The 121473-nt window shown below is 36.5% G+C and overlaps 1 protein-coding gene and 4 non-coding genes across 5 annotated transcripts; 4 read left to right on the forward strand and 1 right to left on the reverse strand.

Moving 5' to 3' along the window:
• Positions 1-4209: 4209 nt before the first annotated feature.
• LOC115413489 (nesprin-2-like) lies at positions 4210-113192 on the reverse strand. Its single transcript, XM_030126363.1, is given in 52 exon segments — positions 4210-4437; positions 6081-6130; positions 8236-8290; positions 8884-9075; positions 9885-10013; positions 10093-10293; positions 15099-15310; positions 15435-15564; positions 17331-17467; positions 18532-18600; positions 19712-20024; positions 20738-20803; positions 20805-20891; positions 20893-20934; positions 21028-21165; positions 23712-23894; positions 26311-26461; positions 27322-27509; positions 33386-33548; positions 50125-50291; positions 56502-56660; positions 60691-60846; positions 62498-62623; positions 67285-67479; positions 72772-73003; positions 74908-75002; positions 75163-75310; positions 76968-77122; positions 78846-78953; positions 82887-83069; positions 84051-84255; positions 84340-84473; positions 85943-86113; positions 86302-86445; positions 87665-87820; positions 87947-88123; positions 89191-89322; positions 91733-91972; positions 93070-93205; positions 93397-93590; positions 96200-96331; positions 97187-97348; positions 97447-97647; positions 97825-97944; positions 99605-99709; positions 101187-101381; positions 103392-103544; positions 107010-107141; positions 107371-107482; positions 109454-109569; positions 110932-111108; positions 113011-113192. Coding segments are annotated over 51 exon segments (7416 nt in total). The 5' UTR covers positions 110989-111108; positions 113011-113192; the 3' UTR covers positions 4210-4425.
• trnar-acg (transfer RNA arginine (anticodon ACG)) lies at positions 69310-69382 on the forward strand. The gene has a single exon. It is a non-coding gene; the product is annotated as a tRNA-Arg (tRNA).
• Positions 70215-70287, forward strand: trnar-acg (transfer RNA arginine (anticodon ACG)). The gene has a single exon. It is a non-coding gene; the product is annotated as a tRNA-Arg (tRNA).
• On the forward strand, positions 70911-70983 carry trnar-acg (transfer RNA arginine (anticodon ACG)). Its single transcript has one exon. It is a non-coding gene; the product is annotated as a tRNA-Arg (tRNA).
• trnac-aca (transfer RNA cysteine (anticodon ACA)) lies at positions 71830-71902 on the forward strand. Its single transcript has one exon. It is a non-coding gene; the product is annotated as a tRNA-Cys (tRNA).
• Positions 113193-121473: the final 8281 nt, after the last annotated feature.

Below are 121473 nucleotides of genomic sequence, written 5' to 3' on the forward strand. Positions count from 1 at the left end.
AAAGTCTTTATCACTGGTCTACAATTTTTTTAGAAATGATTTGCTTCAGCACATTAAATGTGCTAAATGTTACGTATTTTAATAAGATTAATTAGAAAATAAATGACAAAAGTGCCGGTTTGCTGATGTTTTCAAGGTATATGAAAAAGTGTTATTACACATATACATTGGTTTATGTACATTTATTTAATAGTTTTATAAATCTTCCACTAAATAGAACCTGTAAAGTGAATGTATTCTAATGTGCAGACAGTGTTTGCAGTAGATCTTGGAGCTCTGAGACAAATATTCCTTTTGAGTCAAACTCATTCTCTCGTTAATTCTTGAGTTTCACATTTTGACCCAAGGCTGTATCTTGGAAAGTTCAGCCAACCAGCATTTTTGACTTGATTTTTCTTTATCAGTGACTCTCATGTGGTAAAATGTCATTACTTTTATTCTGGAAGGATTTTCCTTGCAGACCAGTGTATTTAGGTGAAGTCCTGATGTCTGGTTGCTGTTCTAACCCGTTCTAACTCCCTCCGTCGAACCCTAGATTCTGAATTGCGTAAACACTAATGGTCTGAACTGAGCATCAGTATAACAGTCTTTCAAACACAGGAGTGCTGCCGCCCCCCCCCCCTTATTTTTTTCTGACTATAGGCTTTGGTCTGTGGTTCTTGGTCGCCGCCCCTGTTACATGACCCTCCAGATGAGTTTGTCCGACCCCTGGAACTGTTGAACTGCTGTGTCTGTGGACGGGATTCAAAAGAGAAACATAACCAGAACCTTTTAAACAGATTCATACAAGATCCAAAACTAAGAAATGGAATTAAATCCATCTCCCTCAATTTTTTAGTTTCTACTTTATTTCCAACGTCAGGAACCTTTGGCTCCAGATCCTTCAACTATTGAATGTGAAGTTTTTATCCCATTAAGACCCAGAGCTACTTTTGTGTCAGTTCACAATGTTTATCTGTATTTTTAACTTTTTAAAAATGATTTATCACCATTTATTCTGATATTATGTTCAATATTTTGCATTCTTTATTGAAAATCAGGTATTTTCTTACATTTAATCACTGATTATGTAGATGTTCATAAAAGCTCAGATTAAAGTTGAGGGTTATTCTATTAAAAACAGAGAAAATGGAGGAAAAAGTGTCTTTTCAGTCCAGTCTCTCATTAACTGAACATAAACCCAGTGTTTCCATCCACTGTTATTGATCCAACTCCGTGGGTTTTACTGGTGAATCAATGTTGTAGAAGATGACGGTGTTTCCATAGTAACTACAGAGCCCCTGAACGTCCAAATAGGTCATATCTGATGACCACGAAAAGATGATGAACTGTATTTTACACCAATTATTTACATGTATTGATAGAATTAGTGGATTAACAGGTATTCAACAGTTTAGATCAGTAGGTGGTTTAGGTTAAAAGTGGATGTTTGGGTCTTTAAGGGTTAAAACGAACCCGTATTTGAATGAATCCAGATGAAGCCTCGTCTGTCGCTGTGATTTCAGTCTTGGTTCCGGATCGTCCACCATCGTTCTGTGTTTTTTCCGATGCATGAACACACTGGAAATATTCCTCCTGCCGTTTGTGAAACACACAAACACACACTTTTCTATGTCAGATTCAATGAACGTACGTCAGAAAATCATGTCAAACCATTTATCGTCAATGAAAAATGTCAATTTCTACGTTCCATCAGTAACAGTTCACACAATAAATCGGCTTCAAACACTGTGGGTGCTGCTTTTTGACTCCTGTTTTCACTGGGTTTGGGGTCTTTAAAGCTGCTCTTATCGTCTAAACGCTGACTTACATCCAGGTTTTCTGCTGCCGTTGTTTGGTTTTGATGCCGTCGTTCATCGCTGACGAGCCAGTGTTCAGGTGAGTTGAATGTGTTTGTTGTAAATTCACTCAAATGATGAGTCGATGAGTTGAACTGCGTCTTTTTTCCAGGAGTCGGAGGAAAGTGAACGGATCGAAGCAGACGATCACATCTGGAGTGGAGGTACTGTTTACTTTAAGTCTGGATTCTTCAGGTACATCAGTTAATTCAGCTTCAGTTTGACCTTAAACACTGGTCACAAAGTTTAACAACAAGCCCCGCCCCTTGCACGTATTGTAGTTTATTTTGGCATCGATCACCTGATGTCAGATACCAGCGTCACTGGATGTAAATAATATAATCTGAGTTCATTAGGTGACGACTAAAACTGTTTAGAACCAACTTAAAACACCTCAGAGGTTTAATTAGTGTCTTAGTGCTTTTGAAAACTATTTTAAAAAGTGTCGTATATTCTATTTCTCTGCTCGTATAAAGTCTTAGTGCAGTAACTGGAGATCAATTGTCGCTTTTCCACAGACCCTCAAATTGTGTGAATAGAACTTGCGCATAAAAATTAACCTAATGGAAAAACAGCAATTTCGTGAATATCTATCTATCTATCTATCTATGACTGTATGTATGAATGAATGTTTGTATGTATGAATGTATGTGTTAATTTATGAATGTATGTATGCATATATATGTATGAATGTATGTATGTTTGTATTGATGTATGAATTTATGTATGTTTGTATGTATAAATTAATGTATGTATGTAGGTATGTATGAATATATGTGTGAATTTATGTATGTATGTATGTATAAATTAATGTATGTACTGTATGTATAAATATATGTATAATTTATGTATGTATGTTTGGATGTATAAATTAATGTATGTATGTTCATATTAATGTATGAATGTATGTATGTACATCTGTACATGTACATGTATATATAAATGTGTGAATGAATGTATGTATCTGTGTTTGTATGAATGTATGTATATATGCATGCATTTATGTATGTATGAATATATGTATGAATTTATGTGTGAATGTATGTATAAATGTATGAATGCATCTATGAATTTATATATGAATGTATGTATAAATCTGTATGTATGAATGTATGTATGTACGTATGTAAGTTTTACTGTATGTATGTATTATGAATGTATGTATGCATGTAAGTAGGTATGTATGAATATATGTGTGAATTTATGTATGTATTACGGTATGTATGTATTTTGTATGTATATATAAATTAATGTATGTATGTATGTATGAATGCATGTATGTTTGTACGTATAAATTAATGTATGTTTGTATTAATGTATGTATGTATGTTTAAATGTGTGAATGAATGTATGTATGAATATATGTATGAATTTATGTATGTATGTATGAATTTAAATATGAATATATGTATAAATCTTTATGTATGAATGTATGTATGTAACTTACTGTATGTGTTTATGTATTATGAATGTATGTATGCATTTAAGTAGGTATGTATGAATATGTGAATTTATGTATGTATGAATTTATGTATGTATGTTTGTATTAATGTATGTATAAATGTGTGAATGAATGAATATATGTATGTATAAATGAATGTATGTATGTGTTTATGTACATATGAATGTATGTATGAAAAAAAGGATTTTTGGCGCACGTTCAAAAAACACCTTAAAATGTTCTAAATCAACCAGAAATACACCAGAGTGTTTATTATGTCATTTAGAACATCTGAAGTCACATTTTAGACAATTTTGGAATCATGTCCAAAATGTCCATTTTTGGATGTCATACTATGATTGTATGTATGAATGTGTGTAAGTACATACATACATACAGACATTGTGTGTACGTTTGTAACATTAGAACCAATGATGAGACAGACGAGGGTTTAGTTGGAGTTCTTTATTGGACAGTTTTTGTCTTAAATAAACCGACAGGATTGGACATTCATCATGTTTCTGTCAACGTCAAATACATTTATACAACATTAATGTACAGGCGTTTGTTTGTTACAGTAGAAAAACCCAACAGGAACTCTAATGTGTGAAAGGCTCGTGTGGCAGATAAAACCTGGTACGTCACAGGTCGAGTCTGAAACGCTGTGGAGTTACAAAAACGTTCTATGAAAACAGTAGAAAATGCGAGTGTCGTCACTGTGGTGGTCTTCGCTGCTCGCTTTGGTAACAAACTGTGGTGGTTTTCAGTACAAACTAGATTGAAAATAAACGTAGAGTCTGAGACGTTAGCGTGGAACATAAACACCACAAACCCGCTGATATGGCTTCATCGACAATAATAAATACAACAGTCTTAAATACAGCAGGGACACCGGGTGGGGGGGGGGGGGGGGGGGGGGGGGGGGCAGGGCCCTCACGTGGGCGGGGGTCCGTTGGTGTAGCGCAGCATGGGGTAGAAGGAGCGGGCGAAGTTATTGGACAGAGTGCAGCTGTAGTCGTGTTCGCTCAGAGGAAGCAGGCAGAGCAGCAGCAGCAGCAGCGAGAACAGCAGCAGTGGAGGGGAAGGAGGCGGCGCAGGGCCCGCAGGAGCAGGGGGGGCCTGCTGTGGGGGGGCGGCTCCCGCACCTCAGCCCTGGAACTAAACAAAACCAAACAGTATTTAGGACCACTCAGACTCTACCCAGGTCCTATTCTGACGTTTATATACGACCGTTTTAAAGGCAAATGGAGTTCACAGTGCTTTACAAAGACTTAAATGACATTACAAACCACAGAGAATCAAACAGTGAACAAGACGAGGGGCAGGACAGAGAAAAGAAGAGGGAAATTACAACAGGAATAAGAGACAAAACTACAGCTAAAATACATGACTTTAAAGAGGTCTGACAAAACTAATGCAATCAGTGGATTTACTGGATATTATCAGGACAGTGACATATCAGCATTGCTGGACACGTTTAATAGTGTTTGGTTTGACATGATGAGCTCAGATCGTTAGTCTCCATAATCGCTTAATTCTGACACCAATGGACCAAAATGTATGTGGACACGTTGAATCAGGTGTTTTCTTTCTAAACAGGGTCTGGGATACAAAAATTCATCCCTACATATATTCATACATACGAGTACATAGACACATCAGCCATACTATATGCATACATACATACTACACATACACTACATACAACTTTCATACATTTATTTATACATTCATATTATACAGTCATACAGGCATACATTCATATAAACATACCACATGTACATGCATTCATGCATAAGTTACATTCACACATCATGCAATCCACTTATTCACACAGACATATATTCAGTACATTAATACATTCATACTTGCATAAAACATAAATACATTCATATGTACATACAGAATTACATTCATCCATCCATACATTCATACAAACATCTATACATTCATTCATTCATACATACATACATATTCACTCACACATTTATACATAAAACATACATAAATTCATACATACATAAGTACATCATTCATACATATATTCAGGTGTTTCTTTTCTAACAGGGCTCTGGGATACAAAACAATAAGGACTATGTCAGAATATAGATTTATATTATGGGATAAATATCATATTGATTATTAATATTGATGTTTGCATCTCAGATCCTCATGAAGAGGACATCTTACCAGCTGTAGACATGATGTGTCCAATATTATGTCCATATAGTTTACAAACATCAATAGTTCCTTCAAGTTTAATGGTAAGCTTTTCTTCCTCAGTGAGATGTGAAGAAGCAGATGGAATTTATTTAATCAGAACACAAAAAATAGTTTAGAAATGTAGAGGAGAACATTTAATTGTAGATTTTTCTTCCTCAGTGAGATGTGAAGATAGTCGATGGGTTAGATGAGGAAGAAAATTATTATTTACAGTCAAAGCATGACAAATATTTTATAAATTTAGAGGAAGAACATTTAAAATCAGTCATGGATTAGAAAAAAAAAAATCCATGTTGAGAGAAATTCAGCCCAAACCACCTCTGAGGCATTTTAGAAACAATTCAAACCAAACTAACCAATGCAGTGATATTTATCCATAATATAAAACTATATTCTGACATTAGTCATCCTTATTTTGTTAGAAAAGAAACACCTGAATTCAACGTGTCCACATACTTTTGTCCATGTAGTGTATGACTTTTATGATTTGAGGGTAACGATAAAATAACTCCACTGTTTTTCTCACCTTTGGATGGTTCATGTAAATCTGTTGTGTGTTTGTGTGTGTGTTTGTTTACCTTCTGCTTGTGTTCTGTGCGACTGTTGCTGCTGGTGGAGTGGACTCCTCCTGAACCAGAACAAACACCAGTCAGATGGATTTACTTTTATTACACGATTTACAGAGGAAACCACAAGCCCCGCCCCTCACATCTACTGCAGATTATTCTGGCATCGATCCAGCTGATGTCATATCAATTGCTTCTATATGTGTCAAGTTTGAAGTAAATTGAAACAAAATGGATGTTTTCATAGACATGTGTAAGTAAACGGGGAAAAAAAAGACTTAGAAAATTTGAACTTTGACCAACTTTTCCAAAAATGTAACCACATGCATTCTGTCACTGGTCATTTATGAACCCAGTCTGCTCTGAATTCAACCATTAGTTTTTGCTGCTAAAGTGTAAACAAATAAACTCAACCTAAAACAACACCTGCTGCCTCTCCTTCAGGGGGCGGGGCCATAAAAAAAGCATTTTCAAACACAGAAAAAGTTTGTTGAATGTTCTTGAAAAGTGACCTTGTATGTTATTAGTTATTTTTATGTTCTATTTGATCCTCTCCCTCCTGTCTGAGGTCACTACTGTCGATAAAACTGTTTTCTAAAGGATTTACCAGCTTTAAGAAAAGTGGAATAAACAAAGTAAACAGTATTTTATTGGACTGAACTAAAACCTGAACTAAAATGAGTCTGAACCTCTGATATAACACTAGGCCTGAACGGTACACAAAATTTTCAGTCCAGTACGTTTTTGGTTTTGAAAGCCACGGTTGTTTTTTTTCGGTTCGGTACGGGAAGAAAGAAAACCCCTCAAATGTCTTAATACATTTATGAATTTTTGAAAAATTTTCCCCCAATTTTGAATACAACAGAATATACAGGGTGTCCCATAAGTCTCCATACAAAGGAGACATAATACATTCCATACATATATGGTTCTAACATGTATTTCTTTATATTTCTTCTTTATAGTTCTTCAGCAGTGGAGGACATGCATTGAAATGTGTTCCCGACAAATGGCAGTCATATAGAGCATATTATGTAAATAAAAATGGTTTATGTCAAGAAACGTTTATTTTTCGTATGTATGGAGACTTATGGGACACCCTGTAGAAAAACAGGAATAATATAATTCTGCTGCTACAAATCAAATAGAACATAAAATAAATTATTAATATTACTACGTGTTTTAAACATTAATATTGCACTTTTCTCTGACAGGTAGTTTTGAACAAACAACAAAAATCTAATCCCAGTTCTGTCAATTCACATTCTGCATAAAAATACCACAAAATTCCACATGAAGTGCAACATTAACAAGAGGACAAACTGGTATTCTGTTTTAAACAAACTGAAGAGCAACACTGACAACAAAAAATTAACCAAATTATTTATTTTAGGACAGATAAACTCTATAGGGCACTTTGTGTACATGCTCGCGCGCATGCAGGGTGTGATTTTGTCGGGGGGGGGGCATAACTAATGTAACAAACGCTGGCATGAAACGAAAATGAAACTTTATATACTTTCAACATCTAACTCTGGGTTCTATTCCTCTGTTATACAGTGTGTGAGAGAGATAGACAGAGCTAGTGTGTTTTAGAACTACTGTAGTTCATAGGCGGTAAACAACGTCCGTCTTATTAACGTCTCTTTCCTCGTTGTTGTCTTTCACCTGAACCTGAACTGATCCAAACTGGACTGTACTGATGGCGGAGGGTCTGCAGTCTCTTCCTTCCAGGTTCACATCATATTTGTTGGGTTTTTTTTTTAAATCTTATATCATGTGCCATTTCATATTTTGGGTCAATGTGTGTGTCCTTCCACATCTCCGTGTGAAACTTGCGCGGATTTAAAGTTCTGCATCAAACAACATCTTCCGTTCCTTTTTCTTTTTCTCATCATACTGTGCCGGTTCGGTTCGGTACGTGTACCGAACCGAACAGGTGTGTACTGAAACGGTTCGGTTCAGTACGTGTACCGTTACAGGCCTAATAAACACAGTAGATGTTCAGATACTGCTTTGTGTCAGTGTTGATCTGTTTCACCTTGAACTGAACTCCACCCACATTCTATCTGACCTCATGTTTAACCCTTCGTGTCCCTGTTGTGTCTGTACAGTTCCATTACACTGTGTCTGTTGTTTATGTTTGTTTCCAGGTGTTAGTCCCCACCTTGTGCAGTGTTCCAGGCCGATGCTGTCCAGTCAGAGCTGGAGGAGCTGGTTTCCTGAAACAGCCGATAAAACACAGCAGAGCGGTTCATCAGACACAGGAAACGACTACAGTGAAGAGTAATACAACCAGACGTCTATGAAGACATACAGACACATGTGGATCGGTCTAATTCCTGGATCCAATTTGCTTCTTTCTTTCACTTTTCTTTTCCTCTGTCTCTCATACTGCAGTTTTATTAGATTTTTAGTTCTTACTTTGTATCAGTTGTTGTTTGAACTAAACCGGTAGATTTGTTCCACCAGTAATTAATTCAGTTCAGTTTATTTCAAATATGCAACAAAACAAACTAAATAATCCTACTTTAGTCCTTAGAAATAAAACAGAAAACATGAAAAACTTGTACATGGAAGTTGAACGTTCACTGTTCAGGGAAATCTGTTTCTAAACTGAACACGTGACGAGAAAACACTGAATATTCAATCTGATTTGTCATCATCAGATTACTGCTGCTGTTGATAGAACAGATCAGATTATACTGTTTATATGATCAGTTAATGATCGGAGTATTAGTGTGGGTGTAAACAGACTCAGTGTAAGTGCAGGTGAACCGGTCGAATGGGCGGAGTTTAACCGCTGCGTTCGTACCAGTCGTGCGTGCAGCAGCTGCAGATCGGACGCCGTCTGTCGCAGCAGCAGACGCAGTTTGTTTGCGATGACGTGGACCTTCTCCTTGGCCTCCACGCTGTCGTCTCCGGTCGCCTCCACCAGGAGTTGGGAGGAAATGTCCTGCAGCGATGACACCTGACGCTGACGAGAACGAAGATCCTCCTGTAGGAGCTGTAGGGGGCGACGGAGAGCAGGGTCAGGACATGAGGAGGACACGAAGGTTTAAAGAGGTTCGAGGGTCCTTTTACTGTCGAAAACGCAACAAAACTGAACTGTACTTTATAGAGACCGTACTTTTTGAGTAAAAACAAAAAAAAGAAAATATACAATGCAAAATATTAAAAAGTATGATGGCGTATTAGGACCACTGGAAAAATAAAACACTTGTCACTACGAGAATAAAGTTGTAGTTTTAAAAAAAACCTCATAATTTACAAAAAAATAATGTTGTATTTTAATGAGATTAAAGTTGGAATATTTTGAAAATGAATTCGCAATAGTGCGATTAAAAAGTCATAATTTAGAAACTGTAAGCCTTAAGTCTGATTCATGACAGAGTTTACAGTTACGGCGATGGTGGGCGGGGGCTAATAGACTCAGTATTTTTCTAAATCAGTTCAGCTGCTTTTTAACACACGTTTAATTCTATAAAACTGTACACGTCAAAACTTAGTAAAAACACAAGGAAACCGGTGGGAAAAAAGACGAAACCATCTATTTTTTATAGTGAGTCGGTCTCGCTCTGTGTTTTACCCCCCATCCCACAGGCGGTGGGGGGGTGAACTGAGCATGCTCAGATGTCTGGACAGAACAGGGTCAGGTCTATCAGCAGGATTTGACATTTTTCATTTTGAACAAACGGTTGAATTTTTCTGAATATTTAAATAAATCATACATTCAGAACACGTCAGGGGTTAAAGCGTTCATGAACATGTTGGTAATTTTTTTAAAAACTCTGTGTGTTTGTTTCGTGTTCGTACTGTCAGCGTGTCGCGGTGCTCCATGAGGGTGGGCCGTGGTGTCGCCCGTGCGCCGGCGTTGATGTTGTGCAGTTTGTTCTCAGCCTGAACCAACCACAGCAGTAGAGAGTGTAGGGTCTCATGGAACTCCTGAACAAACACAAACACACCGTCAGAGGGGGCGGAGCTTCGGGGTTTCAACGCGTCCGCGGGGAACGTGAGGCGTCACCTGACACTGCATGAGCGCCGAGTGCAGCCGCCGCTCCCAGCGCTCCAGAGCGCCGCAGGCCTGCGTCCAGCTGTGATTGGCCGAGCTCAGGGCGTCCCGCAGCTCACGGAGCTCCACGCTGTCGCCGCAAAGGAACTGACGACTGCTGAGGTTAACGGAGATCATCAGACACTTGTAACTGTTGAAGAGTTTCTGCATCTCCTGGAAACAGACGGACGACAGAGGAGAGAAATATCAAAACAAACAGAGGATTTAAAAACAACGAATTTACACCGATTTAACGACTGGAAAGGACGTTTAAATGAGTGACAGTCACATATTTACACACACACACACACACTTCCTTTACATATCGCTGTCGGGCAGAAACCTCCTAAGTCCATTTTTGGTCTTTTTTTTTGTCATGAAAGGATTGTATTGGTCAGTCTTCTGTTTTAGGACGATTTAACCAGTGAAGTCTTAAAACACTTTGTACCGACATCTGAGTCTGAACTCCACTCATTTATGTAGAACATACATTGTTTTTCCAGTTTCCTGAAAAACAAACCGTTTTGGACATAAGAGGTTTCTGCTTGACAGCGACGATATTTTTTTATTCATTCTTTTCTCCCTAATGCCATCTGTCATGTGCAATGCTTAACAATGATGTTCATATATGTAAGGTTTTATTTCTGACAGTTTTACATGTAAACTGTTTGTTTGCTGACAGCTTCATATTGTTAGAAACATCTGTCTGTTTGGAGACATGTAGATTAAAAATGTATTTGAAACTGTAAAGTAAATATAAAGATGTATGGGTTATAAAAATGGAAAACATCTAAATAAACAGTAGGTTCAAATAAATAAATTCACACATTTAACCCATAAATACTGTTTTGTGTCAGTTCCCAATTAATTTTCTCTATTTAACCTTTATTAAATAATTTATCACCATTTATTATAATATTATCTTCTGTATTTGTATTTTTCACTGCAAATCATGTATTTTTCTATATTAAATCTTCATGAAAATCTCAGAGTAAATTCAAAGGTTAATACATTAAAACAGAGGAAAATGAAGAAAAACTGTGTTTTTAAGTAAAGATAAACTCAGTGACTCACCACCGTTTATTATAATATTATGCTCTGTTTTTTTTTACAATTTTCAGTGTAAATCATGTATTTTCCTGTATTTATTACTAATATTTACTGAACGTATTGTAGATGTTCATTAAGCCCAGAGTAAATTTAAAGGTTATTATGCGAGAACAGAAAAACTGAAGAAAAGTGATTTTTTTCAGTCAAATCAATAACTGAACTTAAACCCAGTGTGTCCATCCACTGGTATTTATTAAACTCCATGGGTTTTACTGGTGAATCAATGTTTACATTTTATTAATTTTGTCGCTTATTTTCTCCTTGTTATTTATATTATGTAAATTTCTTATTCACTTTTGTTCATTTTGGTTTTTTTTTTTTCTTCAGTTTAGTTCAGTGTGTAGTTTATTTTGTTATTGTTACTAATTATTTTTGTTTGATTTATTAGTCATTTCTGTTTAGTTTTTGCTCATTTTCTTCATTACTTTGGCAGTTTTTGTTCATTTCGTTGCTTATTTTATTCTTTTTTTTTTTTTTTACTTTATTTCAGTAAATTTCTTGCTTATTTTTTCACATTAATTATTATTTTTTAGGTTTTTTTGTTCATTTTCTTCATTACTTTGGCAGTTTTTGTTCATTTTGTTGGCTATTTTATTTATTTTTTTGCTTATTTTTTCCACATTATTTTTTAGTTTTTTTTTTTTTTATTCATTTACAACTCCAACTCCATGGGTTTTACTGGTGAATCAGTGCTGTAGAAGATGATGGTGTTTCCATGGTAACTATGGAGCCTCTGAACGTCCAAATGGGTCATATTGGATGACCATGAAAAGATGAAGAACTGTATTTCACACCAATTATTGACATGTATTGATATGATTAGTGGAAACAGGTATTAAACAGTTTAGATCAGTAGATGGTTTTGGGTTTTTATGGGTTAAACTTGTATTTCTACTTTTATTTCTACACTTTCTTCTACTTTTCTTTACAGGAAGACGTTTAAACTGACAAACGGGTCTTTAGTTTTTGTTCATCAGTGACTTAGCGGCTGCAGAATCGAGGCAGATTCTGGTCTTTTCTTGTCGCAGTTCCAGATTGCAGTGACATTACAGCTCATTTTAACTCAGAATTACACGTCTACATCCAACAGCTACAGCAGCGTTTCATTAAAATGTCTTTTTACAGTCGTTTCATGTCATTTAAACTGGAATATAACACTAATTTTAACCTGAAAATACACAAAAAAAGAACAAGAATCGCTGTTTCCTGTTTTCCTGGTTTATCTTTTTAAATGTGAATTCACCAGGATTGGGGGAGTTTCATTTATTACTTCTCAAAGTTTCCTCATTGTTTCTTTTAAAAGTAAAAAAAAACCACCCTGTTATTACATCCGTTTATTTAATAACATGCTTCATAAAGTGACTCAATCATCAATAAAACGGAGTATTTCACATCCTGTTTTGATTCAAAGACTGAAAATGTTCCACTTTTATTATTTCAGCATGATAAATGCACAGATGCTTCATATAAACAGCCTCATCGTTTATGGAATAAAGAGAAAAAAAAGGATGTTTTTGTGCATTTAATGATGTCACTAGTCGCTTTTCCATTGACCCTCAAATTGCACAAATGTAACTTGCGCATACAAATTTACTTAATGGAAAAACGACAATTTCACCACAAGTCTCATTTTTCCATTAAAAGTTTTTGCGCTGGCAAGAGGTGGTTTTTTGGGCGTAGCGCAAATGCTATTTCACGCAAAACTGCAACGGAAAGACCTGTTTTCACAACTAGAGTCATGTGAATTAAAAAAACGGATGTTGACGGACGTTACAACAAGCGACAAAGAAGAAGAAACATGTTGCGGTATGTGCGGACACACCAGGAAACCCAATCATTTTTTAATTTAGTACGAGACAGAGAACAAATATCAAACATAATTCAGTTTAAAAAAAGATATAAAAAAATGATTCTTGAGAGGTCCAGTATTTAAGAATGAAAATGAGGGCTGTTTGTTTATGGATGTTGTACTGATAAATCTGCTGTAATTATTGAAGAAAATAGTTGAATTGTTGAGTGTTTGTATGACTGTACTGCCATGAACATACTGTTGGGTGTAAATCAGTTACGTATTTGTTGTGGTTTGATGTTAAAATTAGGAAAATAGTATTGTTTGACTCTTGTATCAAGTTAGTGATAAAGGTGTAAAAGCACTGAGGGGTAGGATTAAATAAGTTTATACTTCTTCCTACTCCTTTTCGACCATGCAAAATTCAGACTTCTACGTGCTTGGAGATAGACTGTCCATTTGAATGTTTTATTTTGTTTTTATTTTTTTATTTTTTTTTTTTTGCATGTTCAAAATAAATAAAGACAACAACAATAATAATGAATATATCTGTAAATCAACACCATATTTACGTTTGTTGCCATGTTTATGGAATGACTTCTCGTGTCATCTTGCGATAATAAATAAACAAATCATCACATTTGTGTTTTAATGGAAAAACTGACATTACACACTTCTGTTTTTTCGACACTTAGTAAATATCGGTAAAGTTTTGCGCAGATGTCCAATGGAAAAGCGACTAGTGTTGAGCTGATGCTTCACTAAAGGTGTTAAAGTTACAAAATAAACCAAATGTGAACCTTCTGTTATTGTGATTTCAGTCAGTTTGAGGTTTTATCAGAGTTTTCAGAGGGTTGAGATATTTTATATTTTGGTCCAGATCCAGTGGTGCCACAGGGACACATGTTCAAAAGACTGTTTAAACTACATCACAGATCTGTGTGTTTAATACATGTATAAACAGGACTCAGCAAGAACTTTCACATGACACGTTACAGTTTACAGGGTCATTTTTTATGATCTGCTCCAGTGTTTCCAACCTTTTTTGGCTCCTGACCTCATTTTAACATCACAAATTTCTAGTGACCCCAGACATTCAAAACGGAGACATTTTTCTCTTGTAGATGTCTTAGTGGGGCCAGGCAGGTGAAAAAATCTGTCCATTCTTGTTCAGTTCGGTTCTCTGACTGCAAATGTATCCGGGCAGGTTGAAGCGTGGTAACGCATGTGGTCACATGATCAAGTCAATCCAGATATGCCCTCTCAGATATTATATCCTGCATTTTATTTGAACTTGATTTTTTATTAGGAAAAATGTTTTAATTATAATGAAATATAAATTGAATCATTAAAAATATTTTTTATTAATAATTTTTTTTTTTTTTAATCAATTACTAGAAATTTCAGGCGACCCCATTTGAATTCCAGGCGACCCCACATGGGGTCCTGACCCCAAGGTTGACAATCACTTATCTACACACTGGTTCTGACTCAGTTATTACCTCCGCCAAGTGTAACAGCGGAGGTTATGTTTCATCTGGGTTTTGTCTGTTTGTTTGGATTTTTTGTTTGTTTGTCTGTCTGTTAGCAAGATAACTCCAAAAGTTACGGACGGATTTTCAGGAAATTTTTCAGGAAATGTTGATACTGGCACAAGGAACAAATGATTAAATTTTGGTGGTGATTGGGGGTGGGGTGGGGACTGATATGCCTTGGTGGAGATCTGTGCTCTCCAAGTGCTTTTCTAGTTATTTATTTATTTATTTCGAACATACAAAGAAACAAAAATAAAACAAAACAAAGCAGATTAAGACAAAAACAATAACATTTAAATGAAAAGAATCTATCTTCAAGTACATGCAAGTCTGAATTCTGCATGGTCGAAAAGGAGTAGGAAGAAGAATGAATCTAAGTTAGTGTCCTAGTGTTTTTTGGGTTTAATGTGTATTTTTTCATGCTTTATTCATCCTGTGTTTGTTTATTACCGACTCCGTTCTTGGTCAGTTTATTTTGTTTTCTTATTTGTTTTTTTTTAATTCAATCTAAATGTAAACCAGCTGTTTGTCGTCGTCTTTCTTACCTTGTGTTTCCTGATGTTGACCTCGATGTCCCGGACGCTGGTGGACGGTGCGATCCGCTGCAGCCGGTCCAGCTCCGGCAGGACCCGCCCCAACCAGGAAGTGACATCACAGAGGTCAGAGTTCAGCTTCTGCCACTGCTCCAGGTCCTGTTGGATGTCGGCGGCGTTGCTCAGTTTCTGTGCTTGGATGAGTTCCCAGCGCTGGATCACACCTACAGAAAAAAAAACACACACACCAAAAAAAAAACCCACAGTCACACACGGAGCCATTCTGATCGGGTACTCTCCGTTACCATGGTGACAGTCCTTCAGATCCCGGTCTGTTTTTTCCGGTACCTGTGCTGGTCTGTTTGTCGGCCGTGCTGCAGCTCAGACCCGGGTCGTCCAGCTCCTCGTCGTCGTTCAGGATCAGTTTGACTTTCTTGACGCTGTCGATGCTTCCGCTGCATTCAGACATCAGCTTCACCTGGAAACACATGAACGTTTCATCAAACAGACACAGAACTCCAACAGCAGAACTGAAGACGTGGACAAAAGTATGTGGACACGTTGAATTAAGGTGTTTCTTTTCTAACAGGGGTCTGGGATACAAAACAATACTGTCAGAATATAGTTTTATATTGGGATAAATATGAGTGCATTGGTTTGTTTGAGTGACATTCTTATCTTATCTCAACATAATTTAGTTTTTTTATCCATGACAAAGATTTTAAATGTTCTTCCTCTAAATTTATAAAATATTTTTCCTGCTCTGACTGTAAATAATAATTTTCTACCACATCTAACCATCTACTTTCTTCACTTCTCACTGAGGAAGAAAAATCTACCATTAACTTTAAGGAAATATTAATGTTTATAACTATATAGACATAAATATTGGGACACATCATGTCTACAGCTGTAAGATGTCCTTTTCATGAGGATTTAAGATTAAAACATCAATATTTCAATATGGTTTATTTAAGTAAAAAAAACAAAATCAATGAGAGAAATGAAGTCCAAACCACCTCTGAGGCACTTTGGAAGCAAAGATAACAATTTAAACCAAACAAAAAAAAAATGCAATGGTATTTAACCCAATATAAAAATATTTTGTCAGAAAAAAAAAACCTGAAATCTTTGCCACCACACCATACCTTTCATACAAAAAAATTACAAAATATTTTTTCTTATACATTAATTAAAATTGTTATCTTTGAGATTTTTTTTTTTTTTTACTAAATTTCTCTTAACATTATGTTTTTTTATCAATATTTTATAAATATTGGGACACATCAATATTTGCTGATATGCCAAATAAACATCAATATTATAATATATCAATAATGATAATATGATAAAAATAACAATATTTCCTTATGACTATGATCTACTTTCTTCACATCTCGCTGAGGAAGAAAAATCTACCATTAAACTTTAAGGAAATATTGATGTTTTTATCTGAAATCCTCATGAACAGGACATCTTACAGCTGTAGACATGATATGACCCAATATTTACGTCCATATAGTTTATAAACATTAATTAAATTATTAGAGTTTAATGTTAGATTTTTCTTCCTCAGTGAGATGTGAAGAAAGTAGATGGTTAGTTATGGAAGAAAATTATTATTTACAGTCATATAGTTATAAGGAAATATTATTATTGTAACTGATATATCATAATATTGATGTTGATATGGTAAATCAGCAAATATTGATGTGTCCCAATATTTATGTCCATTTAGTTTATAAACATCATGGATTAAAAAAAGAAGTAGTTAAGAAAAAAAAATCTCTAAAGCAAAGATAAAAATTTAAATCAATATATAAAAAAAGATTATTGTAGACATAAGTATCAATATTTCCTTAAAGTTTAATGGCAGATTTTTCTTCCTCAGTGAGAAGTGAAGAAAGTAGATGGTTAGATGTGGTAGAAAATTATTATTTACAGTCAGAGCAGGAAAAATATTTTAGAAATTTAGAGGAACAATATTTAAATCCTTGTCATGGATAAAAAAACAAAATCAATGTTAAGAGAAATTAAGTCAAAACCATCTCTGATGCATTTTGGAAACAAAGATAATAATTTAAAACAAACTAACCAATGCAATGATATTTATCCCATAATATAAAACTATATTCTGACATTAGTCATTATTGTTTTGTAACTCAGACCCCTCAAACACCTGAATTCAATGTGTCCATATACTTTTGTCCACATAGTGAGCATATAAATCCTTGTGTTTCTTACGTATCCCTGCTGGTGGAAGGGGGCGTTGCCGTGGTGGGTGGGAGACGAACTCAGTCCTCGGAGGATTTCTCGGGGAAGTCGTTTCCTTTCGGGGGAGCCCGGCTGGTGCCAGCTGGGGGGGTCTGTCACTGACTTCACTGAGGAAACACAAGAAGGACAGGAGTTTAACAAGAGGAAAAACAGAACCAGTGTCCCTGTACGTCAGCTTCTATCAATAACCAATAATCAATACCAGTTGAATGTGTGAGGTTGTCAGGTTCTGTTCTATGTTCCAGTTCTGTGGTCTGAATGCAGATCAAGGTAACTATAGAAGTGGGCGGGACTTTCACTGGAGGAGAACTCAACTAATTCAATCAAAGTCCATATATGACTTCTATCAGTGATCAATAGGAACTAGACTGATATCTGGAACCATTTACATGATATAAACCATCAAAATTTGGACCACTAGAAGGAAAGGCACATTTTTTATATTTCAAAGATTCATCAAAAATTCAAAAATCAAAATTTCTGAAAACTGTGAACAATCTTTATAGACATTGTCCCGAGGAAGATACATATAAAATTTTTAAATGAATCTGAGCTGTAGTTTCAGTGAAGAACAATGTTGAAATCTAAAGGTCAAAGGTCATGGGCCCAAATCGAAGTCCATATATGACTTCTATCAGTGATCAATAGGAACTATATTGATATCTGGAACCATTTACGTTACAAACCATTAAAATATGGACCATTAAAAGGAAAGACACATTTGAAATTAGTTTTGATGGAGAAAAAGTTTGCAGAAGTTGCTGATGAAGACGATGCGTTCACAGTAACTCATGGTCGGTGAGATAAAAACACATTAGAAACACAGAGTAAACATTGATACAGAACTACAGAGGTTCATCCAAACAGTGTGGTGTTCTTCATCAGGTCTGAAACATGCCAATAACATGCAAAAAAAACAGATGTTCACATAAACGCAGCAGAACTGAACTGAACCAGGTGGAGTCATGCAGGTTGGATGACTTTAATGAGTCCTGTTCTGTTTGTTCAGGAGCTGGTTCTGAAGGACATGGATCTGAACTGGGGGGGGGGGGGGGGGGGGGGGGGATGGGAGGATAGGGGGATGGGAAAGGGGATGGGGGGGTAGGTTGCTAGGAGACCGGCTGTTGAAGCACAGGGTGCTGCAGGCGCATGCATCAGGCTGAATGCCTACCAGATGATGCCTTCACTGCCCTGACAGTGGCTTTAACGAACGACTCTGAGCTGTCAGTCACCTGCACATCTGGGGGGAGGAGCCAAGGCACACATGAAACCCGGACCGTGTTAGGACCAGACCATGTTAGAACCCATACCACATTAGAACCTGGACCACCTGTAAGTGTTTACCGTTCTGATCCGCTGTACGTGGAACCTGAACTAAAAGGATTTGAACCTCTTTCATTGTTAAAATCTTCAGGGTAGATTTAATAAATTCATCCCAGGGGTCGGATCAGACCCTTTGGTGGCCGGTTTTGGTCCGTAGGTCGTATGTTTGACACCCCTGGTTTAGACTGAAAAACCCTTAAACTAAATATGAATGTGAGTCTGTTCTTCACTGTGACCGGGTTTGTTCTGGTAAAGTCTGACCCGGGTTTCCATCGGTTCTGGTTCCATTTACAGCAAAAGAGATTTCAAACCCAAAAATCTATTTATAACAGACACTAAAGTATTAGAACTTTACAAAAGTAAAGTCCAAACCCAACACTTTTTTACATCTGAAACCAGTGGATGGTGTGAAAACATTTATTCTCTAAGAGTTTTTTTGTCAGTAGAAAGAAAATGTGCATCTCTTTATTTTCATGTGAACTAAAACCGTCCTTTTCCCAGTGTTTTTATTTGGACAGTTTTTATTCTACAAAAAACCTTCATCTGATTTACAACATAAAAAAGACAGATTTAAAAAAAAGTGATTTACATTCAGAGGATTCTGCTGGTGTGTGTGAACTGGTTTATTAACAGTCTGGTTCAGACCAGTTCTAACACCAGTGTGTTATAAATAATGTTTTTAGGTTTTATATGATAGTCATTCTATTCTACTTCATCCTATCCTATGCTATTCTGTTTTATTCTATTCTGTCCTATTCTACTCTATTCTATTCTTAGAGATGAATGTATTTACTATTTACTATTCTATATCATTCTATTCTATATTATTCTATTTTTCTCTAGTCTATTCTATATTATTCAATTCTATTCTATTCTATTCTATGAATGTTATGAATATTATTTTTTTAAATTTACATTTATATTGAATCCTTTCACATTCTAATCCTTAAAAACACACAGTGGATGTGACTTAATTCGATATAAAAGTATTAACTTCGTTCAGACTCAGTATTCCAGTGTTGTCGTACCTGACAGAGCGCTGAAGTACGTGGCATCCTCATCGTCCTCGTGCGATGACGACCCCCCCACGTCGACGGTGTGGTCCCACTCCAGGGGGATGGAGTCCACGCTGACCGGGGTCTCTCTGCCCGACCGCTCCAGGGGCGGAGCCAGCAGGTGGACCATGACCTGCCGTCCTGCTGTGGCCCCTCCCACTGCCGAACCCTCCTCCTCTTCCTCCTCCTTTCTGGTGGAGTTCCTCCATGACGTCCCGTTTGTCAGATCGGGGGGGTCGTCCAGATCCGTGTCCCGGTCGGAGAAGTCACGTTCCTCCTCTAGAACCTGAAGAAGTCACAGAAGAAGAAGAGCAGTCCTGAAAATGTTCTTTAAGAAACATCTGAAGGTTTTAAACAAACACTATGTGGACAAAAGTATGTGGATGCGTTGAATTCAGGTGTCTCTTTTCTAAGTTTCTTTTCTTTTTTATTAATCCATGACTATGATTTTAAATGTTCTTCCTCTAAATTTATAAAATATTTTTCATTCTTTGACTGTAAATAATAATTTTCTTCCTCATCTAACCATCTACTATCCTCACATCTCACTGAGGAAGAAAAATCTACAATTAAACTTTAAGGAAATATTGATGTTTATAAACTTATATGGACATAAATATTGGGACACATCATGTCTACAGCTGTCAGATGTCCTGCTCATGATGATTTGAGATAAAAACATCAATATTTCTTTAAAGTTTGATTAAGTAAAAAAAAAAAAAAAACAATGAGAGAAATTAAGTCAAAACCATCTCTGAGGCATTTTGGAAACAAAGATAATTTAAACCAAATTAACTAATGCGATGATATTTATCCCAATATAAAACTATATTATAAACATCAAACATATATATAAAAACATCAATATTTCCTCAAAGTTTAAGGTTTAAAAGAAGTCATTAGTCATTATTGTTTTGTTAGGAAAAAAAAAACCCCTGAATTCAATGTGTCCACATACTTTTGTCCATGAGGTGTATGTGTGGTAGAACCTGTACTGACCGGGCGTCTGTTGACCAGCCGGTGGTGGAAGCGGGCGACACGTCCAAACACCTCCTGACAGTAGGAGTTGAAGCTCCTCCAGCTCGTCCTCGATCAGGACAGCGTCCAGAGGAGCGCTTTTCTGGATCAGGTTCTCCCCGAACACGATGAGGGGCGTCGATCTTGTTGGTGTTGAGGGTGATCTCCTGCTGGAAGCCCTGCAGAGTCACACAGAACAGACTTTATATCAGCTGGACTTCTGATGGACGACCCAGACCTTCAGATCTTCAGGCCGGACCAGGTGGACTCACATTGAGCTGCCTCATCTTGTCCTCGATGTCGCTCTCGGAGAAGTGTTCCACGTTGGTGAGTTGGAGGTCCATCTCTGTCAGCCAGACTAGGATCCCCTCACGGGTTCCTTCGAAGTCCTCCCTCTGAGACGTGAAATGCTGTGGATGAAGAACAGACCTGGGATCAGTGTCACACATCTCATGAACAGACTGGATGAAGTTCTTCTTCTATAGGACTGAATTATTGTAACAAAGAAGAAGAAGAAGCAGCTTTGTGGATCTGACACCATGAAATGAAATATAGGACCAATGGGTCTGAAGGTCACCTGCATGTTCTATCAATAAGGAGGAGGAGGAGGAGGAGGAGAAGGAGGAGGAGAAGAAGGAAGAGGAGAAGGAGGAGAAGAAGAGGAAGGAATAGGAGGAGAAAAAGAAGGAGGAAGAAAAAAGAAGGAGGAGGAGAAAAAGAAGAAGGAGGAGAAGAAGAGGAAGGAATAGGAGGAGAAAAAGAAGGAGGAGAAGGACGAGAAGAAGAAGAAAAAGGAGGTGAAGGAGAAGAAAAAGGAGAAGGAAAAGAAAAAGGAGAAGAAAAAGGAGAAGAGAAAAAAGGAGAAGAAAAAGGAGAAGAAAAAAGGAGAAGAAAAAGAAGGAAAAGAAAAAGGAGCAGAAGAAAAGGAGGAGAAGAAAAAGGAGGAGGAAGGAGGAGGAGAAGAAGAAAAAGGAGGAGGAGAAGAAGTTTGTATAAAATCCTGGACTTCCAGTTCTTTACAAACATGTTTTTTTGAACAGTATTTTATAATTATTATATGTTTGTGTGTTTTAACCTTTGTCTGAAAACTCATAGATCAGTGTTTTTCACCAGTTATTGTTTTTCAACCAACTAATCAATTAATAGACAAACTGACGAAGCTAAAATGTGATAAAAAATGGACAGAACATGAAGGACGGAGGTAAACTCATATTTCCTGTTGATGCAGTGAAGTCTGAGGAGCAGCTGTTTGAACATCCACATAAACCATCTATGATCTTTACATCCACGTCCTCTGATCTGCGACTCCGTTCTCATCATGTGAATATGGATTATGTGACCCCAGGTCGACCTGCACCAATCACATCTCTGCTATCATCACACACCGTCTTCATAAAGCCACGCCCACCAGGCCCATCTGCTCGCCGCCACATGTTTGAACCGTGGTGACTCGTGCTCCGCCACCTTCTGAAATGTGACCTAAATCCACCAGGCTTAAGGGCGGAGCTGAGGACCGGAGGTTTTCCACAGATCAGGTGGCGTGGTGACGCTGCTGATTAGGCCCAAAGGTCACATGACCACGTTTAGAGGCTGAAACAAAACCAAACGGCTGCTTCTGGAGGGTTGGTGTCGATTGGATCGGATCAAACGCATTTTTGACCAGATTACTGCAGAAATGTAACATTACAGGATCTTCTCTGGGAGCGGAATTAGTTTTTTTTTTTTTTTTTTCAGTAAAACATCCATATTTAAATTTTTGTGAAGTTAGCAATTGTTAGCAGTTTCTTCAAACCTCTTCTCTGATGAAACTACTGGTCAGATTCATTTCACATTTTATATGCATCTTCTCTGGGACAAAACCTACAAAGTCTGTTCACCGTTTTGAGAAATTCATATCTTTGATTTTTTGATGAATTTTTGAAATATTAAAAATGTGTCTTTACTTCTAATGGTCCATATTTTAATGATTTATAACACGTAGATGGTTACAGATATCAGTATAGTTACTATTGATCACTGATAGGAAGTCATATATGGACTTTGATTTGGGTCCGTGACCTTTGACCTGAAGTGACCTTGAAGGGTCAAACTCAAGGTCAACAATGTCTAGATTTCAACAGTCTTCTCTGAAACTACAGATTGGATTAATTTAAACTTTTATATGTATCTTCCTTGGGACAATGTCCACAAAGTCTGTTCACAGTTTTGACAAATTCAGATTTTTCAATTTTTGACAAATTTTATAAATATTAAAATGTGCTTTTACTTACAGTCGTGGAAAAAATTATTAGACCACCCCTTGTTTTCTTCAGTTTCTTGTTCATTTTAATGCCTGGTCCAACTAAAGGTACGTTTGTTTGGACAAATATAATGATAAGAAAATATCTCATAGTAGTTTAATTTCAGAGCTGATATCTATCCATTTAACATGTTTTCTTGATAATAACCAAAATCACTTCAGTTCTCACATAAATATCTATGACATTGTACTGACAAAAACAGTGCTTTTAGACATTCCATGTTTTCTTTTCTGTCTGTTTTAGTCACATGATACACACAGGAGTTAGGACTGGATTGCATAACCATTGTTTTTGATGACTTTTGATGGTCTAACAATTTTTTCCACGACTGTATAATGGTCCATATTTTGATGGTTTATAACATGTAAATGGTTACAGATATCAATATAGTTCCTGTTGATCACTGATAGAAGTCATACATGGACTTTGACTGAATTAGTTGAGTTCTTCTTCAGTGAAAGTACCACCCACTTCTACTGGGATCCAGACCACAGGACTGGAACACAGAGACAGAACCTGACAACCTCACACATTCAACTGGTATTGATTATTGATAGAACATGACGCTGACATTGGTTCTATTTGTATTAATCAGATATGTGTGTATATGTGTGTGTGTGTGTGTGTGTTTTGGTCGAACACGTCCTGGGTCTGACCTTGAGTCTTCGTAGAACCGCCGCCACCCTCCTCTGCAGACCGTCCCACCGCTGGTTCCCCTCATGGACCATGACCTTCAGTTTACTGGCGGCGTCGGTCCGGTTCTCACGGGCCAGGCGGCGGTACTGTTTGTTGACCAGCTCCAGCTGAGTCAGACGCTCGTGGACCTGTCTCTGGAACGCCTGAGGATATCGAAAGGAATGGACGAGGACACGAGCAAAGAGGACGTTAATTTACTAAATGAAAGTTCATCAGTAAATCTGAATGACAGCGTCAAATGTAAACAGACAGAGACAATCCCAATCCATCAAAGACATGACAAACTGTGAGTGTGAAACTGAAGCGCTGTGGTTCTGTTTATCTGTCAAATGTTCATTGTGGTCAGTTTCAGATGCTGCAGCTCTTTGATAATTCATAGTTTGAGTTCTTGTTTGTTCAGTATTAATTTTCAGCCTTGTAAATCCAAGCTAGACTGACTGTACATATCCTGACCAAGGAAAATAAAATCCTCCCTTTGTGCACCTGGCTTTTCTGCCTCCGTCCAGAATAATATACATTATATAGACTAAATAACATCTAAAATTAATGTTTATTTGCAACATAGAATAGCAGACTATCACATGATCAAAAACAAATTAATTTTAGCAAAAAAAAAAAAAATCTCCCTTTTGTATGTCTGGGGTCGCCAGAAATTTGTGGTTTTAAAATGGGGTCGCAAACCAAAAAAGGTTGGAAACCACTGATTTATAGGTTATTGTGACAGTGTTTTACTGATCCGACCCATCTGAGGTTGAACTGGGCTGAATGTGGAACCTGACCTAAGATGATTGTTAGTATCTTCAGTGTAATTTTTACATTTACAAACTCATCCCACAGGTTGGACTGGACCCTTTGGTGACCCAGTTTTGGCCCACGGGCCGTATGTTTGACACCCGTGGTCTAAATGATGCAGAATGCTCCATTTCTGACACTGAATCTCAGAGGATTAACGACCTTTTTCCATCACTTTATGAATCTGAGCTCCCACTGCTCCCAGTCCGGCCAGTATGTAGGTCACTGGTCCAGAGTTCACGGCCAGCATCACCGTTTCCACTGGATTCCTGTTGCCGTGGAGACGAGGCCACTTCCGCAGAGTCCAGATTACAGACGCTAATCTGTGTTTGTAATCCAGACGTTAAAGTAAACCTGGAGGCCGTGGCTCAAGTGCAGATTATGTTTGAGTTTTTCTGTTGTTGAAGCCACTGACGACCACGTCTTATAGCCCAACCTTCAGGTGGTTTGGTTTTTCTGTTAGTTCCTGCTCTTTTATTCCTATGGATCCAAGTCTGTAGATCTACGATGTGAAATATGTCGATGGTACAATATATTTCACAAAAAAATAAACCTGAAGAATCACACACGAGTTACTGTGGATATTCCTCATATAATGATATTCATGTACTGATACTGAAACGGTTTCATTTAGAGACAAAACAAATATGTAAAAGTAATGAGACGATGAAAATGAATTTAACCCTGTATTCTTTTCATTATCCATCCAGTTTATGATGTGTGATTTGTTTTGAGAGAGAGAGAGAAAGAAAGAAAGAAAGAAAGAAAGAAAGAAAAAAAGAGGAAGAGAGAGAAAGAAAAAAGGAGAAAGAGAAAAAAGAAAGAAAAAGAGAAAAGAAAGAAAAAAGAAAGGAAGCGAGAGACAAAAAGAGAAAAAAGGGAGAGAGAGAAAGAAAGAGAAAGGAAGTGAGATAGAAAGAGAGGGAGAGAGAAAGAAGGAAATAAAAAAGAGAGAAAGCAAGCGAGAGCGATAGAGAGAAAGAGAAAAATAAAGAGAAAGAGAGAAAAAGAGGAATAGAGAATGAAAAAAGAAAGAAAGAAAAGAGACAAAGAAAGAAAGAAAGAAAAAAGAGAGAAAGAAAGAGAGAGAAAGAAAGAAAAACAGAAAGAAAGAAAGACTGTCGATTATATGAGTCAAACAGTTGTCTGTTCTCATCTCCAGATGTGCTGTTCACAGCTCCAGTATTTTTGTACAGAGAATGAATCTACTGATGGAAAACATAAACTGTCAAAGTGTTTAGACTCTAATGGAGCTCATACAGAAAAAATAATCATGTTATTTTGATAAATAAACATTTTATTACATTTATCCCTCACACATAAGAAATCAGAAGTATAACAAAGTTGTGGGTAAAACCCTGGATAATTAAGTGTTGTGTTCAGATGATGGAGACATTTCAGTGTAAACAGGTTAAAGGTCAGAGGTTAAACATGTTTTCCTGATCATCCTGGACCTGTTCACTTGATCCTGGACCCGTTCACATGATCCAGGACCCATTCACATGATCCTGGACTCATTCAGAAAAAGACGCTCTGGTCTCACCTAAAACTTCTTAAACATGTTTTCCTGATCATCCTGGACCTGTTCACTTGATCCTGGACCCGTTCACATGATCCAGGGCCCGTTCACATGATCCTGGACCCGTTCACATGATCCTGGACCTGTTCACATGATCCTGGACCCGTTCACATGATCCTGGACTCGTTCACATGATCCTGGACCGTCACATGATCGGACTCATTCAGAAAAAGACGCTCTGGTCTCACCTCAAACTTCTTGAGCTCCTCCTTGGCGTTGGTGTAGAGGACGCCGGCGGAGTCTGGGCTGGCGGCCGTCAGCTCCGCCGTCTTCAACCAGTCCTCAAACCGGGAGTAGTCATCCAGGAACTTACACCAGAGACGCCACGTCTCCTCAATCCTGGAAACACCACAACAACAACAACACAGATGTTTAATGATTATGTCCAAACAAAGACACTTGGATGGAACCTGGGTCCAGTTGTTGTATTAGCGTTTTTTTTTTTTTTTTTACTCCACATATGTTTCTAAATTCGATGTAGATCTTGTATATTTGCTGAAAAGATGCACAGTTAGACATGATACAATGAACAGTGAAATGTATTTATGTACCTGCAGCCAAGAGCAAAAAAAAGACAAGGATTCAAAATAAATTTAAATGTAAAAAAAAAAAGTAGCTCTCTTATATACAAATAATTTAAAGTATATATACAGACAAATGAACGTATTCACATAATCAACATTTCAACCTATTCTATCTTCTATTTACTGATGTTTATTTGTATGTTCTTGTCTTAATGTTTAGATTTCATTTTTTTCTTTTAAACCTTAAACTTTGAGAAAATATTGATTTTTATATATATGTTTGATATTTATGATATGGTTTTATATTGGGATAAATATCATCACATTGGTTAGTTTGGTTTAAATTGTTATCTTTGGTTTTGACTTAATTTCTCTCAACATTGATTTTGTTTTTTTTTAATTCATGACTATGGTTTTAAATGTTCTTTCACTAAACTTTTAAAATATTTTTCATGCTCTGACTTAATTTTCTGCCACAACTAATCATCTACTTTCTTCACATGTGGAAACATCTACTATTAAATTCGAAGTAAATATTGACGTTTATAAACTATATGGACATAAATCTAATATATGTACTTTAGTCCACTTTTGTGTGTATGAAGCAGACTTTGTTGACTTTACACCTCTATCCAGTTTTCTCTCTGTACTTCTTCCTCTGCGTGTTTGACTCACCTCATCCTCCTCTCCATGGACATGGCGCAGATGTTCCTCCAGCGTCGGTCCAGGCTTCTCGTCGTCTGTTGGATGGAATCGTTTTCGGAGTCGCTGCCACAGGCGTCGGCATCGTGGAGGAGGACGTCGCAGAGCGTCAACACCGAGGCCACGCTCTCTGTGTGCTGTTCGATGTCCCGCTGCAGGTCCTGGACCACACAAATATATACAGATATATTAGTAGTTAGGGGTGTAAGAAAATATCGGTTCAATATATCGCAATATTTCATTTCACAATACTGTATTGATATTAAAAAGTACTGTATCGATATTTTTAGGTATTTATTCAAATGCAGATATTGTGGAGGTTCATTTCAATTTTTGTTTTTCTTTTATTTATTATTATTTAACACTCTTTTATTAAATAATGTTAGTTCCTTTGTTGGGATTGCACAAAAATAATGTTATGGTGTTAGTTATGACCTAATAGAATATGAACATTTGAACAGGATCTTAAACTGTAATGTCTGTTAAACATACTTTAGGTTTGAACACAGGAACATTTTGTGGTATAGCATTAGATCCTGTTCTGATCAAATAAAAATGTGTTTAGTATTTGTACATATTTCTGGTGTAATTCAATTCTTCAAGGAAATAATCATTATAAAAAAAGGAAACAAACAAAAAATTGCCTTTTTAACAGTATCATGATATATTGTATCGTGATCCTAGTATTGTGATTTGTATCGTATCACCAGATTCTTGCCAATACACAGCCCTATTAGTAGTAACACTGATTATCTCTTTCCTACTATTATTAAGCCTGCACAGAGCAACTGTAACAGAAAAGTTCTTCTGGGGATCCCCCTGTTATTTGTTTTATCTTCTGGTTGTGTTTTTAGATACTATTTATCCTATTATTGTGTATCTGTTTTATCAGTTTTATTTATTTATTTTTTGCTTATAATTTATTTTTTGTTGACATTCAGTATCAGACATTCACATTCACTACATCACATGTACATATAGCATACATCTGTTGTCTGCTCTAAATGCCAGAATAATATTTTTGCTTCATGTCATATTTTATCAGTTTTAATATATCTTATCTTCTCTGTTCCCCTACGGTCTACAGGAGATGTTTGAGCTAAGGTAACGTAATTAGAATTTAAGGGGAAATGAAATCTACAAGAAAATTAAGCGTAGAAAGAACATAAAAAGTCAGTGTATCTCTGTTAGGGCGGTACATCTGTGGAATAATCTGGAGCAAAACTTTAAAATGTCTTCTTCAATTTGTGCATTTAAAAGGATGTATAAATCCAGTATAATAACAAAATATAGAACATTATCTGAATAAGTGAATATCTAGTAAGAATATAAAAGAATGCACAAAATATGATATTCTTGTATATTGCCTATTTGTAATTAATTAATACAGACTATCATAATAACAAGATATTATCACATTTATTAATGATTATATTTGTAGTATAATTTGTAGTGTAATATAGTTTATATTAAAAAAGGTTGATTATGTAAATTGATTGTGTGTGAGGTGACTAAAAAAGTATATGTGAATGGTTTGTACGGATGTTTTGTGTTATTGTAAAAATATATAGAAAAAAAATGTTAACAAAGGAAGTGGAATTACTTTATTAGTTTGTAAAAAGGGGGTGGAGTCTATAAGTTATACTTCTTCCCACTCCTTTTCAAGTGTGGAAAATTTTCTTTGACATGTATGATTCTTCGTTATCTGATGATTTCATATGCTCGAAATAAAACTAAACTAAGTATATCTATATTTTTTTTTTTTACTAGTTTTGTTATATCTTGTATTTTTACCGATATCCTTGTAACACACTTTGGGTACTTTGTGTTGTTGTAAATGTGCCGTATAAATAAACCTGACCTTGACCTTGAATTAATAAAGTATTCTGATACTGAATTACTGATAAATAAGCCAGTTAATACAGATTTAATTTATGTTGTTTTTTAATGACACCATCTGTACGACCCCCTGAAAAGTAGATTAACTGACAAATTATCCCACAGATCAGATTCAGGGTTTCTGCAGGTATCAGCCAATGTAATTTAATGCTTTTTAATGCCATTTTAAACACATTTAATGCCCATGTCCAACTGCAGATAGAGTTTTATATATAGTTTTATGACAGTTTACTTTAAAACAACACAACGCTTTTTTTCCCCATCAAGTGTATTTAATTTTCTAATGCCTCTGGACATTGAGTTGAATGCTTTTTAATGCCATTTAAGGCCTTAACTTTTTACAAAATCTATTTAATGTCTTTTAATGCTTTTTAATGACCTCAGATTACACAGCCCTGGGTTCATTATCTTTATATCAGTCAAATACACCTCCTGTAATATTCCACCAGTTAATGTGAATAAAATAAACCTGTAAAGCTCAGATATCAGGTGTAACGTCCACCTCCAGTTGCTCTTCTACATGTGAGTTCCCTCTCTATCCGACCACTTCCACGGCTGATTTTCGGCGTGTACATGTGAGACCCTACAGCTTTTTGTCACCACTCTGTGGGTTTCCACGGTGACAGACGGCGGCTTAAAGAGCCCATCCACGCAGGAGTCATTTGAGCATCTCTCATCCACTAATGGATCAAACCTGCCATTACGGTTTTGAGAAGAACAGGAGAAGTCCCGTCTCTCTCCTGTCCGTCTCCTGTTTGTCATCTGTCTTCTCTGTCCATGTCTCACGCATCTGTTATTTTCCTTCATACGTTGTCCTGTCGACGCTCAGACAGGCAGCGAGAGTCGGATTTGTTTGGCAGATCAGGCCGGTCTGAACCTGGATATGTTACCATTAGTCTGATGATCAACTCTAAATTTACTCATTTATTACTTTGAGTCTCATGTGTCACTGATTCAGCTTCATTCATTTGGATCCGGTTCGTTCAGGTTCCACATTCAGCCCAATCTGAGCTCAAATGGGCTGGACCAGTGGAATAACTGGCACATTAACCAAAAAATAAGAACTGATTTAGAGTCAAACACAAGTAAAATTACATGATGAAAATTTGAGTAACCCGAGCTCCCATGTCCAACCTGATGAATATGTGCAATTTTAACAATATTATGACTCAGCTTATTATTAACACAACTTTGATATCAGAGATTTGTTCATTTTTATTCATTTTGTTCCCGATTCCGTTAAATTTTTGTTCATATCATTGATTATTTTGTGCAATTTCAACAATATCATGCCTCAACTTATTATTAAGTCAACTTAGATATCAGAGTTCTGTTCATTTTTATTCATTTTATTCTTGATTCCATTAAAATTTTTGTTCACATTATTATTTTGTGCAATTTCAACAATATTGTCTCAACTTATTAACGCAACTTACAGATCAGAGTTCTGTTCATTTTTATTCATTTTGTTCCTAATTCCATTAAATTTTTGTTCATAGCATTGATTATTTTGTGCAATTTCAACAATATTATGTCTCAACTTATTAACACAACTTAGATATCAGTTTTGCTCATTTTTATTTATGTTGTTCCTAATTCCATAAAATTTTTGTTCATATTATTGATTATTTTGTGCAATTTCAACAATATTATGTCTTCGCTCACAATTAATTCAACTTACAGATCAGAGTTTTGTTCATTTTTATCCATTTTGTTCCATTAAACTTTTGTTCATATTTGATTATTTGTGCAATCTTAACTATATTATGCCTCAGTTTATCATTTACAAATGTACATCACAACTTACAGATCACAGTGGATCTACAAATACATAAAATATTCAGTAACAGGCAGAATATTGGTAAAATTACACTTATTTTTTCTTTGGAAATTCCAGATTGTTTATATTTTTCACATTTTATTATGAAAATTGTAGATATTTTCATAATGTGATTTTCCTTTTTTCACATTAATCCAAGAAGAAAATTTGGAGTTACTTATAAGTTACTATGCTGTTATTTTACGTTAGATCACATCAGGCCCCTGAACTAAAACAAATTTGACACCCTTGATGTTTAATGTTATTGTCATTTTTTGCACAAACTCATCTTGCAGTCAGATTGGACCATTTGGGAGGCTGGTTTTGGCCCATGGGCCGTATGTTTGACACCCCTGACTTCGATCTTTTTCCTCTGACTTAGACGTTCACCTCAGCAGTTACCAGGTAAGATTCAAGTGTTTTCAGTGGCAGAACTTCTTTACAGAATCCGACTTTAGCGCAGTAAGAGTACTTGTTTTATTGTGTTATTGTTCATCTGTTTGCGTTGGTTAAGACTCAGCGATGCACAACAAAACTAGTCTAGCAAATAAAGTAACACTAAAATAAAATGCCAGCTTTGAAAAGGAGCAGAAAGTAGAGATTTCGTAAAAGGTTGGAAGAAACAGGAAAAAGAAACTATTAAGAAAATAGAAACTATTAGAAGCTGAAACTCCTGCTGCTCTAAAAGTCCAACCTGTCACTCAGACGCTCTTTAGGAGTCAGTGTTTCTGTGTTAAACCTTCCAGTGGTAAAAACGCCCCCAGCAGCAGCGTCTCCTTTAGAACCCTGTGTTTTCACTTCACAGGGAGGATGGAGGGTCCACTCTGAGGAGTTTTAGGACAGGAAGGGCCGTGTGCTTTTAAAGCCCCTCCATAACGGCCACCCTGGAGCGGAGAGAGGCTTAATGGCACCGGAGTCGGGTCAGCGCTCAGCAAAGTAAAACCTGAGCGGCTGCAGGATGGAAGGAGGAAGCGTCACACTGAGCTGAGAGATGCTAAATGACTGTTAGTGCATCTGTGAGACGCTTCACTGGTGGACGCAGAAAAGTTCAGCTGGAGGAGGGAGAGGACGAAGGAGGCGGAGGGTTTTGGTTTGACAGGAATCCCTGAATGTAAACGCTTTAAACCTGACGATATACGTATTATGATTATTAGATCATAATTACCATCATCCTTTTTTCGCATGTGCGTGCTTGATGGACATGTCCACAGTCATTTACATATGTAGATAAATGTGTGTGTAAATAAATAGGTTTGTTTGCATATATAATCTTTATTACTATTCATGTTATTGTTCTACAAAGTAGGATGACCATGAAAAGTATTGATCTTCACAAATTACTCCTCTGTTTTGTATCACACTGCAAAGTCTATATTTATTTGGCAATATTCATGTAACAAAGATTCATAAATTACCCTTTTTTTCTTTATTTTTCTTCCTTTCAATGAGCAATATTGACACCCCTTTTTTCTTCTTCAAAAAAGAAATGTACTTTGTACCAATGATGTCCAATGTAGTATGTTATGAGACTGTTTTGAATAAAAAATTGAATAAAAAAACCCCAAAAACATTATTTATACATCTATAGATCAATCATCAATAAATGTTTTTAGACATTTATTGTTTTATCTGCCTGTTTTGCTGTCTCTTGACCAGGTCAACATTGTACATGAGAACTGGTTCTTATTTGACCTACCTGGTTAAATAAAATAAATAAGAAATATTATAATCTGAATATGCAGCAAAGATGCAGAATAACCCAGATGACCTGGTTGGAAAACAAGCTAAAGAAGAACCTCCAGAAGAGCCAGAATAAACAGAAGTAGTGAAGTGCACTCAAGTGAAGTATTGAACTAACTTTGGGACTGTTTTTAAAGTTTTCAAGAAAGACAAAAATCAATTCAGGATAAAGTTTGTCTCACACTGGAGGAGAACTGAGCTAATTCAAAGTCCATATATGACTTCTATCAGTGATCAATTGGAACTATATTGACATTTCTAATCATGTGCATTTTATAAACCATGGAAACATGGACCATTATAAGTAAAGGCAAATGTGAAATATTTAAAAAATTTGTCAAAAATGTTAAAATTATTTTAAAATATTAATATTATAGAATTATCCAAAAACAGACCAAACTTTGTAGACATTGTTCCGAAGAAGGTTCGTATATAATGTGAAATGAATCTGACCTGTAGTTTGGGCCTGACTTTGGACTGGGCCCAGTGTAAACCAGTGTCATTCACTTCCTGATCCAGACCGTCTTGGTTTTTAGCATTTCTTCTGTTCATATATTAGATAAAATCTAAAACTCTAACCTGCTGCTCGGCCAGTTTCCGCTGGATCTCGTCGCTGTGGCAGACGTTGTAGACCACCGGCTTGGCCAGCTCGGCCTCGATTCGCGACAGCCATGTCCGCAGGTTGCTCATGTTTTTATCGAGCTGCTGAACCGTCACCAGCGTCTCCTTCAGCTTCCTCACCCTGTGGGAAACACAATGGCACTGATCAGTCACCTGTTCCACAAGAGAATCTTATCTTCTGTCTTGCGTTCAAATGTTAACGCAAAATTAACACCTGAACCATTTTCCACCACAGACCACATCATCATAATATTTTAATCAGTGTCAAATAGAGTTTACCAGGTGGAGTCAGGATTGAAATGATGTGAACTTTTTTCCAACATTGTTTCCAACCATTATTCTGACAATATTTGTGAAAAAAAAGCTCACACACTAGACCAGACATGAAAGAGGAGAAGGACGCTGGATGTTTAGACTAAATTACAGACAAAAAACAACCAAACACCAGAGGAATGTCTGCCCTTTACAGAGGTAGACCTTCTCATATTGTCCATCTAAGTCCTCATGCTGTTATTTCGTATTGTATCAGAAAATGACAACACACCTTTTTGAAAATTTGGCAGCCATATTTAGATCATATTGGTACATCTGTTACACCAAGTACTTAATGTAGTTGCCTGTAATGACCTTAAACACTGACTGTAATCCTTTTTTTGTTGGTTTTTTTTTTGTTGGGTAAGTCGCCTTGCTTTCTGTTATGTCTCTATACTCTTGGTATATTGATATGTTTGTACACACTGCATGTATAAAACTGAAAATAAAATATATTTAAAAAAAGAAAACAAAAACTGTCAACACACTTTGTAGACATTGTCCCATGAAGATACACATAAAATCTGAAATGAATCTGACCAGTGGTTTTGGAGAAGGTTGTTGAAAAGTAGACATTGGTGACCTTGAGTTTGACCCTTCAAGGTCACTCAAGGTCAGAGGTCATGGACTCATGTCACAGTCCATATATGACTTCCTATAAGTGATCAACAGTAACTATGTAACATTTAATTTGAATATTATTTTATTTCCAAATCATTAATTTTTGTTTATTATTTTGACAATTGTTATGTTGTAATTTACATATTATTTCATTAATTATTTAGTCAGTTTATATTATATATTCTTTTATTATGTTTCTTCTTGCCTTTTCTTAATATTTTGGTTCCTGCCTATTGGTTGTAGTACGACCTGTTTTGGCGTGACACAAGAGTTAAGTTTGTGATGGAGCGCGAGCAGTGTATGTTGTGCTGAGCTGCTGATAATAAAGCTAGCTGAAACTGTCCTGCCGTTTGGTGATTATTAGCACGGAAGACAACAAAACATATCAACACCAAGAATACCATTGTAACCTGCCTTACCCACAGCCCCGGTGAGACAAGCAATATTTCAGGGTTACAACTATATTGATATCTGTAACCATTTACAAAATAAAGCATCAAAATACGGACCATTATAAATGAAGGTACATTAGAAAAATCTGTCAAAAATTCAAAAATCTCAATTTCTCAAAACTGTGACTAAACTTTGTAGACATTATCCAGAGGAAGCTACAAATAAAATCTTAAATTACCACGACCAGTAGTTTCATCAGAGAAGCTGTTTGAATAAATTCCTACTGAAGCCGACGCCCCCCTGACCCGTCGGCTAAAACCTGTGATTCTACACGCAGTGTGAACGTCCGCAGCCACACCCTCCTGTCAGCTCTTCAGATTAGTCCAGTATCGGTCTGATGGTGTTTCATTCTCACATGGGACACAACAGGAGCCATTATCAGAGCGCTGGGGTGACCTACATCTGACTGAAGTGGCTGTTGTCTGGGACAGAGGCTGCATTCCAGTCCAGCTCTCAGGTCTGTGACCTACATCAGCTCATTCCTCTGATGACGCTCGACGCTCATGAATGTGTTCCAGCCACATCCACAGCAGAGTCGCGGTGTGGGTGAAGGTGTGTTTACACTGAAGCATGGACAGGTCTGAGGTCCACAGTCCTGCCACCGCTTCAGCTTCCTCCATAACAGGACTGTCAAAGTCATTATACAGTCAGGGAAAAAATTATTAGACCACAGTTGTTTTCTTCAGTTTCTTGTTCATTTTAATGCCTGGTACAACTAAAGGTACATTTGTTTGGACAAATATAATGATAACAACAAAAATAGCTCATAGTAGTTTAATTTCAGAGCTGATATCTATCCATTTTCCATGTTTTCTTGATAATAACCAAAATCACTTCAGTTCTTCCATCAATATCTATGGCATTGTACTGATAAAAACAGTGCTTTTAGGCATTCCATGTTTTCTTTTCTGTCTGTTTTAGTCACATGATACACACAGGAGTTAGTACTTGATTGCATAACCATTGTTTTTGATGACTTTTGATGGTCTAATAATTTTTTCCGTGACTGTAGTTCAGGTTCCACATTCAGCCCAATATGATCTGAAGTGGATCAGACTAGTAAAATAATAACAGAATAATATATAAATAATGACAACTACAAACATTCCCTATGTTTTAGAGTGAAAAAAAAAAAACCATGATGAAAATGTTTATAACTACAAACTGTCCCTTAAAAAATGTGAAAGACATGAATAATCTAAAATTTCTTGAGAAAAATAAGTGCAATTTTAACAATATTCTGCCTCAGTTTATCATTCATACAAATTCATTATAACTTAAAGATCACAGTGGATCTACAAATACATAAAACATTTAGTAACAGACTGAATATTGTTAAAACTGCACTTACTTCGCTTAAGACATTTCAGGTTGTTCATATTTGTTCAAGTAATTCACATTTTTTCTGATAGAATAGTTTGTAAATCATTATATCTGCAAACTATCCTAAAAAAAAAAGTGAGAAACATTAAGAGACACTAAAATTTATTTAGACCAAAAATGCAAATGTAGAAAATTGGAAAAGGGTTAACATTTGCAAACTAGAAGCACTCGGAGAGCGCAGACCTCCGCCAAGGCTAATCAGTGCCCCCCCCCCCCCCCCCCCCCCCCCCCCCGTGGGCCCCCCCACCCCCGATCACCACCAAAATTTAATCATTTCTTCCTTATCCCATTTCCAACAAACCCTGAAAATTTCATCAAAATCTGTCCATAACTTTTTGAGTTATGTTGCACACTAACGGACAGACAAACAAACAGACAGACAAACAAACCCTGGCAAAAACATAACCTCCTTGGCGGAGGTAACTATCCTTTAAAAATGTCAATAATATGAATAACTGCAAAAAAAAACAAAAAAAACTGACATGTATTAAGAAAAATAAGTGCAATTTTAACAATATTTTGTCACAGTTTATCATTTATACAAATTCATTACAACATACAGATTACAGTGCATCTACAAATACACAAAACATCTTTTAACAGACAGAATATTGATAAAATCACACTTATTTCTCTTGAGACATTTCAGGTTGTTCATATGAGTTCAAATTATTCACATTTTTCTGTGAAATGACAGTTAATAAATGTAAATATTTTCACGTAGTTTTACTCTTTTTTTTATTTTACACCAAAACAAAGACAAAATGTGTCATTATTTATTTATTTATTTATTTATTTATTATGTTATTATTTTACTGGTCCGACCAACTTGTGATCGAACTGGGCTGATTATGGCCCCGAACTAAAATTATTGTTAATATCTTCAGTGTAACTTTTGCATTTTATAGATTTATCCAAAGTTCTCCTACTGATTTTCTAAAGTTATGGTGTTATCAGGAACATTTTATTTTATTAAAATCCCTCCATTCAGGATGAAAGAATTGTCAAGAGAAACTAAAATGGTTAATTCTGTTTAAATATAAATGGGTGAAAAATGGAATTATTCCATCAAATATTGAATTTGAAGTCGTCTGTGATTAAATATTGGAGTTTGTTCAAATTAATCTGAACTTTTCATTAATTGAGGTATGAAAATGTCATTTTCTGTGATTTTTGTCACTTTAAAACAGAACGGAAAAGAATAGAACAGAAGAGAAGAGAACAGAACACAACAGAACAGAAAAGAACTGACTAGAACAGAACAGACCACAATAGAACAGAATAGAACAGAACAGAAGGGAATAGAACTGACTAGAACAGAACAGAACAGAATAGAATACATCTCGATATAAAAACAGTTGATTAATATAAAAATCTAAATAAAAGGGAATTAATGGTAGTAAATGTACAGTAGGGATACAAATATATATAAATATATATACTTGTATAAGTATAAACATGACAAAATATAAAAATATGGCTGTGAGTAGAAATCTGTGTATAACAGTGTAAAAAGTTTCCAGTATAAATATGTTATATACATAAGAGCATGGGTGAACACTTAGCATCCAGATAGAAGAGACTGATGGAAGAACAGAAGTGTGCATCTTGACTTTATAGAAAGTCTTCTACTTAGTTGGTTTTACATTAATTGGGCTTCAGTGGTGTCAAAATACTAGAATACACGGTGGGAAACTCAGCATGAAAAGGCTGTTAATCCTTCAGGGAGAACTAAAGGTGAAAAACAACAACCAATCTACCACCAATCGAACAACCTGTCAATGAATCACATGGATCTGTGGAGAAAAATAGACCAACTGATGTAGTTCAGCTCCAGTGAGATAGACCAGTGTGCTCAAAAATATGAAACTAAACACTGTGAATTTTTCCTCAGTTTAGACATGAGTCTGACATCCAAAAACGCTTCATGTTTTCTGTTTTTACCGGATGCTATTTTCTACAACTACATGATAATATTTTAACTGGTACTTGAGGGATATGTTGTAGTTTCTAGAATGAACACTAACGTCTCCTCCTGTAAACAGTAGCATCATTCCTGTCCTTCAGACATGTTCGTAGCCTGTCACTGTCACAGCAGTGCACCATGGGAATGATGCAACACTGAACGAAAACCAGCAACATCCTGCTTCAGTCACATCACTAACATTAGTGTTTCAGATCAGTTTGATACATACATGGATCATACATGTATCAAACATACATGTGGGTTTTTCATGCATTTGTGTGTATCTACACTATATGGACAAAAGTATTGGGACACATCATGTCTACAGCTGTCAGATGTCCTGTTCATGAGGATTTGAGATAAAAACATGAATATTTCCTTTAAGTTTAATGGTAGATTTTTCTTCCTCAATGAAATGTGATAAAAGTAGATGGTTAGTTGTGACAGAAAATCATTATTTCAGGGTTTGTATACATTTTTCAAGGTCAAATTCAAGCCCTTTTAAAGGTCATTTTCACCTTATCACTGGGGTCAAATCCATAACTACAAGAATACATATACTCAGGATTATTTATTTCACTTTTTATCACAATGATGTACTTTGTATTATGCCGTAAACATCTAAAAATATGTTTCATTATAGCAAAAAGTTCAGAAATTAAAAGAGAACATAAAGTTTTATCCAAAAATAGAAAAGCCACTCTGCGTTCTTCAGACACACTCGCGCCAAGACAAAGATTAAGATAAAAATGTGAATGGAGTTGACCTGAGAACACCTGGGAATGTTCTGTTTTGACATAAAGTTTTATTTTTCTAAATGTATCTCCTCTCTGTACATAGCTTTGGCTTGAGTTAATATTAAAAATAAATAAATCACATCACAGTTAGAATTGCAAACACTTCAACTAAAATTCAAGCACTTTTCAGACCTTGAAAACACAACAGTGAAATTCAAGAATCTTCAAGGATTTCAAGCACCTGTATGAACCGTGTTATTTACAGTCAGAGCAGGAAAAATATTTTAGAAATTTAAAGGTAGAACATTTAAAGTCATACTCATGGATAAAAAAACAAAAAACAAAATCAGTGTTGACAGAAATGAAGTCAAATCCATCTGAGGCATTTTAGAAGCTAAGATAACAATTTACACCAACTAACCAATGAAATGTAATGATATTTATCCCAATATAAAACTATACTCTGACATTAGTCATCATTGTTTTCCCAGACCCCTGTTAGAAAAGAAACACCTGAATTCAACGTGTCCACATAGAGTATGTTGTAGTTTCTAGAATGAACACTAACGTCTCCTCCTGTAAACAGTAGCATCATTCCTGTCCTTCAGACATGTTCGTAGCCTGTCACTGTCACAGCAGTGCACCATGGGAATGATGCAACACAGAGGAAACCAGCACCAACCTGCTTCAGTCCCATCAGTAACAGTATTTCAGATCAGCTGGTGTCTGAAGCTTTTCTACATGTGGGTTTTTCATGCATGTGCATCTATGTCTGTATGTGAGGACGTGGCGGTGGATGGAAGAAAGCTACACAACACAGACGCGCTGCAGCGATCACAGACGTCCTCAGACACTGTCCTCAGACTCCGTCCTGTCATCCAAACCCTCTTTAAATACCTTCACATGTGGGCTAATGCTAACGCTCTGCTCTGACTGGGTCTGAATGGTCCTCCCGTCTACACCGACAATGCCCGGCCCATCCCCCTTTGATCCAGCTCCTCGTCTCTCCTCCACCTCCTCCGACTTCTCTTCATCACAACAAAATAGCCCCCATCCCCGTCTCCCCCGTACCCCTCTGCTCCGGATGCACCGGGCCGTGAACAGGATCAGGATCAGGTCCAGAGGTACTTACAGACTGGTGAGGAGGCTACTCCATGACCACGGCTCCTCTGCTAGCAAACACCCACCTCCAGCCCCCTCCCTCCCTCCCTCCTCCTCTGCAGTCCGCCTGCCCCCTCCTCCACCACCCACCTCCAGCTCTGATTCACCAAACAGCTGGATGCAATAACATACATATAATGATCAATTAATCCAATAGTTTTTTCCTTTAATCAGTTAAAAAAGCTCAAAAATATCCACAAAACACAAAACCTCACATTTAGGAACAAGTTTATTTATTATTATTATTATTATTATTATTATTGTTGTTGTTGTTGTTGTTGATATTATTGTTGTTGTTATTATCAGTTACACCTACTGACATCATTTTATCCTATATGTTAAAAATAAAATATAGGCCTGTCTTATCTTACATTGAAAAGATTGACACAAACAATTTCTTGTTGTAACTAAGGACATTTTCTTTCATTCTTTCTTTTCTTTTTTTTTTTAATTTTATTTATCTATATATTTATTTTGGATATGTGAGTTTATATGTTTTGGTTGGAGTATGAGGTACATTAGGGTGAGTGGGGTTAGATAACTATGTTGTAATATATTATGTTCATTAAATTGTACAGTTTTGATTGTTACAATATATATGTTCAATTTTTTTAAGTTCATAAAAAAATTATATATAGGATTGGACAATATAGGATAGGACAAACATGGTATTTAAAGGGTTAAAAATATAAAAGTTATTGAGCATTTGTTATTTTTCTTTATGGCTCAAGTTAATGAAATAGAAAAAAAATTAAAAACAAACTGTTTTTTGTTTTTTTAACATTATTACGGCACTGTACAGGTTTTTTTGCTTTTGGTGATTAGAAGAACCTCTATGAACAGGATACCAGAAGCATAAACTGAAAACTGTCTATACGATCTCTAATATCAGCTCACAGACACAAACACACAGACCGAGCCAAGAAACAGAAGTAAACAGAGACGTCCATTAAAGTCCGTCGAGTCTTTAACAGGTTAAAGGTGCAGCTGTCTAATGTGTTTAAGCTTCGTTACAGTCGACTCAGCAGGAAACCTGGGCTCAGAATAACTCCATCTGCCTCCATCTTCAACTGAAAACAAACCAGACCAAGGACAGAGTCGGCCGTATTTTACACAACTGAATGATGGAGACGAAAAAGATGGAGAAACAGGTGGAGGAGAAAGAACACAGCACTATTAAGCTTTTTTCACACAGTAATATAAGTCTGTGGTTAAAAGCCCAGATAATGAACAACAGAAGTCACAATATTCTCACAACGTACAAACAAAGTTGTGAGAAAAGAGCATGAGCTGTGACTGAAGAAATGGACCCATTCATGTCATCAGTGATTCATGAATCCAAACATCACACCGACATGTTCACAAAGACACAGGTGAAGGATCCACGCCATCATGGACTTCGCCAAAAGCATATTAAATCAAAGTGGAAAGCACCAAAACTAACAGAAATAATGCTTCCCAGATCTAATGACAACAGTGACTTTGTTTTTTTGTTTATTTTTTAATAGTCTGGATGCTTTCGGATTGATAAGGATGGATTTGGCTTTTCTGCCATTTGGCTAAAAAGATATCAAAATTAACTGCATTTTACTTTTTACTTATGTTTAAGTTCATTTATTTTAAGAATAAGACAAAAAGCCAAAAACACAAAAGAAAACTTCCATGTAAATATGTTCACAGTTCAATTTTACTTAAGGTTACACAATCTAATATGGCCGCCACCATCCTGTAACATCACAATATGCAAATTAGAAGAGTAAATTTATTCCCATAAACTATAAACTTTGATTTTTCTCATTTACATTATGACTTTATCTCTAACCATTTCCAAGATACAGCTTTTTGAAATCTTGACATCCAAATTGAATATCGTTAACCTCACACCATAATTGCCCAAGTCATATTTTTGGACAAATTGTGATATCTGCATAAAATGTTAAGACAGAAAAGTTATGCAGATATTACAAGTTGGCCAAAAATATTACTTGGGCAATTATGATATGAGGCTAACGATATTTTTAAAATAAAACTCTGGTGCCTAAAGGGTTAATCGTGTCAGTAGCCAATCAGTGAGTGACATTAGAAGCTTATTGGCTCATCACCACAACAACCATCTAAAAACAGAAATGAAAGAGTTTACTTTAGTTTTTACGACCGTGACGCTAAAGAAGGACTAAAACGTCAGTATAAATTAATAAACTCTTAACTACTCTGCTGTTTGGCTAAAAAGCTACTAAACATACTGCATTTTACTTTCTACTAATGTTTAACTCCATTTATTTTAAGGATAATACAACAAAAAATACTAAAAGTTACGCAATCTAATATGGCCGCCGCCATGTGATGTCACAATATGTAAATTAAATGAGTAAATTTACTCTCATGAACCATAAACTATGGGTCATACCCAATATTTTTCTGATTTACAGTATGACTTTATCTCTAATCACTTCCAAGATACAGCTTTTAGAAATGTTGATATCAAAAGTTTATATTTTTTTAATAAAACTCCAGTGCCTAAAGGGGAATCGTCTTGGCAGGTGATCAGTGAGTGACATTAGAAGCTTACTGAATCATCATTGTGACAACCACCTAAAAAGAGAACTGTAAGAGTGTACTTTAGTTTTTATGACTGTGACACTAAATACAGAGAAAAAGCTGGGTTTGGCATTAACACACTCTTTTAACTAATCTGCTGCTTTGGCTAAAAAGCTCCTAAAACTTACTGCATTTTACTTTCTACTAACGTTTAAGTCCATGTATTTATGTATTTTAAGGATAAGAAGACAAAAAACAAAAAAAACAAACAACAAAAAAAAAACCACAAAGAAAACTTCAATGTAAACATGTTCAAAGATCAATTTTACTAAAAGTTATGCAATCCAATATGGCCGCTACCATGTGATGTCACAATATGTAAATCAGAAGAGTAAATTTACTCCCATAAACCATAAACTATGGGTCATACCCAAAATTGTTGTCATTTACAGTATGACTTTATCTCTAACCACTTCCAACATACAGGTTTTTGAATTTCCAAATTGAATATCATTAAACTCATGGCATAAATGCAGATATCAAATTGTGATATCTGTATAAAATGAAAAAATATGACTTCGGCAGTTATGCTAGGAGGCTAACAATACTTTTTAATAAAACTCTGTTGCCTAAAGGGTTAATTGTCTCGGCAGGCAATCAGTGAGCGACATTAGAAGCTTATTGGCTCATCACCGTGACAACCACCTGAAAAGAAAACTGTAAGAGTGGACGTTAGTTTTTACGACCGTGACACTAAATAAGGCGTAAAAGCTTGGTTTGACGTTAATAAACTCATTTAGACCCAGAGTGATAGAGGACGTACATGTGAGCGGGCAGCAGGTGTTTAAAGACAAGCATCTGCCTCACGTGCATCTTATTCAGACAATGAGGAGGGAGGACGGTGGCCCCCGAGTGGCCCCCGAGGCCGAGGACCCGCGACCACAAAGGCTCGTGTCAGCAGACGGCAGCTGCTGGGCCTGAAGGGGGGGGACTGGGGGAGGGGGGGGGGGGGACCGAGGGCCCGGTTTGTTCTGGGGGACAAAGGCGTGTGGCGGGCCAGTGTCAACGCGTCTAATCCCACCGCAAGTCAAACCTCAGCAGTCATCTGCCGTAACGTACTGAGGCGAAACACACACAAAGGCCGAGGGATGGCAGCGCCGCCGCCGCTGACCCTGGATCAGCTCCGATCGCACTTATCCAAACATGTGACATAACCCTGCCGGACCCTGGAACCCAAAGACAACACTGACTCACTGCTCTTCTGTCAACGTCTGCGGTCTGATCACAATGAGGAGAGGATGTAAATACAGGAGAATGAACCCCGACGACACATGCACATGCACTGAACTCTGACTCCAGGGTTTATGGGGGATTCTGGGATTTCCTCGGACTCTAATCTGACTAAAGTATGTATTTATGCAGAACACAACAGTTATCAAAAATAAGAAACTCAACCAGACAAAAAGCAAAGTTCACATGTGACAAACACCTGAAATCCAATCACCATCTTGTGTTCTGATTGGCTCACAGACCTCAAGGGGCGTGTCATTTGGATTAGACGGTGGGAGGTTAAATGAGGGCTGAAGCCCACTGATCTACAAACTGATCTACAAACTGATCCACAAACTGATCCACAAACTGAACTACAAACGGATCCACAAACTGATCTACAAACGGATCCACAAACGGATCCACAAACTGATCCACAAACTGAACTACAAACTGATCTACAAACACTTTTAACCCTGTCTGCTTCTTACCGACTACTTTGATAAAACTTTTATTTATAGTTATGTCAGTCAGTGTTAATTTGCTGGAGTAGTTTTTTAAAGCACTGAAAATGTTTGTTTTGACGAGGAAACCACAAATTTCAGGTTACAAACAGCTTCTATAAACCAAAGAGGTCATATTTAATGTGACCTCCCTTTGCATTTAACATGTCTTTAACCCTTTTGTTCAGACAATAGGAGATTTATGGCATTAAATTTCTGATGTTTTATACCAGGTTTGATTCAACACATCAGATGATTCTTGAGCTGCTTCTTGTCATGGGTCATATTAAACAGTGACTCTAACAACACATTTAGTTCAGTTTTTCTGTCTCTTTTAAGGCTATTCACACATTTCTTGTGTTTTCTTTTTGTATGTAAAGAAAAAAGACTGAGAAATAAATATGTCTGATCATTTCAACCCTGAAAAAACAACATATTTCAACAACAATATTTCCAGTATTTTCTTGTTGTATGTGAAGAAAAGAGAATGAGAAATAACAGATGCATATTAAAAACAACCATAGTAAAGGTGATCACACTTAATTGAAAATGGTAATAACCCTATTGTTCTTCCTGTACAAACACTTCCCTTAGCGTATCCTCACGCAATCACTCCCAATAATGTGTAATAATAACCCTACATAATGTGAATTATGAGCAACAAATCGTGCAAAATCCTCTGTTCTTGCAAAAACAATGCAGTATTTATTCAATATTGTAAATGCACTATTTTTATACTGACTTAATATAAATATACATACTGTTAATATTGCGTATTCATATTTTGTATCTATTTTTATTCGACTTAAAGTTCTTATTTTACTTTTTGTAAAATTTTATATTCTATTGTCTTTTCTTATTTTTTGTAATTTTACAGGATGGGGAAGCAAAATTTACAATACTTTGAGGCAGGGATTGAAAGACAGTGTATGACCAATTAGTTTATTGAAAGTCATGAGAATTTCTTTGCCGCAAGAAAATTTACGTAATAGAAAATGTTTTTATTCTATGTCCTCCTTCTTTCTCAATAACTGCCTTCACACGCTTCCTGAAACTTGCACAAGTGTTCCTCAAATATTCGGGTGACAACTTCTCCCATTCTTCTTTAATAGTATCTTCCAGACTTTCTCGTAATAGTTTTGCTCATAGTCATTCTCTTCTTTACATTATAAACAGTCTTTATGGACACTCCAACTATTTTTGAAATCTCCTTTGGTGTGACGAGTGCATTCAGCAAATCACACACTCTTTGACGTTTGCTTTCCTGATTACTCATATGGGCAAAAGTTTCTGAAAAGGTATGGATAATAGTGTTAGGTATGATTATGACATCAATATATGTTTGGTTTCAAAACAATTGACGTAGTGCCTGCTGAGAAAAAACAACTAAATGTTCATTGTAAATTTTGCTTCCCCACCCTGTATATTCGCTCTATTCTTATTTTCTGATGCATTGATGTTTTATTAATATCGTTGCACTGACTGGACAACCACTCAATTTCATGTACACACAATAACAATAAAGCCTATTGTATTCTATTGTATTCTATTCTATAATAGTAAATCAGACGTAGGTACATGTAAATACACTCCGTCTACATTCCATCTCAGACTGGAATCTCGTGTCTCGGCAGCAGCTCATTAACAGGCTTAACCTTGTTACGTGGTCAGTCCCTGGGGGGGGCGGGGGGCACACCCACCCTCTATTATAAAAGACAGAGGCCGTGTCTCTGAACCAACAACCTGTCAGTCACGCTAACGACCCTCGACCCTCATCCCGTCCGTTTAACTGGCTTTCATCCTGGAATATTTTACCGTCAGATTGAACTTTTCTATGACTTTGACTTCCATTGCTTTTTTTCCATCTTTTTTACTTATTTCAGTCAAATCTGTGGCGCTGCTGCTGAAACACACTCCACATCCGCTTGACAAGCGTTAGAACCAACCTAATAATAAAAATGTAGCATACTGAAGAAGTCACGATGCTGCCAGAATTAATACACAACTGATGTTTTGTATACAGTTAACCTTCTGGTATCCAGGTGAGCATATTATGCACACTTTGCACTTCATGTTATGAAAGATCATATTACTTTACACAATTTAGATTACATCAGAATTCAAAAGTTGTTCATTTTTGCATGATTTTTAAAATACTGACCCAGCCACTAAAATCAGCACATTGTGAATAATAGACAATTACTAACACCCTTATGAGTAAAAAATGCACATTGACACATTTTAGCATTTAACATTTGAACTAGCACAAAAAATAATAATGTTGCTGTCAATCATTGACATATGCCAGACTGCAAAAATTAAAAAATAAAAAATCTAATTTTTAAATGGTAAATTTGTGTCTTCTGTGGGTTTTTTGCATAAAAAATGGATTGTTTACATTACACATAGGATTTAAAGGGTTAAAAATACGCCAGTTGTTGAGTTTTTGGTATTTTTGTTTATGAAGTTGATGAAGTAACATTTAAAAACAAACTGTATGAAAAACATTTGGACATTACCACGGCACTGTACTGATTTTGGTGATTAAAAGGACCTGTATGGGTGAGATACTGAAGGGTCAATACGACTAGTATGTATTTAAGATTTAGGTTTGTGTTCCGGTAATCTTTCCCTGACCTTGTAATTTCCAAACTAGAACATGATTCCTGAATAAATGGACCTTAACAGGGTTCAGACTCTTAAAAACATACAGTACATGTATTAATATTTATTTTACACCTTAGAATGAGAATGTGTTAAGAAATTTAGAGGTGGAGGAGTCAGAGCAGCTCCAGTCACTAAACCGTCACCATATGGTCCATCTAAGTCAATCACTGTCATGGGGATAAGTCACCTCCACCCCCCCACGGCCCCCCATGGCTTTCACCCATCTGCCTCTGAAACATTCCTCTGCACTTCAGCTCCACTCAGGTCAGTTTGCTCAGGTTTGCCATGAAGATTCTCCACTAAATATAGACATGCATGGTCACCAAACACAGCAGGGATTAAACAATAACTGACCTGTTTAAGCATTAAAGAGCCAATAAACTGAAGAAACACTCAGCTAAGAGTCGACCTTTAACAATTATTCACCATCACCTCATCACAATTATTTACTAGAAAAGCACTCGGAGAGCGCAGACCTCCGCCAAGGCAGATCAGATTCCATTACGAAAAAGAACCTGGAATCTAGTACCCGGTATTAGTTTTTTGGTATCACCTCCGCTGAGGTTCCAAGACTGGGGACCAGATACTAAAACGTGACGTGTAAACACTGCAGACCACTGATTGGTCAGAGAGTTGTCTCTGTGACCCGCCGTTTTACATAAAACAGATGCGGACGTTTACAGTAAATATAGCGGTAGGTTAATCCACATGATGATAGCCTGCAAAACTACACCATTCAGTCAGGAGATTCAGTCTTTGGTGGCCGACGTAAAAATTCAGCATTAGCTTGACGAGACAACATGCGACGAACGAGTTTATCAGCGACTCTCTGAGCAGACGACACGGAAGTAGTGCGCCTCATCGCTATGACGTCCAGGTACTGTAAAGTCAGCAGTGTCCTGTAATGGAAACAGGCTCCAGGAATAGGACCTGGTACTCGAGTCGAGTCGAGTCAAGCCGGTTCCACGTAGTGGAAAAGCGGCATTAGAGTAACTTAACTGAGGTGATGAGAAACTCTAATATACAAAGAACAGAATCCTTGTTGAAGCAGATCAGGTCAGATGACAACGTTAGCTTAAAGAACTTCCAACAGCCCCGTTCAAACTGACAACAACACCCACTGGATGGATTTATATTGATAATTCTCCTCTTAAGCCTGATGATGGGACAACAGGCGCTCTGATCCATCCACATCCATTTCACACAATATTCACAACAAAGCGGCTGGTTGTCAGTGTTGATGTCCACTGTGTGCGTATCGGTCACTGTGTGTAATCCTGCAGCTCCACGTAGCAGTAAAGAGTTCCTAATCTGCACCATGGACATTCAGCAGCTCCTGCATCAGCCACCGCTCCACAGGAATGAGCTGCGTATTTATGGATTAATAATAATATGGCTCTATCCTCGGTCGCCTCTGAGCCCTTCATTCTTTAATCTGCAGCTGCGGTGGAATAACAGCTGTGCTCACGGTTCTGTTCGACAACAACTCAGATAAAGATGCACATGTTCAACTGAAAGTGAAGGACAATAACGGTCTGTGGAGGACTGAGCTGCAGATCAGAAACTCTTCCAGGAAAAGAAATGATTCAAGAAGATCAAGATGTCAGACAGAAACTTTAGACTGGACTCCAAGTCAGACTGCAGCAGCTATCATCTACATCAAACCAGTGTTTACAGATGAAGCAGCTTTAGCCTCTATGAGAAAGAGTCATGTTGAAGTTGTGGACGATATGACGACTGATCAAACTGATTATCAAAGACTGTTTAATAATCAGAGCTACATTAATGATCCAATAACGCATTATACAGTAGAACCTCAGAGTACAAGTTTAATTCATTCCATGACTCTGCTCGTTTTGTGATTTACTGAATCAATTTATGAATCCATTTCCCCATTGAAATAAAATGAAATGGAATATAAGTAATCCGTTTCAGCTCCTAAAAACCACAAAAAAATCCCGTTTTATAAAACAGACAAAGTGCAGCTGGAAAGAAAATACTGGTACTTGTAATCATCTTCATCTACTTATAGGCCTGCGACCTGGACCCGGTAAGAAAATAACTATAAAAAACAAATGAACTGGTTTTATCAAATTATTGACCTTAAATATGAGATGATCTGTGGGTGAGGAGGAGGAGGAGGAGGAAGAAGAGGAGGATGAAAATGAGGAGCAGGAGGAGGATGAGACTGAGGAGCAGGAGGAGGAAGAGTAGGAGGAAGAAAAGGAGAAGGAGGATGAGAATAAAGAGGAGGAGGAGGAAGAGGAGGAAGAAAAGGAGAAGGAGGATGAGAAGGGGGAGAAGGAGGATGAGAAGGAGGAGGAGGAGGAGGAAGAGAAGGAGGAAGAGGTGGAAGAGGAGGGTAAGAAGGCGGATGAGGAGAAGGAAGAAGAGGAGGATGAGGAGGAGGAGGAGGAGAAAGAGGAAGAGGGGGGTTATCCTCTAAAGGACAATCTTCTCCGTGTAAAATGCTTTCTGCTGTTTTCTCTCTCAATCTGTTCTTTCTTTCTTCACTGTCTGCACTTACAGGTGGTTTCATTTTAAACTTATCCAGAAGAATCTGCTTTGTTCTGCTTTTTAAAACGTTCCTAAATGTTCCAAACCATCGACATTAAATAAAGCAGCTGCATGACATGAACTTAATTTGTCTGGATGATTCTTTTTTCATCTAAATCTGAAAACTCTGTCCACTTCACCAACAGAGGTTTTAATGTCCTGGTGGAGATCTCCTCCTCTACACTGTCCTGGTTGGGGAGTTTCCTCATCTTCTCCTCTATCTGACTCTATGGAGGTTCCACCTGTTGGAGGAACATCTGCTCCTACTGCAGATTTACCCTCCTGTTTACAGACTAAAATACACTAGCTCTGCGGCTCACAAAGTGAATTTCTCATATTGCTGTGCTCTCTTTCCGGGTTCTTGTATGGTCTGTTATTCAGCTGTACTACTGCCAGGTACTATTATGGTCTGTCATTCAGCTGTACTACTGTGGTGCTCTCCTTCTTCCTGGTTCTATTATGGTCTGTTATACAGCTGTACTGACAGGACAAACTCGTCTCTTTCTTCCTTGTGTGTTTTTCCTTTCCTACCTGGCTTCGATGTGGTCGAACAGATGCTGCCAGCGGTCGTTGATGTCCTTCAGTTTGTCGTTGATCTCCGTCTCCTTGGTCTTGTTGCTAGCGGTGATGAGCTGTTCTCCGAGCTGCTTCAGGTGGGTTTTATTCTCACTGAACAGGTTTATCTCCTCCATGCAGTCCTACAGGACAAACACACACAGATAATGGAGTGAGTGTGTGCAGGTTTGGGGGAGTTAATGACATTATCGACTTCAGTCATCATATCTGTACAGTGAACCAAATGGGCAAAAAAAAAAAAAAAAAAGACTTGTTCCATTTTTATTTTATATCCAAGTGTGACTAGGCTTTTTTTAATTCACATTTCTGTTCATTGTTTTACAGAAACTAAAGTTACAGGTTAAAAACAGCTTCTATAAACCAACGTGGTCGTTTTTAGTGTGACCTCCCTTTACGTTTAATATGTCTTTAACCATTTTGTTCAGACAACATGAGATTTATGGCAATTTTGTGAGGTTTGATATCAGTAAAAACTGAACAAAAAATGAGCCACAAATTGGAAAAAATTAATTATAAATATAACGCAAAAATGAACAGAAAAAAAGGACAAAATGAGAAAACATATTCAACAAAATGCTAAACAAAATGAATAAAATCCCAAAAAACTAACAAAATGAAGAAATTAATAAAGTTGAAGCTAATCTAAAATTAATCACAAAATGAATAAAAATAAATGAAATAATCAACAAAATTAGCAATACTAAACAAAATGAATAAAACAACCCCAAAAAACACACAAAATGAACAAATTAATAAAGCAGAATCTAATCTAATCTAAAATTAATCACAAAATGAATAAAAATAAATGAAATAATCAACAAAATTAACAAAATATTCAAAATGAATAAAACCCCAAAACACAAACAAAATGAACGAATTAATAATGTTGAATCTAATCTAGTCTAAAATTGATCACAAAATGAATGAAAATAAATGAAATTAACAAAGTACTAAAGAAAATGAATAAAACAACCCTAAAAAACAAACAAAATGAACAAATGAATAAAGTTGAATTTAATCTAATCTAAAATTAATCCCAAAATGAATAAAAATAAATGAATCAACAAAATGAACAAAATACTAAACAAAATGAACAAAATACTAAACAAAATGAACAAAACAACCCCAAATTTAAAAAAAAAAAAAAAAAAAAATCAGGTTTGATTCAACATGTTTGTAACAGTTTGTGCTGTGTCTTATCATAGGGTCAGAGGTCACATTAAATAGCGACTTTATCCTTTACAACATATTTAGTTCAGCTTTATGTGTCTTTCAAGGCTGTGCACACCTTTCCTGTATTTTCTTTTTGTATGTAAAGAAAAAAGACTGAGAAATAAATATGTATGATCATTTCAACCCTGAAAAAACAACAAAGCTGAAGACCTTTAGACTTGTGCACAGACCTGTATAATCCAGACTTGTCTCCTCATTTGTTATTGTGTCTAAAATGTGGTATTTGAGCTAAAAACACCTGGAAGCAGCGGATGAAACCACTGTTTTGCCTCCAGGTGAACATGTAAACTATGATCAGAAACACACAATAAAAGCATAATTTTAACTTCTGCCCTTTCCTGTTGTTTTTCAGTCGTCTATTTCTGACACACTGTCCCACTTTGGATGTTTGCCAGTCTGTGAGTCGGGACTAAACCACTGTATTTAAAGCCCCAGTGTATGAAAGGCCTGAAACCCTCCTGTGAGAGCAATAAGTTTAAGTTATAGCAGTAATTGCCTTTAAACACTGAGCCCCCCGCAGCTGAGTCAGCCCCCGCAGACACCGTGACAAATGAAAGGACACAAAACAGAGCGGCGTGGTCCTGCTGAGACGCAACAGCTGTTGGCGTTTTAACAATCGGGACGAACTCAGAGCTTCAGGATCCTGGTCTGACACGTCCCACAAACACAAACCGTTTCATAACTAAACCTGTTCGGCTGATTTTAAGGAGCTTTTAACATCACTGACTAAATCCAGAAGAAAGAGGAGTTTTATTTGTTAGGAGTTTTCCTTTTTGCAGTTTAGTGTAACAGCTAGGACCGACTTTAAAACCCTCCTCCTCACTTCCAAAGCCCTTCATGGCTAGGAACCTCCAGATCTGAATCTCCAAAAGTAGGATGGGAGCTACAGCCTTCAGCTATCAAGCTCCTCCACTGTGGAACCACCTCCTGCCTCGGTCCAGGAGGAGACCCTCTGTACGTTTAAGAACAGGAGCAAAACTGCCCTTTATGATGAACCTTATAGTTAGAGCGAATCAGGTTGATCTGAGTTCAGCTGATACAGACTTAGACTGGGACATTCATCAGGTTACACTGACCTCCTCTATGCTCCTCTTCTTCTCTGACCTCCTCTCTGCTTTTCCTTCTGTCTGACCTCCTCTCTGGTCCTCCTCGTCTAACCTCCTCTCTGCTCCTCCTCTTCTCTGACCTCCTCTCTGCTGCTCCTCTTCTCTGACCTCCTCTCTGCTCCTCCTCGTCTAACCTCCTCTGTGTTCCTGCTCTTCTCTGACCTCCTCTTCTCTAACCTCCTCTCTGCTCCTCCTCTTCTCCTCTATTGAAGCCTCAGTAAATCCATGTTATTGACTCTCCTTTTTCCCTGGAGTCTCTGTGCTTTAGCTCCTCTCAGGTTTTCCCTGGATCATCTCTGGACCTGCTGCTGTGCTCCTTCTTCTCTCCTGCCTTCACTGTCATCACTCATGTATCCATATAGTTGTGATAGTGTTTATTATATAATTACATGGATGGTAGAGGTCTGGGAGAAGCTCAGAGTAGAGCCGCTGCTTCTCCATTTCAAGAGAAGCCAGCTGAGGTGGTTCGGTATCTGGTCAGGACGCCCCCTGGACGCCTCCCTGGTGAGGTGTTCCAGGCATGTCCAACCAGGAGGAGACCCTGGCCCAGACCCAGGACATGCTGGAGGGATTATATCTCTCAGCTGACCTAGGAACACCTTGGAATCCATCCAAAAGAACTAGAGGAGGTGGCTGGGGAGAGGGAAGTCTGGGTTCTCTACTCAGGCTGATGCTCTCACAACCCAGACCTAGATAAGCAGATGGATGGATGGTAGAGGTCTCTACTGTTGGCTACTAACAACTGACCACAGATAACCCAATTGGTCAAAGCAGATCACCATTCTACAGAGTTGGGGTCTGCTCCAGGTTCTGTCTGTTAAAGGTAGTTTTTTCTCGATACTATCATCAGGTGTTTACTCCTGGAGGACTCTGTCTGTGTCTGTGAATTGGCTGAAGAGTCTGGTCTAGACCACCTCCAAATGTAAAGTGTCATGAGATAATTTTTGTTATGATTTGGCGCTATATAAATAACATTTGATTTAAATTTGGAAAAAAAGATGAAAACTGGGAGTCAGGTGTCTCTTCCACAGAATAAACAGACATTCTATTTGACCTAAACTCAGCCTGTTTAACTGTGCATAGAACAACTGAAAGTGTTCCATCTGCACTCTTCTCTCTTACTTCATTTTAATTGATTATTATTTATGTTTTATTGATAATATTTTAATTGTAATTGTGTGTTTTTAAGCCGTCTGTTTTCCATTTTTGTAAAGCACTGTGAATCGCCCTGTGTATGAACTGTGCTATACAAATAAATTTGCCTTGCCTTGTTGTCACCTTCCTGTTTTCCCTTTTTCCAAAACTCTGGTCAGACTGATGAAGGCTGTGATGTGTCCAGTTTTTGGGTGAGTGTGGACGTCCCTTTTGGTCATGTCCAGTTTACTGTAGGTCTGTTCACAATGTTTAGACTAATACTCAGTGTTTCAGAGTCAGTGTTTCCCAACCTTTTTGAGCCATGGCATATATTTTACATTAGAAAAATCACACCAAAAGGCACACCACCAAACAAAAATGTCACAAAAAGTATATTTAGTGAAATATAATGCAAATCTAGTCCAATTTACTTCCTCAGTGTGAAACCTGGGCCTGTTTAGTTGAACACAAAGCTGATATTCTTGCAGGAACTGAAGAAAAACATACATGAAGATCTTCCTCAATGTCTCTTTTTTCATCTTTATATCAGTCATGCTTGAGAAGCCCACCTTGTATAGATAAGTTGTGGTGAAACGGAACAGAACTGAAATAGCTTTGTCCCGTTGACATTCTCTCTGGGAGTTTGAAACGAGAAAGCTGAAAGGAGTACGTCAGTGACCCCTTGGACGGACCCCCTGGCTTATGGATTGAGGTCCATTGTATAATACAGGGTTATTCAAAAAGAATGAACCGATTTCATGATGCATTGCTTCAGTTCTCAAGCATTGTCACAGAATGAGTCAGTGACCATCTGAAAGAGGAGTTTTCTAAGTTTGAGCTTTTATAAACGAAAAAGTGCCCCAGCAATGAATTGGTTGGAAGGGGGCCCAAGACCTTGCTCTTTGTGCTTGGCCTGTGAGATCCCCAGACCTCACCGTGTGTGATTTTGTCTTGTGGGGATACATGAAAGATGACATTTATGTTCCACCGCTACCCACTAACCTCGATGACCTTAAACATCGAATAACAACAGCCACCAACTCAGTGGATCGTGATATACAGGGTGGGGAAGCAAAATTTACAATATTTTGAGGCAGGGATTGAAAGACAGTGTATGACCAATTAGTTTATTGAAAGTCATGAGAATTTATTTGCCACAAGAAAACTGACATAATAGAAAATGTTTTTATTCTATGTGTCCTCCTTCTTTCTCAATAACTGCCTTCACAGGCTTCCTGAAACTTGCGCAAGAGTTCCTCAAATATTCGGGTGACAACTTCTCCCATTCTTCTTTAATAGTATCTTCCAGACTTTCTCGTAATAGTTTTGCTCATGGTCATTCTCTTCTTTACATTATAAACAGTCTTTATGGACACTCCAACTATTTTTGAAATCTCCTTTGGTGTGACGAGTGCATTCAGCAAATCACACATTCTTTGACGTTTGCTTTCCTGATTACTCATATGGGCAAAAGTTTCTGAAAAGGTATGGATAATAGTGTTAGGTATAATTATGACATCAATATATGTTTGGTTTCAAAACAATTGACATAGTGCCTGCTGAGAAAAAACAACTAAATGTTCATTGTAAATTTTGCTTCCCCACCCTGTATATATATATATTCCTATATATATTCCGTTACTCGCTTAGAGTACAAATCAAATGAAATTGGATAATCTTCCACGGCACACCTGATAATTTATCACAGTGGTTGGGAAACACTGGTTTGAGTTAAGGCGGCCATACACTGTGCGATTATTTCGATCGTTGCACGCAGCTCCATCTCAAACTGTGTGAATCAATCGTGAAGTCAGGCTCACGATTCATGTTCTCACACTGTACGAACCGATGCTTGTATGCGACCTGACTGCTCACACTGTAGGACCATACACCAGAGGACACATGACACGTTCGAGTGTTGGATCAGGAAATACAACGTTAAAATACCAAGGAATCCGAAGTGCATAGACGATTGTGTATTGGCGTGAGTCATGAAATGGTAGTGCCAAACAAAAACCAACGAACTGCTTTGGCAATATGTGCCATTATCTGCGGGGAATCAAAAAAGAAGAAAAGATGACATGTTTGGTGCAGGAACTGGTTGGCCAGACGTGGACAGTATGGGCTGTCAGCCCTACAGCGGGAACTAGAGGTAAGCTGCAAAAGCTAAATTGCACTAGACCAATAGCCAGCTACTGTTAGCTTGTACGCTACTGTACGCTTCTGTGTTTGTGCATGCACAGTGTGAGAATTTGAGGCACATCGGCTTGTGGAACGGCTTTGACAGTGCGATACCCTCATGAGGAGCGAGCAGGATTTCACACAGCTCCGTTTTCCTTGCGAACACACGATTGCTGGTTGTGAGGTGGTCGTGAGGTGTTAATCGCTTCTCTTTACCCCATGTACACTGCAACAAGCACCACACACGATTAGAGGCACATCTGGCCCGATCCCAGAAAGAGTCGCACAAGTGAGAAATCATCTCTAAAATCGCACAGTGTATGGCCACCTTTAAGAAGTGTTCGCTGCAGCCCCCCACCCATGGACCCTCACTCCCACAAAACATCAGGAACTCGGACTCAATACAAAACTTCAAATCACTACTCAAAACTCACCTGTTCAAACTTGCATTTTCTTGAGCCCCTTTGATCTTTTTGCTTTGTTTGTTTGTGAAGCATCTTTGAGTGTCCAAAAAAGCACTATATAAGTGTGATGTATTATTATTATTATTATTATTATTATTATTCAGTTTAAGTCTTTTCATTGCCTTATAACATCTTATAAAGTCGTCTCATCTTCGTTTCCTAACATTCTCTCATTCCCAACAATTGATTCATGGAAGTTCTGTGCGTCTCTGACCTTCTTGAGCTTCTCCACCATCTCCTCGATGTTGAGGTCGGAGCTGTGTGCCACCTTGTTCTCCATCTGGGTGAGCCATTCGCACAGCTCTTTGTTCTTCTCGTTGAAGATGATCCAGGCGTTCAGACGGTCTGCGATCTCCTGTTTACGCAGAGACACCTGAGACAAAGAGGATTGGACAATAGATGTTAAATAAGCTTTGTTACTGTAAGGTGCTTACCCTCCTGATCTACATCTGATTATTACCGATGAGGAGGTAGTTACGGCACCGGTTACATCATATTAACGTCATTTTGATTAGATTTGAGACAATGGAGAGATTGGAAAATGAGACATGGACATAAATTCAACACATGTAAGCCATCATATACTGATTTATTATTAGTCTATGGAGGATTCAGGTCCAACGGTAAAAGAATCAGTAACAACTTTCTAAAATGACATAATCCTCCCTTATTTATCTCCATGCCTCATTAACTATAAAATCTCCAACTCTCTTTTTCTTTTAATCCATGACTATGAGTTTAAATGTTCTATCTCTAAATTTCTCAAATATTTTTCATGCTCCGACTGTAAATAATAAATGTAAATGAATGGAGCAGTTTTAAGGGATCTTCCAAGATACTCTTTTTTTATCTTGTGTGTAGAGATTTTATATATTTATTGAAAGATTTATTTCTTAGTTGGACGAGCTGACAGAACACAAATGTAGAACTCACTTAAAACACTGTTTAGTTCTGAATTGATCTTTTTTCCAATTAGATTTTTTTTTTAAAATTGCAGTGAGTTTTAAAGTGCATAAGCAATTTTACTTGTGTTTATATATAAATAAAAATAAGTTTATATAAACTTAATTTCTCTCAATATTGATTTATTTTGTTTTATCCATGACTATGATTTTAAATGTTCTACCTCTACATTTTAAAAATATTTTTCATGCTCTGACAGTAAATAATAATTTTCTACCACAAATACCCATCTATTTTCTTCACATCTCAGTGAGGAAGAAAAATCTCCCATTAAACTTTAAGGAAATATTGATGTTTTTATCTCAAATCATCATGAAGAGGACATCTTACAGCTGTAGACATGATGTGTCCCAATACTTTTGTCCACATAGTTTAGAAATATCATGGATCATCATGAATGTCATGGATAAAAATTTTTTTAAAAAATCAATGTTGAGAGAAATTCAGTAAAATCCATCTCTGAGTAATTTTGGAAGCAAAGATAAGAATTTAAACCAAACTAACCAATGAAAAGATATTTATCCCATAATATAAAACTATATTCTGACATTAGTCATTATTGTTTTGTATCCCAGACCCCTGTTAGAAAAGGAACACCAGAATTCATCATGCCCACCTACTTTTGTCCATAGAGTGAACAATTCCATACATAAATCTTCATTAATAACAGTGAACCAACTTTCTGAAAGGTTTCATCTGGAAGTAAAAAGTAAAAGTGGTCTCCTAAACTCGTCCCCTCCCCCAGACTCATTTGAACACAAAAGCTCCTCTTCCTCTCCTGTCACCATCTGCTCCCACAGTGCCTCTTACCTACCCCCATCACCCCTCAATAACCCCAGGCAGACCTGTTGGTCTCCTCAGTCAGCCATGAAACACTTACCAACTTTAACTCATTAACGGTTCAACAGTAAACACAGTGAAAGTAGATGAACATGTACCACAGTGAGGATAAACTTCAGTTTGTCAGTGAATCCTGTCGGCCTCTATGCTCTCAGACGCTCAGACGTTCATCCTGGAGCTGTTTTTGTCCTGAAACACTCCCACTCTCATAAATTAAACCACTGTTTGAGGCTCCACTGACATACAGTGTGTTAACTTGTCAATGATTAACTTAAGTCCTGCTCGGCCAAATCACTAACATAAGAAGCACAGGACACACATTACACACGGAAACCCAAGAAGAAAACACACTTCTTCTTCTTAGCTTTTACTGCTTTTACAACAGATTTGGACATAAACTCATGTTCTTTAGATTGACATTGTTTAACTCACATCATTTCCTAAAACTTGAAAAGATTTCTGGTGTTTTAGGGTCGTGAAATAAAAACAATAACTACTGCAAAAACATCTACTTTTTGACTCAATTAACAACTCATATACAGTACAGGTTTGATACAAATGTTTGACATATTACCAAAACATAAACTGAATTGAACAGCATCCCCAACGCTCTGTTTGCTGGGGGACTTGACACACATTACAATTCCAACTAAACACAATAACCCATTACTAATTTCTCTGACCATCGCCAAGAAAATCCTTTTTCAAAACTGGAAATCCAAACACTCCTGCCATATCACCCACTGGACAAATTTACTCTCAGAACACATATCAATAGAAAAAATAACAGCCTACTAAACAAACAATATATCAGCCTTTGAGGAAACATGGAACCCATTCACAAACTATCTAAAGTCCACCCAGAACTCGTACCAAAGCAGTAACCAAAACCACAGCCATGTACAGGATCACATATCAGACCACATCCAACCCATAACAAACATTTTTTAATTGACATCATCCACATTAACTTCATTCTTTCTCTCTACCTCCACATACAGACAAACCAGGATCCCTGCTCCCCTTCATTCCCACCTACACTTCTTTCTCCCCCTTTCTCTCCCCTCCCCTCTTTCTCTCTTCAACCAAGCCCCCCCCTTGCTTTTTTTTTTCCTTTTCTTTTTTTTGGATTAGAAAGTAATATTTTTATTGTTATCATTATCATCATGTTATCATTATTATTATCATATTGCTATTTACATTTCTGATCTTTTTCATTGTAATATGACGTTGTTTGTCAATACTCTGTCATTGTTGTTGTTTTTTGTTTGTTTATTTGTTTGCATTTCCTTTTGTTTGTGTTGTTTTTCTGTCCACATTGTCTTGTTAACTATCACCAATAAAATATAGAAAAAATAAATAAATAAATAAATAAATAAATAAACTGAATTAGGCTTGTTTTCATGAACAGATTTAGACCAAATAAACTCCTCTGGATGTGGTTTTACAGGCGATATTAAAAATAAACAGAATTAACAAAAACACTTCAGAAGTGAAAGTATTTAGCACCTTGGATTAAAGTCTTCAGGAGTTTGTTCCAACTAAAAAAGATGATTAGTCACATGTTAAAACCTCATAACTTACTCATATTAAGTGTTTCTAGCTTTCCCTTAAGTGTTTTCTTAAAGAGTCAACATCTACCAGAGACACCATTTCACTGTTTACACTAGTGTGATGTACCAGATAAAGGATGAACTTTTTCCTTGTTTTTAGCCAAAGGTGATGAATGACTTTGTTAAATATTTGACATGTTTGATTTAACACATAGATCCACACACTCAGGTATATTTAGGGAATTTCAGCAAGTAAACTAGAAAAAACAAACACTAAATATCTACTAAATTCAGTCATATCCTTGCCTCCTTCATATGGTTTGGATGTGTGATCTCAGGAGAACCAGTCATTACAATTACGCTTTTTAAATTTTAAATAAAAAAGTAAATAAAGTAAAATCATTGTCACATCCTGATCACTTTTATTGCACCAATCTGTTTTCATGTCTAGTTGTTAAATGTGAACCTTAGTGGATCCAGATGAAGGCTTTTTATTTAGATTTATAGTCATTTGCTGTGCTCAGTTTATTTACCTCTAAGCTCCTGATTTAATAATAGCAAAATAACCTATAAATAATGACGACTCCAATATTTTTTTTGCATTAAAACGCAGAGAAACATTTGGAGTTGGCATTATTTATAGGCATAATGTAGTATTATTACTTTCACATTAAATCAAGAAGAGCATTTGGAGTGATTATTTATAGGGTATGATGATATTTTACTGTAGATCATATTGGTCTGAATGTGGACCCTGGACCTGTGGATCCTGAACTAAAATGAGTTTAACAGCCTTGACTGTTAATATCTTCGGTGTAATTTTTGCACTTATGGGCCGGATTGGAACCTTCGGCAGGCCGGTTTTGGCCCACGGGCCGCATGTTTGGCACCAATAATGTAGACTGTCTCTGACCCACTCAAATAAACCATCAGTAACTGTACACGATACGAGTGTAATGAACCAGTGAAAGTATTTTAAGGCTCGTATAAAAGCAGCAGAGGCAGACAGTTTCAGTGGGTGTGCATCTGTATTTCAGTCCCACTCACCTTGAGGCAGAGTTCATCCCACTGACAGTTCAGGTGCTCCACCTGCTCCTGCAGCAGAAGGACTTCATCAGCGATGATGTACTGGGACAGGTCGGTCTTCATGGCACTCAGCTCCGTCAGGCTCTCAGCCCAGTCCTCCAGGGAGTCCTCGTTCTCCTGCATACCATAACAGAGGGACAAGCACAGCAGAGTGTCAGGGGCCGTCCACACCGTCCACGCCTCAGCGTCTCACAGAAACTCCCACAGCCTCTGTGGACCGACCCTTTCTCTGTCTCTGACAGTCTTTTCTCTGATTCTCCGCCCAGAGAGGATTATGGGCCGCAGCCCGGAGGCCGGCTGGCCAGCCGGTCGGGGGAGGGGTGTGAAGGAGGGGGAGGGGCTGAGGGCGGGGCTGAGGATAAAGCCTCTGATGGGTCACAGAGGATGAGTCGTCAGTTTCAAACTTGGCTTTGCTCTGTTGGAACGTGACCGATTGTTTCCTTTCACAGTGAAACGGCCTGAAGCTGAACATCTGATCTGGGAACAGCCTCAACTACTGCCTTCAATACAAGGAAATTATGGGTTCATTTATGAATAGAACAGAGATTTACGGTCACTGTTACAGGAACAATGAAAATTTGTTTGGCAGCTCTGTTTCTGTTGAGTAGCAAACACTGAAAACTGCCAAAAGACTGTATAAAAACATCAAACAAAACACTGAAAAATATTGTCAACATATAAAAACTACAAAGATAAAATATTAAATCCACAAATACTATTAAAATATACAAAAAGCTACTCTATACTACAGATAAAAGAAATATACACAACATATAAGGATATATACATGCCGTGTAGGATAGAATAATAACATTCTACACCTCCTGTAAGAGTAGTCCTTTAACAAATAATCAGTATATGAAGAAAATACACATATCGAGTATGTGCAAGGCTGAAGGTAAACATTACCATGGCTCTATTTTACAGTCAACGAGTCTAAGAACACTAAAACAATGCAACGATTCATCAGCTGTTCATTAGAAAACCAATTATTAATTTAAGTAGTTTATTTAGACAAAAAGCCTAAAATCTCAGATTCTGACTCTTTAAACTTTAACTATTTTTCATTTATTATTGGCTTCTTTCCTCTGTAACAGTAAACCCAGCATGTCATTCTGGATTTAAGGAAACATTGTCTGATCTTTTCCTAACATTTTATAGAATCAAGAATTAATTAATCAATATTCTATAGATTACTCAACAATGAAAACAGCGGCAGCTCTTTCAGTCAGTTTTCAATACTTTAAAGTCTTGTTGAAAAGTCAAATTGATATCTTCAGCGTGACTTTCAATCATTTAACACATTTATTTTATCCCAAACAGACGCCTATTAGACGCTCATCTTATCATTTTGGAAGTTTTCTCACCACAGAATGACATTATTTGGTCTAAACTGCATTTATTCAGAAGCAACAGGAGTAAAAACTTTCATGTTTGAGGGGTTTTTAGTAAAAAGATGAATGAATTTCTGAATGAGTAGGCACAACTTTGAAGGAAAAAGGCAAATGGAACTAAAAACTCATCCTGTTTATGTTGTAAATTAAAAAATGTAAAATAAATACATCTTAAAATTGATTCATAAGGGACTGCTTCAGATTTTTCAACTGTAACTGTATGGTATTTATCCAAAGTAGTATGAGTATCATCTCAGTTGAAGTCCAGCCTTGGCTCCGCCCCCTCAGTGTGGCTTCTGCTGGTTTACATTCTTGTGTTAGTGTTTTTTTTGCAGTGAAGCGGTGACTCTGTGCTGTCGTTTTTGTTTCTGTACCTTGTTGACCGTTTCTGTCTTCTGCAGCTCGTCGTCAGACTCCGGCATCGACTGGTTCAGTCTGGTCTTGACGTCCTTCAGTCGCAGGACGCTGTGGGCCAACCCGGCCTCGCAGCGTTCCCAGTTCTGACAAACAGGAAATAAAAACAACAGCGTCACACACAGCGCTCACCTGAGCCACCACAGCGCTCAGTTTACACGTGTTCTGATGTCGATTAGAGCAGATTGGATTAAACCAGACTCTGAGAAACAGGAAGCAACAGATGGAGGACGGACCATCCAGATATCTGTGTCCAAACAAGTGTCAAAGTGTCTTAAACTAAACTCCACTGTTGACCCAACATGAAGTCGATCCAGAGAAACAACTAATGAGACGATGACAGATTTAAGGCTTATTTTAGCATTTTATCATTACTCCACACCACATAGAATTGGTTATTAGATAAGAGGTTAAAGGCTTTTTTTTCACTTAAGTTTTCATTTAAATTTTATAAACACACAGTCACAAAAAACAACAAAAAAACTAACAAACAATACTGGCTTGGGTACACTACACAACACTGCATTAACATTATTTAGTCTTTCCACCATTCTGGGTTCTGTAATCAGTCCTTGTAGTCACAGTTTGTGAGTTATTTTTTCCATTGTATATAGTCCTTCAACAAGTGTGATCATTGTTGGTGGTTCTGTCAAGGTTAAAGGCTTTTATTCATCAGATTTCAGGAGCTTGAACATATGAAACATACACCATATGGACAAAAGTATGTGGACATGTTGAATTCAGGTGTTTCTTTTCTAACAGGAGTCTGGGATACAAAACAAAAACGAGTAATGTCAGAATATAGTTTTATATTATGGGATAAATATCATTGCATTGGTTAGTTTGGTTTAAATTGTTATCTTTGTTCCAAAATGTCTCAATGATGGTTTTGACTTCATTTCTCTCAACATTGATTTTGTTTTTTGTTTTTGTTTTTAATCCATGACTACGATTTTAAATGTTCTTCCTCTAAATTTTTAAAATATTTTTAATGCTCTGACTGTAAATAATAATTTTCTACCACAACTAACCATCTCACTGAGGAAGAAAAATCTACCATTAAACTTTAAGGAAATATTGATGTTTTTATCTAAAATCCTCATGAACAGGACATCTTACAGCTGTAGACATGTGTCCCAATACTTTTGTCCATATAGTGTATAAACATCCATATTCTGGATATATATCTGGAATGTAAAATGAAGTAAAGTGAAACACATCAGATTCTGGATCAGTTTGTATAGATGGACTGGTCTGTACATGTGTGAGTGGAGGCTTTAGATCAGGGGTGTCAAACTTATGTTAGTTAAGGGGTCACATACATTCAGATATGACCTGAAGTGGGCTGGATCATTAAAATAATAACATAATAATATATAAATTGTATCAATTCCAAAATTTGTATATCTAAGTTATATGTTTTAGACTGAAAAAAGTAAAATTACACTATCAAAATGTTTACATCTACCAACTATCCTTTAAAAAAATGTGAAAAACATTAACTATCATGAACAAAATTAAATCTATTAATAAAAAAAAGTGCAATTTTAAGAATTTATGTCATTATTTGGCCTCAGCTTCTCATTTTCTCATGTTCATTACAACTTACAGATCACAGTGGATCTACAAATACACAAAACATTTAAGAACAGGCAGAATATTGGTACAATTACTCTTAATTCTCTTAAGACATTTCAGGTTGTTCATATTTGTTGAAGTTGTTCATATTTTTGGTAAAAGGCCAGTCGGTAAATGTAAACATTTTTGTGTAATTTACTTACTTAATTACACTAAAACAAAGAAAGATTGGTGGTTTTCATTATTTATAGTTTATTATGATAGTATTTAACTGGTCTGACCCACTTTAGATTGAATCGACCTAAAATCACTTTAACATCCTTGATCGTTAATGTCCTCAGTGTAATTTTTGTATTTTACTAATTCATCTCACGGGCTGGATTGGAAATTTTGGCAGGCCGGTTTTGGTCTCCTGGCCGCATGTTTGACACCCCTGGTTTAGAACCTTGTATACAGTTAATGAGGTCAGTGTGGTTAGTGGATGGCTTTAGGGTGGGGTCACATGCCTGAATACAGTCAGTGTGCTTCATCATTCACTTCCTCCACTCAAAGCTCCTTTATCTGCTGTTAAAAGCTCTAATCAACTAACAATCATCACTTAGCATGTGAATGATGACCAAACGCCACAGCAGAGATGTTTGTGATCTACTCCAAGTGTTAAAAACTACACACAAACAAAACCGACACAACATGAGGTCTGACCAAATCACTATATGACGTATGAACCTTAAACCTGCATCTTCTACGTCTGCTTTTAACCAGACGAATCTTTCACGGTTTGAGTCCTGGACGTTTGGTAACAGATGAGGATTCAACGACGCTGACGTCAGTGTCTCTGAGGAGACGTTTCCACTGCAGGACATTGTGACTGAGCTGATCGTGTTTCCAAAATCATTGTGGATGGGGTGGAATGTGATCTTTCAGTTTCAGCGGCTGAAGGGCATCGGTCTGGTTTCATAAAAGTCACTCATTCATCACAGTAAGATCTGTCACCGCTGATATGTGTGGAGCTATTCCACGTTTCTACTGTGTCAAAAACATGATACCTGCTCTTAGAAAGTGTTTAAGAGACACATAAGGGTCAGTATCACTATAAGGTGCCTTTCAGAGTGTAAAATGTAAAAAAAAAACAACAAAAAAACCCCAAAACTTAACTTTACGTTCAATATGTTCAGTAGGCTGTTAGAAATGCATGTTGGTCAAGATCCTACATTTTTAATAGATTTTTTGCAAAGTACAAGCAGACCACAAAATACAAAATATGTCCACCCTGTTACCAACAAAAACATGTTAATTAAGTGACAGGGTGGACAGTTTTGGCTAAAGTTAGCATTTAATGACCACATGTTGGACCTGAGTTGGTAAAGTAGGCCATCATTTAAGAGAACTATGTAAAGTCCAACACATACAGGATGGGGAAGCAAAATTTACAATGAACATTTAGTTGTTTTTTCTCAGCAGGCACTACGTCAATTGTTTTGAAACCAAACATATATTGATGTCATAATCATACCTAACACTATTATCCATACCTTTTCAGAAACTTTTGCCCATATGAGTAATCAGGAAAGCAAACGTCAAAGAGTGTGTGATTTGCTGAATGCACTCGTCACACCAAAGGAGATTTCAAAAATAGTTGGAGTGTCCATAAAGACTGTTTATAATGGAAAGAAGAGAATGACTATGAGCAAAACTATTACGAGAAAGTCTGGAAGATACTATTAAAGAAGAATGGGAGAAGTTGTCACCCGAATATTTGAGGAACACTTGCGCAAGTTTCAGGAAATGTGTGAAGGCAGTTATTGAGAAAGAAGGAGGACACATAGAATAAAAACATTTTCTCTTATGTAAATTTTCTTGTGGCAAATAAATTCTCATGACTTTCAATAAACTAATTGGTCATACACTGTCTTTCAATCCCTGCCTCAAAATATTGTAAATTTTGCTTCCCCACCCTGTATATGTTGAATTTCTGAAAAGTTTTATACTAAACAATATTTTGTGGTAACAGGGTGGACATGCTGAGCTTGACCACATCTAAGTACAAACCCAAAATGATATAAATTTTGAAATGTAAAAGTAAATACAAAACACTCTCGTAGACCATGTTTCTGCCTCCAATGAAGACACTCAAAATGATGATGATGTCATCAGTGATGTCATCAACCATACTATTATAGAGGCAATTACCCTAAAGTGACAGGGTGGACAGCAACTTCAAGGACACGTGTAGAATGTTAAATATTATTAGGAAAATAAAATAGAAATGATGAAACTGGATCATGCTAACATCAAAAGAAAAATTTGGAGCTGTCATTAATTATAACACTACTATTTTATTTGTCCAATCTATTTGAGATCATATTGTTCTGTATGTGAACCCTAAACTAAAATAACTTGACTGTTAATATCTTCAGTGTAATTTTTGCATTTCTCAAATTCATCCCCCACGGGGCAGATTGGACCCCTTAGGGAATGGTTTTGGCCTGCAAACCTCATGTTTGACCCCCTGCATTACACTATAATGTACGACATGAAATCCAGGTGAGTGTTATTGTATACAAGTTAAATTAGTAAATATGTAAATACCATTTAAATTTTAAGAATGTTTAATTCTAAATTCTCTATTTATATAAATATTTATTTACATAAATACCAAATTTCTCATTTTCCTTTATATTTCACGCTCACTTGTGGGGTTTTTTCTGCCTGTTTTTTTGCACTGGTGTGTTGTATGTTGCTGCTGTCAACTGTGAAATTTCCCCTTGGTGAGATCAATAAAGTCTTATCTATCTGTTAAGTTAAGTTAAGTTAAGATTTTATTGATCCCAGCATGGGGAAATTACACGGTTGACAGTAGCAAATACAAAACTAAAGTGCAGGGAAGACCGAAAAACAGAAATATACACATGTGAAGCAAGAAATATAAAGAGAAGAAAGAAAAAAAAGTCTGTTCAAGAACTTGTATGAACATTTAATACCTGAAATCTGCAAATATCCAGGACAAAAAAAAGGCAAACTAAAGCAGAGTCCAGAACTGACAAACAACAAGGGATGGAAACTCCAACCTCAACTCAAAGCCCAAAACCCTCAAGTGAACCACTCATACGAGGTGTCCCTGAATGCACCACTTCTTCTGTAGTAAAACCATATTTCTTATGACCGTTACCTTGACGATGGCCTCGGTGAGCTCCATCCTCCTTCCCAGCAGGCTGTGGAGGTTGTCCCACTCCTCCTGCAGGGTTCCCAGTTGGGCCTGGAGCTGGGCCTGGGTCTCCTCGTCGCCCATGGAGAAGAGCTGGCGTCCGACCTCCAGCGTGTGGATGAAACTGGCCTGATGCCTCTGGAACAGCAGCTCCGTGTGCTGAGGACACAAAGGTGTTAAAGGTGGTGTTAAAGGGAGGAGACAGGAACCATCTAAGCAGCAGTCAGAGGTTGAGTTCTTCACACCTCCCCTCCCCCTTAACCCTGATGACAATCAAAGGGGAAGTCAGAATGAAAGTGGGCTCATTTGTCTTTAGACGTAGATGAAATCAGTGGCAGCTGTTTGTGTTTCTGCATCTTTAATCATCTGAGGTTCATGTTAGAGCAGCTGGGTTCTGTTGTTAGACCAGGGATGTCAAAGTCTTTTTTTTTTGTCATTATCTTTTTTATTATTTTCAGACAGCATTATCTTATCAGCATTTTACATCATCTATATAACTTCTATATATGTTAACAAAACAAAAAACCCATAATGTCAAACTCATTTTAGTTCAGGTTCCACATTCAGCCCAAAATGATCTGAAGTGGACCGGACCAGTGAAATAATAATTTAATAACTTATAAATAATGTCAACGCTAAACATTTCTAATGTTATAGAGTAAAAAAAGTGAAATTATATTATTAAAGTGTTTACATCTACAAACCATCCTTTAAACAATGTGAATAATATGAACAACCTGAAGTTTCTTGAGAAAAGTGTAATTTTAACAATATTCTGCCTCAGTTTATCATTTATACATGTGCATTACAACTTACAGATGACAGTGGATCTACAAACACATAAAACATTTAGTAACAGGTATAATATTGGTAGGATTACACTTACTTCTCTTCTCAAACATGAACAAAATAAACAAGAAGAATAAAACATAACGTGTCCACACTTGAAAACCCTCAGCCTTCAGTCAACGCTAAAGTTTTTACACATATGGACAAACAGACGGACGGACAGACAACGAACTGATGACAATACCCTGCGGCGAGGGCCGGGAGTAAAAATGAATAAAAATGTAAGAAATACCAAAAAAATGCTGCTAAAATTCCATTTAATTATCTTAAGATATTTCAGGTTGTTCACATTTCTTGTGAAAGGATAGTTTGTACATGTAAACATTTTCAGGTATTTTTACTTTTTTACACTAAAACAAAGAGAGAAATTTGTAGTTGTCCTCATTTATAGGTTATTATGATAATGTTTTACTGGTCAGACCCACTTTAGATCATATTGGACTGAATGTGGAACCTGAATTAAAATGAGTTTGACATGTTTTGTTTTTGCTTTTTTTTTTTTTTTACATCCATGATTGTTAATATTTCAGTATAATTTTATTGTCACTGTTACAGGAACAATAAAAATCAGTTTAGCCGCTCTATTTCTTTTTAGCAGCAAAAATTTGTGCAAGTACACTATAAAAATTAAGTTAAATAAGATAAAGTAGATAATGTGACGTGGTATAAATATCACTGTACAGTGTGGTAACTGTGTAGTAACAAGGAGAAACTCATGTTACATGTGGTAACAGGAGTTTCACTGTCATCCTTCTATTTCATTCAAGCTTCAAGCATCAAGCTGCTTGGTATTAAAGATGGAGAATAAATGGATAAATATCTCAATAAATGTATCTCAAATACTATGGGTTACCTTTATTTTGTAATACTAAGTTGTGAACAGTTAAAATCAGACTTATTTTCTTTATATTCACGCAGTCAGATTATGATACAAAAACGTCTGGTCTGAACATAAACCAAAACTATCTGTGATTCACATCAGATTCTATCTTTCATTATAAAAAAATTTATCTCCTTTCTTTTCTGGTTTTCCCTGTATCAGTTTTAACTGAACAGATGTATTTTTAACATCAACAGTGTATTACCCTCCCACGGTACCCTGTACTCTACTGAACTGAACTGGTCTGTGCTGAACTCATGGGGCCAGTGGCGCAATGGATAACGCGTCTGACTACGGATCAGAAGATTCTAGGTTCGACTCCTGGCTGGCTCGACCTTTTCTCAGTTTGGGATTCAAAAAATACATCTGTCCGTTCATCAATCTATAAATAGTATGATTAACACTGAATAATTAAGTTTGCAGTATTTACATATTCAAATACTAAAGACGAATACATTTTCTCAGTGGTTTTAAACATTTATACAAATGTTTTTTATAGTTTGTATCAGTACATTTACTTTATGTTATAACGTTCTATCACTTCTGCTTTGAGTAAAATAGTAAAATAGAAAAAATATAAGTAAATTAGAAAAGAACTATATAAATCTAATCCAGTATTATTATTATTATTATTATTATTATTATTATTATTATTATTACTATCATGTCATATTAATACCAATATCTAGGGACTGAAGTTAGTGAATGCTTGAGTTAATTTTAACTTCATTTCCCATCATGCATACTGCACTTCCTTTCATCCGTCATGGGCAACACAACGTGACTGTAACACTATTGTATTCCAAAATGACTAATATCTCCCAAAATATTGGTCCTATCAACTTGCCAAGATATTTAATGTGGCGATGGGACTATTCCTCAATTGTAGGAACCAAATTGATCAGTTGAAAATGCTCTAAGACCTTCCAGTATTATGATATAGATACTCGGTTGTGAACAGTTAAAATCATACTAATTATTCACTCAGATTATGATACAAAAGCATCTGGTCTGAACATAAACCAAAAATGTCCGATTCTAGATCCAATCTTTCATTATAGAATTATTTCTGTCAGTTTTAAGTGGACAGATGTATTTTTAACATTTAACAGAGTATTAACCTCCCACGGTCCCCTGTACTCTACTGAGCTGGACTGAACTCATGGGGCCAGTGGCGCAATGGATAACGCGTCTGACTACGGATCAGAAGATTCTAGGTTCAACTCCTGGCTGGCTCGACCTTTTCTGTCATTTCTCAGTTTGGGATCCATAAAATACATTTGTCCATTCATCAATGTATAAACAGGATGTGTTAACACTGGACAATTAAGTTTGCAGTACTTACATATTCAAATACTGAAGACTGGAATTCATTTTCTCAGTGGTTTTAAACATTTATACATTTGCTTTTTATAGTTTCTATCAGTACATTTACTTTATGTTACCATCATTCTATTGTATTCCAAAATGACTAATATCTCACAAAATATTGGTCCTATCAACTTGCCGAGATATTCAATGTGGAGATGGGACTATTCCTCAACCGTAGGAACCAAACTGGTCAGTTAAAAACGCTCTAAGACCTTCCAGGATTATGATATAGATTCTCGGTTGTGAACAGTTAAAATCAGACTAATTATTCACTCAGATTATGATACAAAAGCATCTGAAATGAACACAGACCAAAAACGTCTGATTCTAGATTCTATCTTTCATCATAGAATTATTTCTGTCCCTTCTGTTCTGGTTGACACAGTTTCAGTTTTAAGTGGACAGATGTATTTTTAACATTTAAAAGAATATTAACCTCCCACGGTCCCCTGTACTCTACTGAACTGAACTGGTCTGTACTGAACTCATGGGGCCAGTGGCGCAATGGATAACGCGTCTGACTACGGATCAGAAGATTCTAGGTTCGACTCCTGGCTGGCTCGACCTTTTCTGTCATTTCTCAGTTTGGGATCCATAAAATACATTTGTCCATTCATCAATGTATAAACAGGATGTGTTAACACTGAATAATTAGGTTTGCAGTATTTACATACTAAAATACTGAAGACTGGAATACATTTTCTCAGTGGGTTTAAACATTTATACAAATATTTTTTATAGTTTGTATCAGTACATTTACTTTATGTTCCCAAGTTCTATCACTTGTGCTTTGACTAATATAGTAAAATAGAAAAACACTGTATAAATCTAATCCATTATTATTATTATTATTATTATTATTATTATTACTAGCTAGTACTTGCTATTATTACTATTAGTAAATGCATAAGGAACTAAATTTTAACTTCATTTCCCATCATGCAGTGTGCTACTGCACTTCCTGTCAACCGTCATGGGTAATGCAACGTGATTATAAGATTATTGTATTCCAAAATGACTAATACCTCCCAAAATATTGGTCTTATCAACTTGCTAAGATATTTAATGTGGAGATGGGACTATTGCTCAACTGTAGGGACCAAATTGGTCAGTTAAAAACGCTCCAACACCTTCCAGTATAATGATATAGATACTCGGTTGTGAACAGTTAAAATCAGACTAATTATTCCCTCAGATTATGATACAAAAGCATCTGAAATGAACACAAATCAAAAACATCTGATTCTAGATTCTATCTTTCATTATAAGATTATTTCTGTCCTTTCTTTTCTATTCCTGTTTCAGTTTTAACTGAACAGATGTATTTTTAACATTTAACAGAGTATTAACCTCCCACGGTCCCCTGTACTCTACTGAGCTGAACTGAACTGTTCTGTACTGAACTCATGGGGCCAGTGGCGCAATGGATAACGCGTCTGACTACAGATCAGAAGATTCTAGGTTCAACTCCTGGCTGGCTCGACCTTTTCTGTCATTTCTCATTTTGGGATCAATAAAATACATCTATCCATTCATTAATCTATAAACAGGATGTGTTAACACTGAATAATTAAGTTTGCAGTATTTACATATTCAAATACTGAAGACTGGAATACGTTTTCTCAGTGGTTTTAAACATTTACACAGGTGCTTTTTATAGTTTGTCAGTACATTTACTTTATGTTCCCAAGTTCTATCACTTCTGCTTTGAGTAAAATAGAAAAGCACTATATAAATTTAATCCAGTATTATTGTTTTATTATTATTATTATTATTATTATTATTATTATTATTATTATTACTAGCACGTCATATTAATACTGATATCTAGGGACTGAAGTTAGTAAATGCATGAATGAGCAAATTTTAACCTCATTTCCCATCATGCAGTGTGGTACTATGCTTCCTGTCAACCTTCATGGGCCACGCAATGTGATTGTAAGAGTACTGTATTCCATAATGACTAATATCTCCCAAAATATTGGTCCTATCAACTTGCAGAGATATTTAATGGGGAGATGGGACTATTCCTCAACTGCAGGAACCAAACTGGTCAGTTAAAAATGCTCTAAGACCTCACATTATGCAAATTAGATGAGAAAATTTACTCCAGTCATAAACTTTGGCTCTCACCCAATATTTTCCTCTTTTACAGTATGACTGAATCTCCAAAATCTTCCAAGATGCAGCTTTTTAAAATACTGATATAAAAATTTTATATTTTTTAATAAAACTCAAGCTCCTAGATAGTTAATGATAAAACCATCACCCTTTTTTATTCCAAATGCTCCTCTCTCTCCTGTCTAGAATACCCCACCCTCCCATTTGACCTCCGTACGACCCCAGCCCACCTGGAGGTCCTGGAGGGAGCGTCGGAGCTGCAGCAGGCTGCATCGGGCCGGTCCGGACGGGGGGAGGAGGGTCTGTATGTCCGACAGAAACTTCTGGAGCTTCCTGAGGCTGCGGCTGTACAGATGCCAGTGTTTGAGCAGCCCCTCCACCAGGGAGCGCCGCTGGTCCGCCCTCTGCACGGCACCCTGCCAATGCTGCCGGAGCTGGGCCAGCTTCAGCACGAAGTCACTCCTGGATTCAATACGAAGAAACAACACAAAAATCAATAAATGTCAATATTTAACATTACATTAAAATCCATATAAACCCAAACGTCCACCATCGACCAAAACCATCTACTGATCTAAACTGTTTAATACCTGTTGATCCACTAATCCTATCAATACATGTAAATAATTGGTGTAAAATACAGTTTGTCATCTTTTCATGGCCATTTGGACGTTCAGAGGCTCCGTAGTTACCGTGGAAACACCGTCATCTTCAACAACATTGATTCACCAGTAAAACCCATGGAGTTGGATCAATGACAGTGGATGGACACACTGGGTTTATGTTCAGTTAATGAGAGATTTTGCCACAAAAGTAACTTTTGCTTCAGTTTTCTCTGTTTTAATAATCTATGTATGAACTCTGAGCTTTAATTAACAAATACATGGTCATAAGTAAATTAAATAAAAGAAAATACATGATTTTCGCTGAAAAAAGCTAAATATAGAGGATGATATTATAATAAATCACTTTGGAAAGGTTGATGTAGAAAAACAAGATTTTCGCTGAAAAATGCTAAATGTAGAGGATAATATAATAAATAGCAATAAATCCCTTTGGAAAGGTTAATGTAGGGGAAAAAAGTCATTTGGAAGTTGCTGGAATCAATAAAATGGATAAAATGAACAAATTTAACAAAATTATCAATAAAATGAACCAAAAATGAAAAAAATAATAAATAAAATTAAGACGAACAAAATAATGTACAAATATACCAAGAAAACCCTTAATGAAATAATGAACAAAATAGTTAAAATGGCACAGAAACAAACAAATGATCTTATGGCTTCTACAACATTGATTCACCCGTAAAACTTACGGAATTGGATCAGTGACAGTGGATGGATTATGTTTAATTATTGATATTTTTGGTGAAAAAAATAACTTTTTTTTGCTTTAGTTTTCTCTGTATTTGATATTATAACCCTCAACTTTAATTTTAGTGAAAAGTTTTTGGGTTTTTTTTCTCTTATATTATGGTCTTGGTTGTGTTGAGTCTATGTATGAATAAATGCTACAAATCTTCATCCTCTGGAGCATCAGTGTCATGCACAAAAAAGTTAAGGATTAGGGTTTCATTATTTTACTGGTTTATTTAACAGGGACATTATAGATTAATTCACATTCAGAGTTAATGGATAATGGTTATATGTCATCTGCAGTCCCTGGATAGATGTTAGATTGCTGCCCTAAAAGTTTACATGAGGTTATAAACATGCAAATTTTAACAAGGCTTACTTATGCTGTGGGGGGCCGACAGCAAGGGTATATCCCCAAAATCCCCCCAATAATCTGTATCTGCTATATGTAAATCTATCCACAATAACTGTTAGACAATAGATATGAACTCAGTTTGAGCGACATCGACCTGATGGTGGCAGAATAATGGTCAGAGAACCAGTTTTGCACACAAAACTCCACCTAGTGAATGAACATGACCCCATATGAACTCTGGAAGGTAGACAGAACATGGACATTTGTAAGATGATCAATATGAACCAAATTTGATCTCGTTCAGCCTATTATTTCTTGATTTATGTCCAAAAAACTGATTTTCAACTAAAGCGCCCCCATGTGGATGACTTATAATACTCAGAGAAGCTGAAATCAATAGGGTTCTTCCACTAGGTATGTTGGGTATCAAGGGAGAACAAATCCAACTAAATCTGCCCTAGTTATCGCGTTCACACAATCTTGCAGCGGCAGTTGGGGTAAAACCATTATGTCCCCAAAACTCGATTTCGGGGTGATGAAGATATCCATTTAAAATACCTAAACACAGACCAGTACAAGACAAGCGTTGCAATACAAAAATCTGCAATTAAGTAAGTAAAAAAACAGTTCAAATCCACATTAGCATTGGTTACCTGTCGTCCACCTCTCCTCTCTGCAGCAGATGAAGAGCCTCGGTGATGACTGAGTGGAGGATCTGGTGACCGATGGAGAGCTCAGTCTGGAACCTCTGCAACACAGGAAGCATTGTGGTTATTATTTATTTTATTTTTCATTTAACCAGGAAAAAAAGAAAAGACTCTTTTCAAGAATCTCTTTTTCAGAGTACTTGATTGCATAACCATTGTTCTGGATGACTTTTGATGGTCTAATTATTGTATAGGTGGTACCTTGTGTGTGCAGAGCTGCTGCCTCAGTCCGATGTAGGACCCGGCCACGTCTACGGCCAGACTGTCCTCCATCCTCTGCAGGAAACACATCCAGCTTTCACACTTCTGCTCAAAGCTCTGCATCCTCAGCGCCTCCGTCTGCATCTCACTGTCAGAGACAAACACAGAAGAACATTTAACACCAGAGTAAAACACTCCTTTATTAAATCGTTAAGACAGAAAACATAGCTACATTGTTACTGTCATCTAAATGTTTGAGCTGATCAGATGATGCAACATTCAGAAGATAATGTCTCTATATTCTGTTATTCAATATTTAGACTCTGGTTCATTATGTGCTACATGCATAAAAACGGGTCTTCGTGACTTGAACAATATTTTACCTTTTTATAGTTGTGGTGAAGTGTTAAAAGACTGTGTTTTTTTTACCTGTCGGAATTGAGCTTTGAAGCCTCAATCTGACTCATTTATTCCACAAATGTCAGTCTGCAGCTTTGGAAATAACTACTGTCCTATTTGACAAAGTAGTGAAAGGTCAACCTTTCTTTGGTTAAAGTGACTTGTGATGTGAACAGTTTGCTAGTGAAAAAAAATGAGTGAAAAATGGGAAAAACACATGAGATGTTTGCTTAATGGATGTAAAAAAAAAAAAAAATTATATATATATAAAAGCTGTATTCAACTTATTAGCACTAAAACCCAATGTTTTCATATAAAGTAAAAACATCTGATGCTGAAAAGCAAACTAAGAGACAATATTAAAGCGTGAAAATCATGCATTTTCCTGTATTTAATTCAGTGATCATGTAGATGTTCATAAAAGCTCAGAGTAAATTCAAAGGTATATAAGAACAGTGATATAAGAACAGTGATGTAAGATATAAGAACAGTGAAAACTGAAGAAAAAGTGACTTTTTCAGTAAAATCTCTCATTAACTGGACATAAACCCAGTGTGTCCATCCACTGTCATTGATCCAACTCCATTGGTTTTACTGGTGAATCAATGTTGTAGAAGATGACTGTGTTTCCATGGTAACTATGGAGCCTCTGAACGTCCAAATGAGTCATATCAGATGACCATGAAAAGATGAATAACTGTATTTTACACCAATTATTTACATGTATTGATAGAAAAAGTGAATCAACAGGTATTAAACAGTTTTTATCAGTAGATGGTTTTGGTCGTTGGGGGTTAAATATCAGTGTCAGCCAAGAATTTTGTAATCAGTGTATTCCTGAATAAATTAATAAATAGTAGTGATAAGCCAAACCAAACAAATGAAGGTCCATAAAGACCTGAACAGCCACTGAAAATTAGAATCAGAAGTAAAAAAGAATAAAATAAGCAAGAAAATGAACAAAAACAGCCAAAGTAATCAGAAAATTGACGAAAATAAGAAGAAGAATAAAATAAGACACAAACTGAATGAAGTTGAAGAAAAAATAATAAACCCAAGTATGTTTGATAAATAACAGTGGATGAGACACTTGGTTTATGTTCAGTTAATGATATATTTTACTGAAAAAGTCACTTTTTCTTCAGTTTTCTCTGTTTTCATATAACAGCCCTTAGCTTTAATCTGAGTTTTTATGAACATCCACATAATCAGTGAATTAAATATAGGAAAATACATTACTTTTTACTGGAAGAAATGCAAAATACAGAGGATAATATTATAACAAATGGTAATAAAATCACTTAAGTAAAGGTAAAATAGAGACAAAAACTCATTTGGGACCTGCCATTAAAGTACCACTGGGTCTTTATGGGTTAAAAGTGTAAACTGTGTATTCTCTGTCTGACCTTAAGGCCTCCTCCACTCTGCCGGCGGTGTCGGCCCAGCGCCGGTTGAGGCGTTGCAGGCGTCGCGCTGCAGCGTCGCCCAGCGTCAGGCTGAGGCTCAGCTCGTTCAACACATCGAGGTCAGCAGACAGACCGCTGAGCTCCAGGAGACCAGACTGGAACCAGATGGACCAGGTCAGATCAGAGGATCAGAGACTCAAAACAGAACCACAACACTACACGTCACCTACACTGAAGTAACAGGACCCATTAACAGGGTCTGGGATACAAAACAATAAGGACTAATGTCAGAATATAGTTTTATATTTGGATAAATATCATTGCATTGGTTAATTTGGGTTAAATTGTTATCTTTGTTTAAAAAATGCCACAGAGATGGTTCTGACTGAATTTACATCAACACTGATTTTTTTTTTTTTTTTTTTATCCATGACAATGATTTTAAATGTTCTTCCTCTAAATTTCTAAAATATTTCATGCATTAACTGTAAATAATAATTTTCTACCGCAACTAACCATGTACTTTCTTCACATCTCCCTGAGGAAGAAAAATCTTCCATTAAATTTTAAGGAAATATTGATGTTTATAAACCATATGTACATAAATATTGGGACACATCATGTCTACAGCTGTAAGATGTCCTGTTCATGCTGATTTGAGATAAAAACATCAATATTTCCTTAAAGTTTAATTGTAGATTTTTCTTCCTCAGTGAGATATGAAGAAAGTGCATGGTTAGTTGTGGTAGAAAATTATTATTTACAGTCAGAACACAAAAAATATTTTAGAAATTTAGAGGTAGAATATTTAAAGGAGTGATATTTTGCTTTTTTAAATGGAATTACGCATTTTCAAACATTTCCCTGTGGTCTCTGCTTGGGTCTGAATTCTTCATTAATTCAACTCCACAGGTCCATGTTCAACCCTATTTCTGAGTAATGAGATGAGACAGGTCATTTTGAGCACTGGCCCTTTAAATGCACATGAGCCCACCCTGTTCCAGGTTGTTGGCTGTGCTGCTCTGTCCCGTTCAACCAACAACTGAACATTTTAGGTAATGGACTCGAAGGTTGGACATATTTTCAGTCTGGACTACAAGCGCTGCTGCTGACAAACAATTATGTCGAACTGGAGAAATGTTCGTCTGAGTCTGGACTTTATATGTGCAAATGTCGTGACGTAACTAGTTATAGACATAACAAATTAAGCAGGAATTAAAACATGTTGTAGAAATCCACTCAATTTTTGCCAGAATGAATATAAAGATATTTTTGCAGCAGCTGGAGGGTTCAAATTCAAACTGTATGAACTATTAGGGTCCAAATACACAAATAAATGAACCACAGACTAAGAAAAGTGGGTTTAGAGAAATATGAGCCCTTTAAAATCATAGTCATGGATTAAAAATCAAATTAAGAAATCAATATTGAGAGAAGTTAAGTTTATATAAACACAGGTAAAATTGCTTGTGCACTTGAAAACTAACTACCAAAAAAATCTAACTGGAAAAAAGATCAACTAAACAGTGTCTTAAATGAATTCTACATTTGTGTTCTGTCAGCTTGTCCAACTCTGAGAAATAAATCTTTCTAGAAATATATAAAATCTCTACACATAAGATAAAAAAAAAGTACGTTGGAAGATCACTTAAAAGTGTAAACATGTGGTAATTATTAAAGAAATCCAGAAAACATTTCTCCACCAGGTTAAAAATAAAAAGCAAGACTGTAAAAAAACATAAAACATACTAAACTGATCCTAAAGTTTTATCTTGGATTAGTTCAACTGAAACTATTGATCCAAACAGAGTTCAAGCAGCCGCTCCACTCATTCATTCATTCATTCACTGGTTGTTTAAGTCCATTCATTCATCTCACCTGATCCGCCGTCTGAGCCGAACGCTCCAAACGCTCCAGCCACAGCTCCAGGTTGCTCTCCAGTGACTCCAGGACGTTTCCAAACTCCTGCAGCCGCTGAAGCTCCGCCTACAACGCCGTGACCCGGCACACGGCCATATGTCGGTTAATTTATAGGTCACTGTGTCACGTAGTGTATTTAAGCTCAGAGATAAGAAACTGTGGAGGTTAAAGAACTGCACACACACGGTGAAGGTTTAAAGGTGAACAAGTGGGTGAAAAATGCTGGAAATGTAGTTTGAGCGTTTGTTAAATAATTAAACCAGACATTTTAATTATTAAAGTCTAGTTTAAAAGGTAACAAAATGCAAAATTAACACTTAACCTTAACAGTCTGAGTGTACTTTGGCTGTTTTTGAATATTTTTGATTTTGCCTTGATATTTCTCACCAAAAAACTATTTACTTTGCCTTGTTTTGTATCTTTTTTTTTACAGAACAACCTCACCTGTGACTTTACAGTTATTTTTTTCATTTGACCTGCTGTACAGGGTGGGGAAGCAAAATTTACAATGAACATTTAGTTGTTTTTTCTCAGCAGGCACTACGTCACTTTTGCCCATATGAGTAATCAGGAAAGCAAACGTCAAAGAGTGTGTGATTTGCTGAATGCACTTGTCACACCAAAGGAGATTTCAAAAATAGTTGGAGTGTCCATAAACACTGTTTATAATGGAAAGAAGAGAATGACTATGAGCAAAACTATTACGAGAAAGTCTGGAAGATACTATGAAAGAAGAATGGGAGAAGTTGTCACCCCAATATTTGAGGAACACTTGCGCAAGTTTCAGGAAGCGTGTGAAGGCAGTTATTGAGAAAGAAGGAGGACACATAGAATAAAAACATTTTCTGTTATGTAAATTTACTTGTGGCAAATCAATTCTCATGACTTTCAATAAACTAATTGGTCATACACTGTCTTTCAATCCCTGCCTCAAAATATTGTAAATTTTGCTTCCCCACCCTGTATGAACACACTGAACCCAAACTCACACAAAAAACATGAAATCCCAGTAGGAAAAAATATATTTTTCACTGTTTTTCACCAAAAACATCTCAAACAAACCATTTTTATAACTTAGAATGAACATATAAATATATAACTTCAGAAAAATAATGGAAAATTTATCAAATAAAGTTACATAGGACTATTTAAATGAAAATGCCATGAATGGCTCTGGTGTTTTTTAGGAAAACAATATACAACTATTTATAAAACAATCCAAAGTCACAATATGATGAAAAAAACATGTTCAATGAGTAGAGCTGTGCAATTAATCGAAATTCAATTATGATTTCGATTATTACACGCAACGATTACAAAAATTATGTAATCGAGAAAAAACGATTATTAATTTTGAGTCGTTTTAATTCACGCGCAAGCAAGCTCCCATGAGCTGCTCTGCGCCGCCCCCCCCCCCCCCCCCCTCTAAGCTGCTGCTGCCTGCTAGCCGGCAGCTCCACCCCAAGAGGAAAGTTGTACCTAGTGGTCTGGAAAAACAGCAGAAGTGCTTGATAAACAAAAAAGGCAAGTCAAATTCAATTGTATGGAATCACTTTGGGTTTGATGAAGAAGACGAAGAGTAAAAACACATCATGTGCAAAAAGTGTTTCGTAGTTGTGTCCGCACCGACCGGTAACACAGCAAACCTTTTTAACCATCTAAAGTTTAACCACCGCCACCGTTATCATAATCTTATGAAAAACTAAAACACATAAAAACAACTCCGTCTACAACTTCGTCCGCAATAAAATCTTCAGTTTCCGAATCTCTTTACGCTGCAACTCCCGTATTAACCTAACCTAACCCGTATAACCCTAACGTACGTATTCTAGATGGCTGATGTAAACAGAAGGCCTGAACTGAAACCTCACGGCACGCCACTGAATTTGCTATGTTTCATACTACATTGAACATACTTGAATTTATAATTTGCACTTTACGTGAGCTTTTTTTTTTTTTTTTTTTTTTTTTTTTTTTGTTATTGCTCCAGTTCTATGGCAAGTCTATAGCAGTTTAATTACAGTGCACTATTTATTTACAAAAGGAAACATACTTGAATTTACAGTACACTTATTTGCATTCAAAGATTTTTTTGTTTCGTACAAAAGTGAACATACTTTGTTTTAGTGGTTAAAAGCTTTATTTATGTTTAAAGAGTATATTTTACATTGTTTTGCAAGAAAAAAATAAACAACTTTAAGGTTAACAAATAATCGTTTTTAATAATCGTGATTTCAATTATTGCTAAAATAATCGTGATTTTTTTTTTTTTTTTTTTCTATAATGCAGCCCTATCAATGAGCCATTTTTACATTTGGGTTCTTCTATGAAACTGGTCCTAAAAACAGGACATAGGGGCTTAAAATTCTAGCCAGATGTAGACGAATGCTATGAAGCAAGTTTGGCAGCACTTTGGGTCTATTTTAAAAATAAATACTTACTGAGATATAAGTGAAACTATTTTTCATTTTCATATTATTTTACATTATTTACATTATTTTTTTACACAAAAATCTGCATGTAACACAGTCAAAAGGACACAAAAATTACGCACTACTATTTTTTCGAATATCTCGTTACTTTCTCACAGGTACATTTTGGGAATTAAACTAATTATGCAAGGCAGAGTGTTTCACAAAAATGACCACTGTTGCAAAATTATTCACAATTTATTTGTGTTTAAATGGGCAGGTTCTGTATGAAACGCGAGTGGACACGATGGGTTACATACAAAACCTGGAATGAGATTGAGATTCATGAAAAACCCACATGTGTGGATTAGAAAAACCACTAGGATCAACACATTTAACACAGTGTCTTGATTTATAACACTGGTCAACAACAACTTTATTGTTTAAGTTTTTTAAGCTGATTTAGGATAATTTTGGTGTGCTGAATCCAAGAATCACATTAATTTTGCTCAATCAGGTCAACTTTCTGAACCATGCTACATATTGGCTTTTTAACATTTTTGCTTACATTTATGGGCATTTTCACATCATATGATCCAAAATTCTTTCATATTTCTTGCAATAAATGAGTTCTGAAGATTCTATTTTTGCCAATTTATGATTAATGGTTTTTTTAATATTACAGGTGAATGAAATGGCTTCGACTAGAAGATCTTGCAAAAATAAGCCTGACGTATTCTGCTACATCTGCAGTGAATACACCATTGTACCTAAAAGGAATCAAGTCACAAGTTTCATAAAGTGTGCTTACCAGTCTTATTTTAGTATTAATTATTATATTTTGTGAGAAGATCAAATTTTTCAAAATCAAATTAGCAAAAAAACCTGACCTGATTGAGAAAAACAGATGTCATTTTTGGATTTAGCGGTGCAAAATGGTCCTAATTCAGTTGAAAAAGCCTAGACAACTTGCAAAAAACATTTTTTTGTAACCCAGGGTAATCTATAGAAGACCATTTACCGACATGTTTTGAGATCAAATGCACTGACACCTTAGGAGATTTAATGTCCATATTTGGGTCCTATTTTTGGACCCAATATTTGATCAAAAATTCATTTGTTATGGTATGGCTCAGGGCGAGAGTATAATTTTTTTGCATTTATCTGAGGTCATTATTAGATAAATCCTGGAGGGAAATATGTCCACGTTTCTCTTTTTTTGTGCCAGATACCAAAATGTACCCAGTTTCACAGAAGCACCCAACTCACAAAACTAAATACAACCATTTATAACAACAATCAGGAGTCATAAAATGCGACACAGATCACTTAAATCAGTTCCTGTCTACAAAAAACACACAGGGACACATCACAGGCCTCACACTTCCGCAAAACAACCTCAAACTCACAGTTAAAAGGTTTAAGTTTAGGTTTGTATTTATTACATCTAACTCAATAATTCCTTTAAATAAACCTGTGGATGTGACAGTTTCTACCAGAACATGCACCTGTGAGTTTCAGTGTCACATCCAAAGGTCAGTGTGTCTCTGTTGAACCCATAAACATGGTTCTGTGTTGGGAGTTTTACCTGTAGATGACCCAGCTTCCCTGTGAGTGTCTGGTTCAGCTGCAGGACGCCACGTGCAAACATCCTGCTCTCTGATTGGACCAGAGCGGCAGCTGGAGGCTCCAGGTGGGCGGTCAGGTCCTTGGAGGCGTCCAGCGCCCCCTCCAGGTCAGACTGCAGACTGTCTGTCCTCAGCAGGAGACTCTGCAGCACATGGACAGAGTCAGACACAGCTGCAGATGTTTATATCATGATGGTGAGAACGCCTGGATTTGTTTATAAAAGACCGATGCAATGGATAAAAATAGAAAACTGCAAACCAGGGAAAATGATGAGAAAAACATAAGGATAAAATCTGCTCATGCAACAACAGAACTGTGTAAAAGTCCTGATCCAACATTCTGTTTGTTGGTTTAGTAAAGTTGTAATGAATAAACATATGCATTTGTGTCTGCATTAAGATCCAATCTGTATATATGTGAAGTATGAGCAGACAATATGAGATTTATGGCATTGATTAAGGAAAATGAAGCAAAAATAAACAGAAAGAATTAACAAAAAAACACTAAAAGAATTGACCAAAATAAGCAAAATGAAGCAAAAATGAATAGAAAGAATTAACAAAATAAACAAAATAATCAATGAGATGAACAAAAATGGAGAAAAAAAAAAAATTCAACAAAATGAACATTTTTTAAAAATCAATATGAAAAAAACAACATAATGAACAGAAATGAAAATAATCCGCAAAATGGACAAAATAACAAAAAACAAACAAAATGAACAAAAATAAACAAATTAATCATATAATAAATAAAATAATCAACAAAATGAGTAAAAATGGCCCAAATAATAAACAAAATAATGCACAAAAATAAATAAAACAAAAAACAAATAAGATTAACATTTTTTATTTTATTTTATTTTACCTTTTTTGTTCTATGAGTACTTTGCTATTTTTTTTATTACTATCACCAATTATATCATGTAGGAGCAGGGATGGGAGGGTGAGGGGGTGGGAAGAATGGGATATGCTTAATGTTTCTGAAATTGAATATTCAAATGTTCAATGTAACTTAATCTGCACCAAAAATGATAAATAAATATGTAAAAAAAAAAAATGAACATATGATTCACATGTAGTTCAGTTCTTCTTCCTGTTTTCCTTTGGCTTTAATTCCTCACCTGAACACTCTGGATCTTGTCTGTGATTTGCTCCACAGCGTCGTCGTCTGAACTGGTTTTATTCAGTACCGATGTGACCTCAGTTTGCAGCGTCTGCAGCCGCTGGGAGAACAAGCACGCCAGTCGGTGGTAAACCTCCCACTGCTGCAGGACACTGACGCTGCTCTGGAGCTTCTGGTCCAAAACATCTGACAGCACCATCCACCTGCAAAACACAACCACCACAGTGTGTACATGTGTAATATGTGTGTCTGTTGTATGTCTGCCTGCAGCTGTCCGTCCGTCTGACCTGTGTCTCTGTCTGTCCAGCTGTTCAGTGATGAGGACGGCAGCTGAAGGACTGATGACATCTCTGAGACGAGAAACGGTCTGACTCAGTTTGACCCACTCTGACGCTGAAACTTCAACATCCTGGTGAAGAAGCTGCTCAGAAAGAACAATAACAAAGTGGAAAATGTACAGAAAGGTTTAATACCAAGAAGAAGGACATGGAGAAGAACGAGAAGAAGACGGAAAAGAGGAAGGAGGAGAAGAAGAGGAAGAAGGTGGAGAACAAGAAGAAGATGATGAAGAAGAACAAGGAGGAGGAGGAGGAGAAGAAGGAGGGGAAAAAGAAGGAAAAGAGGAAGGAGGAGGAGAAGAAGAAGATAGAGACAAACGAGAAGAAGACAAAGAAGGGAAGGAGGAGGAGGAGAAGAAGAAGAGAACAAGAAGACGAAGAAGGAAAAGAGGAAGAAAGGGGAGGAGGAGAAGATAGAGAAGAAGAAGAAGATGAAGGAGGAGGAGGAGGAAGAGAAGAAGAAGACAAAGAGGAAGGAGGAGGAGGAGAAGATGGAGAACAAGAAGAAGGAGAAGAAGAAGGAGGAGGACAACAAGGAAGAAGAGGAGGAAGAAGAAGAACAGGAAGAAGAAGAAGAAGAGGAAGACGGTGGAGGAGAAGGAGATGGTGGATGAGAAGAAAATGTAAAAAACAAAAACCAAAACAAAAAAATAGGACCAATGGCCCTGTAGCTTACCGGCCAAATTAAAAGCTTTGGGAAATGTATCCAGATGCCATTTATTATCACCCAGTTCTGTGTATTTATTCTATTACAGAAATAGCCCATGTTTTGGTCATATTCCAATCAGATCTGTAAAAAATTCTAATTCCAACTTGATATCATTGATACTTACTGATTTATTGGATCAATCCACTTCCTATCTGTTATAATGGGAAAATTTTTATAATGGGACATTTTTTCCCCATAATAGCCCACGTTAAATTTTCCATAAGTTCCCGGATCCAGAAGAAGATCCTGATCAGCATGTGGACATTATGTTTTGGTCACCTCCCCATCAGGGCTGGACTGTAGAAATTTACACTGGATATCATTTATATTTACTGAGTTATTGCATCGATCCACTTCCTATCTCTTTTAATGGGGAAATTTTTCAAAGTGGCACCAAATCCAGAATCAGATCCGGATCCAAATAATTTCACTAACTTTTGTTGACATCATCATAAAGAAGCTGTACACCAAGTTTGAAGTCAACTGGAATTGTAGTTTTGGAGAAGACGATTGAAAGTTTTGTAATGGATGACAGACAACAGATGACGACAGACGCCGCCACCAGACGCCGCCAGACGACAATAGCTTACGGCCTCTCGGTAGGTAAGCTAAAAAGAGGAACTGATACACTTCAGAAAAATTTGTGCTGAAATGACAGTTGAATAAAAAAGTAAACACGCTTTGCTGCAGTTTTGCAACAATTTTTTCTTGCAAAACTGGACTGAAATAATTTCTGTGGATGTTTTTTCTTCTCAACATGGGACAGTAGTCTATTCATACATCAACCTGGAAATGTACAAATCCTCTCAATTCTGACGCCCCCTAACGCCCCCTGGGTCGTACCTTCAGGCTGTGATGCAGATGGCTGTGGGCCTGCAGACAGAGCTGAGGGCTGCTGTTATGATCCACACTCTGACACATCTTCACTGTTTTCAGGAACATCTCACTCAGCGTTTTGTCCACAGACTCCCACAGCGGCCGAACCTCCATTAGCTTCAGCTTCACTGCTTCATTCTGGAAAAGACATCAGCAGGATTCAGTTAGAGACAAAAACAACCAGGACCAAAAGGAGAAGCAATGAAATGTAAACCAGCTGCAACATCTGTCAAAAACGGACAGTCTGAGGAACACATCCTAATCACTCATTAAACAATGGAGCTCTATGGAACAGACACAAAACACAAGACATCAGAGTTATTTACCTGTTGTTTCAGAGCTGAACAGGCCTGGGACGACTTTTCTGTCTGAGACGCCAAATCCCAGAGGTGGTCTCCTCCTCTATGTTCCTGTTTCTCCTTAAGATCCAGAAGAGCCAGTGACTGGAGATGGATTTTATCCTCCAGCTCCTAAATCAGATGCACAACAAAAGATACAAAAAACACACACAAGAAGCAGGTGAAAAAGATGCACAACAGATACAAACATGCACAACAAATAAAAAAACAGGCACAAGAACCAGATGGAAAAGATGCACAACAACAGATAAAAACATGCACAACAAATAAAAAACATGCACAAGAACAAATAAAATACATGGACAACAACAGATAAAAAAAACACGGACAACAGATAAAATACAAATAAACAACAAATAAAAAACAATCACAAGAACAGATAAAAAACATGCATAACAACAAATAAAACGCATGCACAACAGATAAAAAAACACATACAACAGATAAAATACAAATAAAAATCAAATAAAAACACATGCACAACAACAGATAAAAAAAACACAGCAGATAAAATACAAGTTAAAAACAAGCACAACAACAAATAAAATACATGCACAGCAATGGAATAAAAACATGCACAAAAACGGGTAATACACAAATAAATAACAGATAAAATACAAATAAAAACACGCACAACAAACAAAAAACATGTACAAGAACCAGATGAAAAACACGCACAACGGACAAAATACAAATAAAAAACAAGTAAAAAAAACAAGCACTACAAGATGCACAACAACAAATAAAAACATACACAAAAGTGAGTAAAATGCAAATAAAAAAATAAAAAATAAAAAAAACATCCACAACAGATAAAAACACACACAACAAATAAAAAACATGCACAAGAACCAGATGAAAAGATGCACAACAAATAAAATACACGCACAACAGATAAAAAAACATGCACAACAGATAAAAACAGGCATAACAACCAGATGACAAATATGTACAACAGATAAAAACCCTTTAAATTTGCTTTTAACTACTTTAGTTTTCCTTTAAACAACACAGATAAACATACTGTTACTGTGGAGAATCTGTACTGAAGTGAAAGAAAAATGAGTCGTATGAAAAAACACTCTAATCCTCGTAAAAAAACTCACTTGGCTTATATCATATTAAAATATACTTAAAGGTGAAGTTAACAAAAAGCTCTTTCCTTATGTTTACTTTGGATAAATGTGATTTTTTGAGGGGAAACTGCTGCTTTAATATCTTCTTTAAACATTGTTTCATTGTTACCTTGAATGAAAAAGACAGTGTTTAACCAGGATTACTGTGTAATAAATTAAAACCTAAAGGTGTTGACCCCCCCGCTGACCCTGACCTGGCAGCGGTTCAGGTTCTTCTCCAGCTCGGTTCTGCTTCTGGGCGTCTGGGCCAAGTCCATCCAGAGGTTCTGCTCTGAGATCCAGATGTTGATCCGTTGGAGCCGGGCCTCCTGCTCCGCTCGGCTCCTTAGCTCCGCCTCCACCTGCTGGATCTGAACACACACACACACACACACACACACACACCAGACCTCGTCATACTTTATCTCCATGACAACAGGGAACGTGTCATCACCGTGTAAAACAGTTAAAACATCAGTACAAGTCTGTTTTCTGACCTGAGAGCTGAGGTGTTCCTGCAGACAGAGCCACTGATGGTTCAGTTCACCCTGTTCTTCTGCAAACCTGTTATGGTTGTATCGCCCCCTGTGGCCGTCTGTGGTACTACATGTTTGGAACGGCTGGTTCACGTAATCTAGCGTAGCCTGATGAGCCGCCATCTCTGTCTGACAGTCCTGGAAATAAAAACACACGAATGAACACACAGAAAAACTTCACTGATGATTGTTTTAGAAAATAAGGGCAATTTTTCCTGATCTTGACCTTTGACCTAAAACGGCCAAAACTGAATCAACTGCAATCAGTGTCATTAGAATTACCCAAAATTGTACAAACTAAGCCGTTAACAGATGGTAACAACATGACCTACTTGCATGAGAAGTATTTTTTTATTTAAAGTAAAGAAACCGAAATGCGAAACCATGAAATATAAATGTAAATCAGGGGTGTCAAACATACGGCCCGTGGGCCAACACTGGCCCACTAGAGGGTCCAGTGTGGGACAGAATCTGTTAAATACTAAAATTACACTGAAGACATTAACAATCATTGCTGTCAAAATCATTTTAGTTCAGGCTCCACATACAGAACAATATGATCTAAAGTGGGTCAGACCAGTAAAACACTATCATAATAACCTATAAATAATGAAAACTACACACTTTTCTGTTTGGTTTAGTCTAAAAAAGTAAAATTACATGAAAATATTTACATTTACAATCTACCCTTTCACAACAAAAAGTGAATAACCTGAAAAATATGAACAACCTGAAATGTCTGAAGAGAAATAAGTGTATTTTTAACAGCGTTCTGCCTATTATTAAATGTTTAGTGTCTTTGTAGATCCACTGTGATCTGTAAGTTGGATATGTGTAAATCAGAAGCTGAGGCAGAATATTGTCAAAATTGCACTTAAAAAATCTCACTGTCGCATTTTTAAAGGTTATATATTAAGGATTTATTATAGTTTGTAGATGTAAACATTTTCATGGTGTAATTTTACTATTTTCACTTTAAAACACAGAAAAGTTTGGAGTTGACATTATTTACAGGTTATTTTTATTATTACTTTACTGATCTGACCCATTTGAGATCATATTGAGCTGAATGTAGAACCTGAACTAAAATGAGTTTGACACCCTTGACATAAATACTTGTGTTTTTCCATTTAAGTTTTAGTAAAAAAAAGCCAACAGTAAAGCTCCATAAACAGGACACGGTGGAGCGACAGAGTAATGTTCACCTTGCAGAGTCTCAGGAGATGACTGAGGTCGGAGCTGACTGATGAGTTTTGGTTGAACCTGTTGTTCTGCTCCTCCAACCAGGTCTGCATCTCCAACAGCGCCCCCTGTTGGCCCAACGTCTCCACCCATCGCTGCAGAAGAGGAAGAGTTAAAAGAGGAAACAACATGGTCAGAAACAGCTCTATGTAGAATACAATTAAGTGAATGAGTGACATGCGATGATGTGTCTGGATATTTGTGAATTTCAGATGAAACCCATACATTTTTATTCTGGCTTTAAGGTTGACTTTGTTTGCATTCTTCGCTAAAATACTTTACTGATGTATATTTTAATACTGACAATTAACATTTAATCCTTATAATTATGGTTCTGACCTTAAAGAAGAGTTCAAAACCACAAATAAAAGACAACAAAATAAGCATTAAACCGTGAAATCTGAGACCACTGTATCTTTTATGTTTTCATCTTGCGACTTATCTAAAACCATTAATATACATGCATATATATATATTTTTTAATTATTTTTCTTCTCAACAAATCGACTTCATAACACACATAATTTACCATTTTACAATACTAATTAATTTATTTGTTTTCTATTATCTGGGGCAGGTGTCCAGGGGGGATATATACTTGACTTGTTCTATGTAAATGTTAAAAACAAAAAAAATTGTAACAGCCTTCTTTGACATCACATTTTTCTGAATAAGAACTCATATTACACACTTTTTCTTTATTTTGGGAAATAAAGAAAAGAAAATCAGCCAAATAAAGCACCTGAAATGAAATCATAGACTACAGGTGTGTTTTTGTCTTGACTCTCTTACGTCTCTTTGCACTGTTTTCATCTTGTTTTTATCATTTTACGCCTTGTTGTGTCTTCTACCAATAAATTAAAACAGCAAATATCTGTCTGATTTGTTCAACATTCACTCAGGAACAAAATCTGTCTTTAAAGAAAAATAATGATCAATATGAGGAGGACGGTAACAGACCTACAGAACATGAAAGAAAGTGCTTTCAGTGTAACTAAAGTTATAATAAAAATGTTAAGCAAGAAATGGTTGATCTAATTGTTCTAAAATCCATTTGAAAAATACAAATTATGCAAAATAATACAAGAAAAAAGAAAAAAAAAAAAAAGGTCTGTGTTTAAAAGACCATTTCAAGTACAGACTGAGTTAATAAAAGGATTTAAGCTCAAACTATGATGGAATAAAACAAACAGGTCTGGTAAGAAAAAAGATGACGAACTGTAAAGAAAAAGTACATGAAAAATAAGAGCCAAAAGAAAGCCAAGAGACTAGAGGAGGTGTAACGCAAAAGGAAATAAACAAAAAGGGAATGGAGGGGCTGAAAATAACGAGGAGAGAAAAGAGAAGAGGCAGGAAAAGACGGATAGAAGGAGATCTGAAAGGAGAGGAGGATGATGGGAGAGGAGGAGGAAGAGGAGGACATGGACAGAATGAGGGATAGTTTGACACCAGTGAAGAGTCCTCAGGAAGGCTTTGTGCTGCACAGAGGACCATTAAAACCACCGGGTTCAGGCTGAGGCTCTGGGACCAACATGAGGACGAAGGAGGAAGATTTAGGATCACAAACCACTGCTTTTACGCTGCCTTCAGGTGCAGTGGGAATTATAGTAAAGACTAGTCACAAACTCAAAAATTGGACATGAACGCCCCCTCATGTTGTATTTTCCACTGGAGAACTGAGAAAAATTTAGATCCACGAGATGAAAATAACCTTTGACCTTTTCAACATGGTGGAGAACAACAAAGGAGTCATCATATCAAATGATAAAAAGCGTATTCATTAACGTTCTGCTGCTGTTAGGTCAGTGTATCTTTTGGTGAGTGGATTTTCTTTTCAGAAAAAAAAATAAAACTACTGGTTAATTTGATTTTCACTTTAAAACAGAAAAATTAAAATCAAATTTCAGGGCGTTTTTTTCTTTTTCAGTGTCAAAACAGTTAAACCAAATTCAAAAAATGGATTGGTTTTCGTTTTCTCTTTCTAATAACAAAAAAGAAAGTTATTACCTGACAGAAATGGAAAAACAGACCAAAAACGAACGAACGATGTGTTTGTCCGAAATCTGGACATTGTAGACATGCCCCCTCCACAAATGTCTACAAACTCTACATTTCGCACGAACTGGAAGATTTGTACAGACTCATCATTCATAACAACCTTTGTGACCGAAAAGAAAGAGAAAATGCAAATTAACACGTCCAAAACTGCTTTACCCAAGTAGTCCCTACGACAAGAAAAGCACTTGAACACAATGCTCTTGTAATTTCAAATTCACAAGAGGTAAAAATCCTCTTCCCGACAGCACCTGAAGGCAGCATTAGACTTTAGTTGTCCTCTCCAGTCTGTAGCCAGAGTTCATGGTCTGAGTATGGAAGTCCATGGTTTTTGTCAAATCACGTGTATATTTTTTGGTATTTGATTTCTTTCATAGAGATACAAGGAGGAAATCTGCATGAGACACAAACCCAGGGTGTCCCCCCGTCAGACCCCTGTACCGTCCTCACCTTATGCAGAGCTTGCTGAACAACTGGAACATCGACCACTAAACTGGACCAGTCCAGTTCAATCTGTCTGATCCGGGTCTGGACTGAGCTGAGATCTGGATCTGAGGTCTGTGATGGACCGGTTCCTCCGTCCTCTGGATCCTGGTCTCCATCCTGTTCCTTTAGATGGATCAGCTGAGAACCAGCACCCACCACAGACACTTTCAGCCCAGACTTGGCCTCCAGTTCTTTGGACAACTCCTTTATCAGACAGGACATACACATTATACTTCTGAGGATTATAGGTAATACTAAAAAAATAATAAAAGCATTTAATGGATGTCGAGGTTATAAATACACTGCAAAAATCCAAATCTTACCAAATGTATTTTTCTAATTTCTAGTCAAACTAGAAGCACTCGGAGAGCACAGACCTCCGCCAAGGCTGATCAGTGGCCCCACCCCCGTGGGCCCCCCCACCCCCGATCACCACCAAAATTTAATCACTTCTTCCTTATCCCATTTCCAACAAACCCTGAAAATTTCATCCAAATCTGTCCATAACTTTTTGAGTTATGTTGCACACTAACGGACAGACAAACAAACAGACAAACAAACAAACAAACCCTGGCAAAAACATAACCTCCTTGGCGGAGGTAAATATCTCATCACACTTAAAATAAGACATAATCACCTAAAGAGTAACTTTTCAGTGAGATATAAGAACTTATTTTTAGACAACATATCTACAAAATCTTATTTCAAGAAATCTTACCAAGATAATTTTCACTTGTTCCATTGGCAGATTTTTTTGCTTGAATGAAGCAAAAAATATCTTGAACGAAGCAAAAAAAAATCTGCCAATGGAACAAGTGAAAATTATCTTGGTAGGATTTCTTGAAATAAGATTTTCAAGATCTTTCCAACATCGTTCTTATATCTCACTGAAAAGTTACTCTTTAGGTGATTATGTCTTATTACAAGTATGATGAGATATTTTAGACTAGAAATTAGAAAAATACACTTGGTAAGATTTAAAGTTCTTCCAGTGTAATGTCATTATATCATGTCCCAGACTGAAATAAAGCTATTTTAATCTAAACCAAAGGAGTGACAACCTACATGTTTTATATCTATATTCAACCTGGTACAGTTTTAACTTCCAGACACCATCATTTGTTGTAAAAATGACCACAATCATGTTTACTAAACATCAAAACAAAGCAAAATCTGGAAACTCCGCCTGTTTCAGACTAAGAAAATACTCACTATTCAGTACAAGTTTCTTATATATGCATTTGTACAATATTTTCCTCCTCTGGTGTTTGCATATCTTTCTTTCTCATCAATAAACTCACCACTAACTGCAGGAAGTGTTCTCTGTTCTTCTCAGCATCTTCCTCCTCATTGGCCGAAACAATGAGCTGACTCCTGTCAATCAGTGCTCTAGCCCCGCCCATCCAGTCAGCAAGAGCAGCAGATTCACGATAAAACCTGTTTATAAAAACACAGAAGATTTTATAAAACGTGTTATCTATCGATTTTATTCAATTTTTTAGGTCATTTTATTTAATGTAAATACAAGCCTAGTTTCTCTGTCCAGATGCTTTTTATTTGGTTCAGTTTTATTTTATTATATCAATAATATGAAGACCTACATTAAACCAAACAGACTTCAGCCTCACCTGCTCCTCAGCTTCCTGGTCTGGTTGACGATGGTGCGTTCATGGTCCACCCTCTTGTGCAGGGATTTCCATTGGGCCTCTAACTTACTGGTGACCACGCCCACTCCTCTACAGCCCGCCGTCTGCAGCAGAAGCCCCGCCTCCAGCATCCGACTGATGCGTGCCATGTTTCCCTCCAGAGCAACATGAAGTTCCTGCAAAAAACACCAAATTTATGAAGTTTTTCACATTAAATAGAGTCAAATATTTAATGGTTTTATCAAAGCTGGACTGAAGATAATTTAAGTGTAAGGACTGAATAAGGTTTTGCACCATATAGATTACTTTTTTTTTTTTGTACTTTATTTTTTATTGTTTTAATATAAAATACAAAACAAACAGAAACACAGACACGGGTGACAGGTACATTCAGACATTTACGTACTGTTTACTATCCACAGATTGAATGAAAAAGTCCCATTTTTTCCAGTGCTTTACACCCTTGTTCTGTTGTAGGCGGAGATTGTATGTCATCATTTCCATTAAATGGATTTGGTTGACAATTTTTATCACCAAGGAAATTGAGGGAGGGTCCTTTTTAAGCCAGTATTTCGTGATGGCTTTTTTGCCTGCGGCAAGCAGTATTCTAAATAAATATATGTCACTTTTCTGTAATTCCTCTGGGGGAATGCTAAAAAACAAAGTAGCCAATGACATATCAAAATGAACACCAAAAACTGAATACATCAACTTAATCATCTCTCCCCAAAAGCCAACAATACCAGGACAGGACCAGAATACATGTGCTTGATCTGCCTCGAGTGAACCGCACTCCCTCCAGCAGGAAAAATGAACTCCAGAAAAATGTGATTTTCGTGCAAGTGTAATAAAGAAATGGGCCAGACATTTCCAACAAAAATCCCTCCATGATAGTGAGTTTGTAGTACAGTTTTGAGATTTCCACCCCTCTGGCCATATCTCATTTGGTATTTCCTCTTGCAGGTCCCTCTCCGTTGTTTTTTTGTGTGAAAATATATCTCATTGTCTTCTGAATTCAAAGCTGTATAAATTTTACCAGTGATGTTTTTGTTACTGGAACCTTTATAGGCTTCTACCAGTATTTGAATTAGATGAGAGGGAGTCTCTGTCATAGAACATTGTATTTCCTTTACAAAGTAATCACGGAGTTGGAGATATCTGAAAAAATCATGTTTACCAAGTCCAAATTTGAGAGAAAGATTTTGAAAGCTGTCCATCTGTCCTTTTGAAAGTATCCTGCAGAAAGCAGTTAGACCATGTTTAGACCACTGTCTAAATCTGTAGTCATGTAGTGCAGGTTGGAAGTGTGGGTCACTCACAGGCCAGTTTAGGATCCTAATTTGTTTATGAAGACCAAATGTCTTGACCACTTGTAACCAAATTTTAATTGAGTTATATACACATAAATTGTCCAACTGTAGAACTGCTCTAGCGCAGTCCAGACAGCCAAGAATTGAAGGTAATGGAACTTCAGTGGAGGAAAACTCCATGCCTTTCCATTTGGCTGTATAGGACTCACTACACCAAAGTACTAGTGATCTTACTTGGGCTGCGATGTAATAATGTCTAAGGCAAGGTAAAGCCATGCCTCCCCTGTCCCTCGGATATAGATTACTTTTGAAAATATTTTACATTTTATACATTTCATGCTTCAACGTCCATTAGAGCATGAAAACAATTAAATGATCCACAACACTGAGGCAGAACATTATATATTAATCATATAAATCCATGTTGTGACTGAAGACGACCAGAGGCTTTGGGAGCAATGAATAAAAGCTGAATTTGAGATGATTAAAATGTAAAAAAATAATGTCTGAATATTGTATAAATTGTAAGGAAAGTTGTATATAATTATGCATTATAGCAGTATTTTTCAACCTTGGGGTTGCCTGGAATTCAAATTGGGTTGCCTGAAATTTCTAGTAATAGATAAAAATAAAAACTTACTAATAAAAAAAATATGGGGAGTTGACAGAGACAATCCCAATCCATCAAAGACATGACAAATTATGAGGCTGAAACTGAAGCACTGTGGTACTGTTTATCTGTCAAATGTTCATTGTGGTCAGTTTCAGATGCTGCAGCTCTTTCATAATTCATAGTTTGAGTTCTTGTTTGTTCAGTATTAATTTTCAGCCTTGTAAATCCAAGTTAGAATGACTGTACATATTCTGACCAAGGAAAATAAAATTCTCACTTTGTGCAGTAATCTACACCTGGCTTTTCTGCCTCCATCCATAATAATATATATTATATAGACTAAATGTCCTCCAAAATTAACATTTATTTGCAACATATATAGTCAACTATTGCATGATCAAAAACAAATGAATTTTAGGAAAAAAAATGTCTGTTTTGAATGTTTGGGGTCACCAGAAATTTGTGATGTTAAAATGGGGTCACGAGCCAAAAAAGGTTGGGAACTATGGTATTATTGCAAAGTGTATATTGTATTTATATGGGTCCTACACACACACTTTGTGACGAGCAGCTGGGCTTCATTCATTTGAGATGAATACAAGATGCATTTCAAATCCAGCATCAGAGCAACAGGAGCATGAACCCACAGAAACCAGAGTCGGAGGTCTCACTCTGATAATAACTCCCATGAAAGCTGGAACATCATGTACCCACAGAAAACAACCCATTCATTGGCTTGGATTTAATTGAGCCAATCAGGCTGTGAGTTCTGTGTTGAGAGCAAAGAAGATGAGCAGCACCGTGTCCTACAGTCTGAATTATCCACTAGACACACACAACATATAGAAATAAATAAAATTACCTGGTAGACACAGAGCTTATTCGATATCTGCTCCTCAGATTCACCGCCCTCATGCATGTTGGGAAATGAAGTCTCGATGCCTCTCAGCAGGGAGTCCATCCAGGTGCAGTCGTCCTCCCACTGTGACCACATCTGATACAGAAAAACAGAAGAAAAAAACTGTTTTAACTGTAATGGAGTCTAATGAAAACGACTGAAGGTCCAACCCCATCCTGTAGTAATTCTGTCCCTGTGTTTAAAAGAGGTCATTAAAAGTTTGAGAAGAAACTGAATAAAGGTCAGACATGTAACTCGCAGCTGACTGACTCTGTAATGATAAAGAGCAGGACTGTCAAACTCATTTTAGTTCTGAAGCCACATGTGATGTCAAGGTGGCCAGACCAGTAAAATAATAATTCTCTTTTTTTTAGTATGCAAGTTAAATTACAGACAGAGAGACAGAAAGAGCCTCAATAAACTGATAAAAAGAGCCGGCTCTGTCCTAGGCCGCCCGCTGGACTCCTGGAGGTGGCGGACAGAAGGATGTCGGCACCTCCTGCACCCCCCAGTAGAGACCCTGAGCAGCTCCTTTAGCACCAGACTGTTATATCCCCTGTGCAAGAAGGAGCACTTCTGCAGGTCATTCCTCCCCACAGCCATCAGACTGTATAACAGTTCACAGTGACCCTCCACCCCCCCCATATCACATCATGTATATGTGCAATCACTATGTAAATATGCAAATATCTTTAAATTTTATACTTAAATTTTTATACTTTTAAGAACGTTTATTTCTATCTACCTTTCTTTTGCACTGGTGTGTTGCATATTGCTGCTCTAAACTGTTAAATTTCCGCATGGTGGGATCAATAAAGTCTTATCTTACATTATGAAAGTGTTTAAAACCTGAACAACCTGAAATATCTTTAAAAAGTAAGTGCAATTTCAACAAAATTATGTCTCAGCTTATTAACACCGTTTACGTATCATCCTTCTGTCAGATAGTACCTGCAGGATTTCTTCCATCCTGATTCCTTTCTCCAGTCCACGCTGTTCCAGTCGGACCACATCCTCCTGCAGATCTTCCAGTGTTTGTCGAACATTCTCTGGGACTTTCTGAGCCAAATACTGAAGGATCCTTAAATGCTGGCTGAGGAACTGGAAGAACTTCTAAACACCCAACATAGAGGATGATATTATGGGGGGGTTTTTTTGTTATTGTCAGACACTGAAGCAGTGTTAATCAGGTGAATAAGTCTAACACCAACTTTGTGAGTGCTGAGGTGGTTTAGGAGTTGATCCCGGTTCTGGAGTTCTGCTTCAGGCTGGAGGACGAGGCGTTCAAAGCCAAGAGTCAGCAGCTCCTTCAGGCTGTGGACGAGCTGTTCATACTGACGCTGAAGATCCACACTGGTCCTGAGATCCAGACTACGGGAGTGAACACCACCCAGTGCACCATCCAAGTCCACCTAAATACATAAAGTATGAACACAGTAAACAGGAAACTTAAACAGATACAACATGACATCCAACAACCATGTGGCAGATGAGAACTCTACTGAATGTACTCTGGAAGATCTACACACAGCTCTCTTTGTAAACATCTACTACACCAGGTTCTATGTAGACCAGGTCATATACTGTACCTGCAGCTGTGTGGCCTGTTGGACAACAGATTCAGGCAGGTTGTGTTGCTCTCCCTCCTGTAGCAGAAAGTTCACCTGTTCAACCTGCTGATGAAGAGTCTCCTGAATCTGAGCCACAGTCTGGAAAAGAAATGTATTTTGTAATGGGTCATATTAAACAGACAACCAATAGGTACATTTGTTAACTCCTAAATATCTCTTTGTTTTGTGACAGTTAATCATGTTATCATCTCAAAATAAATGTTGCATGCATTTAAATTGACAGTAACATTACATGTCTAATACTTAATGGTAATTTATCTGATTACTGTAATTTTAGCTAAACATAGGAATAACATTGGTGAAGAAAAAACAGCTGATAACCACTACAAAACAAATATCAGAGTTTCCACTGTTTTTATTACCTCTTTTGGCCCCTTTTCACCACCGCAAGGAATCAAATTCAATAAAACAGAGATGGAAAATAAAGATATCTAGTGGTAATGAGGTCACTAATGTTTAGATAGCAAATGTTGTCAGCTAGCATAGCTCGGTTGCTAATGCTAAGCTACAATCTTGCCTTGGCTAGCTAGCGACAGTATAATAGCTCTCATGGCTTTTCTCTGCTGTTTATGTGGCTATTTTCTTCTGCTCGTAGCATATTTGCTTAAGCAACATTGAAATGAAATGACCAATACTGTCATTATGCTAACAGTCAAGTAGCAGAAGTTGTAGCTTATTCTGTAGCTAACATTACAATAAGGTACTGAAACTTAGCTAGTTCACCATTATGTCATTAAAATAATTTCCAGGGTTTTTTCCCCTCCGCTGTTTAACATATATGTTGGCATTTAACCATACCACACTTCCTTTAAAAATAAAGGAGGACTGAAAAGTTATTAGTGCTGGTAATGAACTTGCCGCTGTAAGCTAGCAGAAGACGTCGTTAGCTTCGTTGCTAAAGCTACAATAATTATTTGCCACTTGGGAACTATACTTTTTAAAATGGCTTCCAGGGGTTTTCCGTGAAACCAACTCTGTTGTTTTAAGGTTTGTTAGTTTTTTTACGGCTGTAGAGTATTCACTTTAATAAACCTTAAGTAAAACTGGAAAATAAAGCTCTTCGTGGCGTTACAAAAGCCTTGCTAATGGTCGCTTATGAAGGCCAGAGCGCTCTGCTTAACGCCATTTTAAGGTGCCTTCAAGTGCTGTCGGAAAGATTAACATTTCCACCTGTGAATGTGAAATTACAAGTGCGTTGTATTAATTCGTCTCATACAGCACTTGTTAATGTAATTTTTTGTTTTTGTGTATTGTGTGTACTATAAATTTGCAAGAAAAAAAATCAGCTAACAGCAACAGAACGTTAGTAAAAGCGTTGTTTATCATTTGCCATGAATCCCCCCTTGCTCTCCACCATGTTGAAAAGGTCAAAGGTTATTTTAATCTCGCCAGGTCGTAAATCAACATGTTTTCCCAGTTCTCCGGTGGAAAACATGACTTGAGGAGGCGTTCACGTGCAATTTTCGAGCTCATAGTAGAATTTATGATAATTCCCATAGCACCTGAAGGCAACATTACATTAATTATAGCTCATTTGGATCATTTTAAGAGTAAAATATCAAAAATTGAACTACGCGGTGATATTACTGCTCTAGGTGACTTATTCATAGAAATGTGCCCTTCATTTTAGACACCAGACACAGTTAAAACCACACCATATGTCGATTATCTTCATTGAACTCTTGTGTCAGAATGTGAGTCTCATACACTGATGCTTGTCCATGTAAATAAACAGTACCTGGAGCTGCTCATTAGGACCCAGACTTCCACTGAAGTCATTAATTATCTGGTGAACAGTCGACTGGTTAGAAGTGAAGGCAGCATGCAACTCTTTTATTCGTCTCTGTGGGTTAAATAGACAAAGGTGGATCTGTAAACTGGTTCATGCATAGAAAAAAAAAAGTACAAAATAATAGTAAAAATACAGTGTGATATAATGAAACCACTGTCCAAAGCAGTAAGGAATCCTACAAGTTTTACCATTAACCCTCTGGTATCCGGGTGCACCTTTTAGGCACACTTTGCACTTCGTGTTAAAAAACTTCATATTATTTTTCACAATTTAAATAAGGTTAGAATTCAAAAGGTGTTCATTTTTGCATGATCTTTAAAATTCTGGCCACCAACTAAAATTTGCACATTGAAAACAGAAGAAAATTACAAGACTAGCATCTGTCTCCAAAGTGTGCCTAAAACGCACTATTTCTTCCATTATAAGCACTGTTTTTGATCCGAAAACCATTAAGGCATAAATCCTGCTTTTACTGATATCTGGGCTTCATTTGAGAGGTGAGGGTCTAAATGAATTTATTAATGTTGTTAATGTTGCTGTTAATCATTGACATATGCCAGGCTGCAAAAATCAAATAATATGGAATACAATTTTAATGTAGTATTTTGAAAAAAAAAAAAAAAAACATTTTGTGTTTTTTGAATCAAAAAATGTAGTGACATCATGATGAAAATAGATTGTTTAAAGGGTTAAAAAAAATCTAAAATGATTATTTGATAGGTATGATTAGGGCTGACCTTGATTTACAAAAATGAAATCAAATTAGAGCAGAAAAATGAATCAGTATATAATATTTAATAGTTTGATTTATAGGTGTGCATTTTACGCACACTTGGTGACTGATGCTAATATTTTTGATCATTTGACCTAGCGCCAAAATTAATCATGCAAATTAACCGATGTTGCTGTTAATCATTGACATATGCCAGGCTGCAAAAATCAAATAATATGTGATCCGCTTTTTATGTAGTATATTGAAAAAAAAAAAAATTTGTGTTTTTTGCATCCAAAAAAAAAGGGTTTGTTTACATTACAAACACGGCATTTAAAGGGTTAAAAAAAAAAGTGACAATTATTGAGTATTTGGTATTTTTATTTACAGCTCAAGATGATGAAATAGAAAAAAAGTGTAAAAGAATTACAAACAAACTGCATGAAAATTTTTTTTACATTATTCCACAAGTGTGCCAAAATGGCACACTTGGTGCTTAGTAAGGGCCTCGCTGGACGGGATACCGGAGGGTTAATAATGTGCACAAATGCATCCAAATATAAGCTAATCGTAAGTACGACAAGAGATTTATAAACACCCAAAACACAAACGATACAGTGAATATTATGGATTAATTATAGGACTACTTTAAAAGGGTTTACATTTACGTGTTAATGAAAAAAGGTCAGACCACACAAAACCATAAACATAAATAATCTGAACTGCAGCTGTGGTTAATTTGAGGCATTGACCTTATTTCAATTGGATTCATTGATCCGTTCAATGAGTGGTTGATTCTGTTTGTTTCCTTCTGACCTGATGCTTCACCGTCTCCTCCTGCAGGTTTATCAGTTGTTTCTTTTTGCTGCTCAGAGCCGTCTGGACCACAGCCACCGCTCGCACCAGAGCATCCACACATTGCAGACTACGGTCCGACCCCAGGAAACTGCTGACCTTTGACCCCTGACAACACAGTTCAGTGCTGAGGGCGTCCAACTCTGCAGACAAACTCTGAAAAACACAAAATATAATGAGGTAGTTCCGTTAGGAATTATACACAGGTTAAGTGCTTTTTTTTTTTTTTTTTTTTTACTTTATGTTTTGTGTTTGATTTCTGTACAATACAAAACAAACACAGGACATTTGGGATACACTGACCATAATAAACCTTTGTGACTGACAATTGTTTTTACTAATGTGACGTTGAAATGAAAATTGTCAATTCATCCATTTACACTGTTCTTCTGGAATCCTCAAGCTGTGGGCCAGAATCTCCATCTCAAATATTCCATTCACTGTTTGTATCCAGTCCTTAGTTGTAGGAGGTTCTAATCTGCACCATTTTTTGGTAATAGCCCTTTTACAGTCTGCTAATAGTATTTTAAACACATATCTATCATTTTTTTCTTACATTATTACCAATAATACATCCAAAATACATCACCAACCATGTTTTAGGGATTCCATAACCCAATATCCTAACAATCGTTGAATATACAGTATCCCAGAATGATGCATCCCTCATCCATCCATCCATCATCCATCATCCATCCATCCATCCGTCCATCCATTCATTCGTCCATCCATCCGTCCGTCCATCCATCCATCCATCCATCCATCCATCCCTCCATCATCCGTCCATCCATCCGTCCATCCATCCATCCATCCATCCATCCATCCATCCATCCATTCGTCCATCCATCCATCCATCCATCCATCACCCATCCATTCGTTCGTCCGTCCGTCCATCCATCCGTCCGTCCATCCATCCATCCATTCATCCGTCCGTCCATCCATCCATCCATCCATCCATCTAGCTAGTCATCCGTCCATCCATCCATTCATCCGTCCGTCCATCCATCCATCCATCCATCCGTCATCTATCCATCTGTCCGTCCATCCATCCATCCATCCAGTCATACGTCCATCCATCCATTCATCCGTCCATCCACCTGTCCGTCCATCCATCCATCCATCCATCCAGTCATACGTCCATCCATCATCCATCCGTCCATCCATCCATCCATCATCCATCCATCCCTCCATACGTCATTCGTCCATCCGTCCGTCCATCCATCCATCCATCCATCCATCCTCTTCCGCTTATCCAGGGCCAAGTCGCAAAAAAAGACAAGAAACTGGATCAGACCAGAAAACTAATAATAACGTAATAACCTGTAAATAATGACAATTCAAGAACTATCTCTGTTTTAGTGTAAAAAACTTAAATTAAATGAAAATATTTACATTTATCAAACTATCCTTTCACAAAAAAATGTGAATAACCTGAACAAATATGAACAATATGAAATGTCTGAAGACAAACAAGTGTAATTTTAACAATATTCTGCCTGTTAATAAATATTTAGTGTATTTGTAGATCCACTGTGGTCTGTAAGTTAAAATGCACATGTGTAAATAATAAACTGAGGCAAAATATTGTTAAAATTGCACAAAATAATCACTAATATTAACAAAAATTTAATGGAATTAGGAACAAAATGAATAAAAATGAACAAAACTCTATAAATGAACAAAATAAGCAACAAAATGAATATGAATTAAATCAAGAAATGACATAATTATTAGTATGAACAAAAAGGAACACAAGTAACACAATGGTAACAAAAAAAAAAACAGGAAAAACTGGACATAATTTAACAAAAAATTAATAAAATAATCAATCACAAAAAATGAATACAAGACTCAATAAATTAAGAGAAGAAGTAACAAAATTAACATAAATTAACAAAAAATAACACAATCACCAGAATGAACAATTTAAGTAACAAAATGAGGGAAAATTGGCAAAAACTGCACAGAAATGAAGACATTTCAGGTTCTTTGTGTTTGTTCAATTTTTTTTAAAGGATAGTTTGTAAATGTAAACATTTTCATCACGCAATTAGACTTTTTTTCTGTTCTTATTGTTGTGGTCTGATCCAGTTCAGGTCATATGGGTCTGGATGTGGAACCTGAACTACATGAAACCTCTGTCCTCCAGCGGACACGGCGTCCCACCTGCAGGTCCAGTACGGTCCTCTGTGTGTCCTCATCACTCATCGTCATGGGAGATGTCAGCAGGTCGTGGATGGACGTCAGGGACAGAGACGCTCCACTCAGGACGTGGAACAAACCCTCGTCCAGGGTCTGCCTGGACCCTTCCACTGAGTCCTGAAGCACACAGGTCAGACAGTCAGGACACATATGTCCCACATACAGGACACATGTTTAACCCTCTGCTGTCCACGTGAGAATATTATTCACACTCTGCACCTCAGGTTAGAAAAGCTCAGATTATTTTTTCACTATTTGGATTTGGTCAGAATTCAAAAGTTGTTCTTTTTTGGACACTAATTAATGACAATTTCTGTAATTATCATATTAATAATATATTGTCTAGTACGTTTCACAGACTGCTGTTTTAACTGTGTTATAAGAGTGTTTTAACAGGAATATAGGACTATAACTTCCTTCCTTTTCTATTCTCCCTTCCACGGCTTTCTTTCTTTTTTCTTTCTTTTTTTTTTTTCTTTCTGTCTGTCGTCTGTATGCTGTCTGTCTGTCTGTATTTCTTTCTTTTTTCCTACTCTCCCTTCCTCAATCTGTTGTTGTTTGTTCTTTCTTTCTTTCCCTTCACATGAAATTTCTTCTTCTTTCTTTCTTTTTTCTTTCTTTCTACTTCTTCCACACCTCTTTCTTTCTTTCTTTCTTTCTACTCTCGTTCCACACAACCTTCCTCTGTTTGTTGTTTGTGTTTTTCCTACTCCCTTCCACATGACTTTCTTTCTTCTTTCTTTACTTTTTTCTTTATTTTTCTCTTTCTTTTTTTCTTTCTTTAATACTTCCTTCAAACATGAATTTTTCTTTTTTTTTTTCTTTTTCTTTATTTTTCTTTTTCTTTCTTTCTTATTTATTTATTTTTTAATCTCCGTTAACACAAACTATCTGTTGTTTGTTGTTTCTTTCTTTCTTTGTTTTTCTTTCTTTCTTTCTTATTTCTTTCTTTCTTTCTTTACTATCTACCTTCCACATGACCTTTTTTCTTTTTTCTTTCTTTCTTCTTTCTTTCTTTCTTTTTTTTTCTTTCTTTATTCTTTCCATACTCTCCCTTCCAACACAAACATCTCTGTTTGTTTGTTTGTTGTTGTTTGTTTGTTTGTTTGTTTTCTTTTTTCTTTTTTCTTATTTCTTTCTTTCTTTCTTCCTTCACTACTCTCCTTCCACATGAATTTCTTTTCTTTCTTCTGTCTTTCTTCTTTCTTCTTTCTTCTACTCTCCGTTCCACACAACTTCCTCTGTTTGTTTGTTGTTTTTTTTCTTTCATACTATCCCTTCCACATGGCCTTTTTCTTCTTTCTTCTTTTTTCTTTCTTTCTTTACTTCCGTTCACACAAACTTCTATGTTTGTTTTGTTCTTCTTTCTTTCCTACTCTCCCTTCAACATGGCTTTTTTCTTTCTTTCTTTCTTTCTCTTTTTTTTTCTTTCTTTCTTCCTACTCCGTTCCAAAAAACCTTCCTCTGTTTGTTTGTTTCTTTCTTTTTCCTACTCTCACTTCAACATGACATTCTTCTTTCTTTCTTTTTCTTCTTTATTTCTTCTTTCCTACTCTCATCCACATGACCTTTCTTTTTTTTTTCTTTTTTATACTATCCCTTCCACATGACTTTTTCTTTTTTTCTTTCTTTTTTCTTTCTTTCTTTTCTTTTTTCTTTCTTTCTTTTTCTTTCCTACTCCGTTCCACACAACCTTCCTCTGTTGTTTGTTTTTGTTTGTTTCTTCTTTCTTTCTTTCTTTTTTTCCTTTCTTTCTTTCTTTCTTTCTTTCTTCCTACTCTCCCTTCCACATGACCTTTCTTTCTTTCTTTCTTTTTTCTTTCTTTCTTTCTTTCTTTCTTTCTTTCTTTCTTTCTTTCTTTCTTTCTTTCTTTCTTTCTTTCTTTCTTTCTTTCTTTCTTTCCTACTCTCCCTTCCACACAACATTCCTCTGTTTGTTTGTTTGTTTGTTTGTTTCTTTCTTTCTTTCTTTCCTTCCTTCCTACTCTCCCTTCCACACAACCTTCTTCTGTTTGTTTGTTTGTTTGTTTGTTTTCTTGTTTCTTTGTTTCTTTGTTTCTTTCTTTCCTACTCTCCCTTCCACATCACCTCTTTCTTTCTTTCTTTCTTTCTTTCTTTCTTTCTTTCTTTCTTTCTTCCTTCTCTGTTTTTCTCTTCCTTAGGATTTTACTATGATTTTAAATGTTCTTCCTCAAAATTTCTAAAGTATTTTCCTGCTCTGACTGTAAATGGTACTTTTCTTCCACATCTAACCATCCACTTTCTTCAATCTCACTGAGGAAGAAAATTTACCTTTTAAACTTTAAGAAAATATTGATGTTTTTATCTCAAATCATCATGAACAGGACATCCTGACAAGTTTTACCCATGATGTGTCCCAAATATTTTCATTCATATAGTTTATAAACATCAATATTTCCTAAAGTTTAATGGAAGATTTAGAGGTAGAATATTTAAAATCAGTCAGGGATAAAAAAAAAAAAAAAAAAAAAAACAAGATCAATGTTGAGAGAAATTAAGTCAAAACCATCTCTGAGGCATTTTGGAAGCAAAAATAACAATTTAACCTAATATACCAGACCTATGTTACAAGTGTAATAATCATCAGGGTTCATTATATCACTGTTTGTGGAAATGTGATGAGATTCAAAAATTCTGGAATTCTGTGTTGAAATATGTTTCCCAGATTACATCTTGTCCGATACCTGTGTGTCCTAAATTATGTATACTGGGCATTTATCCTGTAAACTGCCCTTTATCTGCTAAAGAAAGAAAAATGGTTGATTTATGTTTATTACAAGCTAAGCGGTATATCGCTTTGTGTTGGAAAAATATTGGTCGCCCCTCTTTTGACTTCTGGTTAAACAATTTAACCTCAAGTTTGGCTCTTGAGAAAGTGACGTATATGGTTAAAAAGAGAACTTCAGAATTTTATAACATTTGGAAGATGTTTTTGGATTTAATTAAGAGTGGTGATAATGAAGGGGTAGTGAGTAAGTGACAAATTGGGACATTTTGTTTGATGTGGGAATGTACATGTATAGTATTATTTCAACTTTATACCTAAGTTTTATTTATTATGTTATTTAATCAGCTGTTTCTATATAATGCTGTCAGATTAATGTTTATCACATCTTTTTGAGATTTACTTTCATTTTATGTATTTATTTTGCTTTATTTATATATATTTATTTTCATTTATTCATTTATTTATTTATATATTTATTTTTTCACTGCCATGTTCAAGATGTTCATGATGTTTAAAGTTTTGTATGAATGAAAAATAATAAATAAATGTTTATTAAAAAAAAACAAAAAAACAATTTAAACCAAACTAACCAATGCAATGATATTTATCCCATAATATAAAACTATATTCTGACATTAGTCATTATTGTTTTGTATCCCAGAGTCCTGTTAGAAAAGAAACACCTGAATCCAACATGTCCACATATTTTGTCCATGTAGTGGATATGTATAGGTTTACTGGTGTGTGTGTGTGTGTGTGTGTGTGTGTGCGTGTGTGGTTGTTACCTGGTTGTGTATGGGTTTAATAGGTTTATTTTTACATGTGGTCATTACCTGGTTGAGTTGTGAGCAGCTGAGTCCCAGCTCCCTCAGGTGGTCGTTGAGGTTCTGCAGTTCTTTCAGGGTTTGCGTGTCAATCATGCGTCCTGCTGTTCCATCACTACGCCTCCGAGAAGCGTCTGTCACCTTCAGAAAGACAGAATCACACACCGAGAAGAAGACGGACGAAGAGAAAAGGAAACTAGGAGACGACTCTTATCAAACCCTGCAGGAGATCCCATAACACGAAGACACAACACAGTCCCTCCTGCTCAGAGGAGGTGATAATCAGGCGTAGCGTGAGCTCCACTTTGACTCTTTTCCTGGATTTGAAAAGTGATAATCAAGTACTTCAGCTCCGAGGATGAAGTCTAACCTGAGAGGAAGGAAGCAGCCACGTCTCCTCCAAAAACAGAATCCGACTGTGAAGGAGATCCCACTTCATCTGAACAGAGCCCCGGTCCACAGCAGGAGCAGCGGGAGACGGCCTGCAGGAGACGAGGAGACAGGAGACGAGGAGACAGGAGATGAGGAGACAGGAGACGAGGAGACAGGAGATGAGGACACAAGGAGAGGAGGAGAGGAGGTGACAAGGAGATGAGGAGACAGGAGATGAGGAGACAGGAGACGAGGAGACAGGAGATGAGGACACAAGGAGAGGAGGAGAGGAGGAGAGGAGGAGACAAGGAGATGAGGAGACAGGAGATGAGGAGACAGGAGACGAGGAGACAGGAGATGAGGACACAAGGAGAGGAGGAGACAAGGAGATGAGGAAACAGGAGATGTGGAGACAGGAGACGAGGAGACGAGGAGACAGGAGATGAGGAGACAAGGAGACAGGAGATGAAGACACAAGGAGAGGAGGAGAGGAGGAGACAAGGAGATGAGGAGATAAGGAGATGAGGTGACAGGAGATGAGGACACAAGGAGAGGAGGAGAGGAAGAGACAAGGAGATGAGGAGACAGGAGATGAGGAGACAGGAGACAAGGAGACAGGAGATGAGGAGAGAGGAGATGAGGAGACGAGGAGACAGGACATGAGGAGACAGGAGACAAGGAGATGAGGAGACAGGAGACAAGGAGACAGGAGATGAGGAGACGAGGAGACAGGAGATGAGGAGACAGGAGACAAGGAGATGAGGAGACAGGAGATGAGGAGACGAGGAGAAGGAGATGAGGAGACAGGAGACAAGGAGATGGGGAGACAGGAGATGAGGAGACAGGAGACAAGGAGATGAGGAGACAGGAGATGAGGAGACAGGAGACAAGGAGACAGGAGACGAGGAGATGAGGAGACAGGAGATGAGGAGACGAGGAGACAGGAGATGAGGAGACAGGAGACAAGGAGATGAGGAGACAGGAGATGAGGAGACGAGGAGACAGGAGATGAGGACACAAGGAGAGGAGGAGAGGAGGAGACAAGGAGATGAGGTGACAGAAGATGAGGAGACGAGGAGACAGGAGATGAGGAGATGAGGAGACAGGAGATGAGGAGATGAGGAGACAGGAGATGAGGACACAAGGAGAGGGGGAGAGGAGGAGACAAGGAGATGAGGTGACAGGAGATGAGGAGATGAGGAGACAGGAGATGAGGACACAAGGAGAGGGGGAGAGGAGGAGACAAGGAGATGAGGTGACAGGAGATGAGGAGACGAGGAGACAGGAGATGAGGAGATGAGGAGACAGGAGATGAGGAGATGAGGAGACAGGAGATGAGGACACAAGGAGAGGGGGAGAGGAGGAGACAAGGAGATGAGGTGACAGGAGATGAGGAGATGAGAAGACAGGAGACAAGGAGAAGAGAAATAGAGAGATGGAGAGGCGGGGGAATAAGGAGAGGAGGACACAAGGAGACAAGAAGACAGGAAATGAGGAAATGAGACAGGAAATGGAGAAGAGCAGGTGACGAGACGAGGAGATGAGGAGACAAGGAGAAGAGGAGACAGGAGATGAGGAGATGAGGAGACGAGGAATGAGGACACAAGGAGAGGAGTAGAGGAGGAGACAAGGAGATGTGGAGACAGGAGATGAGGAGATAAGGAGACAGGAGACAAGGAGAAGAGAAATAGAGAGAAGGAGAGGCGGGGATAAGGAGAAAAGGACATAAGGAGACAAGAAGACAGGAAATGAGGAAATGAGGAGACAGGAAATGAAGAGAAGAGGAGGTGAAGAGACAAGGAGACGAGGAGAGAAGGAGATGAGGAGAGAAGGAGACAATGAGACAAGGAGATGAGGAGACAGGAGAGAAGGAGACAGGAGACACGGAGATGAGACAAACTAGACGAAATAATCTCAATAAATGTCCCTTTTTTAATTTATCTAATCATTAAATTAAACAATATTTTTGTTCTTGAACGCATCATGAGCCAATCTGCCTCCTTCTGTTTGGTTTTGTTTCTATTTATGAACTCTGAGCCCTAAAAATCCACCAGAAACAACATTCATGTGTGAGGCGTTACCGTGGCGACGGCTGTTCGTGGTCGTTTGGTTCCAGACTGTGGAGTCGGACTCTGCTTCCCTGTCGAGCGATGGCCTGAGTCAGTCCTCTCTGCTCCGTCAGCTCCTGCTCCAACTCCTGGAAGACAGCCACACAAAAACACAATAATAAATGATCATAAACAATACAAATAATAAAAATAATAAAAACAATACAAACTAGAAAAGCAGACCCCCCCCCCCCCTCCCCGATGTCTGTCTGTCTGTCTGTGTGCAAGATAACTCAAAAAGTAATGGATGGATTTGGATGAAAATTTCAGGAAATGTTGATACTGGCACAAGGAACAAATGATTACATTTTGGTGGTGACTGGGGGTGGGGGGACCACGGGGGCCCACTGACCTGCCTTGGCGGAGGTCTGTGCGCTCTTTTTACCTCCGCCAAGGAGGTTATGTTTTTGCCAGGGTTTGTTTGTTTGTTTGTTTGTCTGTTTGTTTGTCTGTTGTCTGTTTGTTTGTCTGTCCGTTAGTGTGCAACATAACTCAAAAAGTTATGGACAGATTTGGATGAAATTTTCAGGGTTTGTTGGAAATGGGATAAGGAAGAAATGATTACATTTTGGTGGTGATCGGGGGTGGGGGGCCCACGGGGTGGGCCACTGATCTGCCTGGCGGAGGTCTGCGCTCTCCGAGTGCTTCTAGTCTAGAAAAGCACTCGGAGAGCGCAGACCTCCGCCAAGGCAGATCAGTGGGCCCCCGTGGTCCCCCCACTCCCGATCACCACCAAAATTTTATCATTTGTTCCTTGTGCCAGTATCAACATTTCCTGAAATTTTCATCTAAATCCATCCTTAACTTTTTGAGTTATCTTGCACACAGACAGACAGACAGACAGACAGACAAACCAACGCAGGCAAAAACATAACCTCCTTGGCGGAGGTAACAATACAAACAACACATACGTGTGATGTTATGACTGAATGTGATCAGTATCTGTCAGGACAACAGAGGTGGATTTAGACTGGACCTGGACCTGCTGACTGTTTGGATCCACTAGTCTCTGGTCCAGTCCAGATCCTAGTCTTTAGTCCAGTCCTTAATTTCCTGAAGGCTCTGCCCAAGGAATCAATAAAGTTGTTTCTAATCTATTTAGCCCAGTCCTAGTCCTAGTCCGTAGTCCAGTCCAGATCCTGGTCCTAGTCCAGTCCAGTCCAGATCCTGGTCTTAGTCCAGTCCAGATCCTGGTCATTAGTCCAGTCCAGATCCTAGTCTTTAGTCCAGTCCAGACCAGACCAGATCTCTGGTCCAGATTCTGGTCTGTGGTCCAGATCCTGGTCTGTGGTCCAGATCCTGGTCTGTGGTCCAGTTCCTGGTCTGTGGTCCAGACCCTGGTCTGTGGTCTAGTTCCTGGTCTGTGGTCCAGATCCTGGTCTGTGGTCCAGTTCCTGGTCTGTGGTTCAGATCTTGGTCTGTGGTCCAGACCCTGGTCTGTGGTCCAGTACCTTCTGCTGCTGAAGGCTGCTCTGTCGGAGGAGTTTGTTTCTGGGTGATGAGAACATCTCCTGAACGCTGCTGCTGCGCTTCAGCCTCGGTTCTGGTTTAGATCCGGACTTTGGTTTTGGTTCTGGTCCTGACTTTGGTTCTGGTTCTGACTTTGGTTCCAGTTCAGGTTCTGATCTCTGAAGATAAAACCAGGACAGAAACATTTCATTACTGAGGTCAAACTGAAAGACTCAACCTGATCAGGACTTTTCACTTACTACTGTGAATGAGGTATTTTTATGCTTTTGTGTGCATTTTATTTTATTTTATTTTATTTTACTTTATGAAGTGGAACATTATTTTTAAAAAGAACATATCTTTTCAGCATATATTCAATATTCAATATAAAAACATAAATATTTAACTTTAAGAATATTTCTAATTAAAGGTATTTTCATGTGATATTTTAAAACTACTTAACTGTTTATATGAGAATAATCCACGTCCTGCACAACTTTGTAAAAATGGTGAAAAAAATGCAAATAACGTGAACTCAACATATGGACAAACTTTACACAAACTTAATGCTTTCAAAATAAGTTTTTAAAGTCGTTTTGTGTTCCTCGTCCTGATCCACAGCCTGATTATCACCTTTGTCTTTTAATTAACTCCACTTTTTTCGTTCCATATTCATCACGTACGTGCTTCAGGACTGAACAGAAGTCGTTTCATACACTGTGTTTGAAGTTGAATTCTCAGTTTTACGCATGAAAACTTGATCTGGTTTTACCACAGAGGACTAGTTTATCACATCAGGATGAGACTAAACAGAGAAACTGGAACCCACTAATGATCTGCTGTGAATCTGTGACGGTTTGGGTTCAAACCTGTGAATAATTATCAACAAGTAACTTCATCACATGTTACATCCGTGAACCGTAAACCTGTGAACGACATGGAAATTTATGGGAGGAAGGAGACGCAACCAGTGGAGCAGTGATGAGGTCCATTAATTTAAAGTATGGAAACAGATGCAGCATGGGATCATGGGAGTTGGAGTTTTCACCACCAATGTCTGACATGACTCCAGGGATGTTTAATAATGAATTAATGGGTTAAAGTTTTATTCGCATTATGTTCGTTGTTATTTTGTTCTAATAAAAAGCTGCAAATCATGTTAGAAACAATAAGAACAAATGAAACAGGCAAATAACACAAATAAAATCATGTTTATACTTGTTTGATTTGGAATATTGATGGAAAAATGTGATATAATGTGCAGTAAATAATGTAAAGTAATATTTTAAAGTGTGGAAAAGCTACAAGTTACACAATTAAGTGTAGTTTTGACTAATTGTAGAAAGAAACAAAGGTTAAGGGGAAAAAAATAAAAAAAATATTATAATCGATATATGGATATAAGAGAATCCCTTTAAGAGTTATTAATGTAAAAATGACAAAATAAACAAAAACAGCGATAAAATGACTCATTTTATCTTGTTAGATGTAAAAGACACAAAAACACAAAAGAACAAAACAGGGAAAAACACTGTAAAAGATTAAATGTGAAAAAAGTGGAAAAAAACAAATGATGAAACAAGATGAAAATTAAGTAAAACTGATATAAGATGAAAAAAGATAAAATAAGAGGAAAAAAACAGTAGAATGTAAAAGACGGCAAAAGTGACATAAAATTAAACAGTAAGAAAAAAGACGAAACGACATAAAATTAAATAAGAAAAAAAAAATTGAACAGGATGAAAATTATGTTAAAAATCAAGTAAATTGTAAAAGATTAAATATGACAAAAGTGACATAATGGGACAAAAATTACATAAAAGATGCAATAAAACAAAAACACATGCAACAGAATGAAAATGATGTAAAAAAGAAAAAAAACAAAACAAAGGATGAACCTGTAGAGTAAATACAACAAAATAAGACAAAAAATGACAAAACAACATGTAAACACATTCTGATTTAATGCAGATTTTGTGTATTTTTCACCACATTAAATCAGGATAATGACCTATTTCTAAGTACTAGGTGTGAACCCTGATCCCTTAGACCTGGTCCCTGGTCCTGCAGACTTGACCCACCTGGTCCTGAGGGTCTCTGGGCTCCAGGTCTTGTCGGTCCTGGAGCAGCTGCTGGAACGACACCAGACTGGACTTGAGTTGATCCAGTTTGTGGAGGAGCAGCTCGGCCGCCTCCTGTTGGGATCCCACTGGTCCTGGATCCACCTGGTCCTGGTCCTGGTCCTGGTCCTGGTCCTGGTCTGCAGTCTGGGAGAGCCTGGACAGGACCGTCACCTTCTGCTCGATCTCCTGGAACATCTCCTGTTCATCAACACATCAGTATCACTTCATTTGAATAAACCTGTGGATTTTCATTTTCATTTCTTCATTTATGTAGTAATTAATTAATTTTTATTTATTTATTTTCATTTATTCTTTTCTTTATTTAGTTTCATTCATTCATTTATTTATTTTTCATTAATCTATTTATTTATTTTCAATTATTCATTCATTTATTTAGTTATTTTCATTTATTTATGTATTTATTTTCATTTATTCCTTTCATTTATTTATTTTCATTATTTATGTATTTATTTATTTGGTTCAATTTATTTATTCATTTTTCATTTATTTATTTTCTTTGTTTATTTATTTGTATTTATTTTATTTATTTGATTATTCATTTATTCTCATTTATTTATTTTCATTTATTCATTCATTTATTTATTTATTTTCATTTATTTGTGTATTTATTTTAATTTATTCATTTCTTAATTTAGCTTCATTAAATTATTCATTAATTTCTATTTATTTATTTGGTTCAATTCATTTATTTATTTTCATATATTCGTTTTTTTGTTTATTTATTTGTAACTATTTATGTATTTTATTTATTTATTTATTCTCATTTATTTATTTTCATTTATTCATTCATTCATTTATTTTCATTTATTTATGTATTTATTTTCATTTATTCATTTCTTAATTTAGTTTCATTAATGTATTTGTTAATTTTTATTTATTTATTAGGTTCAATTTATTTATTTATTTTCATTTATTTGTTTTTTTTATTAATTAATTAATTAATTTATTCATTCATTCTCATTTATTTATTTTCATTTATTCATTCATTTACTTATTTATTTTCATGTATTTATGTATTTATTTTCATTTATTCGTTTTTTTGTTTATTTTTATTTATTTATTTATTCAGTTATTTATTCATTCATTCATTCATTCATTCATTCTCATTTATTTATTTTCATTTATTCATTTATTTACTTATTTACTTATTTATGTCTTTATCTATCTAGTGTCATTTCCCTTCTGTCATTTCATGCCTTTGTTAGGATAACTCATTCTTCTTCTATTTTAATTACAATCATTCATCCACTCATCATATTACTGTCTTGTTTTTTCTTCTATAATCAGCCTGTGACCTGTTTTTTAGGTCCAGACAGAGTTTGACCTCTTTTCTTTTTGTTCTGTTGAACCTCCTCTCCTGCTCTTTGTGTTTCTTTTATTTAATTTTAAAGGTTATTTGAGAACTTTGTAAAGGTTCATATTCAATGTTAAAGCTGGACGTGGTCCCTGAACGCATCGCTGCCGTTTGTTTACCCATAAGCCCTCAGTCGTACGTGACGTGTGACCTGGGCCGTGGTTAACCTCTGAAACTTTAATAGAGGATCCGCTTTCATTCAGGGTCAGAACAGAGTGAATCCTGGGAAGAAAACACCAAAGTCCACCTTCAAAATAAAAGCCTGAAATAAACCTGAAGTCAGTGGGTCAGAGTTTGTCCTGTCGTCTGTTTTAGTTTATTTATCACATGTTCACAGTCTATTGAACACTTTAAATGTTTGGTTTTTTTTTATAATGCACCTATTTATTCTGACTTTTAATACAAGTGTGTGACTTTTATTTGTTTAATCTTCTGGTTGTGTTTTAGATACTATTTATCCTATTATTGTGTAGCTGTTTTTAGCAGTATTAGTATATCGTATATACAGGGTGGGGAAGCAAAATTTACAATATTTTGAGGCAGGGATTGAAAGACAGTGTATGACCAATTAGTTTATTGAAAGTCATGAGAATTTATTTGCCACAAGAAAATGTACATAATAGAAAATGTTTTTATTCTGTGTCCTCCTTCTTTCTCAATAACTGCCTTCACACGCTTCCTGAAACTTGCGCAAGTGTTCCTCAAATATTCGGGGTGACAACTTCTCCCATTCTTCTTTAACCCTTTCATGGACGAATTATGAGAACCTTAATCAAAATTTTTTCCTGAGTGTTTTTATTCCTCTTTAGGCATGAAAAAAAACAACGTGACTGAAAACTTTCTTCTGAAAAATAAATTAAAAAAAAAAAAAAATAAAATAAAACATAATTTTTTAAAAATTAAAAAATACCTAAAAAAAAAAATAATGAAAAAAAAAAAAAAAAAAATTCCTATAAACCTATTTGTCATGAAGTTGCAAGAATGTCCACTCAACTGGACACCATGCGTTTAATTTTTGACGCACAGAAACATGTATTTACTGATAAATTGTGTGAAAATTATGGGTAATGCTTGTGATTCTGGGGGTTTATGCTCAGGAGAGATCTACATAATGTTACCAATTCATGTCAGAAAAGATATGTAGTGTCTTAAAACTTTGATAAACATATGTGTTAAAAGAAAAAAAAAAAAACAACAACGAAAAGACCAACAAAATCCATGAATATACAAGAAAACAGCTGTAGAATAGCTGTCCACTGTAGTGACCAGTATGCATGAAAGGGTTAACAGTATCTTCCAGACTTTGTCGTAATAGTTTTGCTCATAGTCATTCTCTTCTTTCCATTATAAACAGTCTTTATGGACACTCCAACTATTTTTGAAATCTCCTTTGGTGTGACGAGTGCATTCAGCAAATCACACACTCTTTGACGTTTGCTTTCCTGATTACTCATATGGGCAAAAGTTTCTGAAAAGGTATGGATAATAGTGTTAGGTATGATTATGACATCAATATATGTTTGGTTTCAAAACAATTGACGAAGTGCCTGCTGAGAAAAAACAACTAAATGTTCATTGTAAATTTTGCTTCCCCACCCTGTATAATAGTAAATTTACTTTAAAAAAAATTACATTTACAAACCATCCTTTCACAAAAAATGTGACTAACCCAAACAAATATGAACAACCTGAAATATCTTAAGAGAAATAAGTGTAATTTTAACATCATTTTGTTAATGTTTCTCATGTTTTTGTTCATTTTTGCGCATGTTTTGTTCCTGTTATTGCTTAATTTTATCATATTTGTTGGCTTTTTTTTTTGGTTTTGTTTATTTCTGTTGATTTTGTTCATGTTTCTCAAGTTTTTGGTTCATTTTTGTTTTGTTCCAGTTTTTCTCTTGCTAGTCTTTATTTTGTTCATATTTATTATCTTTTTGTTAATTAAGTTCTTAAATGTTTGGTGTATTTGTAGATCCACTGTGATCTGCACGTTTTAATATACATGTGGAAATGATAAACTGAGGCAGAATATTGTTAAAATCACCCTTATTTTTCTGAATAAATTTCAGGTTGCTCATGTTATTCACATTTTTTAAAGGCTAGTTTGTAGATGTAAACATTTTCAAAAAAATAATTTGACTTTTTTCATGTTATTACTTGACTGTTTTGTCCTAGCTGAGCTCATATTGGGCTGAATGTGGAACCTATAAGGTGAGGAAGCAAAAATAGCAATATTTTGAGGCAGGGATTGAAAGACAGTGTATGACCAATTAGTTTATTGAAAGTCACAAGAATTTATTTGCCACAAGAAAATTGACATAATAGAAAATGTTTTTATTCTATGTGTCCTCCTTCTTTCTCAATAACTGCCTTCACACGCTTCCTGAAACTTGTGCAAGTGTTCCTCAAATATCGGGGTGACAACTTCTCCCATTCTTCTTTCATAGTATCTTCCAGACTTTCTCGTAATAGTTTTGCTCATAGTCATTCTCTTCTTTCCATTATAAACAGTCTTTATGGACACTCCAACTATTTTTGAAATCTCCTTTGGTGTGACGAGTGCATTCAGCAAATCACACACTCTTTGACGTTTGCTTTCCTGATTACTCATATGGGCAAAAGTTTCTGAAAAGGTATGGATAATAGTGTTAGGTATGATTATGACATCAATATGTTTGGTTTCAAAACAATTGACGTAGTGCCTGCTGAGAAAAAACAACTAAATGTTCATTGTAAATTTTGCTTCCCCACCCTGTATAATAGTAAATTTACTTTTAAAAAAATTACATTTACAAACCATCCTTTCACAAAAATGTGAATAACCCAAACAAATATGAACAACCTGAAATATCTTAAAAGAAATAGGTGTAATTTTAACATCATTTTGTTAATGTTTCTCACGTCTTTGTTCATTTTTGCGCATGTTTTGTTCCTGTTATTGCTTAATTTTATCATATTTGTTGGCTTTTTTTTTTGGTTTTGTTTATTTCTGTTGATTTTGTTCATGTTTCTCAAGTTTTTGGTTCATTTTTGTTTTGTTCCAGTTTTTCTCTTGCTAGTCTTTATTTTGTTCATATTTATTATCTTTTTGTTAATTAAGTTCTTAAATGTTTGGTGTATTTGTAGATCCACTGTGATCTGCACGTTTAATGTACATGTGGAAATGATAAACTGAGGCAGAATATTGTTAAAATCACCCTTATTTTTCTGAATAAATTTCAGGTTGTTCATGTTATTCACATTTTTTAAAGGCTAGTTTGTAGATGTAAACATTTTCACAAAATAATTAGACTTTTTTCATGTTATTTTTTGACTGTTTTGTCCTAGTTGAGCTCATATTGGGCTGAATGTGGCTCCTAAACTAAAATTACTTTGACGTTTCTGAACTAGATGAAGGTTTTCCTGAATCCAGTGCTGACTCAGGTCTGACAGGATTAAAACAACGTCACTTCATTTGTTTTTTTCCTCGACGCCGGACTCTTTGTTAGTTTGGTGTCAATGCAAATCTGATTATCCGCCTCCGGCCTCATGTCTGATCCACACTGTTTAAAGGTATATTTAGTGTCAGATGACGGGATATGACACCAGAAACACTGTAAATACAGACAGAAGCTGTTTTACCCTCATGTTTAAACAGTCGTGCTTTCACTTTCATCTTCACTCCTGGTTCGTGCTCCTAATCGGACTTAAACAAACTGAAGCGCTTGTAAAATCTGATCAGATAACGGACTCTAATCTCTGAGGTTTATAATGACTGCCATAAAACCTCGAACAAGGACAGAACAGAAGGAAACGCCCTAAAAACCCCCCAGTTTGGCAAGGATGTGGGTGTTTTATAGTTTAAATTGTATTAGTTTATATTTATATTGGTTTTAATGGACTTTACCCAAGTATTTACACTTCCTGCAGCGTTTTCCTTCTATTTTATTTCATCACAAAGGTAAATATTAACAGGTCCAGCTCTTTTGTAACAGTTTTTCATCTGGTTTCTATCCCGTGAAATCCACTTATCTCTAAATGTTTGTGATAAGTGTTTCTTTTATGGATTGAGTTTCACATTTTCCTTCTTCTTAATCTAAAATAAACTCTTTAAAAGCCTGTTGGATTCATCATGAGGCTGAAAACAGACCTATTTTTTTCTAAACTCATGAAAAGTTGAGGTTGAATGACCAACAGTGAAGGGTTTTCCCAACATTCTGACACTTAAATTCAGCACAAAACGACAAATTAATGTAAAATCAAGGCAGAGAGCATCGTTAGTTTTGTTTTTAACCTTTAGAGACGTCAGTGAATTCACCCACAAAGACTCAGTGGTACTTTAGTGGCAGTTCTAAAATGTTTTTTTTTTTTCTATATTTAACTTTTCTTAAGTGATTTATCACCATTTATTCTAGTGTTATGCTCTGTATTTTGTGTTGTTTTGGTGAAAATCAAGTATTTTTTTTAGATTTAATTCACTGATTATGTAGATGTACATTAAAGCTCCTATTAAAGTTGAAGGTTATTATATTAAAAACAGAAAAAAATGACCTTTTCAGCAAAATCTGTCATTAACTGAACATAAACTAAGTGTCTCCATCCACTGTCATTGATCCAACTCCATGGTTAGGGTCGCTTTTGTTCATTTCATTCATTTCAATTATTATTTTATGTGTTTCTGTTCATTTACTTCCCCGTTTTTTGTTTATTTGTTTGTTTTTTTCCAATTTAGTTCAGTTTGTGGTTTATTTTGTTAATATTATTCATTATTTTCTTTGATTTATTAGTCATTTTTGTACATTTTATTTATTACTTTGAGGGGTTTTGTTCATTTTGTTGCTCATTTTATTCTTTTTGACTTTATTTTAGTACAGTTTTGCTAATTTTTTCCACATTATGTATTATTTTGTAGGTTTTCTTTATTATTTTTTGTTCATTTCATCCACTGTCATTGATCCAACTCCATGGTTAGGGTTGCTTTTGTTCATTTCAAATATTATGTACTTATTTCTGTTCATTTACTTCCCTGTTTTTTGTTTGTCTTTTTTCAATTTAGTTCAGTTTGTGGTTTATTTTGTTAATATTACTCATTATTTTCTTTGATTTATTAGTCATTTTTGTGCATTTTATTCATAACTTTGGCAGGTTTTGTTCATTTTGTTGCTCATTTTATTCTTTTTGACTTTATTTTAGTCCATTTTTGCTTATTTTTTCCATATTATGTATTATTTTGTAGGTTTTCTTTATTATTTTTTGTTCATTTCATCCACTGTCATTGATCCAACTCCATGGTTAGGGTCGCTTTTGTTCATTTCATTCATTTCAAATATTATTGTTCTTATTTCTGTTCATTTACTTCCCTGTTTTTTGTTTGTCTTTTTTCAGTTTAGTTCAGTTTGTGGTTTATTTTGTTAATATTACTCTTTTTTTTTTTTTTTTGATTTATTAGTCATTTTTGTACATTTTATTCATAACTTTGTCGGGTTTTATTCATTTTGTTCCTCATTTTATTCTTTTTGACTTTATTTTAGTACATTTTTGCTTATTTTTTCCACATTACGTATTATTTTGTAATTTTTTAAAAATATTTTTTGTTCATTTCATCCACTGTTATTGATCCAACTCCATGGTTAGGGTCGTTTCTGTTCATTTCACTAATTTCAGTTATTATTTTATGTGTTTCTGTTCATTTACTTCACTGTTTCTTTTTTTTTTTTTTCAGTTTACTTTAGTTTGTGGTTTATTTTGTTAATATTACTTATTATTTTGTTTGATTTATTGGTCAGTTTTGGACATTTTATTCATAACTTTCATTCAGAATGATTTTTGTTCATTTTGTTGCTTATCTTTTTCTTTTTGACTTTATTTTAGCACATTTTTGGCTTATGTTTTCACATTATTTATTATTTCGTATGTTGTTTTTTTTTTAAATCCACTGTCATTGATCCAACTCCATAGATTTTACCGGTGAATCAATGTTGTAGAAGATGACAGTGTTTCCACGGTAACTATGGAGCCTCTGAACGTCCAAATGGGTCATATCTGATGACCATGAACAGATGAAGAACTGTATTTACACCAATTATTTACATGTATTGATAGGGTTAATGGATCAACAGGTATTAAACAGTTTAGATCAGTCGATGGTTTTGGTCGACGATGGATGTTTATGGGTTAAATATTGGAAAATACCTGATTTTCACTGAAAAATTCAAAATGTAGAGGATAATAATATAATGCATGGTGATAAATCACTCAAAAAAATATCAAAATCAATGCTTTAGGGTAAAAATAAGTAAAAGATTAAATGACAAAAAAAAGTTGTTCCTAAATCACAGTATCACATTTATTCATTAAACTGTGATGTCACATGACTTTACACTCAACATTTCATGAGTAAGTCTTGTATCTTAGAGAGGTTCCGTCCCATAATGCTTCAGTGCAGCGTCGTATGTAATGTAATGAGACCATAAAACACACAGAAGACGGGGTCAAAGGTCATCTACGGACCACAGTCTGTGTGTTAGTGTGTGTACGTTAACAAACACAGACTGTGTGTCAGTGTTTGTTTATTATCTCACAGCTGATAAGGTTTTATGATAAGCAGCGTGTACTTCCAGTTTGACACGAGAACGAACGATGTCGAAATAAAAGCTTCAACTCAGACACTCGTTACTGTTAAATATGTCTTCTGATTCCAGGTTTATTTAGTCAAAAGCAGTTTCATTTACTCTGTTGGAGTTAAACTGCCACTGGTAGTAGTAGTATTCAGATCTTCTACTACAGTAAAGTACATAAATACTACAATACAACTACAAATATCTGCATCTAAACCTTATTTAAGTAGAAACTATAAATATTATCATCAAAATACCAGTGTGAAATGATTTCTGTTCATGTTTCATTTTTATTTTGTGATGTTTTTGATTAGTTTAATTGTCCTTTTTTTGATTTACATTGTTTTCTGATTAAGTTTTAACATTAAATTAGTCCAATGCAATGACTTGTGTTGCGTTCACTGTCACGTAGGATTTAGAAAACACCTACGTTAATCTTATCCAATGAAA

The sequence above is a fragment of the Sphaeramia orbicularis genome, chromosome 22 (genome assembly GCF_902148855.1).
Source record: "Sphaeramia orbicularis chromosome 22, fSphaOr1.1, whole genome shotgun sequence".
In the NCBI taxonomy this organism is placed as follows: domain Eukaryota; kingdom Metazoa; phylum Chordata; class Actinopteri; order Kurtiformes; family Apogonidae; genus Sphaeramia; species Sphaeramia orbicularis.